The sequence below is a fragment of the Salvelinus alpinus genome, chromosome 37 (genome assembly GCF_045679555.1).
Source record: "Salvelinus alpinus chromosome 37, SLU_Salpinus.1, whole genome shotgun sequence".
NCBI classification, from domain to species: domain Eukaryota; kingdom Metazoa; phylum Chordata; class Actinopteri; order Salmoniformes; family Salmonidae; genus Salvelinus; species Salvelinus alpinus.
This window is the reverse complement of record NC_092122.1, coordinates 13,457,307-13,572,377: the sequence shown is the minus strand read 5'-3', so window position 1 is coordinate 13,572,377 and position 115,071 is coordinate 13,457,307. Positions and strand designations below refer to the sequence as shown.

Below are 115,071 nucleotides of genomic sequence, written 5' to 3'. Positions count from 1 at the left end.
AAACAGTCTCCAACCTCTCCACAATGGCCAAGACCAGAGAGCTGTGTAAGGACATCAGGGATAAAATTGTAGACCTGCACAAGGCTGGGATGGGCTACAGGACAATAGGCAAGCAGCTTGGTGAGAAGGCAACAACTGTTGGCGCAATTATTAGAAAATGGAAGAAGTTGAAGATGACAGTCAATCACCCTCGGTCTGGGGCTCCATGCAAGATCTCACCTCGTGGGGCATCAATGATCATGAGGAAGGTGAGGGATCAGCCCAGAACTACACGGCAGGACCTGGTCAATGACCTGAAGAGAGCTGGGACCACAGTCTCAAAGAAAACCATTAGTAACACACTACGCCGTCATGGATTAAAATCCTGCAGCGCATGCAAGGTCCCCCTGCTCAAGCCAGCGCATGTCCAGGCCCGTCTGAAGTTTGCCAATGACCATCTGGATGATCCAGAGGAGGAATGGGAGAAGGTCATGTGGTCTGATGAGACAAAAATAGAGCTTTTTGGTCTAAACTCCACTCGCCCTGTTTGGAGGAAGAAGAAGGATGAGTACAACCCCAAGAACACCATCCCAACCGTGAAGCATGGAGGTAGAAACAGCATTCTCTGGGGATGCTTTTCTGCAAAGGGGACAGGACGACTGCACCGTATTGAGGGGAGGATGGATGGGGCCATGTATCGCAAGATCTTGGCCAACAACCTCCTTCCCTCAGTAAGAGGATTGAAGATGGGTCGTGACTGGGTCTTCCAGCATGACAACGACCCGAAACATACAGCCAGGGCAACTAAGGAGTGGCTCCGTAAGAAGCATCTCAAGGTCCTGGAGTGGCCTAGCCAGTCTCCAGACCTGAACCCAATAGAAAATCTTTGGAGTGAGCTGATAGTCCATATTGCCCAGCGACAGCCCCGAAACCTAAAGGATCTGGAGAAGGTCTGTATGGAGGAGTGGGCCAAAAAACCCTGCTGCAGTGTGTGCAAACCTGGTCAAGAACTACAGGAAACGTATGATCTCTGTAATTGCAAACCAAGGTTTCTGTACCAAATATGAAGTTCTGCTTTTCTGATGTATCAAATACTTATGTCATGCAATAAAATGCAAATTAATTACTTAAAAATCATACAATGTGATTTTCTGGATTTTTGTTTTAGATTCCGTCTCTCACAGTTGAAGTGTACCTATGATAACAATTACAGACCTCTACATGCTTTGTAAGTAGTAAAACCTGCAAAATCGGCAGTGTATCAAATACTTGTTCTCCCCACTGTATATCACTTCAATGTGTCTTCTAGACCCTATTTCTAAACCAGTCTGGTGCATGGAATACCAATAACTATGCCAGAGGGGAGATCTGACAGTGAGACAGCTAGGCAAACCGGACACATTTCATAATAAGATTCTACCAAAAACATGAGACAACTAACAGTCAGTGTGTGCTTCAGCCTTTATTCAGAGTATTTACAGAAACGAGGAGAAAGAGAAGGGGGGGGGGGGGGGGGTTGGAGGAGTGGAGAGGTGAGGGTCGTGTTAAGGTCATCCGGCCTGCTTCTTCAGCGTGTGTCCGTAGAGTGTGTCTCCCACCAGCTCTCTCACGGCCTCCCTGTCCTCGGCGTCTGTCAGAGACACAAATGGTGGCTATGACCCTTGACCAGACAATGATCATATGACCTGTCTGTCCTCTGGCGGCATGGGTGCCTTCTGATTGAAAGGTTGCAGGTTCGAGTCCCTCTGAGGGAGCTGGGACTGCTCTGTATTAAACTGTCTTTAGTGGGGTTGAGTCAGAGTGGGTTTTGAAATGCAGATGAGAGCACTGCTTTAGATGAATAATAAATTACAGCTGAGCCAGTGGAGGAGCTCCCTGCTGCTCTGAGGAGCTATTCTACCAGCATTCACTTAAACTGGGGAGTTTAGAATGCATGACAATGGTTGCTTAGGGAAGGTAATGCAGAAAAAGTGTGACATCATCATGCAGAAGCAGGATTCCATGGATTACGGATGGGCCATTCATTTAGCAGGTCCCTTACCGAAAATGCATTAGGGCAGGATGTTAAATCAAGAGATGCAGACAGGTGATATGTAGTAGCTACATGTCCTCGCTTTCTTGTTGAGGGTCCAACTTTATAAGTTTTGTTCAAACCCATATTTTCATAGTAATGACATACTGCAGACAGGTACACAGGTTCACTTAACATAAACGTTTTAGTTTGCCACAGTAAAACACCTGAGAGTGGTGGTACAAAGTAAACTGTACCATCTGCATGGCAACGCCGCTGAGAAGACATTCAGATTATTAATTTACTGCTGAAATAAACACAAGCAGAGAGAGATAAAAGTCCCCATAGGTATAACAAATATGCCTCTCTCCTCACGGCGTCTTGCTTTTACCTGTACAGCAACAGCCATAATTATCCTGCATTGTCACATTGTGAAGCCAGAGAAAAGAAGCTTCTAGTTAAACATAAAACACACTGTAGATACATTTACTTTACTCTCTTCCTTGTTATTAAGCAATGACTCATATATAATATCTCAGTTCTGTCGACAGAGTCAGAGAAGGGGGATGTGTTTGGTTGTTATTTGTGATGGGTGAGTGAAGATGTCTACCATTGTGTGTGGAACTCAGACTTGGTGACAGGTGACAGCTACACACACACAGGCAGCGCTATCTATCAGCAATAAGCTGATGTCACACTGCTAGCTGGGTTTAGCCCCTCCCTCTCTCTCTCTCTCTGTCCCTACCCCCTCTCTCTCTGTCCCTACCCTCTCTCTCTCTCTGTCCCTACCCCCTCTCTCTCTCTGTCCCCCCCCCCCCCCTCTATCTCTGTTTCAACCCCCCCTCACTCTCTCTGTCCCTACCCCCTATCTCTGTCCCTACTCCCCCCTCTCTCCCTGTCCCTACCCCCCTCTCTCCCTGTCCCTACCCCCCTCCTCTCTCTGTCCCTACCCCCCTCTCTCTCTCTCCCTGTCCCTACCCCCCTCTCTCCCTGTCCCTACCCCCCTCTCTCCCTGTCCCTACACCCTCCTCAGCCCTCAGTCTCCATGACTACTATGTGTCTCATGATGAGTTAGGTAACAGTTCTCTGAAATCGCAGGAAGGAGCACCAACACGCCCAGGGGTTCAATTATTAACACGCTGCAGGAACAGGAAGCTACTAGGCTTAGCTGCTGTTAGGAAATCTGTTGTCAGCACATTCTTTTTTTTTTTATGAATAAGGCCTACATGAAATGGCTATCTGCAGACTATATAATCAAAAACAACAATAAAAACATTGAAAAAAAGAAGTGGAATGGTATCAAATACATCAAACTCATCAAACACATGGTTACAGGTGTTTGGTACCATTCCATTTGCTCCGTTCCAGCCATTATTATGAGCCGTTCTGCCCTCAGCAGCCTCCACTGGGTCAGGTAGCTGGACCATCTGTCACTCTGAGAGCACAGACAGACAGGGCCATGCAGAGCAGCAGAGTATAGTACAAACGAACAGTCACACAGTACGTGCATATGCAACACAAACATAAACAGACAGAAAGCTAGCTACTGTATAATGTAGTGCAGTCTATGTCATTCATTAATGGGGCAGACCAGGGACAGATGGAGATAGTGCCCACGGAGCAGAAAGATAAGCCTGAATAGAGCTTGGCAGCTTGTCGTCCTAAAAAACTGAAATGAGATACCTCTGGTTCGTTTCTATGGGGAAAATGAATGGGAAAGAATGGGGTTTTGGGATAAACGCCGAAAATAAGGTCTGAGGTTAACACAGGCTTAGGAGATCTTACAGGTTTTGTTCGATGAGATAATATCAGGGCGTTAACGTGACCTTTATGAATTATGAAGCCTTTTATGTGCTTTGTGATTTTTGGGTGACATAAATGCTTCAGAATTCACAAAAAATGATGTTAGCGGATAAAGATTATCTCATAGAACAAGATCCCCTAAGCCTGTGTTTACCACCAACCTTATTTTCGGCGCGTTTATCCAAAAACTCCATTAATTTACCCATAGGCTTTGCCCATGAACCATGGCAGCATGGTGCCTACAAAAAGACACCATTATGATTGCGTTTGTGTGTGTGTGTGCGTGTGATGTGTTTGTGAATCTGGGCAGTGTTTGACAGTGTTGCTAGCCTGCTGAGAGAGAATTCCCCTGGGATAGAGAGAGCGAAGAAGAGAGAGAGGCAGAGAGAGCGAGATGAAGAGAGAGCGGTCCCCTCTGCTCCATAGGAGTGAATGCGTGGATTCCAGCCTCTGCCTCTATAAATACTCCAGTCACGCATCAGAACAACAGAACCGTCTGCTGGCGGGGACAGGTTTTACATACATGTAGACGAGTTGAGGACACACACATTTAATCTGTTTCCCTTACTCTCAGTTAGATTACATGAATACAGAACAGTAGATGCACTGTTTATGTGTCAGGTAGCATTAGCTGAGTTAATGGGGAACTAAACAAAATGGTGGACAGGGAAACCCAGGAGCTTTCTACCTGGTGCTGTGGTCTAATTAAATTACATGCAAGATGTATTTCAAACTACTTAGTCCACCTGTCGGCTCTCTCTAGTAATGAGCCTGGGGATGAGGTTAGACCTAACAAAAAAATGTTCTAGATATGATTTGAATGAGAGTAGCGTTTAGGTTTATATTGTTGTTTAACTCCAACTCACCCACTCCCAGTTGCTCCAGCTGGGCCTTGAACTCTGGCCTCTCCTCCAGGACCCTAAGGAGATGGGTGGGCTCCATGCGCTCCAGCTCCACCCTCCAGTACACATAGATCTTGTGGTTGAAGCTGACGTACACCAGACAGGGGCTGTTCTTGCCATCCTTACAGTTGTACTGACCTGTTAAACACCAACATGTAAGGCTGGTTGGACAACCACAGGGAAGAACATATTCCACGACTAGAGGCCTGAGTTTTCCCTAATCACATGTTGTTCATGTTGAATATCAGGAAAAACTCCAGGCCCTAGTCATTACAGTAAAATATACATTGTGACAGTAGGAGATGCTTAGAAATAAGATTGTTCAAATTAAATAAATCAAATCAGATTTTATTTGTTACATGTGCCGAATACAACAGGTACAGACAGACCTTACCATGAAGTGCTTAAAAACAAGCACCAAATGACCAACAATGCATTTTTTTCCCCTTTAGTAAGTAAGAAAATATTTGCTCATCACTGTGGCCCGTGAACACTGGCTCGCAAGCGATGCCAACAGTGGTGAGGCTGAGCTAATGCACTCCAATGACCACAGAGACAAAGCATGGATGACCCCTGAGCATGTGTTGTTCACACTGACTCTGATAGCACTGTAGAATGCAGACAGTGTGCTTGAAGATTAAGTCCTGTCTGTAGCTTCAACATGCGTTCATCGTTACACATTCTAGATTTATTCCTTGTGGTATTATTATTATTTGTATTATTCTCTGCGCTGTTGGAACGCGCCCGTAAGTTAGCATTTTACTGTTACTCTACACCTGTTGTTTACAAAGCATGTGACAAATAACATTTGATTCTCTCTTGCCCATTTCTTTAATCCTGCTTATTAGATAACAATATGATCTCTCTCTGCTCTCAGAGAGCCACTGGGGCTCGTGCAAAGATTGGAGAAACAGCGTTTGACAGAGCCTGAGATAGAGGATGAAGCTTGTTTATGTGAGCCTGAAATCCAACACTGCCATCTAATGGTGACATCAGCTGGAAACATACTGAATTAATACTGTCTATATCAGGTATTCACAAATTTGGGTACCCAATGCCGTCGGGGGTACGCCAAATTAAAATGTGATTCACATTTAAAAATAATAATAATAATAATAATTGTATTTAAAAATCTAAAAAAACTCTTCCCATTTTCAAACAGTCCATTATATTTTCCAACAATGTTAATTATTTGACCAGGCTACCTGTATTTGACATTGTGTTGTTATCTCGCTGAACACTAGATGGTTTAATTGTATTTTTGGTAGTGAAACGAGGCTACTCAGGCGAGAAAAAGAACTCCCCCAAATGTATAGCCTCGTTTCACTACCAAAAATACAATTAAACCATCTAGTGTTCAGCGAAATAACAACACAACGTCAAATACAGGTAGCCTGGTCAAATAATTAACATCCAATCACATTAACCGTTACTCTCTTGCGGGAATTCCACTAACTGTCTGTAGGTACCTGGGAAAGCACCGAACAACAGACAGGGACGTTGGACCATCGAAGAGGCGCAAATATGATGAGAACTACATGGATTTGGGGCTCACTTATATTGGGAGTAGTGCCTTTCCTCAGTCACAGTGTGTTATATGTGCAAAAGTACTATCTCACAACTCAATGAAACCTTCACTCTTGCGCAGACATTTAGAAACAAAACATGCCAATTTTTTAAATAAGCCACAGGAGTTTTTTGAGCGAGAATTTAGAACCATTTCAAGTAGTAAGACTTGCATAAAAGCAACAGATACCATTAATTAGAAGGGGCTAGAAGCATCTTATATAGTGAGCTACCGAGTGGCTAGGACAGGCAAGCCCCATACTATTGTGGAGGACTTAATTCTTCCTGCTGCCGTGGATATGGCTGGAACAATGCTGGGGAAAAGGCAAAAAAATCTATACAGACAATGCCTTCATCAAACAGCACTGTTTCACGACGCATCAGTGACATGGCAGGAGATATTTTGAAACAATTACTGCTTCGCATACAAGCCAGTGAATTGTTACAGCTGGATGAGTCAACAGACGTGGCGGGCCTGGCACAGCTCCTGATATATGTCCGTTACATTTATGGGGGGTCAATTAAGGAAGACATACTCTTCTGCAAACCACTGGAAACCAGGACAACAAGACAGGATATTTTTAAATTACTGGACAGCTTTGTGACATCAAATGGACTTCGTTGGTCAATATGTGTTGGTATCTATACTGATGTCGCAAAAGCCATGACAGGGAGACATAGTGGAGTGGTAGCAGTTGCTCCCGACGCCACTTGGGTATACTGCAGCATCCACCAAGAGGCTCTTGCTGCCAAAGGAATGCCTAACAGTTTGAAAGACGTTTTGGACACTACAGTGAAAATGGTTAACTTTGTTAAAGCAAGGCCCCTGAACTCTCGTGTATTTTCTGCACTATGCAATGATATGGGCAGCGACCATGTAGCGCTTTTACAACATACAGAAGAAGTGCGCTGGTTATCAAGGGGCAAAATATTGACACGTTTTTTTAAATTGAGAGACGAGCTTAAAGTTCTCGTTACTGACCATCATTTTCACTTGTCTTACCGCTTGCATGATGACGAGTTTCTCACACGACTGGCCTATCTGGGTGATGTTTTTTCTCACCTGAATGATCTGAATCTTGGATTACAGGGACTCTCCGCAACTATATTCAATGTGCGGGACAAAATTGAGGCTATGATTAAGAAGTTGGAGCTCTTCCCTGTCTGTATTAACAAGGACAACACACAGGTCTTTCCATCATTGTATGATTTTTTGTGTGCAAATGAACCCAAGCTTACGGACAATGTCAAATGTGATATAGCAAAGTACCGGAGTGAGTTGGGTGCGCAATTTCGCAGGTACTTTCCCGAAACGGATGACACAAACAACTGGATTCATTATCCCTTTCATGCCCTGCCTCCAGCCCACTTACCAATATCTGAACAAGAGAGCCACATCGAAATAGCAACAAGCGGTTCTGTGAAAATTGAATTTAAATCAGAAGGCACTGCCAGATTTCTGGATTGGGCTGCGCTCAGAGTTTCTTGCCTTGGCAAATCGCGCTGTTAAGACACTGATGCCCTTTGCAACCACGTACCTATGTGAGAGTGGATTCTCAGCCCTCACTAGCATGAAATCTAAGCACAGACTGTGTGTGGGAAATGATTTAAGACTCTCTCCAATATGGTGGAAAAATTGCAAGATTATGTTATAATACATTTATTGTATCAAATGGTTTTTTTATGCAACAGAATAGAGTATTCTGTTAACTATTGTGTGTGTGTTCTACTGAGGATGGGCCTCTGGGAGATAACACTGACAGGAGATTTACCATGTCTTTTGGGTGATAAAACCTAAAGAGCATTCCAGAGCATGAGTTAATGAGTTAATGTTTCTGTTCTATACTGTACCAGGGAGAGAGGGCCAGACACTGGTCTCTATACAATGAAAACTGTTGACCCAGCAAATACTGTCTGCTATGTATTATAGGTATATTTCATACAAATCTTAACCTTGTGACCCATTCTATATATCTGTTGTTCGTCATGTAGGTTGAAAGGGGTGTATCTTGGCTATAAAAGACCCTTTGTCTCTGGGCTCTCAACGAATCATCTTAGCGTGATTCGTCGACCAGCCATCGCTATTGCAAAGCTCTAACTAATAAAGATTCAGTTAAAGTATAACTCCGACTTGTGTGATAAGTTTGTCTGTCCTCATTTGATAATACAGAAATTAACCACCACACCAATACAACCCAACATTGCAGAGTTATGTGCATCCTTTCAAGCACACCCTTCTCATGAACCTGTGGTGAGTTATTCACAATTTTCAATGAACAAATAAAGTTTTATATGTAAGATGGTTAAATAAAGAGCAAAATTATTGATTATTATTAAATTATTATTTGTGCCCTGGTCCTAAAAGAGCTCTTTGTCACTTCCCACAAGCTGGGTTGTGACAAAAACTCACACTCATTCTTATGTTTAATAAATGTATCATATAGTGTGTGCGTGGCAGGCTTACAATGATGGCAAAAAAACAACATTTGAGAATGCGCTGACCCTGGTGCTAGAGAAGGTACGCAGCTGGAGGTTGAATGTTTGAAGGGGTACGGGACTATAAAATGTTTGGGAACCACTGGTCTATATCATTTGCTTAGTCATCACGTAAATCAGGTATACATAGGTGAGGGATATGACTAGAGTCTCACCTGCACAGAAAGCATTGACGTTCTCGTCAAATTGGAACCGCACCACCATGCGGTTGTGGTCGATGATGTAGGTCTGACCATCCCAGGCACACGCCACCACCTCCTCTCTGCCGTCGCCCTGGAGACAAGAGGCACAGTCACAATGGCAAAAACCGCACAGGCACAAACAGTCAATAAAAAAAACGTAGATTGTTTTTAAAAACTCACTGTGACGTCCAGCTTCTGCAGAGAAAAGAGCTGGTGATCCACCTGCACTGACCATTTCAACTGCTCTGAACTGTCCATCAGTTTCAGTGTGCCTGGCACACAAAAACACACAATCACATTATTCACATACTAAAATGACCAACATTTTATGCTTAATATTGTTAATGGTATCAAGAGTATTGTTTATACTGCATATAATACGACAGTCTGAGAAAAAAATACAGAGAACTTAAACAACTCAAGACCTGCAGATCACTGGTTCTCACGAGGTTAAGGAAATCATTAAATGGAATGATTTATTTCTGTGGTTACAGCAGCACTCTGAGTGCTGGACACCAATTTTGCCCTATTTCCTTGCTTCGGGCTCAGGGATGGAGACATTTAGATGACTATGTTGAAGGTAACCTTTATTCAACACCATTTCTGTCCCTCAATCTCTCCTGAAAACACCAACAAGCTTTGAATCGAAATCAAAATACTTCATATTAAACTGCAACATTATCTTCATGCGTCACCTTTATTGTTTAAATAAAATGGCTGTAATATGATCTGGCTACATTTCACTATTCCCTCAGCAGAATTGCTCAAACGTTGATCCTAATTAGGGTACACAGGCATGTCAAGCCCTCTCTTGGTGCATCATTATTAGCCTATCTGTGACTGGACCAGACTCTCTAGTAAGATAATCCTATTGGTTCCCCTTTTCTTTAAATATTGATAGTCTCTCCAGGAGCTCACAGAGCCCTCAGCCTGCTCAACCACAACCAGTCTCTTCTGGTAACATTCACCCACAACACCTCCCTCCGTTCTACATGCCTTTCCTAGTTCTGAGTGACCTTGTTAGAAACTGTAATTGATGAGAGTAAGAAAGGTCTTCCTTTTCCCCTTGAGGGGGCAGCGGAGCAGGCTAGGCAGCTCTGTGAGCTGGCAGATATACTGCCTGTCAGAGATGTTCAGCAGGTTTCTATGAGGAGGATTAATATACAGGGTCATGTCTGTTGAGATAAACAGGTCAGTCAGGTATCTTCACAACCACAAGTCATATAAACCTTGGATCTGATTTTTTGTTGTTGCTGAGCCCACTGCAGTTATGATTTAGCTCATTATTTTAGAAGATAATTGACTGCCGTAATGTTAACACGTCCTGTCTGAACACATCCTCATTAGGATTCTGTTATGAGACGGACTGCGGACAAAAGTTCAGAGTGGTCAGTGGTGCGATTAGCGAATTGCGCAGCGTTGCTCTTCTGAACAACTTAATTAAGACACTTACCATCTAGAGTACAGAGGGCAAACAGGCCGCATTTAGAGGAGTCGCCTTTGGAGCCTCTGCTTATGCTCCCGATGAGATGAGTGGAGACGTTCTTGTTGTGGATCCGACCAGTGGTCAGATGCAGAATGACGTCTCTGGAGGGACCCTCGCTGTGACAGACACATTACAAACACAGGACGATACCAACATGAACTGGCACAGCCTATCTATCATTAGACAGCCAAAGCACTGCTACATGTCTACTACTGTGTACTGTATATGTATTAGGTGCTCTGCATGTCCAGTGGTATGTACCTGCCAGGAGTGGGTGGGGCCTCCTCCCCAGGCCCCGCCTCAGAGGAGCCCTGTTGTGTCCATGTGCACAGCAGGATGGCAAAGCCACAACCAGGCTGGGACACCATCAGTTCAGGAAGACCCTCTAGGTCTGGGTTTACTGACAGGCTGTCCACCTGTCACAGGAGGAAATAATGGATTAGAAATAGTAGAGTGTACACTTTACAGGATGTGAAGTCATCCAGTGTTATGTGGGGTTTATATGATGGGCCAGAGTTCAACTCGGGATAACCGGTCATACAACGAATCCTTAAGAACTAACCTGCTCCGGGGCAGGCTAACTCCATGTACCCTGAATAAAATGACTGAGCGGCGAGTTGAGGACCATTTAAATCAGATTCACTCCCTCTTGCAAAGGCTGCATCATCCCCTCCATTTAAGGAAGAAGACCGATTCAATATTTTATTAATCAAATGTTTTTTGTGTGTTACAAAATAGTCATGTTAAAGTATTAAAGTATATCACATTACACATTTAGTAATGATAGAATGCATTTTAAACTTCACGCAATGTAACACTTTTGTGTGACTTCATGATAACAAATATCAATAGGAGTGGAACTGTGCTCGTGCATTGATAAGCACACCAAAGACAGCCTTAACGATAAGTTAGAAAATAAAGACGGCACTTCTAAAATCCTTTATCACACCATAGCCTGCTGAATTTGCAAAATAACTTTTCCTTCATTTTTATTTCAGAACAAATGAAAATGTGGCACTGATTAATTCATGGGTGAATGTTTCAGCATTGTCTCAATGAAGAGCACAACTAGCCATGTGCGACATGAGCAGTTACAAGCCTGCTAGTTAGCAGCAGGCGGACAAGCAATATCCACCGCCGTAGAACGGACCAAGCCTGAGCTGGAACGTAAAGCTAGCTGAAGCTGGTAAGCTTTAGAAAACCCTGAGTAGATTGCTTCGTAGGATAGGACTTTTCAGTCTTTGATTGACATATTTCATGTTTGTGTATAGACCTACCTGTCCCTCCAGAAGCCACTTCTTCAGCAGGACCAGCTGTCCAGAGCTCAGGTCTGAAGAATCAGTAGGCTCCTCCCAGCGGAACGCTCTCACCACACGGTCTGTGTATCCCACTACAAGCTCACTGCGCCCATCCCCATCTGCAAAGCGTGTACACACACAAACACAGTTGAGAATAAAGCAGTCGAAAAACAGAAGCGGTCAATTGCATTGAGGGTGCCTACATCTAGGGCGAAATGGGTGCAGAACGAGAGGTTACCTATGTCACTAATAAGGATGACTTTGGTGTTGGCAGGAATGTGCTGAGAGAAGCAGGGTTTCTGGTCGTCAGAGAACAGCGCCTCCTGCTGGCTGGATGAATCTGACTTGGCTCCTGCCACTGCAGACAGGTCAAACAGGTGAAACCATCCCTCTGCACCCACAGCAACTACAAAGTTCTGATGGATGAATGAAGGCAGTGAATAGTTAGGTGATAGCACACACTGGATGCAAGGGGAAAATGACACACAAATATTCCTCATCTGACTGGAGGACTATGCACAGTTTCTGCACACCCACCCTTCCTTTGTTGCATATGTCTCCAACACCAACACAGGTGAGCTAAAAAATAAACCAAAAAGATAACTCATTAAATATTTGTCTAAATCTGCTAAAATAACAATATAAATCAGATGTGCAGACAGCGGTGTTCAAATGTCCTCTTTCATGCCACTACAGTTGTACTTAAATGTGCTGACATTTGAACTCAGAGAAGTGATCAAATGCCCTCTAAGCAGCCGCTTACCATGCCCACACATGTTCTAGTGATCCAAGGCTTGGAGTCATCCTTCTTGTACACATGCAGCTTTCCACTGGTGTCACCCACAATAAGTTCATTCAGCTGTTAAAAAAGAATAACAGTTCATGTCAAAGTTCTGGGGTCAAGGCCCTGGGTACAGTCACAGCCAGGACATTTTGTTTCCATAGATATAAGACATGTTGTCATAAATATGTTGGAAGGTCAAGGAACGTGATAGGAGTACTGTTATGGCATCTACTATTTCACTCTTGACCCTCTTATCGTGACTGGAGGGAATGAGTCAGAGACCCTCTAAAGCAGGAGTTGCTATTTACAGTACAGGGACTAGAAAGGCACAGCTGGACAATGAATGGGCAAGTGGAGAGTGGGCAGAGCAGTCTATGACTTCTGAAAAATGATTTATGTTGCCACGTAGGTGGGGAAAATAACTGACAAAAAAACGAGTTGATACATGTCATTGGTAGGCCTATAATATGTATAACTGGCCCTAAGAGGTGGATACACTAACGCCGTGAGCAATGAGACTACACACATTTATTTTCAACGATTGCCAATGTCCTAAAACATGGACACAAGGAAAGATCCCTGAATAATTGTCTCGCTGCTGATACTTTACCAAGTCATTGTCCGCATCCCCAAGACAAATTGCATGAGGGAAAAGGGTTCCGGGGAAATCAAAACTAACACGCTGAACATAGCTCAAGGACCGCATATCACCAGATAACAGTTTGACAGCTGAGCTGGACACTGACAGCTGCAATTTGCACCATCCAAATGCAAATTAGAGAAACATCAAGTAGTTAGCTGTGTTAAAGCGTATATTTAAGCGTTGCTTCTGCTTTTAAACTTGGCGTGATAACTATTATCAACCATAACCACTAAAAATAACAGAAAGCTGTACTGAAGTTATACGCTCTTCCTTAAACAAAGCGCACGTCATAAAAACAGTACGGAAACATACTCCAGACAAGCTTCATGCGTTTTGTAATTTGCGATTCGTATGGTCACGCGGCGATATTTATTGTAATCCTACAGATATCGTTAGTTATTGATAAATAAAGACAAATTAAACAGCCAACGAAAATATATTATATTGTAACATAATCCCTGCATTTGTGTTTATGCACAAATACTGAATCCCACCTAGCTGATTATTCAATTGTTCATAATATAGCCTAGTAATTCCAGAATATTCTATGAGTGTAAATGATAAATTATAATGTCAGTAAGCTAAAAGAATAACGTGGTAGACTGCTGTGGGCATTAAATCAAAAAGGTTTAAAAACTCAGTACAACTGCCATCAAGTTTACAGGAACTTGAAAGGCATTTGGGTGATGCACTGTCAATCCTCTAGAGGGTGCTGCAGTACAAGACAAAATATTTTCCAACTATCTCACCTCATGCATACTGTTTAGGGACCCAAGGCCCTTCTGACCCATATGACCCTTTGAGTGAGGAACCCAAGCCACCGTTGGTTTGCCTATATATCAGGCCTACATGTTTGAAAGGCCTACATTTGTTGGTATATTCTCAGAAGTGCGGAATAATTTCAGTGCACATAACAGCCTGTGGATATTTACTGCAGCAGAGCCACTGTTTTCAGTGGTCTCCAGTGGTGTAAAGTACTTAAGTAAGTAGTTTTTTTGGGTATCTGTACTTTATTTTACTATTTATATGTTTGACCACTTGTACTTTTATTTCACAACGTTCCTTAAGAAAATAGTGTACGTTTTACTCCATACATCTTCCTTGACACCCAAAAGTACTCGTTACATTTTGAATATTTAGCAGGACAGGAAAATAGTCAAATTCACACACTTATCAACTGAACATCCCTGTTCATCCCCACTGCCTCTGATCTGGCGGACTCACTAAACACACATGTTTTGTTTGTAAATTATGTCTGAAGGTTGGAGTGTGCCTGTGGCGTTCCATAAATAAATAAAAACAAGAAAATGGTGCCATCTGGCTTGCTTAATATAATGAATTTGAAATTATTTTTACTTTTACTTTTGATACCTAAGTATATTTTAAACCAAATACTTTTACTCAAGTAGAATTTTACTGGGTGACTTTTACTTAAGTCATATTCTATTAAGGTATCTTTGCTTTTTCTCAAGTATGACAGTTGGGTACTTTTTCCACCACTGGTGATCTCTCGCTCTCTGTGTGTGTGTGTGTGTGTGTGTGTGTGTGTGTGTGTGTGTGTGTGTGTGTGTGTGTGTGTGTGTGTGTGTGTGTGTGTGTGTGTGTGTGTGTGTGTGTGTGTGTGTGTGTGTGTGTGTGTGTGTGTGTGTGTGTGTGTGTGTGTGTGTGTGTGTGTGTGTGTGTGTGTGTGTGTGTGTGTGTGTGTGTGTGTGTGCAAAGACCAGAACAGGTAGTCACAACCCATTTAACAGCTGCACATCACTGGCCACAGACAGGACTGGATGATTGTCCACATCGACTGTAGGGAATTTCAGATAAATATTCAGTTCAGCATCTCTTCAATAGGCTAACTGCTGAGAGAAGTTGATTCAGATTACTCAGATGCCTTGTGATGGCATGGTTCATTACCATTCACTCCAGATGTTCTTGACAGGTCTCATTAATTAATCAAATGCATAGCACAGCACTTTTCTTTTACTCAATAAGTTAAACAAAAGCATCAGATAGATGTTTAAAGTAGCCTAATTTTAAACGTCCCAAACTTTCAAAATAAAAGTCCACTATACTGTCATGTACGCTAGCTAGACAACACTGTGCACTTCAAATGTCTTATTTCAGATATGGTCTTTCATCTAAAAACTCTAGTTTAGCACAATTGAATAGTTAATGCAGCTATAGGCTATGCCCTTCAAACTTTTTTATTTAGACCTATTCATTTATTGAAATTGTTAGTTAAGATAAATCAGAATTTTGATAACCGTGATCATTGAGTTTGTATCTTTCAAAATGCATTCAGTAGGGGCTTTTCACGTTATTATAAGACTGATCTGTTGTAATACACCTGCAGAAATGATACAAAGAGTCAGTGCCATTGGCGACCCCAAACGACCACATTATTTAAAAAAATAAACACCACAATTTAGTTTAACAGCTAACAAATTGAAAATTAATCCCGCATATCACATAGGGATTATTTCCCAGGACAAATCGGCCCTTATGGGTTTTGTTTTATGATGTCTCAGTGAACTGCAAAAGCAGAAAGACAGCGGTGTTTTAATGGATACTCGGGCGCCCAGATGTCATATTAATTATTACACTCGGCTATTGACTGGAACCCTCGAATAGAGGGAGCGCTCTGCCTGCCTCTGGAAGATCTGCAGTAGAAAAAAGTCTTTACAAAGCGCTAATTGGACTCTGGAACCGCACTGACAGGGCATGCTAGATACGTTTCAGAAAGCCGACGATGGCGAGGGGGCTGGGGGAAACTGAATAGAACCCACGCTTCTTTTCTAAACTCTCTTGCTGTGCAAAAAAGGGAGGAAAAAGAAAAGAAAAGTTGGTGGGGGCTGGGTTCCTCAATGCAGGCTTGATTTTGAATGCCACAGCCAACACAGAAAAATTTCACAATTTACCCCCTCCCCTCAAACACACACACACACACACACACACACACACACACTTATCCCCATGAGTGGAGTCGGTTGGTTTTGTTCTCAGTGAAAGACATGTTCTATTATGCTGCCCTTTAAAATAAAACAAAATTGTCGAAATACACTGTGTCGAGTCGTTACTGTAACAAAATAGGGTGTATCAAATCATACACAAAACATCCTCGAATGCGTCCTTCTTATGGCCCCTTCTCAGATTTACCCTTCCGTTTCGCCTCTCCGATGTTGATGATTAGCTCTAGCCTAATGAAAGTGGAAAATTCGCCTCTGCTGGACAAAGCTTCATTCTTCGAAAGACGAAGCATTCAAATGCGGTTGTAAAAGTGTTAACAATAAACTGTGGGTCATCCAAGACTGTGGGGTCTGCTTGTGCCTGCCAACCCGAAAGTGTTCAAAACAACTTACAGTCAATGGGGTCTATAAGGTATACCTTATAGTATACTGCCCATACTTTATGGACAATGCAAACAACTAAATCTCAACCTCTTTTATAAGCGCCCTTAAGGTCCGTCAGAGTTTGAGAGCTGCGTTTCAGCACTACTTCTCGGTCCACTTGGGAAATTGGTTATCTGCATGCGTAAAAAGCTAGTATAGACTAATAGTTTCACTTGTATAAGCTATTAAAAAATGTATATATTCAAAACAAATTATGAAGTTGTTTGATTCACCCATAAAGGGACACGTTTTACTCATTTTACACATACAATTAAATTACACCTTATTTGTCTTTCGATCTAGATCTTATTTTAAATTATATCAAACTGTGGCCAACTTTTATGAACAAGACCCTCAGTCTCTCATTCGCCATGAAACAGTTCAATATATCTAGCAAATAAGGTGCATTTCTGAACCAAAGACGCTCTATTTTTATGCATTTTATATGAGGAGCGTCATGCGTAATCATGCGATCCGGTGGTAGATTTCCAAAGCAGCGTTGAATGAAAAGTAACATTCTATTACTTCTCAAAACTCTCAAGACATCTGGAACAAGTCTGCATGCTGCAACCAGTTGTGATTTGGTGACTGTTTGTTCAGTGGTTCAAGTGGCACGCGTCCGGCGTACGCATTGCAACAGCACAGGAGCCAAGGTGAATACAACTAGCACGAGGAGGAGGCGTGGTCAGGTCCAGCGCGTGGGGTTGCCAGTGTATAAGCCCCGCTACTAGCCTTTCTCAGGACTCAGTTCAGACTGAGGAGTGTGCGAGGCAGAAGCCCACAAGACCGCCCATTAAACAAGGCTAAAGTGAGCATTAAGCCACACGTGAACGCCACGAGCAGGACGCACTGCTACAGATCTATCCAAAGAAGAACTCTGAGATTCTCTGCAACTCATATTTTTATTTTTCAATACGTGCCAATGGACATCACAGCCAAGATGGAAATAAATGTGAGCCAGCAGCAGTTCATGCCGCCCTCCTGCTTCTTTGCTTCCGCAGCACAGAGTATCCAGCTCAGCCCTACCAGCAGCCAAGGGAGCGGCAAGTCAGCATCCAAGGTGAAGAGGCAGCGCTCATCCTCGCCCGAGCTGCTAAGATGCAAGAGGAGGCTGAATTTTGCCGGCTTTGGGTATAGCTTGCCGCAGCAGCAGCCGCACACCGTGGCGCGGCGGAACGAGAGGGAGCGCAACAGAGTGAAACTTGTCAACAACGGCTTCGCCACTCTCCGGGAACACGTCCCCAATGGCGCGGCCAACAAGAAGATGAGCAAAGTGGAAACGTTACGGTCGGCGGTGGAGTACATTCGCGCACTGCAGCAACTTTTGGATGAGCACGACGCGGTGAGCGCAGCGTTTCAGTCCGGGGTCCTGTCGCCCAACAACTACCCCAACGAGATGAACTCCATGGCAGGCTCTCCAGTGTCCTCCTACTCGTCCGATGAGGGGTCCTACGACCCTCTCAGTCCCGAGGAGCAGGAACTCCTGGACTTCACCAACTGGTTCTGAGCATCAGCCTATAAGGTACGAATGTTTTTATAATAGGCCTATCATTCATATTCTACAAGTACTGTATTATGCTTTGTTATAATTAATATTTGCATTATTATGTTTTCAAGATCAACTGAAAATAACTTAACTAATGTCTTACCTACTTTTCTTGTTCGTTAATATAGGAATATGGATCAATTGAATGATGTAAACTCTCAGCATGCGCTCGGGAGGATCACAGAGGAGCTCGCACCTTCTAGAACAAGACGCACTGAGCTGGCGTTCTGCTCCGGTCGTCCACGAACCAGTCCACCTAAAGGAACGGCCTTGCAACCGGAGAAACTGCGGACATGCAGGCCAGTGTTGAGCCAAGCGCCAAAGGACTAAAAAGAAAACGGGCTTTCCATGTCTGACAGCGTGGGAATCCAACCTTCCAGCACATTCGCCCACGAAAACAACATTTCAAAAGTGATTTACAACAGCACACAAAACATTGTTTAAAATGTTGTTCTCAAACTATGCTTAATCCAATCAAAGAACATCAACCCTTCTTTGTAAACTCCTGTGACATTTAGTTCTAAAATGCTTCCAATGTGTGGATTTTATTATATGAAATTCTATATCAAACATGTTTTTGAAATATATCAAGATATTTTTGTATGTAAAGAGATTTTTTTTAGATGTTTTCTTTTGTATATATTTATATTGGTAAGTTGCTCTTACCTCTTGCCTATTTTAGACTTGTATAATGCTCTGCAGCTGGCTATTCTGTGTATGGTCATTGATTAATGAGGTTTCAAGAAGGGGTTTGACACTCCAACGTTTTATTTTAGCACCAATGTGTCTTATTTAATAGGAAATACATGTTATTGTATTTGAGTTCACAATGATCAGTTCATGAGTTCACGATGATCAAAGGTTATGCAGCTATTGTCCAAACAGAGCACAATGGCGATTCATTGTCTATTGCTATACTGCCAGCTCCACACTGCCTTTACTTATATCATGTTGGTTGAAAAGAGAAAAGCCTATAACCATATTTTCTACACTCTAGACTCATAATAAAACATTTTCTAGTATTTCCTTTTGTACCTCAAAATTGTACGTTTGCATTTTACATTCACTTTTAGTTACAGTGTGTTTGACTGGAGATGGAATGGGAGAAAGGATATAGGAGAGTGGGGGATGAAATATATTTCTGTTACATTTTTTTAATAGAAATATAACCTATTTTATGCACACTTCCACCAACGAATTCATGTCATATCACACATTTTACGCGCGTCTCCATATGCGTAAAAAAAACAGTACATTCTGTAATATAAGGTATTAACATACACATAGAGTAATACAACAATAGTAAATTCGATTCCTCAAGAATCCAATAGCCCTGTTTATAGCCCGAGGACACTTAATGGGGTGATAATACATCTCGCCTGGCGTTAGGCTAGCTGAGACGTGTCATGAATATTGGAGCGTTGATGCTGCATGTCAATTCTGTTGAGCACCAGATCAATGCTGCAGCGCGCAAGCGCGTGCATATCAGAGTGAGAAAAATATGTACCTACAGCCCAGCACCCCAAAATAGCACTTGAAAAAGTCCCAGTTGTGACAATGGCTCCGTTAATCCGTCTATGCCATCCTCTCAGTGAAATCCCTGACAATAAACTCTAAAAACAACTTTAGTAAACGAAACTGTATAAATAACAGTGAACTCTATCAGCTGACTATGTTTTTGGAACCTCTAATATATTGTGCAATTCTGTAAAACAAACAATCCTATTTGTAATTGAAACCAATTTATTTCGTTGACAAAGCATCAAAATTAGGATTCTGAATCATATAGAACTTTAGGGTTTAAGCTCTGAAAATAAAGTTAATTGCAATGACAAGAAAAAACGTAAAGGTTGAAAAGTTATTCTCGTTTAGCCTACGTGTAAATGATCTCACCTGTGGTAAGTTGCAGGTGCCTACAGGGTAAAAATAGACATTCAAACAGTTTTGCAAAGAGCACACATAACATTCTGCCTCATTGCACTCTGTAAATTGTTAAGGTGCCAATATATTTGACCGCAATTGTAGGCTATATATTGAAACTGACATTAAGCATAATCAAAGGGAAGGACATCATTTGTAGTTGTTTGGTTATATTCATTACAAAAGTTGGCAATTGGTAGGCTTGTTTGCCTTGGTTTGTAAGATTCAATCAATGAAACAGAGACCGATTAAATATTTTAGATGACAATATGTCTAGTTCAGGTACCTATCTATTCCCTGAGGCCAAGAAGCATCGAGTTTGACAGGTAGGGACTCGTTTGCTTCGAGGCGCGTGCCTGGTTTAATGAGTGAATGCGGTTGTCTAGTGGTGGAGAGGAGACAGCGCATTGAATTGGCTGACGGCGTGTGCCTTTCCTACAGCAGCGCGCGACTAGCACTCAACAAATGCCCTTGAGAAGAAAAAAACAGTTTGGCTGAAGTTAATAAACCATTTGTTGCGTGCAGCTGCCAGGGGGAATATCGTCAGAGTGTGCCAGGTATTGTTCACCACTATCTCTAGCTGAAAGGGTTATTGCTCAGCAGTTATTGCTGTTACCACAATACAATATACAATTCATTGACACCAAGATAAACAGCATAGCTGATGTTTCATTCATTATTTATCCGGTAAAAATGTAGCCACATAAGAATATATTCGAAAGCTTGGCTACTAGTCCTACATTTTATTTGAGTGGAGCCTAGTACTACAAAAGCCTGGGTATTGTGTATAATCCACCATTATCTAACTCTAGGTGGACAAATACTGATTTTAAATCTATTACTGAGACCAAGTTCTTTATAGACAGGACACAATGTGCATTTTCTGATGGTGTTAAGTCAGGTTTCCTTGATATTACGAAAGGTGTCCCACAGTCTTCGATTTTGGGTCCTGTACATTTGACTAACTACGGTATATAAACAATATTGGTTTGTCTGTAAAAATGTGTATCCTTCACTTGTGTGCGGGCATACTGCTGTGTATTCTGCTGCCCCTTTCTGTTGACAAGGCTCTGTCTGATCTTCAGTCTGCCTTCATTGATTTACAGAAAACCTTTATTGACCTCAAACTAGTATTAAAGTATATGTTTTCTAGAGCACATGCACTTTAGATTGTGTTAACATCGATTGTGTCCCTGCATGCAAATATCTAGGCGTCTGGATAGACGATGGGCTGTCTTTTAAAAAGCATATAGATGATTTAGTGAAGAAGCTGAGAATAAAATGAGCTTATCCTGTAGAAAAAAGTCCCGCCTCTCGCTTAATAGTAGAAAGCAGATCATTTTACCGACGTTCCTACAGTTCCTAGACTATGGTGACATCATCGATATGAATGCAGCAGCCACTTCATTAACATCTTTAAATGCAGTTTACCATAGCACTTCATTTTATTACTGGTGACAGGTTCAGATGCATCACTGCATCATTAATAACCTTTAGACATACGAGTCACAGCACCATACCCGGTCTCAGGGATTACTCTGGAAATCGCTTCGGCCTCTGCTTTTAGTTTGTTAGCACCTCACGTATGGAACAATCTACAGAGTTACGGATGTGGTGTGGTGCCTTTTGGGGAGTTCAAATTGTTGATTGGGGACCTCTTTGCTGAGGAATGTGATTGTTTTTCTTGAGTGTGTTTGTAATTTTGTATAGTCCTATTTGTATTATATTGTATTTTGTAAATTATGTATATGCTGGGCTCGCTTGGTAAATAGACCTTGCTCTCAATGGAACTCCCTGTTAACCTTTTACTGCAGTGGGCTAAGTCAGGTTTCTTGGTAGTCTTAAACAAATCTACTGTACTTTGAAACAAAAGTACACACCTCACACACGGTTATGGCCTTAAAAAAATTATAATTAGGCAACTGAAAATGTATTACATTTTGAGTTTGCATCCAAATATTATACTTTATATACATCACAGAAGACTGAAACACAAAACCATTTGACATAGAAACACAATTTTTCGTTGTAATATATATATATTTTTTTATTAATTATGAAAAAACAATAACATTCCACCCATGATTGCACTAGAGGGCGATTTGATCATTTGACTGCAGGAAAGGGTTACAATAAAGGTAAAATAAAAATAGAGCTTACCAAGAAGGGCACAAGACACAAAAGCGACAGGCAATATGTTATAGCTCTCTTTGGTACCCTTATTAGGCATCATAGAATTTCTATGACACAGCTACCCGAAAACAGCAATGAATGGTCCGAACAATTCCGTGACCGCCTGTCAGAGTGCGTTAACGCTTTCCTCCCCAACTCTGTCAAGCCTGAGGGAAATTAAATAAAGAACTGCCATATCTAATTTGTAATTTCTTGCCGGACCCTCTCACTTAAAGCTGAGGGAGATGATTGAAAACACATAGGAGATTTAGGTTAGGTCATGCTTCATTTATTTTATTTTCATAATGCCACATTACTCAGTTACTAAAGCGGCGGAGAGCCATTATATTCACCACCCCTATCTTAAAAACCCACACAAAGGTTTGGCATAAATCATGCATTAAATCAATGCTTAATTTGTGCAAAAGTTCGAAGTTGCACCTGCATCTTGCATTTTAGGATTTGGTCCCCCATGAGCATCAATTGTGTATCCCTTGTCCAACTGGAGTCTAAACGTGTTATGTCCCTATTCAGTGCATTACTGATCCAGCATGAACCGCAACTGAAAATCCCTGCATATTTCAGTACCATAGACAGCACCATTCTCAAGCTTAGACGTCCACCTTCAGTAGGCTATTTATAAATGCATATTCCAAAAGGTATCTCCAAAGCCCTTTTGAAGAAATGTCTCAGAATGTCGACCTTGTTACATGAAATGTGCCCCCCCCCCCCCCCCAAAGAACATCTCAAAAACAGCTGTAAGTGCATTAGCTATCATTTTATAAAGGGAACCCTGGAACCTTGTTGCCACAGTGTGTGGTAGCTAATGACAGATAGGGTTCAAGCCTGTGTAGCCGATGACATCACAGGTTGCTGGAGTCATCCAGTGGGTTGGCGATGACTGAGTTGTGGATTAGGACGAAGAGGGGCAGGTACGCCAGGAAGTCCAGCAGGTCCAGGGAGCTGATGTGTCGGAGCTCCTTTTTGATGGCTTCCTCTTGTTCTGGTCGGATGCCCCCAGCCTTGAGCTCCACTAGGAGCTGCTCTGCGCTGATACAGCCCTGCTGGGCCACAGCGCCCCCTGACTGCCCCTCCAGCAGGAACATGAACAGCTGCTGTAGAGGGACAAACACCATGTCAATACAGGTGGAAAAAAGAGAGGCCTTTTCAATATGCAATGGTGTGGACTTGATTTAGACAGGGCAGAGGTGTGTGTGTGTGTCTTGTGTATGTGTGTGTCGGTCGGTGTGTGCCTCTCCTAGCGTCTCATGTTACATCGGCCTGTTTCTAGTCTTGTATGAGTGCACCTGTTTGCACAGTTAAATGCATTCTAGGTAATAATTGGGGGGAGGGGGTATAATCCTCTGGCAATCAGCCCATTTCTACCCTCCAGCTCCTGCAGCCCAGTTAACAACCCTATCCCTACCACCAGCTCTATAATTACTAAGCCTTCCTCCACCTAGACCAGGCTCAGTTTCCACACCCATGGCCACATGCTTTCATGTTCCTTATGTGCCTTTCAGCAGCCTCATCGGCCTGCCCTCCCCATTTGAATGCGACGGGCTGCCTTGCCTCTTGTGAATGGCCATCCTATAACCCTGGTCCATCTGAGATGAGTGGTAGTGTGTCTCAGGGCTGATTAAAGGGAGGGAGGGGCGGAGCGGCGCGGGAGGTACACCGCTGGACACTTTAATGAGATTAAGGCCCCGCAATCCATGAAAGCGAAAAGGAGCCTCTCTCTCTCTCTCTCTCTTTCTATAGATGCACTTGGTCCTTCTGGAAAAAGCTAGTTTTACTAAGCTTTCATTTGAAATGCTCTTCAAAGTGTTTACCAAGTCTTTATTTCACTGTAATTACCCTCCCGGGGCCATGAAAGAGGGAGAGGTACCGCGGAAGAGATCTTGTGATGTAAGCATGAAAATACCTTCATGAGAGTGATTATGGTAAATGTTAAACTATACATGGTAAAGATGGGCTTTACAGTTAGAGAGTAAGCAAACTACCTGAATTATTTTGAATATTATTACCACATGAATATACAGTGCCTTCAGAAAGTGGAATTAAAATGGATTTAATTGACATCTACACAAAACACTCTGTAATGTAAGTAGTCAATACATGTTAGAATCACCTTTGGCAGTGATTACAGCTGTGAGTGATTCTTGGTATGTCTCTAAGAGCTTTCCATACCTGGATTGTGCAACATTTACCCATTATTCTTTTCAAAATTCTTCACGCTCTGTCAAATTGGTTGTTGATCATTACTAGACAACGATTTTCAGGTCTTGACATAGATTTTCAAGCAGATTTAAGTCAAAACTGTAACTTGGCCACTCAGGAAAATTCAATGTTGTCTTGGTAAGCAAGTGTAGATTTGGCCTTGTGTTTTAGGTCAGGGTTTCCCAAACTTGGATCTGGGGCCCCCGCTGGGTGCAAGTTTAGGACTGAGTTTGGGAAACCCCGTTTTAGGTTATTGTCCTGCTGAAAGGTGAATTAATCTTCCAGTGTCTGATGGAAAGCAGACGGAAACAGGTTTTCCTCTAGGATTTTGCCTGTGCTTAGCTCCATTCTGTTTTTGTTTTTTTCCAAAAAACTCCCCAGTCCTTAATGATTACAAGAATACCCATAACCCAATGCAGCCACCACTATGCTTGAAAATATGAAGTGGTACTCAGTAATGTACTGTATTGGATTTTCCCCAACCATAACACTGTTTTCGGGACAAAAAGTTAATTGCTTTGTCACATTTTTTGCAGTATTACTTTAGTGCCTTGTTTTGTAATATTTTTATTCTGTACAGGCTTACTTTTTTTCCACTCTGTCAATTATGTTAGTATTGTGGAGTAACTACAATGTTGTTGATCCATCCTCAGTTTTCTCCTATCACAGCCATTGAACGCAAACTGTTTTAGTCCCCATTGACCTCATGGTGAAATCCCTGAACGGTTTCCTTCCTCTCCGGTAACTGAGTTAGGAAGGACGCCTGTATCTTTGTAGTGACTGGGTGTACTGATAAACCATCCACAGTTTAATTAATAACTTCACCATGCTCAAAGAGATATTCAATGTCTGTTATTTTTTTACCCATCTACCAATAGGTGCCCTCCTTTGCGAGGCATTGGAAAACCTCCCTGGTCTTTGTGGTTGAATCTGTGTTTATAAAAATAAAAATAAATGTTTTTAACCTTTATTTAACTAGGCAAGTCAGTTAAGAACAAATTCTTATTTACAATGACGGCCTACCCCGGCCAAACACGGACGACGCTGGGCCAATTGTGCGCCGCCCTATGGGACTCCCAATCACGGCCGGATGTGATTCAGCCTGGATTCAAACCAGTGCACTGGTGCACTTGCACTGAGATGCAGTGCCTTAGACCGCTGCGCCACTCGGGAGCCTGTGTTTGAAATTCACTGCTCGACTGAGGGACCTTACAGATAATTGTATGTGTGGGGTACAGTGATGAGGTAGTCATTCAAAAATCATGTTAAACACTAGTATTGCACACAGAGTGAGTCCCTGTGTAACGTTTGCTTCCAACTCACACCCTCAAACACGTAGATCCCCTGAACACAGCTCACTTTCCAGCCCACTTTCCAGCTCACACTCTCAAACACCTAGATCCCCTGAACGCAGCTCACTCTCCAGATCCCAATCACCTGAATTCTAATCACCTGTTCACACACACCTGTATGTCATTATCACACACTATTTAGTTCAGTTCTTTGCAACCCCATCATTGTGAGGTATTGTTTGTTTTGTGACACACGGCATTCGGAGCTCTGGTTTTCCCTTGATTTACTCCTCCCGTGTATGATAGTTTTTGCCTGCCTCACTAACAACGCCTTTTGCCTATTCCCTGCCTGTACTTTAGCCTATCGGATGTCCTGTTATCTACCTATTGCCTGATCTCCCGGACTACGTTACTAGCCTTTTCCCTGCCTGTGCTGTTGCCCTTTTGGACCCCCTGTGTGTGGCCTTTTGCCTGCCCCTGGACCCAGCTACCTGCCTCCTCCTGTGGTCCATTGCAATAAACACCTGCTGCACCCTGCGCTTGAAACCAGCTCTCTGTCTCCCCTCGTGTTCATTACACCCTGCAACTTATTATGTGAATTGTTAGGCACATTTTTACTCCTGAACTAATTTAGGCTTGCCATAACAAAGGGGTTGAATACTTATTGACTCAAGACATTTCAGCTTTTCAGTTTGAATACATTTTTACAAATTTAGAAAAAACATATTTCCACTTTGACATTATGGGTTATTGTGTGTAGGCCAGTGACAAAAACATCTCTATTTAATCTACAGTATATATTTTAAATTCAGGTCATAACACAACAAAATGTGGAAAAGGTCAAGGGGTGTGAATACTTTCTGAAGGCACTGTAGACCGGCGTCCATACTGAAGATGTTGATTCAACAGGCATGAGATAATACAAACCAAATGTTGTCATTACCTTTGCTTTGTATAGCTTTAATGCCAAAGAATGGAAGTCCATTTTGCTTATCAGGGAACGCATAAATACACTGGGAAAAAAGAGACACAGACAGTGTCATTCAGGAGACAATCATGACACTGATCATGACACACTCAGAGGAACTTAAAAATCCCTCTCCTTTTGAAACATCCTCTTTGTCATATAAATATGCACACGTACGGTCAAAATGAATCTCACTACATCTCTTTGTGGATATCTCTACAGTGTCACTATAGTGTTAGGGTAAAGGCGAGAAAGAGAGAGTAAACAGAAAAACAGGAGAGGTGGCCCAGTTGGGGAGGTCTGGGTCCCTGTGGCGGGTGTTTTTTGGCGGGGCTCTCCCATGTGACGCTGTTTGGGCAGATGTGATGGTAAAGTGTTCTGAGCCCATTGTGGTTGCTCACCGTGGCCTGTCCCCCAAACAATGACCATGGATACGGGGACATCCCGCCACAGCTAACGGATAAAACTGCTCTGGATGGAGACAGTGAGAGGGTGGTGAGGGTGGTGGGCGAGGGGTAGTAGGGTGGGGGTGGGGGGTTCAGTGGAGGTAGGGGGAGGGGGAGACCGGGGATCAGGGCACGCTCTGGTGCAATGTGACCATTCGCTGACCGACACAATCTAGTCCCCGTTCAGATAATTAGACAGAGACACAGACGATTGTGTTGGGACAGACCTCTCCTGTCCAGCGTGTGGCACAGCGACGGCCGTCCCCCGGTCTCTAACGAGCCCCCCGTGCTAATGAGCCCTCGTCCCTCCCCGGCCCGGCCCACGCGCTGAATGGCCTGTTAGTGGGAAAGAATGGAATCAGCACTCTGCCACCGAGTTGAGCGCACGCCTGAGTGCCCCCAGCGCTGCGACTGGCCCACTTCCCTAACCGGGGCCAAGACGGGAGGGGCTTGACGGGAACGAGGGGAGACAGGGCAGCTAATGATCATTAATTGCACTTGGTTTGCAGTAAAAGAGCCCAAATGACGGTGCAGGGAAGGACAGTCATGATAATGGCCGCCCCCAAACATGGGTCCGGGAAGGACCAGTGAGGAGGATAATAGCAGCCTAACCCACTTCTTTTGTTGGCCCTCCTACGGCACCCTGCCGTGGACAACCCAGCAGACTTCGTACTTACGTAATGTCCAACATTTTGGCGGTCACTCCTCCATTAAGGGGGCAGGGGCATGATGAGGTTGGGGGTCAGTGTTGGAACGCAAACGCATGCTGACCCAGTTAAAATCGAGTGACAGGTAGAAATTGAGACTTGTTTTTGGAAGAGAGGGATTTGAGCAGGCCACAGTTGGTCTGAATGCAGTGTGAAGGAAGGAGAGAATGAATAAAAGCAGGTCTGAGGGAGAAGAAGAGGAGAATGCATTTGGAGGGACTCAGAAGTGAGAAGAAAGAGGGTGAGAGGTACATTGCATTGTGGGTCAGTCTATTTAAAGGTGAGCGGTTCAACCGTCTAGGGTCTCAGGTTTCCCTGCTCATTGCCAAATGAACACCTCCTCCCTCTCAGTGGTCTGAGTCACTAGTGAATTGGCAGGAACATTGGGAATTACTGTTCTACCATCATGCGGCTTTTACTAGATTCATTCAAAATAATGCACTAGAACCACACACACCACACACACACACACACACACACACACACACACACACACACACACACACACACACACACACACACACACACACACACACACACACACACACACACACACACACACACACACACACACACACACACACACACACACAAGGTCAGAATGAGGAAAGACTACTAGGAGCGAGGAGTGAAATTCCACTACAGATCTTCCAGGTTCAGGGGGGTTCAGTGGGGGCATGAGGCTCCACTGGTGTCCTGTAAGGGAATGCAACCCTGGCTCCGATGGGCTGCTGCTGTATGGAAATGTGTCTCTCAGGTCATGTGACCTGCCCTGGGGGAATAGCGATGTACAAGGAGGGCTGAGAAGCACAGTGTTATACAGGGACAGATGGACTGAGTCAGGGGCAACACGCCAGAGAAGAGAGAGACATTGAGAGAGAGAGAGAGAGAGATATTGAGAGAGAGAGTGAGAAAGAGAGAGACTGAGGCACAGAGGGGAGAACTAGATTGAATAGTTGACTGAAGTTGTAAAGGATAGAAAGGGAATTGCGGGGGAAGGGGGAAATAACGGCATGGTACATCATTATTTGGGATACTCATGCTGGTGAATCCTCAAAGGCAGCCAGAGAGTAGTATTGTTGGGCTACTGTTACAGATTAGTTTTACGCTATGACTAAAATCAACAGGATTAGAGCAGGTAACAGGATCAATTTAGTTCAGCTAGGACCAGATGAGAGACTGACGCTATTGTTTTTTAGGGAAGGGTATTAAGACGACTAATTTGTCTTGAAGCTTGTACTTCCATCTAAGGACCTACAGATGAAAATTAGCAGTTTAGGAAACTCTGGAAGTATTACATGCCAGTATTGTCTGAGATGTTAATGATTGGGCATGGCACCTGTTAGATATATCCAGGAACCATTTACAAGTTCTCTGAAAATGTTCCATTTCCATGTACTGGAGGTTAAAATGAATCATCACGATCACAATTACTTCTTTCCAGACTAAACACCCCAGTCAGACTCTCTCCATTTCTGGAGAAGTCAGACAGTCTATAGGCATAGATGGGATTGAGTAGGAGCCTCTTCTCCTCTTCACGGGGCCGCACAAAGGGCCAGCCGTAAATCAGGGGACCCATGACACTGGCCGCGTCCACCCTGAGAGGGAGCTCTCACACTGGACTGTGTCTCCCTGAGCAGCCCCTGACCCCTGGAGACCCCTGGAGCTTCAGGCGGGCCCTGCTCACAGTACTTAGTACTCAGCCATAAACCACGGCCAGGGAGAAACGTGCAGTGTGTGGGAATCTGTGGCATATGGGATATAATGTAGTGACAGAGGCCCCAAACTCTAATCAGTGTGATGGGGTTCTGTACTGGGATCATGACTGCCCAGGTCAGCTTTAAATGGCCTGACTAGGCATGTTGTAGTCTTAATATATTCACAGGCATACACAAACACACTCAAAACAGTACACACACACAGAGGCATACACAGTGGACAGACATATCGATGCATACACAGTGGACAGACATACTGACGCAGTCACAGTGGACAGACATATCGATGCATACACAGTGGACAGACATACTGATGCAGTCACAGTGGATAGACATACTGATGCATACACCGTGGACAGACATACTGATGCATACACAGTGGACAGACATACACAGTGGACAGACATACGGATGCATACACAGTGGACAGACATACTGATGCCTACACAGTGGACAGACATACTGATGCATACACAGTGGACAGACATACACAGTGGACAGACATACTGATGCATACACAGTGGACAGACATACTGATGCATACACAGTGGACAGACATACACAGTGGACAGACATACGGATGCATACACAGTGGACAGACATACTGATGCATACACAGTGGACAGACATACTGATGCATACCCAGTGGACAGACATACACAGTGGACAGACATACGGATGCATAAACAGTGGACAGACATACTGATGCATACACAGTGGACAGACATACTGATGCATACACAGTGGACAGACATACTGATGCATACACAGTGGACAGACATACTGATGCATACACAGTGGACAGACATACTGATGCATACACAGTGGACAGACATACTGATGCCTACACAGTGGACAGACATACTGATGCATACACAGTGGACAGACATACACAGTGGACAGACATACTGATGCATACACAGTGGACAGACATACTGATGCATACACAGTGGACAGACATACTGATGCATACACAGTGGACAGACATACACAGTGGACAGACATACTGATGCATACACAGTGGACAGACATACTGATGCATACACAGTGGACAGACATACACAGTGGACAGACATACGGATGCATACACAGTGGACAGACATACTGATGCATACACAGTGGACAGACATACTGATGCATACACAGTGGACAGACATACACAGTGGACAGACATACTGACGCATACACAGTGGACCAACATACTGATGCATACACAGTGGACAGACATACACAGTGGACAGACATACGGATGCATACACAGTGGACAGACATACTGATGCATACACAGTGGACAGACATACACAGTGGACAGACATACTGACGCATACACAGTGGACCAACATACTGATGCATACACAGTGGACAGACATACACAGTGGACAGACATACTGATGCATACACAGTGGACAGACATACTGATGCATACACAGTGGACAGACATACTGATGCATACACAGTGGACAGACATACTGACGCATACACAGTGGACCGACATACTGATGCATACACAGTGGACAGACATACACAGTGGATAGACATACTGATGCATACACAGTGGACAGACATACTGATGCATACACAGTGGACAGACATACTGATGTCTACACAGTGGACAGACATACTGATGCATACACAGTGGACAGACATACACAGTGGACAGACATACTGATGCATACACAGTGGACAGACATACTGATGCATACACAGTGGACAGACATACTGATGCATACACAGTGGACAGACATACACAGTGGACAGACATACTGACGCATACACAGTGGACCAACATACTGATGCATACACAGTGGACAGACATACACAGTGGACAGACATACTGATGCATACACAGTGGACAGACATACTGATGCATACACAGTGGACAGACATACTGATGCATACACAGTGGACAGACATACTGACGCATACACAGTGGACCGACATACTGATGCATACACAGTGGACAGACATACACAGTGGATAGACATACTGATGCATACACAGTGGACAGACATACTGATGCATACACAGTGGACAGACATACTGATGCATACACACACACTATTATTCATATTCATGGTGGGGTGGTCAGTGACACCTCTTCCGACTTCATTGTGAAAAGGGAGTTGGATTAGTGACTTGGAATACTCACTCCATGGTGGCTATTTTCTGCGCCAGGCTCGCAATCACAGCAAAGAGCCTCAGGTCTGTAAGTCCATCTGTCACCCTGAAATCCACCATCTCCAGGATCTGAGAGAAAAACCATCATGGTCAAAGTGATACAGAAGGTGTTGTGTGTGTGTGTGTTGTGTGTATTGTAGTATTTACCCTGTAGACATATATCTCTTCTTCATCAGTTAGCAGCTCTGGAGGGATGATCTTCTTTAGTGCCAGCAGCACTTGCAGGCAGGAAATGTAACCATCAGCATCGCTGTCAACCTGAAGGGATCATCGTCAACATTATCATCAACAACAACAACATCATCATGTAAGCAAAGTTAGAATCACGAGAGACAGGAAGAGTGAAAAGGAGAGAGAGAGTAAGAACTAGAGAAAAAGAGAGACAGGAATAGTGAAATGGAGAGAGAGAGAGTAAGAACTAGAGAAATAGAGAGACAGGAAGAGTGAAAAGGAGAGAGAGAGTAAGAACTAGAGAAAGAGAGAGACAGGAATAGTGAAATGGAGAGAGAGAGAGTAAGAACTAGAGAAATAGAGAGACAAGAAGAGTGAAAAGGAGAGAGAGAGTAAGAACTAGAGAAATAGAGAGACAGGAATAGTGAAATGGAGAGAGAGAGAGTAAGAACTAGAGAGAGAGAGAGACAGGAATAGTGAAAAGGAGAGAGTAAGAACTAGAGAGAGAGAGAGACAGGAATAGTGAAAAGGAGAGAGAGAGTAAGAACTAGAGAGAGAGAGACAGGAATAGTGAAAAGGAGAGAGTAAGAACTAGAGAGAGAGAGAGACAGGAATAGTGAAAAGGAGAGAGAGAGTAAGAACTAGAGAAATAGAGAGACAGGAATAGTGAAATGGAGAGAGAGAGAGTAAGAACTAGAGAAATAGAGAGACAAGAAGAGTGAAAAGGAGAGAGAGAGTAAAAACTAGAGAGAGAGAGAGACAGGAATAGTGAAAAGGAGAGAGTAAGAACTAGAGAGAGAGAGAGACAGGAATAGTGAAAAGGAGAGAGAGAGTAAGAACTAGAGAAATAGAGAGACAGGAATAGTGAAATGGAGAGAGAGAGAGTAAGAACTAGAGAAATAGAGAGACAAGAAGAGTGAAAAGGAGAGAGAGAGTAAGAACTAGAGAAATAGAGAGACAGGAATAGTGAAATGGAGAGAGAGAGAGTAAGAACTAGAGAAATAGAGAGACAGGAAGAGTGAAAAGGAGAGAGAGTAAGAACTAGAGAGAGAGAGAGACAGGAATAGTGAAAAGGAGAGAGTAAGAACTAGATAAAGAGAGAGACAGAAAACCAGGAAGAAAGAGGGAGTGTATCTGAGGCATAGTGTGAACAGAGAGGGTTTAAATCCCCTTTCACTTACTGCTTCAAAAGCCCTTTTGTATTCTGCCAGCTTCTCCTGGCTGAAAATGCAATACTTTGCCAAGAAGTCGACTGCAAGAAAGAAAGGAAGAGGAGAAGAGGGAGAAGAGAGTAAATACAAACCTCTGTGTTTAACAGGCTCTCTAGCGGGAAGAGAAGCCACACACAACCCTCTGCTATAGTGTTAAATTCAAATCAACTGCTTACAAATCCTCACACATCACCAAACTGAAATATAAACTTAATATTATCTCAAACTGGGTTTATATCTTATTTATCTGATTTCATACTGATCACAAAACATCTGTGAGATTTTTGAACGTTTTCCAATTAATATCTAGATATACAGTATGCCAGGATTCAGGTGTGTGTATGTGTCGGTGCGTGTGTGAGAGTCTGGTCTTTATCAATGTGAGGACAGCAGCATCCCTCTGGTAGTGGTGGTGTTAGGGGGGGGGGGGCGCAATAAGGGCCAGTGTGTTCACTGGGGTTCCCAGCCGGGCAGGCAGCACACTCAGGGGCCTCCTGTGGCACTTGGCTGCTAAGTCTTTGTGTGTGTAGAGAGAGAGGAGTTTTTACAGACCTGGGATCAGTTGAGGTCAATGTATTGATTGACTAAGAGAAACAGGCATCATAACCCACTTTAGGGGAAACGTTTAATACAAGTAAAGGGGTTTGAGCACGTAGTACACATTTTAGAAATTATATACAGTTGAAGTCGGAAGTTTACATACACTTAGGTTGGAGTCATTAAAACTCGTTTTTCAACCACTCCACAAATTTCTTGTTAAACAAACTATAGTTTTGGCAAGTCGGTTAGGACATCTACTTTGTGCATTACACAAGTAATTTTTCCAACAATTGTTTAAAGACAAATTATTTCACTTATAATTCACTGTATCACAATTCCAGTGGGTCAGAAGTTTACATACACTAAGTTGACTGTGCCTTTAAACAGCTTGGAAAATTCCAGAAAATCATGTCATGACTTTAGAAGCTTCTGATAGGCTAATTGACATAATTTGAGTCAATTGGAGGTGTACCTGTGGATGTATTTCAAGGCCTACCTTCAAACTCAGTGCCTCTTTGCTTGACATCATGGGAAAATAAAAAGAAATCAGCCAAGACCTCAAAAGAAAAATTGTAGACTTCCACAAGTCTGGTTCATCCTAGGGAGCAATTTCCAAATGCCTGAAGGTACCACGTTCATCTGTACAAACAATAGTACGCAAGTATAAACACCATGGGACCACGCAGCCGTCACACCGCTCAGGAAAGAGACGCGTTCTGTCTCCTAGAGAATAATTTACTTTGGTGCGAAAAGTGCAAATCAATCCCAGAACAACAGCAAAGGACCTTGTGAAGATGCTGGAGGAAACAGGTATAAAAGTATCTATATCCACAGTAAAACGAGTCCAATATCGGCATAACCTGAAAGGACACTCAGCAAGGAAGAAGCCACTGCACCAAAACTGCCATAAAAAAGCTAGAATACGGTTTGCAACTGCACATGTGGACAAAGATCGTACTTTTTTGAGAAATTTCCTCTGGTCTGATGAAACAAAAATATAAATTTTGGGCTATAATGACCATCGTTATGTTTGGAGGAAAAAGGGGGAGGCTTGCAAGCCGAAGAACACCCTCCCAACCGTGAAGCATGGGGGTGGCAGCATCATGTTGTGGGGATGCTTTTCTGCAGGAGGGGCTGGTGCAGTTCACAAAATAGATGGCTTCATGAGGAAGGACAATTATGTGGATATATTGAAGCAGCATCTCAAGACATCAGTCAGGAAGTTAAAGCTTGGTCGCAAATGGGTCTTCCAAATGGACAATGACCCCAAGCATACTTCCAAAGTTGTGGCAAAATGGCTTAAGGACAACAAAGTCAAGCTATGTGGCTATCACAAAGCCTTGATCTCAATCCCAAAGAAAATTTGTGGGCAGAACTGAAAAAGCGTGTGCGAGCAAGGAGGCCTATAAACCTAATTCAGTTGCACCAGCTCTGTCAGGAGGAATGGGCCAAATTCACCCAACTTTTCGTGGGAAGCTTGTGGAAGGCTACCTGAAACGTTTGACCCAAGTTAAACAATTTAAACGCAATGCTGCCAAATACTAATTGAGTGTATGTAAACTTCTGACCCACTGGGAATGTGATGAAATAAATAAAAGCTGAAATAAATCATTCTCTCTACTATTAATCTGACATTTCACATTCTTCAAATAAAGTGGTGATCCTAACTGACCTAAGACAGGTTACTAGGATTAAATGTCAGGAATTGTGAAAAACTGAGTTTAAATGTATTGGGCTAAGGTGTATGTAAACTTCCGACTTCAACTGTATATATACGGATGTTGAGGATGCCACAAGTCTACAGTGGTCAACATTTCAGATAGCAACTGAAGGGACTACATCTCGTTTGCTATGATAGCTAATCACACATCCACGTCAATTTCAGAAAGCAAATCTGGAGGAGGAGAAGAGAAAGCAGCAGAAAGGAGAAACGGGAGAGTAGGGAAGAGAATGGGAGAGAAGCAGAGAGGAAGGAAAGAGAAGGGGAGAGAAGGGGAGAGCTCTTTAAGCTGCTTCCACTTCAATTCAGTAGAGATGAGAAAGAGTCCACTGAATAATGGATCTATTCATTGGGTAGCAGAAGAAAGTAACAGAAACAGAGTTTGTATCAGTCTGACTTAAACCCCTGGACCTCTGGGTTGCTCCCCGGTTGCAGGGGGCCGTTTCAATCTGCCATTTATCTGCTTAGGCCTAATCAAAACCAGGCCTTCCGCAGCCTCTGCCTTTCACATGCAAATTGTTACATTCGCATCCAGACAACTTGACTTGTTAAAGCTTGATTGATCAAAACCTGCGGGGCGGCTGTGTACATCTGTTTGCAAATATCTGTGACGAGAAGGGGCTTTCGCTGAGACCCACGAGTCACACGTTCGGTCCCCGAGCAGCGTCTGGGATGGGTATTAGCTAGCCCCCAGACCCCAATCTAACCCTCTTCAATAGACACACACACACTCCACTGCCTGGATCAGTGCACTGATCAATCCAATGAAGTGAATTGACAGCTTCTGTAACAGAGTAAATGGATCCCCCGTCTCCTCTCTTTAGCATGGTGGCGGGCTGAGGCAGTTCCCATCAGTCCTGTCCCTGGTAGGTAGTGCTCTCTCTTTCTCTATCCTAGGGCTTCTTCTCTTTCCTGGGCCTCTGAATTGCACCTCTCAGGCCTGATGTGTGCCCACAGGCACTCACTTTTACACACACACACACACACACACACACACACACACACACACACACACACACACACACACACACACACACACACACACACACACACACACACACACACACACACACACACACACACACACACACACACACACACACACACACACACACACACACCAGTCCGTGTTGGAGGGAATAGATCAGGGGGTCTGCGACTGAGGGGGCCACTCCGTCGGGAAATCAGCCGGACAAAAGGTGCAGTGGAGTGAGAGATTGAGGGAGGAAGCGAAGGCGGGTGGAGGAGCGGGACAAAGCGCAGGCACTAAAACCTCCTGCCAGATAGCCTTATCTGATTCCACTCCAGCGCATGATGGCTTTTTTTTCAGATGGCCTTTAAAGCACACAGGTTGTGCCTTTGGTGTGAAGCCTAGCAGAAAATGTTAATCAAGAGAAGGACCGTGGCACAGAAAGGCGAGAGAAAGGGGAGAGTCACTCCGCTAAACCTGTAATCTGTAATGAGAGTGAGGCGATTCAGTAGCGATTGAGGGAGGAACAATGGGGCCGTGATGATGATGAGCAAGGAGGTTCACTTTCACTGCCGTTTGTTTTGCTGCTTTTTGTTCAGTTTCTTCAGTCACCACAAAGATGTCCACCGGTCCGCAGACGGCGAAAAGCCACCAGTCACATCTCATTTAACACACACTTGGACATCACTGTCAATGTCTCCAGCTGAGAGATGACAAACGGCCTGATTGCTGATCTGACACCGTGCAGGCATTCATGAACGCACGATTAATACTTTCTCACACAGTCACAATCTGAACAAAACAATCATTCAAAGTGAGAAAGTAGTTTGCATATAACCGTTATTTTTGATCGAAATCTAGGTTAAGTCGGAATAACTGAATGACTGCAACAACAAACGTTCTCAATACCGTACATTATAGTCAAGAAATGTAAACTGTGGTTCTATTGTGTTATATCACGTGTTGTCCTCTTGTTTATTTCGCTCCCTCTCTTCCCCGCTTAATCCCAGACCTTTGTTTCTGCTCATCATCACATGTATCAAGTATCCATAATTCCCCAAACAAAGGTCACATTCAGTGCTAGAGGAGAAATGACCCCGTTTTTCCAGCGGGAGAACGTCAGAGCCCAACCAAACCCGCACAGTGTCTGATTAAAAACCTGTATTTAGAGTAATTACATTCATGTAATGAGCATGGATTTTCCATGGTGTTGGCTAGGCTCAAACGTTATCCACTGTGACGGTAACACAACAGACAGACTACATGGGAACCTTTGGGGATACGTTGTGTTTTAAGCTCTTTAAGTGCTATGATTTAATTCTGTAGCGTCAAAACATGACATAATGAGTGCTAGTCCTACATTCTTAAAATAAACCAAAGCTTCAGTATAGTTTGAGTAGTTTGACATGTTGTATGATGATAATAAAATCATCCATTCACTGACATTAATTCAACCAAACTGGTCTAGATTGTTCCATGATACGATTCTAGAGTATATTTACGTGCATTAATTACACAATGGAGCAACCAATGAGGTTTATATGAAGACTACATGTTACAGTAACAGCATTACACAAGCAGGAGGTTGAGAGCTTCAGTAGGCCAGTAGGAGGTGCAGGAGGAGATCATCCGTCCTTTCATTCCTGAGCTCCACTCAATGTTGAAACTCATTCACAGAGAGTGTGTATCTAAGACAATGTCCATATCCACACACAACTGTTAGCTGAAGACAGGGGGTCGGACATTACTTAAACATATTGTACATTTCCTCTAGTCTTGTAACAGCAGTGGCTAAGGATTCATGGCCAGACTAGCCAATTCATCAATGACGATTACATGATGTTATCGTTTTACATGAAAGAAACTTAGAACCATATTTACAGGATAGTTCATCAACTTTTCGTGATTCTTTAATAACGCAACCAAATATTATTCAACATCTCTTTTGAGTCGGAGGAGAATTTGGCAGTGTGCTCCAGTCCCTTTGAGCATGGTGGATTCAGGAGGGGGGGCAGAATTTGGCAACAGGCCTCATCATTGCTCCATGGACCCGTGGCTCCGCCCCTTCACTTTCCCCAAAAGGATGAGGGGGAAAAGTCTGTCAGGAAAACAAACAAAGACACACGCAGCGCCACACTCCCGACCCTGGCAGCATGCCACCCACCTCACCACAAACCACAGCTCGCATACACACACTCATACACACGCCTACGTCCAATCACCTAGCGCTGCTACACACACACACACACACACACACAGATCCACAAAGATAAGTCCTCAAAGCCTCTAATCATCTGCTATAACTGATCTGTACTGATAAGCTGACAAAGCCAAATTCTGTGTTATTGCCCAGCCTCTCCTTGACATTATGCCATTAATAAAGCCATTGTGGAGGGCCCTCTCTGTTCAGACACCATATAATAGACTCTTTGACAGATTCACTTTGCCGCTCTCTGCCTCTCTCCTTCTCTGCGCTCTTTGAAAACAGCGGCAGCTAACGTGCATATTCCACGCTGATGCTCATCAATAGGCTGGCTGTTTGTTTGTCCAGTCATTTGGCGCTAATGGTAAATACACAGAGGTATTCTAGATCAAAGGCTGAGCAAACAGCCGTTACATAAAGGCACTGTACCCTAGCGCACGGGCACACACACACACCGACACACACACACACACAGATACATACATATACACACAGACACAGGCGCATGCGTGCAGACACACACACACATACACCCTCTTTTCTAAGTGATTGGTCTCCCTTGCTCATTCATTGAGAAGCTATTCATTGCGGTGAAAACAACCGAGCAAACGACTGCAGTGGATTCCCCACCTAACTGAATAGAACGCTAATACACGGGAGGCTGAGTGGCGTCCGGGGGGGCGGGGCTGAGGCGGTGCAGTCACGGGGCCGCCAGGTGTTCCCCATCAACACTGACATTCATCAGAGACCCTGGCAGAGTGAGTCACTGTCGCCAGCAGCACAGGTACAGCTACTGAGCAGCACTCCATGGGACAACAGCACACAATGGAGCTCCGAGGGGGCACCAGTCTCCCTGCATGCACTTACAGTCATCCCTCTTGCGTATCTATCCAAAACAATCATGCACTCAGTCAACACAGGCATTGTATGTTCCTAGCCTACTAGGAAAACATTGAGGTTCAGACCTGACCACGCTCTTATCTGTATGAAAACAATCATCACTCCGCTATTGCTTATACTTCCTGTATACAATCTGCAGTCTATCTACTACTGTGATAACACAGTCATGTACACCTTCCTGTATACAATCTACAGTCTCTCTACTACTGTGATAACACAGTCATGTACACCTTCCTGTGTACAATCCACAGTCTCTCTACTACTGTGCTAGCCCAGTCATGTACTCTTGATGGGAAACAGGGAGTGTGGCACAAACAGAGGCACTGGAGAAAGTGAATGTCTAGGGGCAGGAAGGATGGATGGAAGGATGGATGGATGGATGGGGAAGTAAAGGAAGAAAGTGAATGTCTAGGGGTAGGAAGGATGGATGGAAGGATGGATGGATGGATGGGGAAGTAAAGGAAGAAAGTGAATGTCTAGGGGTAGGAAGGATGGATGGAAGGATGGATGGATGGATGGGGAAGTAAAGGAAGAAAGTGGGAGAAAAGTGCATAGAGGAAGAATGGAACGAGGGAGGGGTGCGTTGAGAGGCGTCTCTCTGGGAGTGCTTTGGCCAGTGGTCAGTGTCAGACGAGAGGGTGCCAATTAAGGCCAATTAGTGCCTTTCAGCCCCTAATGAGGGGACACATTTACACGTGTCTGAGCGAGGGGCAGCAGCCCACACACACGTGCAAACACACACACATACTGACACTCATTATCACACAAACCCACAAAGACAAACAGAAAGTTACACCAGCAGACATAAACATGATGCTTGAAGACGACTGCTAAAAATATAAAATGAGCTGAGATCTGAGAAATAGTTGAAGCCAATACACACTTATGAAAGAGAAACAGTTCCCTCTCCCCACCACACACACACACACAAAAGCTCATCATTGGTAAAAACCTTCCTTTTGTTGTGTGGAAGGACAGCTGCAGGGTTCTTCCTCTCGGTTTATTACTGGATGAACAAACCTGTCCAATCAGACAAGTGGCTGTGCACACAGGAGAAACCCTGACCCAGGGACCAGTCTAGGGGCCCCACCCCCTTAACCTTGACCCATGGACTACAGGCTCATTGTGGGACTTGCCAGGCTCGGCACAGTGACAATGGGTGGCATGACAGAAATTTTACATTTGGGAGAAACTGAAGAATTTCAGGGTAAACTCCTGTTTACAAAGCAGCTAATTGAAATGGTGAAATCGACTGCTGTGCTCTGGACTAAAGGAAAATTGTGTTGGGGAGAATAATTATTTAAAAAAGTTGAGAGGCCGCAGTGTTGAGCGTAGATGCGTTTGTGTTTTGCTAACATGCTCCCTTACGGTAAGAGGCAGTGGGCAGATCAATATGTGTCGGTTGGCAGTTTTGGGTTTTAAATGTGTGAGGGTGGATGGATACACTGATACACTCACAGTCCTCAAACTTGGAGCGGCCCCTGTTGCGGCTGGGCTGGAGGGGCCCGCTGTCCTGGAGTCTGGAGTAGATGTTTAGCACCTTTGTCTTTCTCTCCTCCCTTTTTCGCTCCTTCTCCCTCATCCTGCGCTCCAGCCTCCCGGGCCTTCTCCTGCCCCCTGTGGAAGCCCAGCCTCGCTCCCCCCGATCAGGGCAACCAGGCTCCTCCTTCACTGGAACCCCCTGGTCTGGGCTGGGGCCTGGATGGGGACACAGAGATGGAGAATAATCTCATGGCATTGGGCAGATTTCAAAGTCCATCTGAGTCTGAGAGGTCATCATATTGCAGTCATATCCCCATAAGCAGATCTATGAAACTAACACGGTTTATGGTTATGGTTTGGCACCTTCTTGTTTCTGGTGCTCATTCACTGGTTATTGTATTTTCATGATGCTGACTCACTTAGTTTAATATTACTGTTGTGTGCCTAGTAGAGTTCCACAAAGCACTTTGAAAGTCAACATGCTAGGTGTTCTGCATTTGTGTACATCTATCTTGCTACTTAAGAAATCACTTTGCAACCACTCCCCCCCCCCCCTCACAAACACACATTCACCTCTTTGTCCTCCCTAAACATCCCAGTCACATCACATCACATCTCCACTCCTCTGTTCTTTACACATCCTAACTGAAAGAGGGACACTCCCTTCGGGAAACTTAACCACTCAGTCGATTTGGCACTGGCCACCAATTAGGAGTCAATGAAATGTCAGAATGCACTTCCTGGCCTGGAAGCGCAGGGACGACGAGTGCCATCAATGAAGACTCAAGGTACATCGAGGCTTGGATTGTGATTACAAGGTCCTTTTTTTTTTTTTTTTACTATAGTAGTCATTCTTTACCATAAGTGTTACTTGTGTTACCACATAAAACAAACGAGTTTCAATATTTCAGCATTAGGATGGTGTAATGTCTAGCTAACAACTAACTGGTGTTAGTTAGACATTACGATGGTGTTCGTTAGACATTACGATGGTGTTCGTTAGACATTACGATCGGGAGAAAGCTTGACCAACAGAGTGATAGGGTTCAGATCTATCTTTCATCAAAAACGTCACAGACTGTCATCATATATCATATATCGCGCTGAAAGGTCAGAGGTCAGCAGCTCAGATGGATATAGTCATGTCTCATTTGACAATCCGTCTTCCACCACAGTGAACACAATCACATCTCTACTTCAGTTTCTGTGTCGGGCACAATTCTCAATGTCAAAGGCTTTTGGGTAGTAAAATACTGTCCACTGATACAACATAGAATTTATCATTCGGTCTACAATATTTATTTGTGTGCAACATCAATCATGTTTAGATTATTTATTTAAACGAAATTGGAAGGACCGAGGAGATGTATAATACAAATGATATCATACTCTATAGAATGCATGCCTATGCACCATGAAATTAGAAGGAACGGTGACAAAATGTTAGTTCAATTGCTATCTGAAATGATGCATTTGTGCAAGCGCTTTAACATCTTACATGAACACATTTCATAATATATTTATGTTCATTATTGGACAAGACCCATCTAGACTGGTCATTTTAAACATAGCGACTCTGAGTCATCTTTGATACAAAGTAAAAGCTTTGCCCAAATTATTCACGATTTGGTGCCTTCCTTTCTAAAAGCTCCTATTCTAACATGGCCTAATCTGTGAATGCTGAGGAGTGATTACTGGTCAGTTCAAGCTGGAAACAAGACAGTGGCCTGCTTAGAAACCATCTAAAACACACAGACCAGGTTACCATACCAACAGAGCCATCTGAATCGTGGCAGATAGCTGGATTTGGCTGTGTGTAGCCAAGTCAAATCCCCTCCCTGATCTCAAAAGGCCACCGAAGACAAACAAATAATCACACACCACCCCCCCTTCTGGCTGGCTCTGCCCCTGAACACAAAAATACACACATTGACTGCTCCTCCACACAGAAACACCCCAACATCCAGTGCACCAGGAAGAAGCAGGAAGGTTGGACTTGTATCTTTTTCTTTGTGTGTTTGAGAAAGGGATGAGCGTCAGTGAAACAATCAGTGCCATTCACCGATGCCACCCAGAGCCTCGACTCCTCTATCTGTCCAGAAGAAAGGCTGGAATAAAGGGAGGGGCGGACAAAAAAGGCAAATCCGTCCAGATTATTATTCATGGAGAGGGATTGGCCTTTTCAGGTCTCCTTTATCGGCACGTTCGTTTTCCAACACGTCATCCTCTCTATCAGCCGCTGACAAGTGCCAATCAAAGGGCCTGGATGAATCCAGGTTTGAAAAAGGGCAAGGAGGGAGAGAAAACGATGGTGGATTTTGGAGGAGACAATGGCCACTGAGCCCACAGTGACAGTGGTTTAGTGACAATGGTGACACAGCTACATTGTCAGTGTGTGGTCCTCTTTGGGGGTGGGGGGGTGGGGTGGGGGGGGGGGGTGGAACACGACTAATCTCTGCTCCAGTGTCTTTCCCTTCTCTATCACCGTCCCTAATCTGTCCAGCTAGCGGCTCCCCGAAGCCTTCCGGAACAATCTACCAGGGTCAGTCCAGGTTAGTCCTTTTTGTGGCCCCGGCTCATAACGATATTCACTTAGGGCACTAACGTCTTCAGTAACAGCTGAATGCTAAACTCTGGGGTAAACACAGGAGTGACCGGGCAGAATTGAAACAGTCATGAATTTGTACCTATGAATTAATTATAACAGAGAGAGGCACAAAGACCTTATCAGAGAGCTCACTGGGGACATACCACATATCTTACTGACTTATCTTATCTTATTGCATGATGTTTCTGACTGGGTAAGTCATTGGCCTAAGTGACATTGGCTTGTATTCTGCCTATTGGTTCATGCACTTTATTTGAAACAAGCCACATTATAAAGCTATAAACCTGTTATAACAGAACTGATAACTACGACAACAGGGTCTGTATTTCACATTTGTTGTATATTCTTTATTTGGATACATACTTTTAGGTCAAAATCCTTATTGGATTCGTAAATTCATACTGGAACAACATGCTGTCACCCTACAATGCTGTCCCCATAGTGTCACATTGAGTCATAACAGTGTCATTCTATGGACTACTTAGGGAGCTCTATTGAGAGTTTTAACTGCGCCGTTCCTCCGCTTGGAAACCCAATCTCACCTAACCTATGGCCACACAAAGCCATCCCACACACTGGGCACCTCGCAAAGGCTCGCTGAACCCGGGGCTGACCCCTCAGCGCCCTCCCCATGACCCTCTCCTGGGCTCTGACCATGTCTTTGGCCTCCCAGAGGTCATTGTGCAAGAACACACAGACCATCACCAAGGATACCTGGGATGACATCTTGTTTTTTATGTGACAAGTTTGTTGTCGCAGAGCTGCAGTAAATAAGACCGTCTTTTGGGGTTTCGGGATGTTTTAGGTCTCCACCACAACAAACGCTTGTCTTATGTCCAATGAGCATTATGAGCGTTCCATTGCAGGCCTGTAAAATAGAGGTAATAATACAGTGGGAAAACTTTACTATCCCACATTAAGACATCTCACTAAAATGTCACTCACCCCTGTCATTTAAGATGGTAAGGGCCTGGCTGGTTTGGTCACTTCCCTTGGACTCCGCCCCATCTGTAAGTTAACATAGATGTAGTCATGTGACACAGCTCCTGGTATCTGACCAGTGAGTGTAACCCACCAGTCATGGTGTCCTGACATCAGACAACAAGCAGTGGAGCCAAGAGGACATGTTACATGTCACTGTGCCCTTGGTCATAGTTAATGGCTGAGCACGGTGGCCTTCAAGCATGGCCGCTGAATCACAGGTATGACAACTGGGTTTATAGTGGTGCTGTCACTGAGCCGCAACACAGCGAGCCACGAGCCATTAGGGCCAACATAACACAATGACTGATACAAGAGTCACTCAGCGTTAAAACACATGGCATGATCACAGGCTGAGGACAGATGTGGTGAAGTAGAGGTGGAGGAAGAACAAGAAGGACGAAGGAGAAAGTGATGAGAGGGAAGAGGGAAAAGGAGAAATTGAATGGGGAGAAAGTTTTAGCTCAAAAAGAGTGTCTCTCTGCTTCACAGAAGAGAGAGAAATGTAAAGGGGGTAAGTCAAACCCAATTGATCTTTCCTTTCTCTTTCCTTCCTGTGAAGCCTGTTTTCTCTGTGTTTCTGGTCCTACAGTACTTGCTCTGCCTTTGAACCCATTATTCATCAGTGTACACAAGACGGCCACACAGGAGAGCACCACTCTGCTCGCCAGCCGGCTCTACGGAGGATTATCAGGCTTAAATGTACCGGACGCAGAGAAACACGGCCAAACACAGCGGTGACAGTAAGAACACAATGGCTTTGAATAAGACCCGCTCTAGTATGGACAGAGGGGGCTTTTACGGAGACCAAACCCTCATGTTAAGGACAGCCTCTTGTAGGTATTGACTGATTAAAGATAGCTGTTGAGGGTTTCCAGAGCTGTATGCTTAAGTTTAGAGAGAAGGGTTGAATGCATAATATGCAGAGCAAGCTGAAGTATAACGATTAGGAAATCAAATCAATAAGGTTGTTACGAGATCATGTTCATTATGTGTGGATGTGATAAGAGTTATACGAGGCAGTACCACAGCAGGACTCGCATTGGGAACTGGTGGACCCGGATATGATGCCTGATGGACTGGAATCACTGATCCATGACGATGGTGACCTGGAACCATCCTCGGTGTGGGACTGCTGAAAACACAAGCATAAAACCACGACACGACGATCACATTATTCAGTCTGACCTGTGTTCAAACCACATTGACCAATCAGGCATGACTATTACAGAAAAAACACATTATAACCACATAATGCGTGCCAATCCCGTACCAGCACACTAGACTCTAAACCTGTGGTGTAGTAGTGGTCCAGTATGCAAATAGCCTAACATGAATCATGCCCCGGGTACTCAGAACCCTTCATTGTGGTTAGACATAATCACAGGGGGCTTATAAGGCACATTGAGCCTTTCAGAAAGCAGAGGAAGCTCTCTCCTCCATCATAAAGAGGAGATGAATAGTCTATCGCGTGGAGCACCTGCATCCATTCCACTGCACCCCGGCACTCGCAGCGCTGCGTTTACCCCCTGACCCCTCACCCCTGACCCTGTCTGATCCATCCCACCAGCGGCGCATCCTCCAAAAGAGTCCCCCCTGTATAGAGCCACATCTAAGTGTGAGTGAGTGGTCCCCCCTTGGATAGAGCAGTGGGCTGAGTGGAGTGTGGTGTAAATAGGCTGTCTGCTCTTTCAGTGGTACAGTCACCAGCCTTTCCCTCCGGTGACCTGTGACTGATTAACTACACACCTGCTGCACTGCACGCTTCTCTCACTGTTGTTATATTGTGTTTCAATTATCAACAACAATTTGGCTGCTTGATCCGGGATGGCAGTTACAAATTCACGCCAGTTCAAGTTTATACTGTAAATAGAGGTCTTTGTCTCAGTCAGTGTCTGTGTGTTTGTATAGTCCGTGTTTAAACAACAATGTGCAATAGTCATTTAAAGAGATGAATGAAAACCACGGGGGGGGGGGGGGGGGGGGGGGGGTTGTTGTGAGGGGTAGTTTAGGGGAGGGCCTACAGACACTCACCATTGTGTGCTCACCCTGTCCCTGGACTTTGCCTGTGGCGACACACCTCTCAGACACACTGCCGTCTCCACAACTGCCAGCTGTGATGGGCTGCAGGACGCCTGACAACAACGCACACACACACACACACACATCCATGCAGACACGCACATCAATTTGAAGACACAAACTGGATAGATTGTGTGTGCGCGTGTGCCAACGTGCCCGGTGTACACGCTTGCGTGTATGTTTTCCTTTGTGTTTGAGTGCGTGCACCGATATGAGTAATGCCATGTATTCGTTTAAAGTATGGTTCCTAATCTCTGCAAATACTGATATAAAAAGAGGGGGAAAAAAACATGGCGGAGCACCTGTCTCGCAGAAGCGTGCCAGGTGCAAACACAGAATGGGAAAACATTGTTCCGGAGACACACCTAGGAGGACAGACAGACAGACTAGCTCCCTGCAATGTCTACATCTCCAGGCAGGCCACAGTGATACGTCACCGATTGAAGAGGATTTAGTTTGATTCAATGACTGTATTCAAGGCCATTGCCAATTCAGAGGAGAAGCATCACACTGAGCGTTAGTATTGTCAATATCATGGAAAACAAGTTACACATCTTTTGTTTGCCTATAAAACTACAATATGACGTGCTTATTGCTCATCGACCACTTATGTTCCTTTTACCACTTATGTTCCTTTTGGTCAACTTTCTATGCCATTTCTTGCATCACCCAGAGTGATATGCGCGTGCCGCACAGACACAATCACATCCAGATTGTGCCATTGTTAAAAGAGATACTTTTGTGTGTCTGGGCTGAGGTCTCCATGTTAATGATAAACGCGAAGCGGTTTGATCTTTATTAATATGGCATATCATTTCCCAATAAAATGCTCTGCCAAAGCCAGAAATGTGCCTCCATATCTTTATGGCCTTTCAGTTAAGAGCCTGCAGCAGCATGCCTGGGAGCAGATGAGAGGCGGTTTACACTGTAAAGACATTACTCTCAAGGCCGGCAAACGAACGACAGGCACACACCCATAACGCTGTTTGGTATTCCCCTGTCCAACCTATTCTACAGAATACTCCTCTGTCTGGATTTTCCCTGTTGTGAAATCAACGGTTTTTCTGTTTCTATCAAAGGTCATAGTTTGGCTCTTGTAACTGATGTTACAGAAACTGTCGAAGGAGTGAGTTTTCATCTAGTAATCTTACTGAGACAATGTCTCAAACACATTGTGTATATAAAGACGTGCCAGTCCAATCATATTCACTGACTCACAAATAAATCACAGACTGGGTTGGGTGTTGAGTTGTAAATCAGGGATACCTGTAGTATACAGTCTTGGACTAAGAGGTCTTCCGGCTCGGAGCTCCGCTGTGTGGCCTGTTGTTCTGTCTTCTGTTGGGGAGTACTTGTCCTGACCAGCGAGCCAGTGGGGCTCCACAGGGTCCGACCGGTCCAGGAGCAGGAGCTGCACACGGGACAGGGAGCCCAGGTCCCCTGAGTCACAGCCCACTGTCAGAGCAGCCAGGCCTGGGGACATCTCTGCAGAGGTGACATACAGTACCAACTGAACATTATGTGAAACAGCAGATCCAACACATCAGAACTAAAGCATTAAAAATGGACTAATGGAGTCCATTGCACTAGTCAGTCCATCTACTAACTCATTTAATAAAAATAAAAAAAGTTTTACATTTAGCAGACACTCTTATCCAGAGCAACTTACAGTAGCAAGTACATACATTTTCATGCTGTGGGACGCAGCACCCACAGCTGTGGGACGCAAACCCACAACCCTGGTGTTGCAAGAGCCATGGTTTACCAACTGAGCTACACGGGACTCAACAAAAAATATATTAGTCAGGACCAGAGTGACCACCTTCTCTGATTCCCTGTGTGCAGGGGGTTACCACAGGGACACCTGGATAACCAGGGATAGGCCAGGGATAACCAGGGATATGCCAGGGATAGCCTCTCTGAACCAGATTAGAGGTAGAGGAAATAGTCCTGTATGGATCAGTGAGGTGTGTGTGCAAATATGACTGACAACCCTACAGCTCCACCCCCCAGTCCTAGGCTCCAAAGTTCTCTGTCATGGCCAATTAAAAGGGGATCAGTAACAGTGTGGGTTCCCTGCCCATGCAAATCCTCGGCCCACGCCGTCCAGGCAGAGAGCAGGGTGTGGAGATGCAGTTCCCTGGGAGGGGATTTCACACAGCCGCTGGGCTGGAGCTGCCTCATATCACGCTCCGCTGCAGGTCAACCCTGCTTCTCCTCTCAATGCAATCTCAGTCCCACCATCTCACAGCCATAGTGGAATGCATTGTGTTTTATAGCGCATAAAAAGTATCACATCTGGATAGTTTTCTAGTTGTTAAGTACAGTACAGCATTTTTTACAGTATGTCCTTTGAGCGACTAACTTTTAGAGACTTTGAGCGACTTTAAATGAATTCTGCCTAGATCAGGGGTAGACAACCCTGTACCTGGAGTGCTGCAGGTACTGCAGGATGTTGTTCCAACTAGGCACCACACCTGACCAACAGAGTGATTCCCTACATTCAACACACCTGGTCTTCCAGGTCAGTTAAATCAAAAACATGACGTGCCTGTGGACCTCTAGGACCAGGGTTGCCTACCCATGGCCTAGGGAGTGCTCCTGCCTCTACAATGCGTTGCGTGTGTCTCTGGGTGTGTTTCTGTTTGTCAGGTAAACCCCTTCAGGTGAGAAAAAAGGGAACTGTCTGTCTGTCTGATTGATTAAGGAGTTGTGGTGAAGGAAGTCCCGTGGATCAGCGTGGGTGAAACACATTGTGTTGACACACTTTCAGTTAGGCTGTGAGTTAACCCCCTCATTAGCCATGACAATGCAACCTATTGTAAAGACACACTGTATTTGCTTTCCAGGCTCTATACTGATAATAGATGTCTATATTTGTCAATTGAGGAAGATGTTACACCACTGACATGATCCCACCACATCCTCAGGGCAAAGGTCATGGAGGTCAGACGGAGGTTCAGGTCAAGCGAGCAGGTTAAACATCTTAAACACCTTGTCAGGGATTAGAGGGGATGAGAGAAGCTTGGGGAAGTCCTCAGTGAGTGAGAAAATCACTGTCTGCGTTGGGTAATGTTCCACTTCACAGCTCACTGAACTGACCAACCTCGAGACACACACACACGCATTTACTGTACACACACAAAGACGTGACACAGTGTTCCACAACAGAGCGCTGAGATACACACATCACTGTCACACCCCAGTCCATTACATTAGAGCGGCTGAGGAAGGAGAGCATGTCTCATTAATGGTGGTCAGACAAACATGGCCACAACAACAACAACAACCACAAATAGGAAAAAGACAATTAGGTGCCGTGACCTTTGCATTGACATAACTGTCTAAATAATGCTAATTAATTTGAACACCATGGACTGCCCAGGTAGAAACAACTCTAAACATCAGGTACATTCCACAAGCAGCTGGTTAAGCATTCACCTGCTCTAAAAAAATAAACAGTTAATTCACCAACTTTGATACAAAGTAAAAATCCAATGGCCATACAACAAAGCTCTTCTTTTCCAAGTGTCTACAGTTAGAGGAGCACATGTTTGACATAAATATAGAGCACGTTTCTGATGTAATCATTGTGTAGACCCTTGACAGGTGTGACATCAGTGGTATTTTATACGATCTACTGGACATAATGTGGGTGCTCTGTACAGGACCTGTACCAGGTGGGCTGCAGTCTGCTGGGCTGAGTAGGTGGTCTAGGGACAGACAGGAGCCTGTCCGCGGGGCGATGGCCTCCAGTTCATCAAACACATGGGACTGGCTAGAGCTGACCTGAGAACAGCGGGACCAGGTGGACACTGTGTCACTGCCATCTGAAACAGCACAAACAGGTTGGGCATATCACATAGAGAACATACTACTGTACTGTGTTACATGATGCAATAGAAATGGAGGATTGGGTTAGAAATAGAGGATCCGTTCCAAGCAGAACCCCTATTTATTTATTTACAGTGTTCCGACCAGCATAATAAAGTTCTGAACCGGTTCGAACCCCCCCAAAAAGTAACAGTTAATACAGTTCCTTTTCGTTCATTTTTTACCCTGTGAAATCAACATGGTTCTTTCATTTAGTCCACCAAGAAGCGTGGATAGAGCAGCTTGCTGTGGAATGTGTAAGCTTGTTGTTTACATGTTTGAGGACAGATAAGTGCAGGCGAGAGATGTGACTGAAATTTCACGGGTGGGGAGAGAGCGAGAGAGAGGGGTGGACGTGGAGGGGGCTTGGCTTGAAGTGCTGGGCATCATGACATGATGTGAATTGGAATATGTTTATGCTATTACTAGCATCATAACTTCACTGAATTACAGAATTACAATATATACTAGACATTAGGGGGAAAAAATGTGATCAAAAATTTACATTATTACATTATTAACTGGTTCAAGATTTAAAAGTAACGGTTCTGTTCCGCAACACTAGAGATCCCTTTCTTTCCCGGTTCTGTTTCCATTCCTCTAAAGGAAAAATGGGTTTTCGCTGCTCCCTGAACTGGTTCCAACACCTGGTTGTAACTCAATTAGTCCCTGACTGCCTGTCCCCTCTAGGCTTCACAGAGACGGCTTGGTATCATACCCATGCACACACAACAAACACACACTTCACCCAGACACCCAGCAAACTCCCATTCCTCCTTGCCCTGAGCCGGTGTCATCAACCCTCCACCCCACCACCAAACCAGGACCTCCACGGGAGAGGATGCCCCCCCAGGTGGAGTCTGTGTCAGCCTACACAGAGCCAGTCAGACCCTGGGGCTACGGGAGATGCTACTATACACACAGGAGCAATGCTCTCCCTCTAAGCCCTCATTACCACATACCTCACTCACAGGATAGGCCAAACGTCCGCCCTTAAATCACTCTTTACTTGACTCTTCTCAAAACAGTCAAAACACACCTGCTTTCTTTGCCTTTTTTTGTAACGGTAACTGAAAATGGTGTGCTGAGGGTTTCTGTCACGATGACAGCCTTAGAGAATGAGCTCTTCTTCTCTCGTATGGACATGTAAAACAGATAGCAGACACACATAATATATACACACGCAAATAAAAAACACACAAACTCAGCTCCTTTACATCTGACGACACACACACACACACACACACACACACACACACACACACACACACACACACACACACACACACACACACACACACACACACACACACACACACACACACACACACACACACACACACACACACACACACACACACACACACACACACCATTGTGCATTCCAGTGCCTCGGCTCTCTACTCAGAGAGACAATGGAGGGACTTGACTTGACACTTTAAAGCATATTGCTGCTGTCAAGTCAGCCTTCATTCTGAGGAGTGCTACTGAGTCAGGGCGGTGGTGTTGGTGGATAGGGGGGCGTAGGGGCAAGGCCAGGCAGGGCAGGAAGGAGTCAGCCCAGACAAGGCTCCTCTGTGTCCCCATGTACCCCCCCTGTCCCCCCACTCTGGCCACACCGTGGGGCTGAAAGGCTGGGTGGTGCCCTGGGTCTGGGTGGTGGAGAGGCCAGGCAGGGCACCACAATAGGCCAGCGTCCCGCTCCATTGTCAAGGACAGTTACACTCTGGAGATGATGCTCAATGAGGGGTCGCCTTGGGGTCACCCTCTGATTGTTGGGCCCTGGCGTGGGGACCTGAAAGGGAGCTGAGGGGAGCACACAAAGAGAGGACCCCATTTGAAAAGGACTGCAGACGGGTGAGGGGTTCCTGCACACCAAATACACCCACACACTGCACACACACACACACACGAGAGGGATCATTAATTAGCCTGTATAACACTCTGCCCAAGACATTGACATCCCCAACTATGGGAATGAAATTCAGCAAATTCATAAACATTTCTATTTTATTCTCACATACATTATACTGTCGATATTTTAATATGGAAAAAATAACAAACTTCATCTTATATATTGCTTGCATATTGAACGTAAACTCAGCAAATAAGAAATGTCCTCTCACTGTCAACTGCGTTTATTTTCAGAAAACTTAACGTGTAAATATTTGTATGAACATAAGATTCAACAACTGAGACATAAACTGAACAAGTTCCACAGACGTGACTAACATAAATGGAATAATGTGTCCCTGAACAAAGGGGGGGTCAAAATCAAAAGTAACAGTCAGTATCTGGTGTGGCCACCAGCTGCATTAAGTACTAAGTACTGAAGTAGTTCACTTCCGGGTTGGAGCGAGTAGTCGCATTTCGCTTCGCTCCACAGGTAGTATTACATTTCATTTCATTTCATTACAGTACAACGGTTTGATTTGTTTGATCTTAGCAATTTTTTCTTAGCTAGCTACATAGCCGTCTTTGTATCAAAGATAAAATGTGTAGTTTAGAGTAATTATCGAGGTTATCGAGGTTACCTAGCCAGTTATCGAGGTTACCTAGCCAGCTACACTTTCAAACAAAGTCAACAACGCAGCCACTGCTAGCTAGCCTACTTCACCAGCCAGCAGTACTGTATCATTTTAGTCAATAAGATTTTTTGCACCGTAAGCTTAACTTTCTGAACATTCGAGACGTGTAGTCCACTTGTCATTCCAATCTCCTTTGCATTAGCGTAGCCTCTTCTGTAGCCTGTCAACTATGTGTCTGTCTATCCCTCTTCTCTCCTCTCTGCACAGACCATACAAACGCTTCACACCGCGTGGCCGCTGCCACTCTAACCTGGTGGTCCCAGCGCGCACGACCCACGTGGAGTTCCAGGTCTCCGGCAGCCTCTGGAACTGCCGATCTGCGGCCAACAAGGCAGAGTTCATCTCAGCCTATGCTTCCCTCCAGTCCCTCGACTTCTTGGCACTGACGGAAACATGGATTACCACAGATAACACTGCTACTCCTACTGCTCTCTCCTCGTCTGCCCACGTGTTCTCGCACACCCCGAGAGCTTCTGGTCAGCGGGGTGGTGGCACTGGGATCCTCATCTCTCCCAAGTGGACATTCTCTCTTTCTCCCCTGACCCATCTGTCTATCGCCTCCTTTGAATTCCATGCTGTCACAGTTACCAGCCCTTTCAAGCTTAACATCCTTATCATTTATCGCCCTCCAGGTTCCCTTGGAGAGTTCATCAATGAGCTTGACGCCTTGATAAGTTCCTTTCCTGAGGATGGCTCACCTCTCACAGTTCTGGGTGACTTTAACCTCCCCACGTCTACCTTTGACTCATTCCTCTCTGCCTCCTTCTTTCCACTCCTCTCCTCTTTTGACCTCACCCTCTCACCTTCCCCCCCTACTCACAAGGCAGGCAATACGCTTGACCTCATCTTTACTAGATGCTGTTCTTCCACTAATCTCATTGCAACTCCCCTCCAAGTCTCCGACCACTACCTTGTATCCTTTTCCCTCTCGCTCTCATCCAACACTTCCCACACTGCCCCTACTCGGATGGTATCGCGCCGTCCCAACCTTCGCTCTCTCTCCCCCGCTACTCTCTCCTCTTCCATCCTATCATCTCTTCCCTCTGCTCAAACCTTCTCCAACCTATCTCCTGATTCTGCCTCCTCAACCCTCCTCTCCTCCCTTTCTGCATCCTTTGACTCTCTATGTCCCCTATCCTCCAGGCCGGCTCGGTCCTCCCCTCCTGCTCCGTGGCTCGACGACTCATTGCGAGCTCACAGAACAGGGCTCCAGGCAGCCGAGTGGAAATGGAGGAAAACTCCCCTCCCTGCGGACCTGGCATCCTTTCACTCCCTCCTCTCTACATTCTCCTCTTCTGTCTCTGCTGCTAAAGCCACTTTCTACCACTCTAAATTCCAAGCATCTGCCTCTAACCCTAGGAAGCTCTTTGCCACCTTCTCCTCCCTCCTGAATCCTCCTCCCCCTCCCCCCCCCCTCCTCCCTCTCTGCGGATGACTTCGTCAACCATTTTGAAAAGAAGGTCGACGACATCCGATCCTCGTTTGCTAAGTCAAACGACACCGCTGGTTCTGCTCACACTGCCCTACCCTGTGCTTTGACCTCTTTCTCCCCTCTCTCTCCAGATGAAATCTCGCGTCTTGTGACGGCCGGCCGCCCAACAACCTGCCCGCTTGACCCTATCCCCTCCTCTCTTCTCCAGACCATTTCCGGAGACCTTCTCCCTTACCTCACCTCGCTCATCAACTCATCCTTGACCGCTGGCTACGTCCCTTCCGTCTTCAAGAGAGCGAGAGTTGCACCCCTTCTGAAAAAACCTACACTCGATCCCTCCGATGTCAACAACTACAGACCAGTATCCCTTCTTTCTTTTCTCTCCAAAACTCTTGAACGTGCCGTCCTTGGCCAGCTCTCCTGCTATCTCTTTCAGAATGACCTTCTTTTTTTATTTATTTTTTTATTTTTATTTTAATTTTACCCCCTTTTCTCCCCAATTTTTCGTGGTATCCAATCGCTAGTAATTACTATCTTGTCTCATCGCTACAACTCCCGTACGGGCTCGGGAGAGACGAAGGTCGAAAGTCATGCGTCCTCCGAAGCACAACCCAACCAGCCGCACTGCTTCTTAACACAGCGCGCCTCCAACCCGGAAGCCAGCCGCACCAATGTGTCGGAGGAAACACCGTGCACCCGCCCCCCTCAGTTAGCGCGCACTGCGCCCGGCCCGCCACAGGAGTCGCTGGAGCGCGATGAGACAAGGATATCCCTACCGGCCAAACCCTCCCTAACCCGGACGACGCTAAGCCAATTGTGCGTCGCCCCACGGACCTCCCGGTCGCGGCCGGCTGCGACAGAGCCTGGGCGCGAACCCAGACTCTGGTGGCGCAGCATAGCACTGCGATGCAGTGCCCTAGACCACTGCGCCACCCGGGAGGCCCCAGAATGACCTTCTTGATCCAAATCAGTCAGGTTTCAAGACTAGTCATTCAACTGAGACTGCTCTTCTCTGTGTCACGGAGGCGCTCCGCACTGCTAAAGCTAACTCTCTCTCCTCTGCTCTCATCCTTCTAGACCTATCGGCTGCCTTTGATACTGTGAACCATCAGATCCTCCTCTCCACCCTCTCCGAGTTGGGCATCTCCGGCGCGGCCCACGCTTTGATTGCGTCCTACCTGACAGGTCGCTCCTACCAGGTGGCGTGGCGAGAATCTGTCTCCGCACCACGTGCTCTCACCACTGGTGTCCCCCAGGGCTCTGTTCTAGGCCCTCTCCTATTCTCGCTATACACCAAGTCACTTGGCTCTGTCATATCCTCACATGGTCTCTCCTATCATTGCTATGCAGACGACACACAATTAATCTTCTCCTTTCCCCCTTCTGATAACCAGGTGGTGAATCGCATCTCTGTATGTCTGGCAGACATATCAGTGTGGATGACGGATCACCACCTCAAGCTGAACCTCGGCAAGACGGAGCTGCTCTTCCTCCCGGGGAAGGACTGCCCGTTCCATGATCTCGCCATCACGGTTGACAACTCCATTGTGTCCTCCTCCCAGAGTGCTAAGAACCTTGGCGTGATCCTGGACAACACCCTGTCGTTCTCAACTAACATCAAGGCGGTGACCCGTTCCTGTAGGTTCATGCTCTACAACATTCGCAGAGTACGACCCTGCCTCACACAGGAAGCGGCGCAGGTCCTAATCCAGGCACTTGTCATCTCCCGTCTGGATTACTGCAACTCGCTGTTGGCTGGGCTCCCTGCCTGTGCCATTAAACCCCTACAACTCATCCAGAACGCCGCAGCCCGTCTGGTGTTCAACCTTCCCAAGTTCTCTCACGTCACCCCGCTCCTCCGCTCTCTCCACTGGCTTCCAGTTGAAGCTCGCATCCGCTACAAGACCATGGTGCTTGCCTACGGAGCTGTGAGGGGAACGGCACCTCCGTACCTTCAGGCTCTGATCAGGCCCTACACCCAAACAAGGGCACTGCGTTCATCCACCTCTGGCCTGCTCGCCTCCCTACCTCTGAGGAAGTACAGTTCCCGCTCAGCCCAGTCAAAACTGTTCGCTGCTCTGGCACCCCAATGGTGGAACAAACTCCCTCACGACGCCAGGTCAGCGGAGTCAATCACCACCTTCCGGAGACACCTGAAACCCCACCTCTTTAAGGAATACCTAGGATAGGATAAAGTAATCCTTCTAACCCCCCCTCCCCCCTTAAAAGAGTTAGATGCACTATTGTAAAGTGGTTGTTCCACTGGATATCATAAGGTGAATGCACCAATTTGTAAGTCGCTCTGTATAAGAGCGTCTGCTAAATGACTTAAATGTAAATGTAAATGTAAATGTACTGAAGTGCATCTCCTCCTCATGTACTGCACCAGATTTGCCAGTTCTTGCTGTGAGATGTTACCCCACTCTTCCACCAAGGCACCTGCAAGTTCCCGGACATTTCTGGGGGGAATGGCCCTAGCCCTCACCCTCCGATCCAACAGGTCCCAGATGTGCTCAATGGGATTGAGATCTGGGCTCTTCACTGGCCATGGCAGAACACTGACATTCCTGTCTTGCAGGAAATCACACACAGAACGAGCAGTATGGCTGGTGGCATTGTTATGCTGGAGGGTCATGTCAGGATGAGCCTGCAGGAAGGGTACCACATGAGGGAGGTGGATGTCTTCCCTGTAACGTACAGCTTTGAGATTGTCTGCAATGACAACAAGCTCAGTCCGATGATGCTGTGACACACTGCCCCAGACCATGACGGACCCTCCACTTCCAAATCGATCCCGCTCCAGAGTACAGGCCTCGGTATAACGCTCATTCCTTCGACGATAAACGCGAATCCGACCATCACCCCTGGTGAGACAAAATCTCGACACGTCAGTGAAGAGCACTTTTTTGCCAGTCCTGTCTGGTCCAGCGACGGTGGGTTTGTGCCCATAGGCGACGTTGTTGCCGGTGATGTCTGGTGAGGACCTGCCTTACAACAGGCCTACAAGCCCTCAATCCAACCTCTGTCAGCTTATTGCGGACAGTCTGAGCACTGATGGAGGGATTGTGCGTTCATGGTGTAACTTGGGCAGTTGTTGTTGCCGTCCTGTACCTGTCCCGCAGGTGTGATGTTCGGATGTACCAATCCTGTGCAGGTGTTATTACACGTGGTCTGCCACTGCGAGGACGATCAGCTGTCTGTCCTGTCTCCCTGTAGCGCCGTCTTAGGCGTCTCACTGTTCGGACATTGCAATTTATTGCCCTGGCCACATCTGCAGTCCTCATGCCTCCTTGCAGCTTGCCTAAGGCACGTTCACACAGATGAGCAGGGACCCTGGGCATCTTTCTTTTGGTGTTTTTCAGTCAGTAGAAAGGCTTCTTTAGTGTCCAAAGTTTTCATAACAGTGACCTTAATTGCCTACCGTCTGTAAGCTGTTAGTGTCTTAAAGACCGTTCCACAGGTGCATGTTCATTAATTGTTTATGGTTCATTGAACAAGCATGGGAAACAGTGTTTAAACCCTTTACAATGAAGATCTGTGAAGTTATTTGGATTTTTACAAATTATCTTTGAAAGACAGGGTCCTGAAAAAGGGCCATTTCTTTTTTTGCTGAGTTTAGAATTGTAGAATGTTGAAATGTTTACACCAAAACCTGGGTCTGTCTACATCTGGGTGAAATATTTGTATTTTATAATTCATTTAATTGAACCTTCATTTGACTAGGCAAGTCAGTTAAGAACAAATTCTTATTCTACATTTATTTCTGTGTGAAATAAATGAACCAGTGATTTGCTCTGCGACTGCCCCGTAGAGAACAGCGTGCCACCATATAGCTGTATCGCCCCATAGAGAACAGTGTGCCACCATATAGCTGTATCTCCCCATAGAGAACAGTGTGCCACCATATAGCTGTATCTCCCCATAGAGAACAGTGTATCACCATATAGCTGTATCTCCCCATAGAAAACAGTGTGCCACCATATAGCTGTATCTCCCCATAGAGAACAGCGTGCCACCATATAGCTGTATCTCCCCATAGAGAACAGCGTGCCACCATATAGCTGTATCTCCCCATAGAGAACAGCGTGCCACCATATAGCTGTATCGCCCCATAGAGAACAATGTGCCACCATATACAGTGGGGAGAACAAGTATTTGATACACTGACGATTTTGCAGGTTTTCCTACTTACAAAGCATGTAGAGGTCTGTAATTTTTATCATAGGTACACTTCAACTGTGAGTGAAGGAATCTAAAACAAAAATCCAGAAAATCACATTGTATGATTTTTAAGTAATTAATTTGCATTTTATTGCATGACATAAGTATTTGATACATCAGAAAAGCAGAACTTAATATTTGGTACAGAAACCTTAGTTTGCAATTACAGAGATCATACGTTTCCTGTAGTTCTTGACCAGGTTTGCACACACTGCAGCAGGGATTTTGGCCCACTCCTCCATACAGACCTTCTCCAGATCCTTCAGGTTTCGGGGCTGTCGCTGGGCAATACGGACTTTCGGCTCCCTCCAAAGATTTTCTATTGGGTTCAGGTCTGGAGACTGGCTAGGCCACTCCAGGACCTTGAGATGCTTCTTACGGAGCCACTCCTTAGTTGCCCTGGCTGTGTGTTTCGGGTCGTTGTCATGCTGGAAGACCCAGCCACGACCCATCTTCAATGCTCTTACTGAGGGAAGGAGGTTGTTGGTCAAGATCTCGCGATACATGGCCCCATCCATCCTCCCCTCAATACGGTGCAGTCGTCCTGTCCCCTTTGCAGAAAAGCATCCCCAAAGAATGATGTTTCCACCTCCATGCTTCACGGTTGGGATGGTGTTCTTGGGGTTGTACTCATCCTTCTTCTTCCTCCAAACACGGCGAGTGGAGTTTAGACCAAAAAGCTCTATTTTTGTCTCATCAGACCACATGACCTTCTCCCATTCCTCCTCTGGATCATCCAGATGGTCATTGGCAAACTTCAGACGGGCCTGGACATGCGCTGGCTTGAGCAGGGGGACCTTGCGTGCGCTGCAGGATTTTAATCCATGACGGCGTAGTGTGTTACTAATGGTTTTCTTTGAGACTGTGGTCCCAGCTCTCTTCAGGTCATTGACCAGGTCCTGCCGTGTAGTTCTGGGCTGATCCCTCACATTCCTCATGATCATTGATGCCCCACGAGGTGAGATCTTGCATGGAGCCCCAGACCGAGGGTGATTGACCGTCATCTTGAACTTCTTCCATTTTCTAATAATTGTGCCAACAGTTGTTGCCTTCTCACCAAGCTGCTTGCCTATTGTCCTGTAGCCCATCCCAGCCTTGTACAGGTCTACAATTTATCCCTGATGTCCTTACACAGCTCTCTAGTCTTGGCCATTGTGGAGAGGTTGGAGTCTGTTTGATTGAGTGTGTGGACAGGTGTCTTTTATACAGGTAACGAGTTCAAACAGGTGCAGTTAATACAGGTAATGAGTGGAGAACAGGAGGGCTTCTTAAAGAAAAACTAACAGGTCTGTGAGAGCCGGAATTCTTACTGGTTGGTAGGTGATCAAATACTTATGTCATGCAATAAAATGCAAATTAATTACTTAAAAATCATACAATGTGATTTTCTGGATTTTTGTTTTAGATTCCGTCTCTCACAGTTGAAGTGTACCTATGATAAAAATGACAGACCTCTACATGCTTTGTAAGTAGGAAAACCTGCAAAATCGGCAGTGTATCAAATACTTGTTCTCCCCACTGTAGCTGTATCTCCCCATAGAGAACAGTGTATCACCATATAGATGTATCTCCCCATAGAGAACAGCGTGCCACCATATAGATGTATCTCCCCATAGAGAACAGTGTATCACCATATAGCTGTATCTCCCCATAGAGAACAGTGTATCACCATATAGCTGTATCTCCCCATAGAGAACAGCGTGCCACCATATAGCTGTATCTCCCCATAGAGAACAGTGTATCACCATATAGCTGTATCTCCCCATAGAGAACAGTGTATCACCATATAGCTGTATCTCCCCATAGAGAACAGCGTGCCACCATATAGATGTATCTCCCCATAGAGAACAGTGTGCCACCATATTGATGTATCTCCCCGTAGAGAACAGTGTGCCACCATATAGATGTATCTCCCCCATAGAGAACAGAATGCCACCATATAGCTGTATCTCCCCATAGAGAACAGTGTGCCACCATATAGATGTATCTCCCCATAGAGAACAGTGTGCCACCATATAGCTGTATCTCCCCATAGAGAACAGTGTATCACCATATAGCTGTATCTCCCCATAGAGAACAGTGTGCCACCATATAGATGTATCTCCCCATAGAGAACAGTGTGCCACCATATAGCTGTATCTCCCCATAGAGAACAGTGTATCACCATATAGCTGTATCTCCCCATAGAGAACAGCGTGCCACCATATAGCTGTATCTCCCCATAGAGAACAGCGTGCCACCATATAGCTGTATCTCCCCATAGAGAACAGCGTGCCACCATATAGCTGTATCGCCCCATAGAGAACAATGTGCCACCATATAGCTGTATCTCCCCATAGAGAACAGTGTATCACCATATAGATGTATCTCCCCATAGAGAACAGCGTGCCACCATATAGATGTATCTCCCCATAGAGAACAGTGTATCACCATATAGCTGTATCTCCCCATAGAGAACAGTGTATCACCATATAGCTGTATCTCCCCATAGAGAACAGCGTGCCACCATATAGCTGTATCTCCCCATAGAGAACAGTGTATCACCATATAGCTGTATCTCCCCATAGAGAACAGTGTATCACCATATAGCTGTATCTCCCCATAGAGAACAGCGTGCCACCATATAGATGTATCTCCCCATAGAGAACAGTGTGCCACCATATTGATGTATCTCCCCGTAGAGAACAGTGTGCCACCATATAGATGTATCTCCCCCATAGAGAACAGAATGCCACCATATAGCTGTATCTCCCCATAGAGAACAGTGTGCCACCATATAGATGTATCTCCCCATAGAGAACAGTGTGCCACCATATAGCTGTATCTCCCCATAGAGAACAGTGTATCACCATATAGCTGTATCTCCCCATAGAGAACAGTGTGCCACCATATAGATGTATCTCCCCATAGAGAACAGTGTGCCACCATATAGCTGTATCTCCCCATAGAGAACAGTGTATCACCATATAGCTGTATCTCCCCATAGAGAACAGTGTGCCACCATATAGATGTATCTCCCCATAGAGAACAGTGTATCACCATATAGCTGTATCTCCCCATAGAGAACAGCGTGCCACCATATAGATGTATCTCCCCATAGAGAACAGCGTGCCACCATATAGCTGTATCTCCCCATAGAGAACAGTGTATCACCATATAGCTGTATCTCCCCATAGAGAACAGTGTATCACCATATAGATGTATCTCCCCATAGAGAACAGTGTGCCACCATATAGATGTATCTCCCCATAGAGAACAGTGTATCACCATATAGCTGTATCTCCCCATAGAGAACAGCGTGCCACCATATAGATGTATCTCCCCATAGAGAACAGTGTGCCACCATATAGCTGTATCTCCCCATAGAGAACAGTGTGCCACCATATAGATGTATCTCCCCATAGAGAACAGTGTATCACCATATAGCTGTATCTCCCCATAGAGAACAGTGTATCACCATATAGCTGTATCTCCCCCTAGAGAACAGTGTATCACCATATAGCTGTATCTCCCCATAGAGAACAGTGTATCACCATATAGCTGTATCTCCCCCTAGAGAACAGCGTGCCACCATATAGATGTATCTCCCCATAGAGAACAGTGTGCCACCATATAGATGTATCTCCCCGTAGAGAACATTGTGCCACCATATAGCTGTATCTCCCCATAGAGAACAGTGTGCCACCATATAGCTGTATCTCCCCATAGAGAACAGTGTGCCACCATATAGCTGTATCTCCCCATAGAGAACAGCGTGCCACCATATAGCTGTATCTCCCCAATGAGAACAGCGTGCCACCATATAGCTGTATCTCCCCATAGAGAACAGTGTATCACCATATAGATGTATCTCCCCATAGAGAACAGTGTGCCACCATATAGATGTATCTCCCCATAGAGAACAGTGTGCCACCATATAGATGTATCTCCCCGTAGAGAACAGTGTGCCACCATATAGCTGTATCTCCCCATAGAGAACAGTATGCCACCATATAGAACTGTATATGTAAAAGCAATAATTTATGATATTTCTCTGTTTGATTTTGTATATTCTGTATAAAATGTACATCACGCAGTCTATTGTACAAGGTACCGATTTATAGATTTGTGATGTTTTCTTTCTTGATCATGAGACATATGCTATTATAGAAGCCAGGTGTGTGTGCCGACTATTTACAGTGAGGAAAGGCCTAAGGCCGGGAATGGTTGTGTTTTTTTTTATCTTTCATTTATGCACTTGATTGATTTCTGGGGCACCATGATGTTCTAATAAACATATTTATGTTACATTCAAGCCTCAGTTTTGGATGTATTCCTTTTTTCAACAGTGTGCTGGTCGAAATCTCTTTCAGTATTCTTATTTTGACTCCTACGCACCTGGAACCGATACTAATCAGTAGAAAGGACCTTAGAAGAGCGCAGACGCCTTCTCAATACTTCTGTTAGAGAATGAAAATCCCTACACAATTTCCCAATTGTTTGCTCTCTTTTCATAGTCTTTCATAAAGTCCCCCATAAAAGTCAGATGTCAGTGGCCCCGTCCTTTATCTCTATTCTAAACGGTAAATTAGCTGCGACGGAAAGCCGCTATATTCTATTGTGGACCGTAGCTCTAACTGTTTCCCCGTCAGCGTACGGTGGTCAGTGTGGATTTATGACCATCGGCTACACGTCTCCCTTTCAGCGACCGGGAGAATGGAGAGAACGCGGGGAAGCTGTGGCTGAGTGGGGACGGCACACGATGCAGGGAACCCCCCACTCCCTCCTATTGTGAAGGGGCCTCGCGCGCCTTTGAACTGGGAATCAAACGGTACCAGCTCTTCATCAAAAGAGTCCTCTCTCCATTGCTGCTTTAAAGGAAAAAGAAAAGCTTTCTGCGTTATTTATTATGAGGGGAAACAAAACAGGGCTGACAGCAGACCCTCACAATGCAGACCGGCGATGGGGACAGGAGCATCTGATCCGAGGAGGATGTCTATATAGAGCCAGGCTTTGATTTCCTCTGTTGTCTGTTGGCTCCCGTTTCTTTGTACCAGGGAAGATGTCCAGCCATGTTGTGGACAATCAGCCCTGTGGCACTAGCTAAGGGGCACCAGTGTAGGCTGCTGCTGGGCGGGGAGGGAGGCTGGGAAGGAGGCTGGGACGGCTGGGAAGGAGGCTGTGAACGGCCCATATGGGACAAGCAGGGATCATTCCTCACCTCTGACAGGAGAGATGGGGGGAAGGATGGACCAGCGGTGTGATGTCCAGTCCTGCCTCTCCACTACCACAGGAGATGAGGTCAAACCTGACCCTAACCCTGACCCTGGTCGGGGAGTTATCCTGCACTGTGGGCTGGGGCAGGACTGCCAGGTGTCTGAGGGGAAAGCTAGGGTAGTAGGGTCTGGGTTGGGGTCCAGGGATGGGTCTGGGTAGGGTGGGAGGACATGGCCTGGCTGGGGCTCCGTGGTGGTCCAGTCAGGTGGGCAGTGTTGGGCCTGGTGAGGGAGGGGATGGTGTAGAGGGTGGTGAGGCGCTGGGTTTGGGGGCTGGTGTGTTGGGGGGTCCTGTGGGGTGCAGGAGGCCAGAGCAGACAGGGACATGGAAGAGGAGCCGTGCTGGGAGAGAGGAGAGCCACCCTCTGAGTCCAGGTCACTCAGATTCGCTGTAAAAAGAAAAAAAGATATATGGAATAATTATCCTTCCATTTGAAATGATAGGAAAGCAAGCCTTGGCTACAATTAAACATTCAAGTCTGTGTACAAAATCACAGAATATTTAAGGATTTTGATCACCTACACTACTGTTCAAAAGTTTGCAAAGAAAAAGCCATATCTCAGACTGGCCAATAAAAATAAAAGATTAAGATGGGCAAAAGAACACAGACACTGGACATAGGACCTCTGCCTAGAAGGCCAGCGTTGCCTCTTCACTGTTGACGTTGAGTGGTGTTGTGCGGGTACTATTTAATGAAGCTGCCAGTTGAGGACTTGAGGCGTCTATTTCTCAAACTAGACATTCTAATGTACTTTTCATCTTGCTCAGTTGTGCACCGGGGCCTCCCACTCCTCTTTCTACTGTATTCTGGTTAGAGCCAGTTTGCGCTGTTCTGTGAAGGGAGTAGTACACAGCAGTGTATGAGATCTTCAGTTTCTTGGCAATTTCGCGCATGGAATAGCCTTCATTTCTCAGAACAAGAATAGACTGACGAGTCTCAGAAGAAAGTTCTTTGTTTCTGGCCATTTTGAGCCTTCGAACCCACAAATGCTGATTCTCCAGATACTCAACTAGTCCAAAGAAGGCCAGTTTTATTGCTTCTTTAAATCAGAACAACAGTTTTCAGCTGTGCTAACATAATTGCAAAAGGGTTTTCTAATGATCAATTAGCCTTTTAAAATGATCAACTTGGATTAGCTAACACAATGTGCCACTGGAACAGAAGTGATGGTCGCTGATAATGGGCCTATGTAAATATTCCATAAAAAAATCAGCAGTTTCCAGCTACAATATTCATTTACATCATTAACAATGTCTACACTGTATTTCTGATCAATTGATGCTATTTTAATGCACAACAAATGTGCTTTTCTTTAAATAACAAGGACATTTCTAAGTGACCCCAAACTTTTGAACAGTGGTAGTGTACAACAGTTACAGTAATTATGAATTTCTACATTTATGAAACAACTAATTAGCCCATGGGGAATGCAACAGCTTTGAATACATTTCACTTCAATTGTCTCAAAGCAGCGTAGGTACAATACCACATAGAGGACTGCTCCGGCCACTACCCAGGTCTGTGCTTCGGCTGAACTGGCTGGATGGTGGGCGGCTAAAGTCTGAGAGAGAACCCTCACAGACACTAGGGACTGGAGAGACTGAGGGGTCTATGTCCTCAGGACCAGAATTGGGCTCCTGGTCTGGCCTTGGAGAGCGGAAGGCCCCTGAGGAAGCCGAAGTGCCTTCATCCATCTCTTTAACACCATCCTCTGTTTCCTTCTCTCCTTTCTGAGTATGGACATGAGGTAGGGCTGAGACTGGAGCAGGGTTGGATCCAGTCCCCTGCTGCCCAGAGTCAGTGACAGTAGAGGATGTTGGACTTGGGCAGACTGGGAGCTCAGGGGAGGCTCTGCTGGGAGAGGGGAGGACTGGCACTGGAACACAGGGAACAACAACAGCTAAGCGCCTCCCTCTGGTGGTGCTGCAGTGCTGCAGGCTCCTGGAGTCTGCAATAGACAGGGTAAATACATTATTTAATGCAAGCAGATATGCCCGGGGAGGGGGGGGGGGGGTGTATTTTCCTCTCCTGTATTAAATTCAATACAGATTTTGATTAGTCTAATTTACGATGATACTGTCTTGTCAGAGACTGTCTCAACCTAGGCAAGGGGTATGCTGGGGATACAAGCTTTTAACTTTTGGCATTGGGCATTGTTCAGTTCTGACAAATAATGGTGGTGAATAATTAACATGTGGGGTCCTCAGAGAGGGTCATCTATAAATGGTATTCATCATCTTTTACAGCTCAAAGGCCATTCCTCACTGCCAATACCTGCCAGTGACATTTTCTTTCCCACTTTAGTGAGGCTTGGAGCAGACACTGTTTTCCCTGCTGTGTGGGTCAGTGCTCTAACAAAGGCTGAAGAAACCCCATCCCGTTGGACCAGCTGCCCAATTCCCATCTTAATATTATATATTCAGAATGCTACCCAGTACTGGAGGCAGGTCTATTTATAAAAACTTGACTCATCATGATTTGTCATTCATTTTACGATATTCCAATTATCAATTAACTGATCCAAATCCTGCATCTTGGCAGCTTATCCTCCTTTCCTGAGAGCAGCATTAGAATATCCTGATTAAGATGTCTGTATCTCCTAGAAGACATCTGTTATACCTCTACTCTGTCACACTCCTCTTCTCCTGCTCCTGAATCTGAACTTCACACTACCTGGGAACTCTCTCCTCTCTGCTCAGCCACTCTCTCTCTTCCCCACACTCCTCTTTTCATCCCCCTCTCAGATCCCTTCCACAAACATCAGCTCCAGCCGACACCGGCCCTCTTCCATCTCCCCTCTCTCTATTCTTCCTCTCTGCCTATGCACACTCCTTTTTTCTCTGCGGGGCCGGGGGGGTGTGAGACAATGCACTCTTGTTTCCTGGGGGTCTGTGTGACAGAGAGGAGTCAGCGGTAGCAGGGGGATACAGAGAGCTGCACTGGAGGAGAGCACATTTCTGCACTATTCTCCTCTCACAATGCCCTGCACTTCCCATCTGTTACACACACATGAAGTGCGTGTGTGTGTGTATGTGTGTGTATGCCTGTATATGAATGACATGTGTCAGGGGCACACAGCTACACACACCCACTCCCGCTAATACCGCACAGCACGTTTCCCTCAGGGACCAGGGTCAGGGACGATTGTGTTGAAGCCGACCACCATATGGTAGAATAATTGGTTTTTAGAACCCGATTCCAGAGCAGAGAAATACCCCAATCCCCCTGGTTCCCCCTTGGCTCCTCACACTCATCTCAAAGCCATGTGCTGTAGTGTGGCTATGGCCCTGGCGAGAGGGGAGGACAAATGCCTTCACATCAGAGGCAGGGCTCTGAAAGGAGCGGCAGGTATGCTGGCACAGCCTTTCATTGGCTAACACCCTAGCAGAGGACCACCAGGAGGGCGGCGCTATGGACACTTCCTCCCCAGAGCCGAAAGAGAGGGATTAGGCCTTAACAAAGTGGTCCGAGGGACGGATTAAGGACTAACGAAGGCCCAGGTGGTTACCTCCAATGCTCTTAACACTGAGACCTAGTTCCCTAATGAGCAACGGTGTGGGGTCAAAAGCAACAATGCCCTATGATACCACAAGGTTATCTGTCTCTGAAGATAAGATTAACAATACATACTTTATTAATCACTGAGGGCGAATTGTGGGATTAATAAACTATTTCTTATCTTGTATGTTGTTGTTGTACAGTATATTGTATTGTCTAAGCAGCAGGAATGCTTTTGCTGTGGCTCACCTGCACATGAATGCGTCTTCAGGCCGCTAAGGGCTTGTCTTTGTTGTGTCGGTTCCTGGCGAGGAGGACGTGGCCTGGGGTTTCTGGATAGGAAACGTGGGGGTCTGAGGTCTGCAGGACAGGCCTTCATGTGAACCAGGAAACGAGGACACAGAGAAGGACGTCCATCACGGACAGTGTGGTCCTGAAAGGGACATCAAAAACATAGTGTGGTCCTGAAAGGGACATCAAAAACATAGTGTGGTTCTGAAAGGGACATCAAAAACATAGTGTGGTTGTGAAAGGGACATCAAAAACATAGTGTGGTCCTGAAAGGGACATCAAAAACATAGTGTGGTCCTGAAAGGGACATCAAAAACATAGTGTGGTTCTGAAAGGGACATCAAAAACATAGTGTGGTTGTGAAAGGGACATCAAAAACACAGTGTGGTTGTGAAAGGGACATCAAAAACATAGTGTGGTCCTGAAAGGGACATCAAAAACATAGTGTGGTCCTGAAAGGGACATCAAAAACATAGTGTGGTCCTGAAAGGGACATCAAAAACATAGTGTGGTCCTGAAAGGGACATCAAAAACATAGTGTGGTTGTGAAAGGGACATCAAAAACATAGTGTGGTCCTGAAAGGGACATCAAAAACATAGTGTGGTTGTGAAAGGGACATCAAAAACATAGTGTGGTCCTGAAAGGGACATCAAAAACATAGTGTGGTTGTGAAAGGGACATCAAAAACATAGTGTGGTTGTGAAAGGGACATCAAAAACATAGTGTGGTTGTGAAAGGGACATCAAAAACATAGTGTGGTCCTGAAAGGGACATCAAAAACATAGTGTGGTCCTGAAAGGGACATCAAAAACATAGTGTGGTTGTGAAAGGGACATCAAAAACATAGTGTGGTTGTGAAAGGGACATCAAAAACATAGTGTGGTTGTGAAAGGGACATCAAAAACATAGTGTGGTCCTGAAAGGGACATCAAAAACATAGTGTGGTTCTGAAAGGGACATCAAAAACATAGTGTGGTTGTGAAAGGGACATCAAAAACATAGTGTGGTCCTGAAAGGGACATCAAAAACATAGTGTGGTTGTGAAAGGGACATCAAAAACATAGTGTGGTTGTGAAAGGGACATCAAAAACATAGTGTGGTCCTGAAAGGGACATCAAAAACATAGTGTGGTTGTGAAAGGGACATCAAAAACATAGTGTGGTCCTGAAAGGGACATCAAAAACATAGTGTGGTTGTGAAAGGGACATCAAAAACATAGTGTGGGGCAGGGAGAGAGAGAAAGAAAGATCAGATGTATTCTGTTTTCGATCAATCAAATAAAATCCCAGTTTCCAAATACTGTAAATAAAGCAACATAAAGTCATTCTCCACATGCAACATGAAGGAGAATCACAGCATTAATTAAACGTGATCGCCAACGTACAGACAATTCAAATAATGCATGTCAACTTCAGTGCCCCCTTGTGTCTGAAGAACAGATCTCAGGCTACATGCATTCTCAACACAGCAGGAGAAAGATTCAACCTCTCCCTGCCTTCTTTAATTTACCTTTCTTGACCACACACACACACACACACACACACACACACACACACACACACACACACACACACACACACACACACACACACACACACACCCAGCCACACACACACACACAGCCACCCACCCACCCACACACACACACTTCTGTGAGGATGATAAAGATTCTTTGAGCACACAGGACATGGTCCTATTGCTATTTAAACAAGGGTCGTGCTGAGATAAAAGCTGGCGGGACGGTCAATATTAAACTTGTGGAGGGGTGGGGCTGCACACGCCACGCTACCCGCTGCACGCCAGCCAGGGGACATTACTCAGCCCACAGACTCAGTGCCAGGGACTAATTCACTCCCTCTCTGGCCTTTAGAGAACAAACACCCAAATGTAATAAAATACCCACTGACACACACAAACGGAGAGAGGACATTTATTTGTCTTGGATTCCCGGCTACATCTGAGACACCTAAACAAAGTTCACCTCATCTTTCACCTATCCCTTAACCCTAAACACATGAACACACAACCACAGAAGCAGGCATGAACACACACACACACACACACACACACACACACACACACACACACACACACACACACACACACACACACACACACACACACACACACACACACACACACACACACACACACACACACACACACACACACACACACACACACACACAGCATGCCAGGGGGTGTGTGGAGATGAGCCCTCAGTACCCCTCAGACACAGAGAAAGAGACGCTGACTGTCTGTGACTCATGTGACTCACACAGGGAGGATCAGCCTTAAATCCCTCCACCATCTACACTCATTCCCTCTCCTCTGAGCTGAGGGTTTACACATTTGCATTCTTGTGAAGAAAAGAGGAAGAAGTGAGGAAGAAGAACAAGAGAACAAAGGTCCAGGAGCACGCCCTCCTCCTCACTCCTCTTCCTCACTCCCTCTATCTCCCCACACTCCCGCCCACTGAAGAGCTTTATGAGGTGAGAAGGGTGTCCTCCAGCCCACAACGTCTCAGACCGTCAGAGGGCAGGTCTCAACACGCCCTTTACGGCAGGACCCTGCCATTACAACCCCACATACACACACATACACACACGCCTTACCTTCTAAGTCCCGCTTGAACTACCTCTCCAAGTAAACATGTTTTTTTTGGGGGGGGGTGTACATGACCCCCAAAGCTGTAGATGTCCTGGTCTCTTAATTGGGTAACAGATACACACAACTGTACACACACATTTCTCACACCTGTATAACTAGAATGATTTTACTCAACCATGATGAGGTTCACTCAGTATTGGTATTTCAAGCAGCCTCCCACTCTGACACACCCACCCTGACACACCCTCCATCCTGATTGATCTTCTTAGAGCAACAGAGTAGAGCCTATGACTACACCTAGGAGTCCTCTGGGCTCCTGCAGGGCCCCAGGAAACAGCCTGACCTCCTGGCATCAGGCAGCCCACACGCCGGCCTCACACAGAACAGCCAACCCAAAGCCAGCCCTGGCTAATGTCATTACGGGCCTGTTTGTGGTCAACAGCTCCCTGATGGGGATGTACAAGCACTAGAAGATGAATGTAGGAAGTCTATTAGTCAGAGTCCCAGATGGCCTGCAGAGGAGAGGCCGGCGTGCGCTCTCGACCCCTCCAAACACACACACGCTAACACACACGCTTACACACAGGCTCACACTCACACACACTTAATTGCACTTTTTCTGAGTGAACCCACTGACAGGGAGACGACTCGAGGCGAAACAGAAGTGTGTTTCTGTCCTGTGTGTGTCTGTCTAGAGGAGGAACAGAGAATTCCTCACAGAGAGCCTGGCGTATAAGAAAGCCAGGCTTAGGCTCTAACAAGGTTAAACCCATGAAAAAGAGTGACTTTTTAAATCATGGAGATTTGTGTTTCTGCGGGGTGTAATTAGCTTTGCTCTGGTAGAGGAGAAGTTTGGGGTTGGGGGAGGTTTGTGGGGGGCAGAGGGGGATGACAGTGGAGCGCATTGTGGAGTCCAGGGGATTCAGCGGAGTAAATCTGATTATCAGCTCGTGTCAGAAGCCAGGCTCAGATGCAGCTTAGCATTCAGAGCAACTGTCTACTTTCACTGAGAGACAATGACCCTGCTTTGCTTTTCAGGCCCCTGCAATAGTACTAGTGGCCCGCCAACTCGTCTTCCTAACCCCACATCCACCATCCATGCCCGGCAGAACAGGCCCACTACCTCAGCACAACAGGCCCACTACCCCAAAACAACAGGCCCACTACCCCAACACAACAACACGACAGGCCCACTACCCCAACACAACAACACGACAGGCCCACTACCCCAACACAACAACACAACAAGCCCATAACCCCAACAGAACAGGCCCACTACCCCAACACAACAGGCCCACTACCCCAACACAACAACACGACTGTCACGTTCCTGACCTGTTTTCTGTTAGTTTTTGTATGTGTTAGTTGGTCAGGACGTGAGTTTGGGTGGGCAGTCTATGTTTTGTGTTTCTATGTTGGTTTATGGGTACCTGATATGGTTCTCAATTAGAGGCAGGTGGTTTTCATCTCCTCTGATTGAGAATCATATTAAGGTAGGGGTTTTCACATTGTTGGTTGTGGGTGGTTGTCTCCTGTGTCTGTGTATGTTGCGCCACACGGGACTGTTTCGGTTTGTTTTGTTCGTTCGGTTTTTGCACTTAGTCATTTATAGCTTCACGTTAGTCTATTTGTTGTTTTGTTTAGTTTTTCTTCTTCTAAATAAAGAGAAGATGTATTTTTCACACGCTGCGCCTTGGTCCTCTCTCTCTCCCTTTGACGATCATCACAGAACCACCCACCTAACCCGGACCAAGCAGCGTGAGTTCGAGCAGAGGTACAATACTAATCAGGAATCCTGGACATGGGATGAATTATTGGAGGGAAAAGGACACTGGGCTCACATTGGGGAATATCGCCGCGCTCGGGAGGAGATGGAGGCAGCGAGAGCCCAAGAGCGGTGGTATGAGGAGGCAGCAAGGAGACGTGGCTGGAAGCCAGTGAAGAAACCCCAAAAATTTATTGGGGGGGGGGGGGGGCTAAGAGGTAGTGGGCCAAGGGCAGGTAGGATACCTGCGCCCACTTCTCAGGCTAACCGTGGAGAGCGGGAGTACGGGCAGACACCGTGTTACGCAATATAGCGCACGGTGTCTCCTGTAGTGTTCATAGCCCGGTGCGGGTTATTCCACCTCCCCGCATTGGTAGGGCTAGATTGGGCATTGAGCCAGGTGCCATGAAGCCGGCTCAACGCGGCTGGTCTCCAGTGCGTCTCCTCGGGCCGGCATACATGGCACCAGCCTTACGCATGGTGTCCCCGGTTCGCCTACATAGCCCGGTGCGGGTTATTCCACCTCCCCGCACTGGTCGGGCGACAGGGAGCATACAACCAGGTAAGGTTGGGCAGGCTCAGTGCTCAAGGGAGCCAGTACGCCTGCACGGTCCGGTATTTCCGGCGCCACCTCCCCGCCCCAGCCCAGTACCACCAGTGCCTACACCACGCACCAGGCTTCCAGTGCGTCTCCAGAGCCCTGTTCCTCCTCCACGCACTCTCCCTGTGGTGCGTGTCTCCAGCCCAGTGCCTCCAGTTCCGGCACCACGCACTAAGCCACCTGTGCGTCTCCAGAGCCCTGTACACACTGTTCCTTCTCCCCGTACTCGTCCTGATGTGCGTGCCCTCAGCCCGGTGCCTCCAGTTCCGGCACCACGCACCAGGCCTACAGTGCGCCTCATCCGGCCAGAGCCATCCGTCTGCCCAGTGCCATCTGAGCCATCCGTCTGCCCAGTGCCATCTGAGCCATCCGTCTGCCCAGTGCCATCTGAGCCATCCGTCTCCCCAGCGCCGTCTGAGCCATCCGTCTGCCCAGTGCCGTCTGAGCCATCCGTCTGTCCAGCGCCGTCTGAGCCATCCGTCTGTCCCGATCCATTAGAGCCGCCCGTCTGTCCCGAGCCGTCAGAGCCGTTCGTCAGTCAGGAGCCGCTAGAGCCATTCGTCAGTCAGGATCTGCCAGAGCCGCCAACCAGACAGGATCTGCCAGAGCCGCCAACCAGACAGGATCTGCCAGAGCCGCCAATCAGACAGGATCTGCCAGAGCCGCCAACCAGACAGGATCTGCCAGAGCCGCCAACCAGACAGGATCTGCCAGAGCCGCCAACCAGACAGGATCTGCCAGAGCCATCAGCGAGCCATGAGCGTCCAGAGCCGTCAGCCAGCCATGTGCGTCCAGAGCCGTCAGCCAGCCATGAGCGTCCAGAGCCGTCAGCCAGCCATGAGCGTCCAGAGCCGCCAGCCAGCCATGACCAGCCAGAGCCGTCAGCCAGCCATGACCAGCCAGAGCCGTCAGCCAGCCATGACCAGCCAGAGCCGTCAGCCAGCCAGGATCCGCCAGAGCCGTCAGCCAGCCAGGATCCGCCAGAGCCAGCCAGCCAGGATCCGCCAGAGCCAGCCAGCCAGGATCCGCCAGAGCCAGCCAGCCAGGATCCACTCCTTGTCCCGGTGCTGCTCCTTGTCCCGGTGTTGTCCCTTGTCCCGGTGCTGCCCCTTGTCCCGGTGCTGCCCCTTGTCCCGGTGCTGCCCCTTGTCCTGCTGAGGCCTATTATTTTAGGTGGGGGTACTTGGAGGGCGGTCATTGGGAGGGGGATAATAAAGCTGGGATTGACTATGGTGGGGTGGGGACCTCGCCCAGAGCCTGAGCCACCACCGTGGTCAGATGCCCACCCAGACCCTCCCCTAGACTTTGTGCTGGTGCGCCCGGAGTTCGCACCTTAAGGGGGGGGTTATGTCACGTTCCTGACCTGTTTTCTGTTAGTTTTTGTATGTGTTAGTTGGTCAGGACGTGAGTTTGGGTGGGCAGTCTATGTTTTGTGTTTCTATGTTGGTTTATGGGTACCTGATATGGTTCTCAATTAGAGGCAGGTAGTTTTCATCTCCTCTGATTGAGAATCATATTAAGGTAGGTGTTTTCACATTGTTGGTTGTGGGTGGTTGTCTCCTGTGTCTGTGTATGTTGCGCCACACGGGACTGTTTCGGTTTGTTTTGTTCGTTCGGTTTTTGCACTTAGTCATTTATAGCTTCACGTTCGTCTATTTGTTGTTTTGTTTAGTTTTTCTTCTTCTAAATAAAGAGAAGATGTATTTTTCACACGCTGCGCCTTGGTCCTCTCTCTCTCCCTTTGACGATCGTCACAACGACAGGCCCACTACCCCAACACAACAACACAACAAGCCCACTACCCCAACACAACAGGCCCACTACCCCAACACAACAACAGGCCCACTACCCCAATGCAACAACACGACAAACCCATAACCCCAACACAAAAGGTCCACTACCCCAACACAACAGGTCCACTACCCCAACACAACAACACGGCAGGCCCACTACCCAAACGCAATAACACGGCAGGCCCACTACCCCAACATAACAACACGGCAGGCCCACTACCCCAACACAACAACACGGCAGGCCCAGTACCCCAACGCAACAACTCAACAAGCCCACTACCCCAACACAACAACACGACAGGCCCACTACCCCAACACGACAGGCCCACTACCCCAACACGACAGGCCCACTACCCCAACACGACAGGCCCACTACCCCAACACGACAGGCCCACTACCCCAACACAACAACACAACAGGCCCACTACCCCAACACAACAACACAAAAGGCCCACTACAACAACACAAAAGGCCCACTACAACAACACAAAAGGCCCACTACCCCAACGCAACAACACGACAGGCCCACTACCCCAACGCAACAACACGACAGGCCCACTACCCCAATGCAACAACACGACAAGCCCACTACCCCAACACAACAACACGACAGGCCCACTACCCCAACACGACAGGCCCACTACCCCAACACGACAGGCCCACTACCCCAACACGACAGGCCCACTACCCCAACACAACAGGCCCACTACCCCAACACAACAACACAACAGGCCCACTACCCCAACACAACAACACAAAAGGCCCACTACAACAACACAAAAGGCCCACTACAACAACACAAAAGGCCCACTACCCCAACGCAACAACACGACAGGCCCACTACCCCAACGCAACAACACGACAGGCCCACTACCCCAATGCAACAACACGACAAGCCCATAACCCCAACACAACAGGCCCACTACGCCAACACAACAACACAACAGGCCCACTACCCCAACACAACAACACAAAAGGCCCACTACAACAACACAAAAGGCCCACTACAACAACACAAAAGGCCCCCTACCCCAACGCAACAACACGACAGGCCCACTACCCCAACGCAACAACACGACAGGCCCACTACCCCAACGCAACAACACAAAAGGCCCACTACCCCAACACAACAACACAACAGGCCCACTACCCCAACACAACAACACAAAAGGCCCACTACAACAACACAAAAGGCCCACTACAACAACACAAAAGGCCCACTACCCCAACGCAACAACACGACAGGCCCACTACCCCAACGCAACAACACGACAGGCCCACTACCCCAATGCAACAACACGACAAGCCCATAACCCCAACACAACAGGCCCACTACGCCAACACAACAACACAACAGGCCCACTACCCCAACACAACAACACAAAAGGCCCACTACAACAACACAAAAGGCCCACTACAACAACACAAAAGGCCCACTACCCCAACGCAACAACACGACAGGCCCACTAGCCCAACGCAACAACACGACAGGCCCACTACCCCAACGCAACAACACAAAAGGCCCACTACCCCAACACAACAACACAACAGGCCCACTACCCCAACGCAACAACACGACAGGCCCACTACCCCAACGCAACAGTACAAAGCTCTAGCCATTGTTATTGGCTGGGCCCCACTGAGTGGTAGAGATAGTCTTCCTTTGAAAACAGTGTTGAATAGATCTGGTAGAATAGAACAATAAGAACAATGGCCATGCCAGCTTTGACATAACGTCTTGGCATAATGATCAGTGTTAGTCCAACGGTGTGGTCACTGGTTACACTGATTCAGCAGCACCAGGCCCTGGTATGCAGAGAGGGCAATACTACTGCAACCACTGGCAGAGCCTGAGACAACAGAACACTATACAAGACAGATCCTGGAACTGTTAAACTGACAGCTAACTCCTTCTGTAAACACCCATGTGTATAAATAACCTATCTTAGAACCAGTGCTCTTGTTTGAGCACCTGTGGTTGGTTTGTGTCCGTGTGCATTCTGCAGCCTACTGTCTCGGTACTCCCTGTGTCCTGGGTGACAGTAGTGGGAGATCAGAAGCATCGTGTCCTGGGTGACAGTAGTGGGAGATCAGAAGCATCGGCTGAGTGGCGGACCACTGGTTCAACAGCCTCTCATCTGCTTGGCCTGTCCAATGGGCCTGTTTGGATTGGGACGGCCCATAAAGTTCAGTGTGGAGTTGAATTGTCACCGTCAGACGGGAGCTGTTTACCGTTACTCGTTACACCCCGATGATTTATCAGGTATTTCCAGTGCATAGAGAGGAGAGAGAATGAGAGCAGGGTGATGCCGGGCTGATAAACTTGGTGAATACAGAAGTGCTGAAGGCAGTTGAAGATGTAAATGAGGCTGTAAGGACCAGCGAACGTCTTTGTCCCCCCTTTTCACTTGTTTGTTTAACCAGAGGCCAAGACAGGAAGCCGGCCCACACAACTCTGCTGTCCCCATGGCAACCCCACTGTTAATTGTGGCACAACTACTCACAGAGCTCTTTAGAGAGAAGGGGAGAGGTGGGGACAAGTGTGTGTGTGTGTGTGTGTGTGTGTGTGTGTGTGTGTGTGTGTGTGTGTGTGTGTGTGTGTGTGTGTGTGTGTGTGTGTGTGTGTGTGTGTGTGTGTGTGTGTGTGTGTGTGTGTGTGTGTGTGTGTGTGTACACGTGCGTGTGTGTACACGTGCGTGTGTATGTGTGTGTTTGTTTGCGGGTGTGTTTTATGCATGCCTGTGTGTATGTGTGAATTTGTGCAATTTTTGCATTTTTATGTGTAATGTAACAGTGTTTGTGCACCTTATACAGATTGTGGTTTTATTACTCTACATAGCTGTACATGTGCTGTGTATAGTTAGAGTTGTATTTTGGCACTTACTGTGTAGTGGTAGAGTCCTCGATCCCACAAGATGGCCTTACTGGCAAAGGACAGATAACAAGGTGCCTGGAAAACAGACAGGACAACAGACATCAGTGAGCACAACACACGAACACACACAACAAGGCATACAAAATCATCTCAGGCCATTCTTAAACCTGACAGAAATGAACATTCAACATCCAATCCTTTCAGGTCATTTCTCAATTGTAAAGAGTTCAGAAAAAGTACAGAAACACTATTGCAGACCAAGACAAATGTATCAACTTTAGATGAACTAACGCTGATGGAGAGAGTGTTGAGATGAACTGCTTTCAAAGGAAGACTATCTATATCACTCAGTGGGGCCCGGCCAATAACAATGGCTAGAGCAAACAAACCAATGAGACAGAGACAGAGACAGAGACAGAGACAGAGACAGAGACAGAGACAGAGACAGAGACAGAGACAGAGACAGAGACAGAGACAGAGACAGAGACAGAGACAGACAGACGGAGAGACAGAGACAGACAGACGGAGAGACAGAGACAGACAGACAGACAGACAGACAGACAGACAGACAGACAGACAGACAGACAGACAGACAGACAGACAGACAGACAGACAGACAGACAGACAGACAGACAGACAGACAGACAGACAGACAGACAGACAGACAGACAGACACAGAGACAGACAGAGAGAGCTCCATAGACATCCCTGTGAAACCCCTCCTGGTGCATCAATTGCCCCTCTGTCTCTATAATGAGCTGGTCTGTACCACTATTCCACTACTCCAGTCTCCAGCAGTGGGGCTCTACTGTAGCACAGACTGGACACTTCATCATAGTGATAACCAATTGTAATGTCTCCATTCAAACACATCTTTGCTCTATCTGTTCAGTTATCAGACTGCTTTTGGTTTGACACTTTTTGGTCCATGTGTGACTTAACAGCCCTTCTTTTACCAGCTCGGCTCCATGGGATGGACAGCACAGTGTCTGGGTGTGTCCATCAGTCTGACCCATGGGGCATGGGGCGCTATGTTAAGCTCATCAATCACCAAGAGACGTGCACACATCCCCATCGGAAACCCAGCCGCAGTCACCAGTGGAGCTCATCCATCTCTCTTTGCAGCGGGTGGCAGCTCCCAGAGCCCCCGAGTCAGCTCCAGGGGCTCACCCCTCATTCATGGGCCATAACCCCACACCGGAGTAGGTGACGGGGCACAAGGGCCTCAGAAGGAGGAGTACAATGGAACTTTCCTTGTGAGAGGACTGCTCTGACCCCCAGCCCCCCTTTGAGAGCTGTGTGGTGGCCCTTCCTGACCTGTGCCAGCTTGTGCCAGTCTGCTCTCAAGATGGGAAATTATCCATGCTTTGATGCTGCAAGTGGCTACAGGGCAGTATCGGGACTGACCATCAACAAGACCTGGAGGTTCAGGACAGCATCAGGTCTGACCATCTCCAAGACCTGGAGTGACAGGGCACTATTGGGTCTGCCCATCTCCAGAACATGGAGTGACTGGGCAGTATTGGGTCTGCCCATCACCAAGACCTGGAGTGACAGGGCAGTATTGGGTCTGCCCATCTCCAAGACCTGGAGTGACAGGGCAGTATTGGGTCTACCCATCTCCAAGACCTGGAGTGACAGGGCAGTATTGGGTTTGCCCATCACCAAGACCTGGAGTGACAGGGCAGCATCGGGTCTACCCATCTCCAAGTCCTGGAGTGACAGGGCAGTATTGGGTTTGCCCATCACCAAGACCTGGAGTGACAGGGCAGCATCGGGTCTACCCATATCCAAGTCCTGGAGTGACAAGTTGCCTTTGTATGTATGGGCTCTCCTGCTCTGTGCAACGATGAACATCACCTCTACAGATGATGACAGACATTATATCGAACAATATCTTTAAATAAGTCCACTTATTAGAAAAACACACCACAATATGCTCAGCCATTAATGGCAGCCCATCTGAATAATTACCAGGAGATGGACAACAACCAATTTCCCCATAAATTGTGAATGCCTTGGCTAGGACACAATTACCTTGTTGTCACTAATTACACATTGAATGTGAAACCCAGTACATTTACACACCAGAGGATGGCATGGCTGTGGATGAGGGAATTGTGAGTTGGTGATAATTGCAAATCTCACTGGGAATAGAGAAAAGAGAGGACAAGAGGAGGACAGGAAGAGGAAAGGGGGATGTATAGTGCATAGTGTTTTACCCAGACTCCTTTTGCTCAGCTACCAAATATGTCCTATTTCACCAGACTGCCAGAACAGTGCTGTGATGAATAAGGACCAGAGCTCATTCCCAGTCATGAACTGTGCTGCTGGGAGAGGCCCTGAGCCCTGAGCCTGTTACTAAACATGAGAGTTGAGCCAGAGGGCAAGAGGGCACACAGACAGTAATTACATGTCATATTAATGGTGTAAAACTACACCCCAGTGAACATGGCAGGGAAGTGGGGTCATTCCAATCTGATCAATCTATCCTCTTCATAATTTACGTTTATATTATTTATTTATTACTCTCTTCTTTTTAGCTTCCGGCACATGGTATTCCCAGGCGGTCTCCAGTCCCAGCACTAACCACTAACCACTAACCACTAATCACTAACAAGCGTGTTCAGGGTAGTATGTGCACAAGCATATTTTTTTATACCCTGTTTCCTCCCTGAATTAGGTCCCTTGGCTAATCTCTGCAACGCCTCAATGGGCTCAGGAGAGGCGATTGTGAAGGTGGAGTCCTCTGAAACATGACCCGCCTGGCCGACTACTTCTTACCACACTGCTCACTTAACCCGGATGTCAGCCGCACCAACGTGTCGGAGGAAACACTGTTCGACTGACGACCGGAGTCAGCTCGTAGACGCCCGACCCTGTCACAAGGAGTCGCCAGAGCACGATGAGCCAAGGAAAGCCCCAACGGTCAAACCCTCCCCTACCCTGGAGGGCCCTGGGCCTATGGGGCTCCCGGTCACAGCCGGTTGTGACACAGCCTGGGATCAAACCCTAAACTGTAGTGGCGCCTTAGCACTGCGGTGCAGTGATTTTGACCGCTTTCCTATTTGATGCCATTTCATCATCATTGATCCGTCATCACAAAACACATAATCCGGTTGAGGGTTGTCTAAAGTGATTGGCGTTCCCTTTTCCTTGTCCAATTCAGATGATGAGATTAGGTAGATTCCTGGCAGATGGAGTTTCCACTAGCTTGTGTCTCAAGGACGCCCCCCACCCCTCCTCTCCACCGACCTCAGGCACTTCCTGCCAGGGGGGGGCGCTGTTTACCATTGCACGGCCGCAGCGTGGGTTGCCAGGCTCCTGGCCTCAGAGGGCAGGAAATGCTGACTTGCTAGTCCAGGGGCAGTCAAAAGGGGAAATATGATGGGAGCTTATCAATAACGAGTAGGTGGAAAAGGGGAGATCAAATTACCAATTAAGGGCTAATCGCCAAAGTGTTGGCTGGTCTCGCTCCCTCTACCCTCTCTGTCTCCTCTCTACCCTCTCTTTCTCCTATCCCACTTTCCCTTGTCCTCTCAGATTTGTGGCCATCTGCCTGTGTTTCTCAGGGGATCCCTTTCTCCTCTCCTGAGTACGAGACGGGATGTTTTATTAATTCACTTTCACCTGATTACACCCTCTCTGTGAGCCAGCGTACATTAATAGGCATTTCATCAACGTTTAATCAAGGCTGCAGCACAGCGAACAGAGAACCAGGGATCAGAGCATCCTGATCAGAGCATCCCGTTGAGGTCAGCAATAAAGGGCCAATACAGGGACATATGATTGCATTAGGGAGCACGCACACACACACACACACACACACACAACAAGCCTCATGAGAACTGATACTACAGACAGAACTACAGACAAACGCAAAATAATATTGTAAATACACGCCGCAGCAATTCAGCAATGTCGCACACTCAATTTAGCAATGTCGTACACAAAGGACTACCATAGCAACACAAAGGACAAGAACAACACACTAAGCGCGCACCGGAGGAACCACAGGTGTCGGAAAACAATGAGACCATTATACGACGCAAGATGGCACCGCGGACGAGGAGATCGGGTTCAGAAGACAATCATGCACACGGCAAACCTATTACGGCCACACAAAAGAGCAGGGTTAGCTCCCCAGCATGGACCGGACCAGGTTAAAATTAGAGACAAAACCAGAGAGCAGCCAGATCCAAAAGAGAAAGCCCAGGGTCAGCTATAATGAGAGCTGAATGTGATCATCCAACCGGTCCTGTTTAATAGGGTTCATCCCTGCAAGGTCTGTGTCCTGCCTCTGGTGTGTGTACACGTTTGGTTGTGGGTCAGGGGGCTGCAAGGGCTCCATGACCCCGAAGTGACCTCTGGGAGTCAGAAGGGACCCCCACTGGCAAGACAGAGCTCTCTTTATACTTTAATCTGGTAGCACAGAGGATCAATATGGCTACCATCGGCGCTGGTGATTGTGTGAGCAGGAGTTAGCGTTCCAGCCATTTTCGGACCCTCACCGGGTGGCTGGACACAAAGCCAGCATCCCTCTGCCACCCCGGTCACAATGACCTCTGGGACGGTGGCACACCACCGGCTAACCTACTTAACATTCATTAGTGTCAAAGAGGTGAACAGATGCTCAGGTCTTACAGCTCTTCTCTCTCATGTTCTCACCGTGGGACTCATTGAACAGAGTTTGACGTGTTTTTCATTTGGGATATGGGAGAGGTCCGGCTTCAGTCCATTCTGCTGTTGATTAAGAGGAGGGCTCGGTGGCCAGACTCACCCTGTCCTGGTGGAGTGCTGAGCAGGAGCCATGTTGCCAGGTGATGGTGTTGACTGGACGTCTGGGCCGGGCCAGGAGCCTGGTAGGATGGATATTCTGGTCCTGCTGTTCTCTGTCCAGTCTGTTCCCCCAGCAAGGCTCTGGCCCTCGCCCGTTCTCAATGACCCACATGTCCCCTGAACTAATCTCTCTGACCTCTCTATTAAACTGTAGCCTACATCCCCTCTCTGTCGCCCGACTGAGTGAGAGGACAATGTGACATCTACAGGTCAATTCATATGGCTCATACTACAAAATATGCTCTTTCTCCATGATGTTGATATAGCTACCTCACTCTTGCAGCGACTGAATAGACATGGGGAGGAAGAGAATGAAATACCTTCCTGTGGGGGACTGAAACTGTGTTTTCATATGTGGATTATTGCTGTTAATAATTACCACCTTGTTAAACCAGTCTAAGTCACTGGTGCATGCTATTCCCCGAGTAAAAACAGATGAATGTAATATAATACTAACGAACGCAGAGTTCCTTTTCGTCATAACTTTGAGGCACATTTACACATTTCATGTTCTCTTATTTGTCCTTCACATTTGGGTCAGGCGGACCCCGTGATCCTCCAAAGCCATGAATGAAGATCGTCCCCAACCAAACCACACACACACACACACACACACACACACACACACACACACACACACACACACACACACACACACACACACACACACACACACACACACACACACACACACACACACACACACACACACACACACAGAGGCCAGAACCAGAAACTACAAACAGCTGGACAGAGAGCTTTTCAGCCCAAATACAGAGAATAGAAATGGATCACATTCTGGGCTGCTATAACGCTAGAGCATACATCTCCTAGACATAGTTACATTACAGGGGATATAGAGACCAAGCTATGTGGAAACAATGGACTCTATCAATTCCCCAAATCAGACCTCATTCGTGTGAATGTGTACATGTGTATGTGCCTGTGTTTGTTCTAAACAGAGACCTATCAATCAAAGCTTATTATCTAGAGTGTGTCTGTCTTCAGTTGGATGTTTTTTAACTTAGAATTTGTTTTGAGAGGACATTTTGTAAAAAACAGTAGTGACATATTAACAAACCCCAAACCAGAGAGTAACGGTAACCGTTGCCCCTAGTGACAAGAGACATTTAAACACACACTGACACACACAAGCTATCTTTTAGGTTGTTTGATATCTTTGACAGCCTTTCTGAATTGTATGTCTAGTAGAAGCTCTTTTCAAGTTTTTGTAAAGCTGTTTTCCTCTCATGAGCACAGTCCATTAACTCTGTAAAAGTTTACATTTTAGACAAAAGTATTTTCCCATATGAACTCAATAAGGAAATTAGTTGTTTCGGACAGACTAAAGCTTCATGGGTGTATCTGAGCTCCTGACCCTGCCTATACAGGTCCCTTCCTAAAGCACACTCTCCCCTTGGCTCCCTCCATTCTGCCCAACAGGGGTCTCTGCAATGCACCTTGGGTAATCCAGATGTCACAATGCCAGTTGCTAAGACACTGCTTGGAAATGCATTGTAAAGGGAAGCACAGCCTGGGATAAGTCACTGGCAGTCTGTTTCGTGCTGTGATGTCTCAACACTTTTTTACGATAATGGGTCAATTTCTTTGATATAGCTTATATCATTATTATAGTTATATCACCTTTATATTATGCTTGTCTGAATGCCCTGAATTGAACTGGCGTTTTTTCTTCTAAATGACACACCACAACTGATCTGACGTCAGATCCATACCAAGATTGATACTCCATTGCAATCCACAGGTTAGTGTTGGACTAATGGGGTAACACTTAATTTTGAGGGTCTGCCTGTATACTGGATGAACCATTACAACCCTATACCTGCTGTTACATCATTATTACCACTTTGTCATGTACTGTTCTGTTCCTAAACCACTTATTATAAGAACCTGAAAGCACATAGAAATGCTAAACAACACGTCTTATGAATTGACTTAATGTAATGGTTAAAAAAAAAAAAAAGGTAATTAAGCAATAAGGCTCGAGGGGTGTGGTATATTGGCCATATATCACAAACCCCTGAGGTGCCTTATTGCTATTATAAACTGGTTACCAATGTAATTTGAGCAGCAAAAATACCTTTTGTCATACCCGTGGTATACGGTCTGATACACCACGGCTGTCAGCCAATCAGCCTTCAGGGCTCGAACCACCCAGCTTATAATAATGTTTATAACCTGTTTAAAATCAAATGTCAAATAAAGAGTTGCTAAGGCAATAGCATCCCCAGCACATTCACTCACAAAACATATGCATATACACACATTACACGCACAAACACACAAAGCTGACAAAGCCCCATAAAAATACCAATACAAGCATATTCACGCTGTTCTAAGGGAGAGAGGCCTGCCCACTCTGTGCTGCCCATTGTTGGCAGCAGGGCTGTGAATCAAAGGGGGACTATGACCTCTGCCCAGCAGGACTGAGGGGAACCCTGCTACCCGGGCTCACTCCAACCCCTGGTCCCCGCTCAGCCTGGGGCACCACACTGGGCCCCCCCCTCCGGTACCAATGTTTTTTCCTCATCTCATCAATCTGTCAGCTTAGCCCTGTGACACACTGCACAATATGGTCCCCGTATTCCTCCATTAGTGCCCTCTCGCTCAATATGGCCCCAGCATTTCAATATTAATGACATCTCTCCCACTGGGCAAGGCCCCTTGTTCTGCCTAGTAACAACCATCAATACTATCCACAGCCATGCACATCCTCCTCATAGACAGGGTCACTATTCACTAGTCTATATTCATCAATACACAAAGCTGCATGCATTAACACCCATATTGTTCTGGGTCCAAATGACATATTCAAAAACTATTCTGTGAGTGTCCCCACCAAGGAAACAGCTGGTGCATGCACGTGCAAAACTGGCACAAAGTAGGCCTATAAGAAAGAGTGGTATTCAAGAAACCCAAAATGCTGGTCAACAGGCCCTCACCTATTCAGTACAAGTTGGACACATGTGTACGGGGGTAACAATCAGGGAGAGAGGGAGATAAAAAGAGAGAAAGAAAGAGAAAAGAGAAAAGAGAGAGCGTGTCTCTCTTTGGAGAGCCATGCCACTCGATTGGACTCACTTTAGAAACAGACTATTCAATTCATTTCCAAGTAAGAAAAGGAGACTCCAAATTATACATGGAATCTCTTCAATGGTGATTCTCTTAAATAGCAAAAAGGGGGTAGGCTGGGGACTGTATAAATTTGACATATACAAGGTAGCAGGGCATAGCGATTGTTGCTTCCCCAAAAAACTTTTTTTTCTTTCAGAAAACCCTTTCCTTGCTGAATAGGCACCTATTAGTGACTCCATTTTAGGCACAGGGCTCTTCAATGGCTCCTCACTGTGCGTCTTTATCATAGTCAGGCCCTGAATGCAGGCAGCCCCCCTCCTCCACCCCGAGCCCAGCTCCTCAGACTGTATAGATAGGTGCTGGAAGTGTGTTGGTGGCTGAGGTGGGGTGAGGTGGAGCGAGGTGGGGGTGAAGTGGGGTGTGCTGGGGTACTCTCGCACCCTGTTTTGAGCTCCAGGTGTGGTGGGTTAAGCACCGCGCTCTGAAGCCACTAAAGAGGACTCCATTGTACAGGCGCACACTTTCTTCGCCAGCGTTCTACATGCATTAGCTGATCTCCATAATGCTACCACCCCCCCCCCCCCCCCCCCACCGCCTTCCCCCGCCTCAAAACAAGTCAGGCCTCCGGCGAATCGCTGCACACCGCCTTCAAGCTCCTGTATTGTTGCTGGATTATTCTGGAGTTGGACGAAAGAAAGAGAGGAAGGGAGAGGATGTCTGTACTTTATCTCCAGGGGAGATGGAGAGTAACGAATGAGCTTTGTTAGAAAAGTGAGTTACTGCGCCGAAGGCCCCACAAACACCTGCAAGAAGACAGGCACTCGCCAGGGCAAGGAGGCCAGGGCAAGGAGGTCCCGTTGTTTATCTAACTGTGCTACTGGCCCTCTTCCAAAATCTCAGTATATCCCAACCTCATGTCAATCCCTCAATGTATTGTAGCCCCCACCCCATAAACAATACTGTATTATTCTACTGTACATCACAATCCCTATCCACCCTTCAGTCCTCTAAAAATACAGTCCAGGACTAGTCCATCAGAATGTCCCCTGGGCCAAGAAACCAACATTCTTTGAAAGGTTTAATAATTGTTACTGTTTGTGTGCCTGTGTGTGCATGTGTACATGCATCTGTGTAAAAAAAACAGCTTTTCAAGAGGAGGGGAGTTACAGAGTTTATGCTGATGTGTGTGTGTATGTGTGTGTGTGGTTGAGAATGCAGAGAGTGAAGTTGAGAGAGAGGGGCTGTATGATGAATATGGGGGCATTGTTCAGCCATGCTTACCTCCACGGGCAACCATCTGCTCCCTGTCAATGCGTCACCTGCTCGTCTGAGCCGTCTCCACGGAAACCGGGGGATTAGGAGAGGTTATGCCTTTGAAGGGAGGGGCCACAGCGACAGGCGAAGAGGAGGAGGAGGTTGCCTGGGGAGACCAGAGGAAGGGTTACTCAGAGAATGGCGTCCTCTGGTGGCGGAAACTGTACGTCAGTGCATCACAATGTTGAATATAGGGCGAAAAGTTTTCCTGGGCAGGTCATGTGGTCAGGAAAAACTCGTGGCCCTATAAATAACCTCTGAGCTATTCTCATGGAATGCTAATGCCAGAATGTAAACTCGGCGAAGTTTGTGAGGAGCTCCTTTTAAGGCTTTCATTGACGTCATGCAACAGCTAGGAAAGCTGACCAAGCAAAGCAATGTAGTGAACATGACTGTAGTGGCTGATTAGCTGCTGTAAAGTGATGTCCTGTCTGTGTGTGCAGCACAGTGAGACTGGTATATTGTGTGACAGAGAGCAGGAGGATGTCGGTCCATCACAGGGATCAAATTAAGGCATGCAGGTACAAACACTGTGCAGTCTGCCTATGATCACCACCATGTAAATACAGGTCTCAGAGCAGCTTGAAAGGCGTGTGTGGGAGTTCACAATGGACCTGACGAATGCATCTACCAGCAGCTGGAGGCCGGAAGTATTGAAACCCTCAATGAACACAGGAGCAAACAACACTGGGCTTTAAGTTGAACACTATCACTCCATCAGCTTCACTGGTAAGTTACCACGCATTAAATTACAATAATAGGTTCTCTCATTAACTTAGAATGAAATAACATGCTATTAAGCAGATGATGAACAATGAACAAACCAAAGAAACTCAGTCTCCTGGCTGGGTCGTTCACCTACACAGACAGACAAACTGTCACGTTCCTGACCTATTTCTGTTAGTTTATGTGTGTTAGTTGGTCGGGACGTGAGGTTGGGTGGGCATTCTATGTTTTCTGTTTCTGTGTTGGTTTTTGGGTTGCCTGGTATGGCTCTTAATTAGAGGCAGGTGTTTGGCGTTCCTCTAATTAAGAGTCATATTTAGGTAGGCGTTGTCACAGTGTTCGTTGTGGGTGATTGTCTTCCGTGTCTGTGTCTGTACACCACGCGGGACTGTTTACGGTTTGTTCGTTTTGTGTAGCCTATGTTTCCTATTCGTGCGTTCTTCTTGTTTTATGTAAGTTCGTCGTCTAGGTTTGTCTACACCGTTTATTGTTTTGTTAGTTTAGTCAAGTTCGTGTTTTCGTTAATAAAGTATGTCATTTCACTACGCTGCGCCTTGGTTCCCTCAATACTCCTCCTCTTCAGATGAAGAGGAGGAGGACTGCCGTTACAGAATCACCCACCAAGAATCCAGAACCAAGCAGCGTAATTTGGAGCAACGGGGAAGTATACAGGACTTATGGAGTTGGGAGCAAGTATTTAACGGAGAAGGACCATGGGCTAAAGTAAATCACCGTCCATGGGAACAGCTGGAGGCACTGAGGAGAGCAGAGGCTACCGGAGAGAGGAACCGGAGTTATGAGGGAACGCATCTGGCACGGAAGCCCAAAAAGCCCGTGAGTAACACCCAAAAATTTCTTGGGGGGGGGCTAAGAGGTAGTGGGCCAAGGGCAGGTAGGAGACCTGCGCCCACTTCCCAGGCTTACCGTGGAGAGCGGGAGTACGGGCAGGCGCCGTGTTACGCAGTAGAGCGCACGGTGTCTCCTGTACGAGTGCATAGCCCAGTGCGGGTTATTCCACCTCCCCGCACTGGTAGGGCTAGATTGGGTATTGAGCCAGGTGTCATGAGGCCGGCTCAACGCGTCTGGTCTCCAGTGCGTCTCCTCGGGCCGGCATACATGGCACCTGCCTTACGCATGGTTTCCCCGGTTCGCCTACATAGGCCGGTGCGGGTTATTCCACCTCCCCGCACTGGTCGGGCAACCGGGAGTATTCAACCAGGTAAGGTTGGGCAGGCTCAATGCTCAAGAGAGCCAGTACGCCTGCACGGTCCGGTATTTCCGGCGCCACCTCCCCGCCCCAGCCTAGTACCTACAGTGCCTACACTACGCACTAGGCTACCAGTGCGTCTCCTGAGCCCTGTTCCTCCTCTACGCACTCTCCCTGTAGTGCGTGTATCCAGTTCGGTGCCTCCAGTTCCGGCACCACGCACTAAGCCTCCTGTGCGTCTCCAGAGCCCTGTACACACTGTTTCTTCTCCCCCTACTAATCCTGATGTGCTTGTCCTCAGCCCGGTGTCACCAGTGCCGGTACCACGCACCAGGTATAGAGTGGGCTTTGAGAGTACAGTGTGCCCTGTCCCTGCTCCCCGCACTAGTATGAAGGTGCGTGTCCTTAGCCCGGTGCCTCCAGTTCCGGCACCACGCACCAGGTCTACAGTGCGCCGTATCCGGCCAGAGCCATCCGTCTCACCAGCGCCATCTGAGCCATCCGTCTCCCCAGCGCCATCTGAGCCATCCGTCTCCCCAGCGCCATCTGAGCCATCCGTCTCCCCAGCGCCGTCTGAGCCATCCGTCTGCAATGAGCCTGCAAAGCCGCCCGTCTGCCATGAGCCTGCTAAGCCGCCCGTCTGCCATGAGCCTACAGAGCCGTCTGCCAGACAGGAGCCGCTAGAGCCGCACGCCAGACAGGAGCCGCTAGAGCCGCCCGCCAGACAGGATCTGCCAGAGCCGCCAACCAGACAGGATCTGCCAGAGCCGCCAACCAGACAGGATCTGCCAGAGCCGCCAACCAGACAGGATCTGCCAGAGCCGTCAAAGAGCCATGAGCGTCGAGAGCCGTCAGCCTGCCATGAGCGTCGAGAGCCGTCAGCCTGCCATGAGCGTCGAGAGCCGTCAGCCTGCCATGAGCGTCGAGAGCCGTCAGCCTGCCATGAGCGTCGAGAGCCGTCAGCCTGCCATGAGCGTCGAGAGCCGTCAGCCAGCCATGAGCGTCGAGAGCCGTCAGCCAGCCATGAGCGTCGAGAGCCGTCAGCCAGCCATGAGCGTCGAGAGCCGTCAGCCAGCCATGAGCGTCGAGAGCCGTCAGCCAGCCATGAGCGTCGAGAGCCGTCAGCCAGCCATGAGCGTCGAGAGCCGTCAGCCAGCCATGAGCGTCGAGAGCCGTCAGCCAGCCATGAGCGTCGAGAGCCGTCAGCCAGCCATGAGCGTCGAGAGCCGTCAGCCTGCCATGAGCGTCCAGATTCGTCAGTCAGCCATGAGCTGCCCTTCAGCCAGAAAAGGCTATATACCCAGAACTGCCCCTCAGTCCAGAGCTGTCTCTCTGTCCGGAGCTGCCTTTCAGTCCGGAGTTGCCCCTCTATCATGATCTCCCTCTCTATCTTGATCTACCTCTTTATTCTTATCTATCCCTCTGTCTGGTGCTATCCCTCTGTCTTGATCAATCTCTCTGTCCCGGTGCTGTCCCTATATGTGATGTTACTAAGAAGATTTTGTGGGGGTAAAAGGAGGGTGGACATTCTTAGGGGGAGATGGAGGCTAGGATGGATTATGGTGATCAGCTACAACCTGTTTTAACCTGTTGTTCGGCGCCACCTTGTGGCTTTTTGGAGCACCATCACATCACTGGATGCAGATAAGAGGGGCCAAGCAAAACCGACCCCGAAACATTCATAACACAAAATACCTACAAAAAATAAACGCAATGAACTTTTGATCGATACAAGTTGCGTCGCTTACTGTCATAACATAGCCTTATATGAGTAGCAGCTATACGACTTTATTGATTTTCGGGTCATTATAGTGGTCTAATGGCTCATTATGAGCATGCATCACAGTATAGGCGTGCATCGACCATCCTCTTCAGCATTATAACTAAGTCATATTTATCTGTTACATCACAGGGAAGTACTACTGAGTGGGTGGAGGCTTGGCAGGTAGTGATGGTTATGAAACGTTGATTCTGAACATTTACCCAGCCACCTCTACCCCAGCACTAGACAATAAGAACCAGATGTGCCAATATAGCAAAGAACCAGATGTGCCAATAAAGCAGTTTCATAACTTAATGGCTCCATAGGCCTCTGTTCCTTGCGTGACAGGGATACAAACCATAACGGGGGTGGTGTCACGTGGGCCAACATGAACGGCTGAAGTTTAACTTGAGTTGCTCAAACAAGTTCGACCAAAGCACACACATCAGTGGTTTCATACCTGCGCAACGAGAAGACTGGAGGATGGACGCAGCATACAAAAAAATTAACGGGGACTATCCCACACCTGACAATGGCAAAGAGGTAAGCCATTTTAAACATACAATCTAGTGTGAACAATAATATTAAATGTTTAATGAATAATATACATTTATGAAGTTGTTTATCACTAATAATATAATCGTGATGACAATTTATGTTATAATGTTGAATGAGTAATATACATTTATAAACTTATTGGCTTATAATACTAGATAGTGATAATTGATGGTTTTATGATTCTATTTATTTAATACAGCCATATCATTCTAATTGTGCAGTAAATTCCATGTCACGAGATAGGGAAGGGAACAGGCATACTTGGCATTGGACAGACGTGTAAAACGTGCTATTGTAAAAAGTCAGTGTCATTTCGTGAAACGGCTATTAGAACGTTGTTCATTGTCCAGCTGTATGTTGTCCACTGTGACTGGAATATTCTAGTCAGCAGAATGGCAACACAGACTAGACTGTTGTAAACATATGGTAATTGTGAATAATGTTAAAGGTCAGTGACTATGAATCCATGCAGGTTGCGGTAATAAATATGTTTTTTAAAACTTTTTAATCTGATCTAGAAAAGGGGTGCACAGTTTAACATCAGCTTTTGCTTGAGAAGTAATGATAAAACGTTTAGTGTTTGTTAATTCATCACAATAATGGACTGTAGAAATTCTAAAGGGATAGAATCCCAATAAACAGCGAAGTTCAAGGAATTGGGGATGTCGAGGTATTTGTGCTGAGTAGAGATTTTGATGAGATGGTTTCAGGGGTCATTACTACAAAGGTCAGAGAGGAAAGGTTAAAGGTGTGAAAGCTTTGAGAGGTAAGTCCTTTAGAATATGCAAAATAACCTGGGTTCTATAACCACAGCCCACACACAAACACATGCACCAAACATGATTTTTCATTGTGAGTGATACTTTGGAGTAAATGCAATGGAATAAATTAACACAATCCTATTGATATAATGCATATCTGTTCAACTGTTTGATCTATCAGGTTTGTGGGTCAGATTGTGGAGGCTCAGTCATTAGGGAGTGGGCGACATGCGTTTGCAGTTTGGTGAGAGGGCATAAAGAGAGAGAAATAGTTGTGTAGTTGAGGTAATGGCAAGGGTCACCACGCTACAGAAGGTTCACTTTTCGAGAGCATAGCCATGTCAATCACTCCACTCAGATTCATAACCCCCACCAGGCCAGTGATATATCCACTGTACATAGCTATGTAGATGAGAATGTAATCCACAGCCCACCACATTCAACGCCCCCTGGAATGTGTGCAGTGGTAAGATCCAGCCATGGGGGTCATAGGCCAAATTGCTGTGAATCTTGTCTTGTTGCAGAGGAGAGGCTCCATGTACCTGGAGGAAGAGACCAGTGCCAAGGCGGGGGTGCTGTCCTGCTTCTTCTCCCTGAAGGAGGAGGTTGGGGCGCTGGCCAAAGCCCTCAGACTGTTTGAAGTAAACCACTCAACATTACCGTGAATATGAATATGTACACAGTGCAAACAAACAATCTTAAATGTGCAGTAATGTATTGTAGTCACACACATGCAAAGTAATGTTCAATCTTTATTCTGAAATGCTCTGATGTGTTTGTCCAATGAGTCATTGGTCAAGGACAAATAAGAAGTCAGTCAGCCTGTTAGGAGTGCCAAAAACCTGAAAAGCTGTAGAAGCTGAAAGAAATAATAGCTGAAATAGCTGTGACAGCTGAAAGCAGTAATTCCTGAAATAGCTGTGAAAGTTGAAAGCAGTATTAGCTGAAATAGCTGTGAAAGCTGAAATATGTAAAAGCTGAAATATATAAAAGCTGAAATATGTAAAAGATTAAATAGCTACTTAAAAAAAAAAAAAACTTTAAAAGCTAGAAACTTAAATAGTTTCTGTAGGTGAGAAAGAGAGAGGTGGGTATGAGGCTATTGAACAGTACAAGCACAACAAACAGGCTATAAGCAAACAAAGTAAACGATTACGTGTTTTTATCCATTTCATACCATGCGTACCAAATATGAATAAAACAGATGGAAAAAGACTAATCCAAATGATGTACAGTATCTTCAGAGTCAACTCCACAGCTGTGTTCTGGACCAGGAAAACTGCTTAGTAACTCCTTCAGGAGGACAGTTATTTTGACATTTACATTTGAGTCATTTTGCAGACACTCTTATCCAGAGCATCTTACAGTAGCGAGGGCATACATTTTTTCATATTGGTCCCCTGTGGGAATCGAACCCACAACCCTGACGTTGCAAGCACCATCTCTACCAATGAGCTACACAGGACCATTTATCGCTAGCAACTTTAGGGAGGTAACGATCACGCCCATAAAAAGCAGAGCGACTCTAGAAGATCAGACAGAAGTTTACTAGCTGCCATTTGTCAGTCCGAGGGACCAATTTAAAGAGACAGCCAGGGCTTCACACTGAGTTAGCCAGACCTTCCCTCTCTTCCCTTCTCTTCCTCCATGTAAGAATTTACAAGGTACGCAACCAAACCAAATGCGTTTCATAAGACAGCATGTTTCCAATTAGCTCCAGATGTTATAGGTTACTAACCATCCTCCTGCATCCTGGTACCTGCCTCAGTGAAGGACCTGTGTCTGGCTGAATACAGTGCATAGTACCCCCCAGGAGTAAATCGTACCGTAGGGCCTGCTGTGTTTTAATGTGTACAGCTCTGTGTCGAATTGGAACAGGCTCTCTCATACAAATAGACCAGCTTGTTCAATCTCCATGCAGGCTCCTGCAACAGAGGCCAAGGTAATGGAAAACAATGCTCCACCATTGGATACTACCAGTAAATGCATGTGAATACTGGACATTTCTCTGGGGCAGAATTTACATTAACATTTAACTAGCCAAATGTTAGTGGAGAGTTTCCAGCAGGGTGTGAAGGAGTTGGAGGCCTACCCCAAAGTTTTTATGTATCATCATCCTAGGGTTTAGGTTGGTGCAGTATGTTCCCTCTACCTCTGGGAAAAAAGTAGTGTCACTCAACATTGTTTCTTCGTTATTTCAGAATCAAAATAATACCATTACATCATTATGGATAGCTGTCATAACACGTACATGTTGAACATTTTTGTGTCATTTTAACCCAAGACCTTTCAACCAGGGTTCAAGGTTTGGTTTATTTGAAATATTTTGAGTTTGTTGACAACTCAAATCAAATATTAACCCAAATGTGGCTGTTGATCTGACGTCTTTGTCCAATGTGCTGGTTGCCCAATGTATTAGTAGCCAACGTTGTTAATGTAGGTGACTGAATTTAGAGTTGAGGGGATGTAAGCCCGACTGTGTAGATTTACGGCTCTATGGTAACTGTTAGTGTGATGACATCTTTATCTTAGATATCTACGGGAGCAGCTGTGTACACAATCTTTCCAGGCCGCTCTTTGCTCCACAACGCAGGCCGAGGTTTCTGTTTTTGAAATAGTCAAACAGACTGGAGACACCCATCAGACCCCAATATGGTCACCAGTTATGGCTACTCCATTCACTTAATCATGTTGTGTTGTGCCACCAGCAACAGTTGACCCTGTATCAAGGTGCATCCTTTTTTTATTCTGTGTTGACTTAAGTGACTATGTACTTCGTAGCACGCAGTCAGGGCTGTTGGGCAGCACATTCATTGTTTAACCTTCGACGATGAAGTGCTATCGAAGTTTGATGTCCTAGTAGTCGAAACAGAATTGGATTGTCTTGTGCCTCACTTGTAGGGGAGAGTGGGGTACGTTGAGTCAAAGGGTTAGTTGAGCCACCCCTTGTTTCTAAGAAACCATACACAAAATTAATCATCTGACCAAATACTTAGGAAGAGGTCATCATTTCATGGAGTCTGTGAAGGAAGAAACCACATGGAAAAAGTGGTAAGTTAGGTCCAAAAAACAGAACTAAAGTGATTCATTTAGTGTGTTACTACGTTTCATGATGCTTGTATCTTAACAAAAGTAGATGGTTTTATACATCAGTTGGGGTCTCTATAAGCTTCAAAATGAGGTCCTAAACCTAGCTTGAAAGTTCTTCCTTGTAGCTATGTTGGCTAATATAGTCAAAATGTTTGCCTTGGAGTAAGTTGAGAAAAAGGACATGGGGTAAGTAGAGCCAATGGCTACCATACTCCATACAAATGATTCATTTTGGTCAGTTTTATGCATATTATGCCTGCAATGTGTCATGCATATGAACTCAAGATATAGCATTTGTCTTGTTACTGAGCAGACATCATCATGTCCCGTGTATACAAATGTAAAACAAGCAGGGGTCTAGCCCCCCCTGAGGTTCTTGAGAGAGCAGCCAAGGGAGTGAGAGAGGGGAAGAAGTCCATTCGATCAGCAGTAATGGATGAAAAAAATAGACTGAATTACACTGAAGAGGTACATTGACAAAAAAGAAAACTAACGTGTACCTTTGTGAGAGAGAGGCTATGACAGAGTAGCAGAGGAGCGCGAGGTCTTATCTGATGACATGGAGGCTGAGCTTGCAGACCAGTTTCATGGGCTTAGTAGCCTCAAAAGAACTTGCCCACAAATTGGTACATGGAAACAACATCCATGTCCCAGACAACTGGTCAACAAATGGAAGGGTTAGTGATATTGAACAGAGAGATCTATATCTGAATGTAGGCATACAGTTAAATATACAATATACCACATCCCCATTCCATGAATTCAACTTTGACCTTCCACCCCCATCACCCACTGTCACAGGACACTGTCACTCAACTTACCCTGTCCCTATTCTCAAATGACCCTGTCCCTATTCTCAACCCACCCTGTCCCTATTCTCAACCCACCCTGTCCCTATTCTCAATTTACCTGGGGTAAGTTGTGCCAAGAGACCGCTTTTATGGGGGGCAAGCTATGTTTTCAAAACTGTTATGAATTCTGATTATTTCCAGGGATACACTATCCTGAAATATGTAGATATCTTTGTTAGAAAGAATACTATATTTCTCTTGATGTAGTGATGCTGAATGTAAATAATGGCTCAACTTACCCCACTCTCCACTACAGATAAAAAATGGAGTAAAACACAAAGTAAAACAAGAAATCTTAATGAGTGTTTGTGGAGATCAATAAGTATCTTCCACGTGCTGTACTCCAAATGTAGTTGTAAACATGAGAAGCTCCTCTGGACCTATGAGCTCTCATTCCCCAGATCCACCCCCTACTCCACCCCCATCTCCCTGTAAAACCCCAAACCTCCCCACCATCAGACCCAGTTTTAGTCCAATCACTTCCCAGCATCCACACCCTCCTTTTCTATAAAAACAGGCCACGTTACCCTGAAAACTATCAACACAGCCCTCCCTCTCCCCAGGACTGACCAGACTCCACTGTACTCAGCAACATCAGTTGGCACCCCCCCCCCCGTAGGGCACCTCTCAGTCATCAGTGGGAGGACAGGATCATATGGATGGTTTAGGAATACAATGTTCCCATATGGCTTTATTCATGTATGTGGAGTGAAACATCGAAGGCATCCAAGTAGAAACCATCATAATTTGAATGTGAGAAACTGAAAATGACAGCTCAAGTAGGAAGGACTGAATACAAAGGAAACGTTTACATTGGCTCCGTATATCCATATCACCAGCTGCATAATCAGCATCATTTATACCCATGTACATTTACAGTATTAATTTGGAGTCAAGAAGTCCTCCTATGCAGTTCTAGTCCCCAGCTACATCTCAGTAACTCCCTGTTTATCCCTCTGAAACTCCAGCCCATGTGATGTGGGTTGGATGCCATGTGAGGAGTCAATTCCTAGCATCAGTGAGCTTGTCATGACCGGACCAAGGCCTTAGCGCAGCCAGGGCACGGGTAGGGCTAATGTCACTCACACAAGGCCTTGTGGTAGACATTCATTCCACTTCAAAAGTCACCAGGAGCATAGGGACATCCCTAGGAAGTACACAAATCTATCCAAACGGCCCATATAGGCCCTGGGACCATATAAACTGGGGGGGCATATATTGCCCTAGATAAGCCTGGTCAGGCTCCCTGTAAAATTAATATTAGGGGGTTCTTGGGGGTGGGAAATAGATTTTCGTTATTTATTTATCTATTTTGAGGGGGGGGGCTGTGGGGGGTCTCGGATGGTTGAGGGGCCTTGGAGGGCTGGCAGTTGGGAGCTTGGGCCGGTAGCTGTTGGGTCGCTGGTTCAGGTCCCCGTTTTTTGACCTTGTGGGAGATCTGTCAACGTGCCCTTGAGCAGGGCGTTGACCCTGGTTGCTTCTGTGTGCTCTGGATGGGAGTCTGTTAGATAACTAATGTGATGTAGTTGTTGAGCGGTTTCACTGCAAGTATATTGTATGTTTTAAACATTTATTTTAAAAATAAAAAAATAAAATAAAGATGAATATTAGAATAACACTGCAGTACTGATCTCCTGTCAACAACAAAGGAAACACTAAACTATCTGCCTAAACTAAAACACACAGACAGAGACCTAACAAACAGGGCAAACAAACTCACTGACACCACAAGGAGTCAATAACGGCACATCAGATGTAAAGTATGCAGAGCGATGCCAGGCCAGCCATGGGGGGAGAGGGGTGTGGAGCATTGTTTTGTAACTAAGTGCTGTTGGATGTTGAAACAACAGCAGATCCATATGGTTTCCATAGAGCGCAAGTCTGGATAATGGGATCCAGATGGAGATGGAGAGAGGGGGGGGGGGGACGAGGGACGAGAGTGAGGGGGGAAGAGAGAGGAGAGTTAGGGGGAATGGGACTGTGTGCCACCTGACCCCGCCTCTCTACTGGGCCTATGGCAGTAAGAGATTGTTCTACTCCCTCTCTGCTCCCCACAGTTACTAAACCAAACCAAATGTTTTAAATAATTAACCAATATAGATTTGCATGTTTCTCCGGATGGGCCAAAAACTACAATTGATATTGAGATGTACAGTTGATATTGAAATGCATAGATATGTATATGTACACATCGAATCCCATCCAAAATGAACATAATCTGGAAAATATTATCTGGTATTAAGTGGCAATTTTATAAAATGCAAAAAGTTGACAGAATGATTTCAAAGATGTGATGGCATTGATAAAAATGCTGCATGTTGTTGTGCAAGCCCTTTCAATGCTACCACAGCTCACATCCTGGCTCTAGTCGGTTCTATAACACCCAGCCCACAGTGCATTAGCTGGGTGATTGTTTAGTGCTGTGCTGTCCTGTCCTAAGGGCATGGTTGACTCCACAAAGCCTGTCAAATGACCACTGTTTGGATGTGCACTTGGCGCCCTCTTGCGGTATGCTAAGTCCACATACAGTATTTCCAGTGCTGGATCGTCATGAGTTGAATCACAGGTTTTTAAAGTAGTTTTTCAAAAACGTAACCTAACTTTTATTGTCAATAATATTTCAATAACACAATAATGCTTTTAAAGTTAAAGATACAAAAACAAAATGATGTACAAGATCTAATAGCAGGATTGAACCACTTAGCTGTCACACAGGATTTACAGAGCTACATGGCTTCTCCTCTGTCTCTGACTCAACAGGAGAAGGGCATCAACCTGATGCACATCGAGTCTCGCCCGTCGCGACTGAACAACCAGGAGTTTGAGTTCTTCATCAGCGTGGACACCAGCTACTCCAAGTCCCTTGACGAGGTCATCGATGGCCTGCGCACCGAGATCAGTGGCCACGTGCACGAGCTCTCACGCAACAAACAGAAGGACACAGGTGTGTGTATCAGGGTTGGGGTTAATTCCAATCCTCGTCAACACTTTTTAATAAGGAAAATTTGGAATTGGAATACAGAATTACTTTTTGAATTGACTAGAGTTGAAATGGAATTCACCCTAATCCTGATGTGTATGAGTGTGTGTATATAGACATATATTATCAATGAATAATCAATCTAGATATGCATATAACATATTACAAACCATGACTGAAAGTATTAAAAACCATGACTGATTAAAATCATGACTACTAAATCATTATTTTAAGTGTACTTAACAATAATTATATGATGATATATTTGTGTCTAGGAGGGAGAAGGGGGAAGTAGACAAAGCATGTTTGTGTGTGTGTCACATGATCTGAACTCTGGGTGGCGCATTAGCAGGCCACCAGCCAGACTGTCTAATGATGTGATGAGCGTCGCCGCGGAGACGGATGGCCTGTCCCTCACATCCAGCCTCCTTTATTAGTTGTTTCCACAATGACATTAGTTTAGTTACTGGGTACCAACTGGCCTGGCTGCAAACAGAGGAGCCCAGTGTCACCGACTGTCACAGAACAGACTGCCTCTATCACAGACCCAGAGGAGGGAAACCCTAACAGGGTCATCGCTCATCTCGGACAGACAGACAGGCGGAGATAGACAGGGCCACCACCAAGCCAGCCGCCCTTGTCCTCAGCCCCCTCTGTCTAGCCCTATGGTCTACTGGACAGGGCGACAGGTTAATGTGTCATTGGAGGATATAAGAGATATTTATGGTCTGAGATGGAGACAGGCTGTTTTGAGAGGAGTCTGGTGAGGTCCCATTGTTCCCCTAGCCTCAGGCTGGACCACACGGCCTCGATTTAGATTAATGGTTGATGTCCAGTACTTCTAACTGTCATAAATGAGCCAATGGGTGACCTCCTCGGCTGCTCTGTTCACTGTCAACATGGTTACTGGATAGTGTTCTATCCCAATACAAACGCACCCTGCAGGCAAAACCCCCACAAAGCCATCCACATCAATATTCATTTGGGCTTCACTTGTTTCAATCAATTTACATTTTGGAATTGGACATTGAACACAAGGCAGATATACTACAGACAATTGTAAATATGACTAAATTGTAGTTTTCTACATCTCAAGAAGTTATGCACCACTGTTTCGACTGGTTTTACTCTGGTCTGTTTTGGCCATGTGTATATATCTATTTGTCACATTCACCTGAACTGGGTAATGAGGAGCTTCCCCTGTCCTACAGTTCCATGGTTCCCCAATGACATCCAGGACTTGGATCGCTTTGCCAACCAGATTCTGAGCTACGGATCTGAGCTGGATTCTGATCACCCTGTAAGGATCGACCAATCATTACTGTCTGTTTACATCCTACACACTGTGTACTGGGTGTCTGCTTTGTATTGTATGCGTGTCTGCATTGTTGGGAAGGGCCAGTAAGTTAACATTTCACTGTTAGTCCACACCTGTTGTTATACGAAGCATGTGACGATTACAATTGAATTTGATTTATGTGGGTGTGTGTACATGCGTAGGTGCGTGTGTGTATACATGTGCACCCACACGTGTGTTTTATGAAAGATTAAAATCGTGATGACAGTCCCCACTCTGCTATCTATTCTAATGGAAACTCTCTAGGTCCCCAAATTGATGTCATTGCTTGAATTGAGCCCCTATAATTATAGATAATTGTTCCCTTTTGCCACCGCCTTTAAAATGAAATGTATTCCTCATCAGCAGCATACATTCTACAAAGGCCTCATTTGAATATGTGTTTCCAGCCAGGGCTCTCAGCAGAGTGGGAGAGTATGATGCTGTCAAAGTCCAAGTAGTCCTAGCTGAGGATTTACACATTATATACAGGGCCAGGCAGTGACCATAAATAAGATCTAACATTGATTACTTCGGTCTTTCACTCCAGGGCTTCACAGACCCAGTGTACAGAACCAGGAGGAAGGAGTTTGCCGACATTGCCTACAACTACAGACAGTAACTATCAATCCAGACTAGAATAATTTTTCTCTTGGGTCCCTCTCTTTTACACAACAGCAGAGCCTCATTTCTCCTCCAGCCTCATTTCATTCCCCGCTTTGCCTTTTATTGAAAATTACCACAAACAAAAGGGGACGAATTACAGAGGGGACAGTGGTGGATTTGAAGCCTCTAGCTTTGTTCGCATAATTGAGACTTCATTATTCCCAGGAACTACAAAGAGCGCCAGCCCCAATGAAAACGCCCTCACAGGAAGCTCACATTTACATAGCAGTGGGACCGTGGCAGAATAATGAAGTGAATCCACTAACTGATCCCCCCCACCCATCTATCCTCCTAGTCCTCCCTCAAAAAATAGGGACTGTGTGTCTGTGTACAGAAGAACATATTATACACAAGTGTGTGTTAACAACAGTGTGTCTCTCTGTTTCAGTGGCCAGGTCATTCCCAAGGTGGAGTACACAGCGGAGGAGAAGGCCACATGGAGCACAGTGTTCAATGAGCTGAAGACTCTGTACCCCACGCACGCCTGCCGCGAGCACAACCGTGTGTTCCCCCTGCTGGAGCAGTACTGCGGCTACAGGCAGGACAACATCCCCCAGCTGGAGGACATCTCACGCTACCTGCAGTGTAAGACAACAGATCGTGCCTAAGTCCTCTGCTTCTATCAGCGTCCCACATACACTGACATGGTACCCTCCCCTCCTCTCCTCTCTGTTTTAGCGTGCACAGGTTTCCGGCTGCGCCCAGTGGCTGGCCTGCTCTCCTCTCGGGATTTCCTGGCTGGTCTGGCCTTCCGAGTCTTCCACTCTACACAGTACATCCGTCACCAATCCAAGCCCATGTACACACCTGAGCCGTGAGTGTCACCCTCATCATTTTAAGGAGAAAAAACATCAATGACTCGCTCGTTCGTCATTGTATGTTTTAGGGACCGTCCGATTTCCGTCATTTTCTACATGTAGAATCGGTTTGTACTCGGTTTGCAAATTACAGCCGGCACCCCTGTTAAGTACTTTCGGCCGGCAAATGCCACCGGTGTGTCCATGCCTTTATATAGGTGTCCCATCCCACCTTGGGACCAGTTGTACATAGTTGAATATGTTCTACAGTCATTGACTTACATCTCTCCACAGGGATATCTGCCATGAACTCCTGGGCCATGTTCCTCTGTTTGCTGACCCCACCTTTGCCCAATTCTCACAGGTAAAGAACACAAGAGGACATGAACGTTCTTTAACCACTGCTGGTATCATAACTTAAGAGAACTATCCATTGTTGGCGTGAAAAAGGGCACCATTTTAAAGATCAGCTTCAAAAACAGTCATGCTAGTCATAATGTTGAGGAGGATTGAGAAGAATGCCATGCAACTGTACTGAATGTGCCAGTCTTTCTCTAATATTGGTTTTGCTCCTGTAGAACGCTTTCATCTGTGTTACAGCACAATATCCTGATGCAAATAGACAATAACATGATTTATTTGACGCTGTTCTGAACAGGAAATCGGTCTGGCTTCCCTGGGTGCCCCCGACGAGTACATTGAGAGGCTTGCTACTGTAAGTATCTCAGACGTCTCACAACATCAACTACAGCCGACTCCTGATACCAGAGGAATACAAAACCATTTTGAATATGTGACGAGCCCTTGTGTCTGTCTGTCCAAGGTATATTGGTTCACAGTGGAGTTTGGCCTGTGCAAGCAGGGCTCTGAGATCAAGGCCTATGGAGCTGGGCTTCTCTCATCATTTGGAGAGCTGCAGGTATTTACATTACATTTACAGCTTCCAAAGCGACTTACAATGAGAAATAGATGCTAGAAGCAGCCACAGTGGTCACATGTTGGGCATCTTCACAACAGAACAATTCATTTAGCCATGTGGCTATTTTTACGAGGGTGTCTTTCATTACCTGTTTAATGCCCACATGCGCAGGCCTCCTTCCTGCAGTTCTAATATAGACAAATCCCTATGATGTAGCCCAGTGGGCTGTCAGTCAGCAGCATCGCATTAGTGGAAACAAAGACTGTTCTCAGGGCAGACCTGGTTGTAGCTAGATATGTTCGAGTCACGTCGGGAACAGTTTTAGCATTTTAGCTAACCCTAATCTTAACCTAATTTTCCAAACCTGCCAGGTAAGTTCTCCTAACCTGCTACGAAAAGTAACTTCTACTAGTCAAAACCGTCAGACCTGCCCCTGATACCAATCTTGGTTTCCACTAATTCAGCTGTCAATCAGTTTGTTAGTGGTCCACACAGGGCTCAGGCTAAATGTGTCACTGGGGGAAACTGGTGAGGAGTGGGTTAGTGGTTCACTGGAGAAGTAGGGGGCAGAGACAGAATTCATATCTTAAGTCACCAGTTACATAAGACGTTGTCATCAGAGGATGAGCAGTTAGCTGAGACATATCACAGCAGGACGCCATTCACACTACACTTCCTGTTTACTGCTACCGAGGCTCACGGGGCACAGAATATCATTGAGGAATTGCACACTGCTTGTGGTCCGTGACCTGTAACCTGGATTCTGCTCATTGTAGATTGATTCATGACAGTGGTACATCTCCCATAAGTGGGGATTGTCAAACTCTGGAATAACATTTGACTGTTTTGAATTGTTTTACAGTACTGTTTGACAGACAAGCCCAAGATTCAACCATTTGACCCTGCAAAGACCAGCCTCCAGAAGTACCCAATCACTGAGTTCCAGCCCATTTACTTTGTTGCAGAGAGCTTTGACGACGCTAAAGAGAGAGTCAGGTAATATTTAACATCTGTACATAATTAAACGTTTATTATGTCACATTCATTCACTGTATTTGCTTCGGAACTCTCTGGATCTTTATATCATAATATATACATTCACATTTTCAACTGAATGTCCTATGTTATGACTTTTTATACAGGAAATTTGCCGCCACCATCCCCAGGCCTTTCTCAGTGCGCTACAATGCGTACACCCAAAGCATTGAAGTCTTGGATAACACCCAGCAGCTGAGAAACCTGGCTGACAACATCAGTGGTGTGTGACATTTCTATAGAGTCCTCATAAAACTTCTCAATAACCCCTTATGCAAATACCAACATCAAGTACTATTAGAACTATTACTATTCAAATTAGATTTTCTACCAATTGTAATTTATATACACTGTATGTAATATATGCTATTTAGCATACACTTTTATCCAAAGCGGCTTACAGTCATACATTTTACATACGGGTGGTCCTGGGAATCAAACCCAGTACTCTGGCATTGCAAGCACCATGCTCTACCAACTGAGCTACAGAAGACCACACTAGGATATATTTTTGTCTTGCCTTTTACAAATTGAAAACATAGTTTCATTGAATTAAAGACAATATCTGTATGAATGTCCAAATCCTACTGGAATTGAATGTTTCTTAATCTTCTACACATGAACTACCTAATTTGATCATGTTGCTTTTATTTTAGGGGAAATTGGGATCTTGTGCAATGCCCTGCGGAAGATGGAGTAAGGAGACCACCTTCAATACTGATGTGCGCAATGATAGAATCTCAATGTATTTCATCAATCTTGTAGATTTCCATTATACTCTTTCTACTTATAATCTGTGTGCTTGTCCATTATAACATCTACTGCATTCTGCTTCATCTTTAAATAATTTATTCATAAATACCTACTGCAACCCAGACGATAGTCATTTTAAGTAGAACATTTTAATTGTAGTAGTCATTATTAGAGTAGCACTCTCTCAATGAATCACACAGAGAGGCATACTACTAGCCAATGAAAATGGCACATCGGAAAATTTGTCAGTCATTGTAAATATGAAGTTACATAAAACAAATATTAACTTTAAAATAAGTATTCTTTTATCATACCTTTTTCAGTATGTTCTAGAAATCCAACACCGCCACTACAGTATTGATAGTTAACCGATGTCATTTTCTGTAACCAGCTGAGAAGGATTACATTGGAATAGTGCTGATCCAGAACTATTAGCTCAGGCTTTGACGACGATCTAATTCGCACTTGAGTATTCTATCTATATTGGTTAAATCGCAAATGGCAAAAATAAATCCTTGCATTATGTTATAAATAGCTAGGCCTATAAAACACAATAACGAAATACAATGTTTATGTCCAGGATGTTATTAGAGAATGTGTTTGATTATATCCTGAATTCTGATGAATCCAAATGATCGACTGTTTTTTCATTCTTTACTATCACATTTGTATAATATGCATGAACATGTGTTATTATTAACTTGACAAATAAATGTATGCTAAAAATGTTATTTCAGATCAATTCTCAAAATAATTATTCTTATGATTATATATGTTTTACTATTATTAGGCTGTAATTGGTTGTGAGAACATATTTTGTGTTAGTCTGCCAAAGTGCGTTTCAGCACCTTGGAGAGCATCCCAAGTCAGGGGAAAAGAAATGTTTGCACAATGACCTGTTGCACCTGTTACAAATCAACGGAAATACAAATATATAGCCTAGGATAAATGTAAGTAAAACTCAGTATTCATAATCTTATTTTGTAGGTTACAAAACGTTTTATTTCGCAATATATTAGGCCTATACGTGCTTTCATCAACTATTTTTTATTCCATTAAAAGGGGATTGGCTGTTATGACGCATAACACCTAAAACTCAGACGTGTGCATTTGCGTAACTCATTTCCATAAAGAATTGTCTGGCACTGGGATATAAACCTGTCTCCCTACTGATAGCACAGCTTCAGACACAGCTGTGCCTCGGAGAGTCTTAGTATCCGGGAATAGGTCTATATAGACTATTCGATCAAACAAATCAATACAACTCTGCAATATTATTTTTAAGACAGTCTACGACAAATTGACATAAGTTCAATGAAGACGGAGAGTGTTGTGCAAAACATTCCGTTCGTCGGCAGAAAGCGAAGTCTGATCGAAGATGCCCGGAAAGAGCGCGCCAGCGGTTCCTCTTCCCCTGGCCCATCGCGGGGCGGTGACACTTTGTTTGAGGAAAAGGAAGGAACCGTGACACTGAACATTCTTTTCGCACTCAGCCATGAGAAGAATGCAGGGTTCTTTAAAACTGGCAAAGTCTTTGAGGTAAGGAAAGCATGTTCATCATTAGATATGAGTTGCAGATTGAGCTTCAATAAATCAGGTCTACCGCATCGAATCAATTTGATAAAATATACATGTAAATGCTTAAATATGATATGTATGTCTTTACCATGCATTCAGACGTTTGAAGCCAAGCTTCTGCATATTGAGAGCCGACCAGGGAGGAAGTCTAAGAACAGTGGCTGTGGTGATCTGGAGTTCTTTATGAGGTGTGAAGTGCACATCTCTGACACAGACACCTTCATCAACTCACTCAAGAGAGTCGCCGACGACGTACGCACCATCCCAGAGGGAAAAGGTTATAACATTTCAATGAAATAATAATCATACGTTTCTAATAATAGTAACGTTTTTCTTATTTTTTTAAATGATCGTTTAGAATACAATAACTAATCATTTAAATTGTGTGAAATAATTATGCTCTGCCATATTTTCCTGTTTCAGTTCCCTGGTTCCCCAGAAATATCAGAGATCTGGATAAATGCAACCTGTTGATAACGAAATATGACCCAGATATGGACCAGGATCATCCAGTTAGTGTTTACCTTAGCAATATTGCTAGGCTACCATTTATATGGCATTGATACAATACTTGTATAATTCATTGAATTGTTAGCAATAATACTCAACTATCAAAAAGGATAACAAACTAAAAATGTCATGGCTAACTAAATGTTATGATTCCTTGTACAGGGATTCAGTGATCCAGAATACAGAAAAAGAAGGTGCTTCATTGCTGAACTTGCAGCGAATTACAAACAGTAAATTGATCCCATCATTTTCATATTTCTAAAAAGTTATTCCCATGTAGTCAGTCGCTCTTCGGTGCCAGCACTGCATCATTGGACCAAAGGCATGACATTGTAGAAATGCATTCGTAAAGGAATGACTGACGTATTGATGCATCCATCCCTGTTCCACAAGGGGGAACCATTACCCAGAGTGGAGTACACACCAGAGGAGGTGGCCACATGGTGAGAATAACAGCTGATGTATAGTATACTGGAGATGGACATCATACCATAATACTAGACTTCTTTCATAATGATAATAATCTACAGTTGAGTTGGAATGACAGTGTTCTAATGACTCTGCTGCTGCTGTGATTTAACAGGAGGGAGGTGTACCGGACCCTGAGGACCATCTACCCTGACCTGGCATGCAGACAGTTCCTGGGTGGGCTGCAGCAGCTAGAGAGGGAGTGTGGCTACGGAGGACAATATCCCCCAGCTCCGGGAGGTCTCTGCCTTCCTCAAAGGTGAGGCCCAGCAGTCTATCTCTGCCTGAGGGACAGAGCAATAGCAGCACTATGCCCAGCTTCAAGGAATAGAATAAACACCGACAGAGGCAAATCCTGCATGCCCACGACTTTCCATTGAATGACCAATTCTGGTCGATGACTGTGCGCAGTGCGCACCTTTATGGATTGATTGTGCCTCTTAATTTTCATGTAGATTGCTTACAACAGTAATAACAACATTAGGGATTGTTCTCGTATTGCAGAAACACCATGTATGAACATCAGCATCCATGCCACTGGTGAATATGTGTCTGACAGTGGTACCTTGCTATGTGTTCTTATTTGTCCAGAGAAGACAGGCTTCCAGCTGCGTCCGGTGGCAGGGCTACTCTCCACCAGAGACTTCCTAGCTAGCCTGGCCTTCAGAGTGTTCCAGTGTACCCAGTACCCAGTACATCCGCCATGCACTCCCCGGAGCCGTACGTCAATTGGTGTTATTGACATTGTAGAATCACTCGAAATATTGTGTGTCATAAAAACAAGTTTACTAAACTGATCATAAATAACATATATATGATTCATGTGTATCATGATAATCAGTCTAATCAATGGACATATTCACGTGCGTCATGTAGTCACTGCTTTTGCGCTTCCTTCTCTCAGAGATTGCTGTCACGAGTTACTCGGCCATATTCCTATGCTTGCAGACAAAGGATTTGCCCAGTTTTCCCAGGTAAAAACATTTAAACTTATAATATGGTTCATATGATGCTTGGGAGTAATAATATATCAATTATAATAATACATTAATTGTCCTATCAGTGCGCAACACTTACAATTGTTTGTCACTTGCAGGAAATTGGCCTTGCCTCACTGGGAGCGTCAGACGAGGATATTGATTGACTCTCAACTGTAAGAGCTGACCTTTGAGCTTTCATTTCAAAATAAGCAGTTACCAATCAGATGTAAAACATTAGATACTGCATTAAGGTTGGGTGTTGGACTGCAAATAATGGACCTTTGCTGCCATCTAGTGGAAATATAAAATACTGACCAATCTGATAATTTGACTAATGTGTGAAATGTAGCCTTATCATTCCCTCATCACTTGTTTTCATTCCTCCCACAGTTGTACTGGTTCACGGTGGAGTTTGGACTGTGTAAGCAGAATGGAACTGTGAAGGCATACGGTGCCGGCCTCCTGTCCTCATATGGAGAATTCATTGTGAGTAGTATTTGACATTGGTACTCTGTAGAATTGTACTGATAGAGAGGACTAATTCCTAATTTATTATCTCTGTTTTCATATAACATGCCGCTAATCATTTCTGAAGGATTCTAAAACGATAACTAATCACTTATCTCCATCTTTCAGTATGCTCTCTCGAACGAACCTGAGTACAAGCCATTCAACCCAGAGGAGACAGCAATCCAGCCTTACCAGGACCAGACTTTCCAACCTGTCTACTTTGTCTCAGATAGCTTTGAGGATGCCAAGATTAAGATGAGGTACATCAATGCATACAAGTGGTGTATGTCTATATGTGAGCACTTCAGTACGTCACAGGAAATGTGTAACATGTGGCATGTTGCCGCTCCTGGACGCGGTGCTGCAGGGGTTTTGGAGTGGAGCCAGTGGGAACCTCAGGGGATCTGAGTGAGGACACAGAAGCAAATCAGATTGAAGACAGCTGTTTAGGAGTTACTCGTAATTAGTATATTACGTTTTGTAATATTTTAAGGTCATCTGAATGAGCAGAGTATGGATGGACATAGAGCAGGGATGGGCAACTTCAGTCCTCGGGGCCGGACTGGTGTCACACTTTTACCCCATCCCAAGCACAAACAGCTGAGTCAACAAATTGCATTCTGATCTGAAGATCATGGTTAGTTGGTTATTGGAGTCAGGTGTGTTAGCTAACACATCATTATGAGAGAGATGAGATGACGTGAGGAGACACTCAGAGTCCATACTTGCGAACATTTAAATTTAACCAATAAGAGTTTAAGCCCTGTCTAAGTCGGGGGAGGATGTACTACTAGGCTACAGTTGAAGTCGGAAGTTTACATACACTTATCTAGTAGAAAGAGGAGGAAGGGAAGCGCTACTAAGGTACACAATAGTAAATTATGTTACACAGAAGGTGCTCTTTGGTAAAAGGGGTAAATTGGTCATCAAAAAGAAAAGAGGACCAAGGCACTCTTCATATAATTAATTAAAATGCCTTTATGGGAATACCATTCTGAGGGCAGACAGCTTTCACCCCAAAAAGCTAAAAGAGAATATTCCATATGGCCAATTCCAAAGAGTCCGCAGAATTTGCGATCAGGAAACAGACTGCAGTGTCAAATCTGCTGAATTGGAGAATCGCTTCTTGAATCGGGGCTACAGCGTTCAGGTCCTGAAAGATGCAGGTATAAGGGCTGGATTACTTGACAGAGAGAACTTGTTGCGAAGGTGAGTGCCTCGTGATACATCAGAGAGAGTGTATTTTGTTACAAAATACAGCACTGAAGCAGATTGGGGAATCATCCAAAGTGATACGCTATTACGCCAAGTCTTTCCTGAGCCACCAGTCATAAGCTTTAAGAGATGTCCTACCCTAAATGACAAATTAGTCCACAGTTATCTTCCGGGTGACTCTCAAAAAACTTAGCTTGACCACAAACCCAAGGGCTCTTTTAAATGTAACCATTGCTGAAATATTGCACAGAAGAAGTATTTTGTTGACACAGCTTCCAAAATGGAGTATTACGTCAAGCATTTCATTAACTGCAAAACCACTCATGTCATCTATAGATTGGAATGTCCACAGTGCAAGGTGTTCTACATTGGACGGACAAAGAGACGCCTTCAAGACCGCTTAGCGGAACACAAGTACGCCATACGGGTAGGCAATGAAGACTACCCCATGGCAAGGCACTACAAGTCCTTACACCATGGCAACCCTGCCTCCCTACAAGCTATGGGTATTGATCATATTCCGGCCTCTATTAGAAAAGGGGACCGTCTTAAACAGTTAAACCAAAGGGGAAAGTTTTTGGATTTACAAACTACAAGCCACTAAATACCCTGGTTTAAATGAAGATATGGATTTCTCACCCTTCCTGTAGGGTTGTGATAGGTCCATTTGCTGTTATCTAGTGGACATTTTGCTCAATTGCACTCAGCTATGTTTAGACTTGTTGTTCATGTTTTGCTGTGTTCTAGTGTACTATGGAATATATTTCTTTCTTATTCTTGACACTTCTCCCAGTCATATTTAAGGTTAGAACTACCTTTCTAAGTGTCCTGATACTTCGAGCTTGGAATTGTATTTTTATGATAACATAGCTACAGTATTTCACTTTTTAATGTGTATAGTATTGCTTACTAGGTGTGTCCAATCAATTTTGTAACCACTCCCTCTTCTAATTAGGGCTAATTGGAAAAGCTGTTCAAAAGAGGACATTGTATAATTTTTTGGTACTCCCTGACGAAGGCCATGCAGCCGAAACGCGTCGGATTTTTAAAACGTTGTTTCTATTGATCATGCCATACTAATAAAGGCATTTTAATTAATTATATGAAGAGTGCCTTGGTCCTCTTTTCTTTTTGATTTACATGCACTTATGTTGGAGTCATTAAAACTCGTTTTTCAACCACTCCACAAATTTCTTGTTAACAAACTATAGTTTTGGCAAGTCGGTTAGGACATCTACTTTGTGCATGACACAAGTAATTTTTTACAGACAGATTATTTCACTTATAATTCACTGTATCACAATTCCAGTGGGTCAGAAGTTTACATACACTAAGTTGACTGTGCCTCAAAACAGCTTGGGAAATCCCAGAAAATGATTTCATGGCTTTAGAAGCTTCTGATAGGCTAATTGACATCATTTGAGTCAATTGGAGGTGTACCTGTGGATGTATTTCAAGGCCTACCTTCAAACTCAGTGCCTCTGCTTGACATCATGGGAAAATAAAAATAAATTAGCCAAGACCTCAGAAAAAAAGTTGTCGACCCCCACAAGTCTGGTTCATCCTTGGGAGCAATTTCCAAACGCCTAAAGGTGCCACATTCATCTGTACAAACAATAGTACGCAAATATAAACACCATGGGACCGCGCAGCCATCATACCGCTCAGGAAGGAGACGCCTTCTGTCTCCTAGAGATGAACGTACTTTGGTGCGAAAAGTGCAAATCAATCCCAGAACAACAGCAAAGGACCCTGTGAAGATGCTGGAGGAAACAGGTACAAAAGTATCTATATCCACAGTAAAACGAGTCCTATATCGACATAACCTGAAAGGCCGCTCAGCAAGGAAGAAGTCACTGCTCCAAAACTGCTATAAAAAAGCCAGACTACGGTTTGCAACTGCACATGGGGACAAAGATCGTACTTACCTCTGGTCTGATGAAACAAAAATAGAACTGTTTGGCCATAATGACCAGTGTTATGTTTGGAGGAAAAAGGGGGAGGCTTGCAAACCGGAGAACACTGTCCCAACCGTAAAGCACGGGAATGGCAGCATCATGTTGTGGGGGTGCTTTGCTGCAGGAGGGACTGGTGCACTTCACAAAATAGATGGCATCATGAGAGAGGAAAATTATGTGGATATATTGAAGCAACATCTCAAGACATCAGTCAGGAAGTTAAAGCTTGGTTGCAAATGGGTCTTCCAAATGAACAATGACACCAAGAATACTTCCAAAGTTGTGGCAAAATGGCTTAAGGACAACAAAGTCAAGGTATTGGAGTGGCCATCACAAAGCCCTGACCTCAATCCTATAGAAAATGTGTGGGCAGAACTGAAAAAGTGTGTGCAAGCAAGGAGGCCTACAAACCTGACTCAGTTACACCAGCTCTGTCAGGCAGAATGGGCCAAAGTTCACCCAACTTATTGTGGGAAGCTTGTGTAAGGCTACCCGAAACATTTGACCCAAGTTAAACAATTTAAAGGAAATTTTACCAAATACTAACTGAGTGTATGTAAACTTCTAACCCACTGGGAATGTGATGAAAGAAATAAAAGCTGAAATAAATAATTCTCTCTACTATTGTTCTGAGATTTCACATTCTTAAAATAAAGTGGTGATCCTAACTGACCTAAAACAGGGAATTTTTATTAGGATTAAATGTCAGGAATTGTGAAAAACTGAGTTTAAATGTACTTGGCTAAGGTGTATGTAAACTTCCGACTTCAACTGTATATGGAATTGTTTTAAGGTCATTTTGCTATTTGATTTTGAATCTGAAGACCCCTTGAAGTATCAAAAACATTTTATTTAACCCCTTAGAAGACGATTTTTGGGATGTCTCATTGTCAGACAAACACCGCTCTAGCTCTGTCACCTTTTACCGCAAATGCGGAAGTGTTACGAATGCAATGCATTGAGACCCATCCAAACTTGTCCAGAAAGCAGCATGGCAGGCTGTCTAGCTCCCTCCTATCCTTTTTGTGGTTTGGTGGATACATCTCATTATTGTAATCTTTATTTGAATATTTGATGAGAATTGTTGACGTCAACCGCCTGTATACAATGGAGAGAGATGCTATGCTACTAGCTTCATGTCATGAATATGTATAGCTATCTCGAAACAACTCCAATATAAAGTGTTTTTTCTAAAAGTTACCGGGATGTCACGAGTCCTACTTATCTCAATTTATGCGTTACGGAACTTCTGCTATTTGATCAAATAAACCTCAGTAGCAAATAAGCTACTCATTTTTTGTTGACCAAATTCGACACTCATTGACTTCTGTCACATGCAAGTAAATCGCAGATTTGAATTGGCTGATACGCATTTGGTGCCAGAGAAACTGTTTAAAATGACATGGTTGCTTATTCGCAAATATGGACCCAATGTTTTAAAACCTTATTGTTCTACCTGCAGGCGGTACTCGTCGTCCATCAAACGGCCCATCTCTGTCCGGTACAACCCATTCACCTGCAGCTTGGAGGTTCTGGACCAGTTCAGTAAGATCCAGCATGCCCTAGGCCAGATGAGAGACGACCTGAAGATACTCCACAGTGCCCTAGAGAAACTGGGCTGAGGGCCTCAACACTGAGCCAGAGACTCAGGGAGTGAAACTGATACATACCTCTGGAGGGGTGGGAAGGGAAAGCCATTTTGGGTCTTTAAAGGTGCAATCTGTAATTTCTCTGTGTGGCCATGGGGCCAAAATGCACAAACAATCAATGCTCAAAATACAGTAGTTCCATTTAAGACAATCAGTTGAATATCCACCTCTTCAATCCTGCTGGGCTAATACTTGCATTATTATTGTATTTCTTTTAGAGTTTAACTAGATTTTGCCTTTAAATGGATGGATGTGAAATGCTGTGTATATATTTATTCAACTGAAAAACACTTTCTATTTCTTTGCAAGATGAATTAATATTTCCTTGTTGGGTGTATGTATTGATATGTACAGTCATGTTATACATGTATTGTGAGGAGAATGTACAAAGTAATAAATATTTACATTTTTTCAGTCCAATCACAAAGGGCATGAAAAAGAGAGACTCACATGGAAATGTACAGGGTAAATATGTCAGAGAATGTTTATCTAAGTAGAGAGATTATAGAGAAAAACCTTAGAATGCATGTGTAAAATAGTGACAATGGAGGGAGATCAAGGAAAGAGACAAGAAAGTATCCGAAGTCTGTGTATTTGCGTTTGAGAGAGCGAGCGAGCAAGAGAAAGAGGGAACATGAACGAGAACGTCAAAGAGGGTTGGAGTACTACAATATAAGCCTATGTGCCACTGCCTCCCATTCCAAACCAACTGTTTCCATTTAGAAAATTCTTGGAACCCATTTGTCTTCACGTGTTATTTAGTAAAGGGAAGGAGCTAATTATGAATGATTTAAATATTATGTTTCCTCAGCTGGCTACTGTCAGAGCCAGCACTGAGGCCCAGTGGATCTAAAGCTGGACCTGGACACACAGACATCACAGTATAACACTACACGGTCAGTAGGGCTTCACAACGGGGATGATAAACTCGCTCCATCTCCTCTCTTTCCTCTCTCTGCCTGTGGGTTCAACGGGTGATAGAGGCCTTGTTTCTGTATCAGTGACAATGTGTCTGCAGCAGAGTTCACCCATATTCATTTTTAAAGCCAGAACGCAAATCGTTTCATAGATCTACTCAGACTCTAAAGCACCATGATGTACACAGTGGCTGTGAAAGCCTCCAACCACCTTGAGTGGGAGGCCTTCCTGTTCAATTATTCCAGTGTAAATCAAACATGGTTCACCTTACTCACAGAGAAACTCAACCTCTCCAGTGGAGAGAAAATGGTGCACAGAGCTGAAGATTGATCTACTATACCGCTCGATTTGAGTGCAGCGGTGCACACATCCACGTCCTTGGGCACTTAATAATTTGCGTATCTCAGCTTACATCCAGCACAGCTCGAATCCAAAAATCCCCCCCAGATAAAAAACCCACCACTGAGATCCAAATCTGCTGAGGCCCCCAAACACAAAAGGGGTTGCCATGACGATAAGATAACCACTATTGGTTCCAAGCAAAATTATTGTGGCTCACATACTAACCACAAATCCCCCAATGATGTACAGTATCGTCCTGCCTTCAGAACTTAAGTGTTTCCTAATGTCATGGACCATCGTTACCTTGGCACGCTAGCCTCCTCAGACTCAAAATGATGGGTCATTGGATTCACAGAGTCCTCCCTGAAGACATAGATAAAGCACAGATCATGGACTGTCTTTTGCATTCATAAGCAAAAAAATCCTGCTAAATCCAATGATTACTGCACAGAGACACTTGAAATTAAACGATGACCGAAATGATCCAATTTATATTTTGTGTAACCCACTGTACTGAGTGCTCTAATGATTTATTGTAGTCAAATTTAGTCTGTATTGTAATGCTTTGCAGCCTTTTCTCTCAATTGCCCTCATCCAGATCAACACATTTCCACTTCAGGCTGGTTTTACATCATGTAGGCCTAAGAAAATCCCCAGGAGATTAAAGGGAAAAAAAATTTACCTCAAAGAAAACCTCTAATCTCTTCCTTTGTTTTCTCTCCTCTAATACGGCTCATTATTAGCATTTGTTCTCTTTTTCTTGAGCCCCTGGCTTCGCATGTGTGGGTTGGGGCAGAATTAGCTGAAGGCCTCATCTTGTCTGAAGTGGTGGAGGGGATTACAGAGAGAGAGGTGGAGAGTTCACACCTGTCTGATCTCTC

General features: G+C 45.4%; 4 protein-coding genes and 1 pseudogene across 6 annotated transcripts; 3 read left to right on the top strand and 2 right to left on the bottom strand.

Moving 5' to 3' along the window:
• Positions 1–1,422: 1,422 nt before the first annotated feature.
• On the bottom strand, positions 1,423–13,458 carry itfg2 (integrin alpha FG-GAP repeat containing 2). The gene is made up of 11 exons (XM_071386313.1): positions 13,118–13,458; positions 12,487–12,582; positions 12,261–12,302; positions 11,962–12,139; positions 11,703–11,842; positions 10,687–10,841; positions 10,393–10,541; positions 9,120–9,211; positions 8,913–9,030; positions 4,660–4,833; positions 1,423–1,609 (listed from the first exon to the last, which is right to left on the bottom strand). Exons 1-11 carry the CDS (start codon positions 13,211–13,213, stop codon positions 1,530–1,532), a joined length of 1,320 nt encoding a protein of 439 aa, XP_071242414.1. The 5' UTR covers positions 13,214–13,458; the 3' UTR covers positions 1,423–1,529.
• A 3,827-nt stretch (positions 13,459–17,285) lies between these two features.
• On the top strand, positions 17,286–18,330 carry ascl1a (achaete-scute family bHLH transcription factor 1a). Its single transcript, XM_071386314.1, has 2 exons — positions 17,286–18,055; positions 18,208–18,330. The coding sequence occupies exon 1, from the start codon at positions 17,456–17,458 to the stop codon at positions 18,038–18,040; it is 585 nt and encodes a 194-aa protein (XP_071242415.1). The 5' UTR covers positions 17,286–17,455; the 3' UTR covers positions 18,041–18,055; positions 18,208–18,330.
• A 3,667-nt stretch (positions 18,331–21,997) lies between these two features.
• On the bottom strand, positions 21,998–82,493 carry LOC139566102 (uncharacterized). The gene is made up of 16 exons (XM_071387025.1): positions 82,153–82,493; positions 77,382–77,447; positions 67,686–67,869; positions 65,425–65,886; positions 63,882–64,325; positions 50,239–50,397; positions 47,834–48,052; positions 46,520–46,620; positions 45,512–45,620; positions 44,450–44,512; positions 40,873–41,112; positions 33,052–33,122; positions 31,847–31,957; positions 31,671–31,768; positions 26,627–26,696; positions 21,998–23,286 (listed from the first exon to the last, which is right to left on the bottom strand). The coding sequence occupies exons 1-16, from the start codon at positions 82,321–82,323 to the stop codon at positions 23,035–23,037; spliced, it is 2,820 nt and encodes a 939-aa protein (XP_071243126.1). The 5' UTR covers positions 82,324–82,493; the 3' UTR covers positions 21,998–23,034.
• An 8,041-nt stretch (positions 82,494–90,534) lies between these two features.
• LOC139566024 (phenylalanine-4-hydroxylase-like) lies at positions 90,535–104,793 on the top strand. Of its 3 annotated transcripts, XM_071386835.1 has the most exons (13): positions 90,535–90,859; positions 92,160–92,276; positions 98,337–98,520; positions 99,768–99,856; positions 100,443–100,510; positions 100,947–101,143; positions 101,237–101,372; positions 101,650–101,719; positions 102,014–102,070; positions 102,179–102,274; positions 103,137–103,270; positions 103,417–103,532; positions 103,966–104,793. In XM_071386835.1, the coding sequence occupies exons 1-13, from the start codon at positions 90,800–90,802 to the stop codon at positions 104,007–104,009; spliced, it is 1,368 nt and encodes a 455-aa protein (XP_071242936.1). In that variant the 5' UTR covers positions 90,535–90,799; the 3' UTR covers positions 104,010–104,793. The 3 variants fall into 3 exon arrangements, with proteins under 3 accessions (XP_071242936.1, XP_071242938.1, XP_071242937.1); XM_071386837.1 differs by lacking the exons at positions 90,535–90,859; positions 92,160–92,276 and adding an exon at positions 93,180–93,299; XM_071386836.1 differs by lacking the exons at positions 90,535–90,859; positions 92,160–92,276 and adding an exon at positions 94,447–94,686.
• A 362-nt stretch (positions 104,794–105,155) lies between these two features.
• LOC139566025 (tyrosine 3-monooxygenase-like) lies at positions 105,156–113,421 on the top strand (annotated as a pseudogene).
• Positions 113,422–115,071: the final 1,650 nt, after the last annotated feature.

Bases quoted from the DNA above. Each gene is read 5' to 3' on its own strand.
- itfg2 (XM_071386313.1), bottom strand. From the start codon at position 13,213: ATGCGGTCCTTGAGCTATGTTCAGCGTGTTAGTTTTGATTTCCCCGGA. The intron at 12,140-12,260 runs GTGGGTGTGCAG...TTCATCCATCAG, and splicing joins ACATATGCAACAAAGGAAGG to AACTTTGTAGTTGCTGTGGG. The intron at 9,212-10,392 runs GTAAGTGTCTTA...TTTGTGTGCCAG, and splicing joins TGCCCTCTGTACTCTAGATG to GCACACTGAAACTGATGGAC.
- ascl1a (XM_071386314.1), top strand. From the start codon at position 17,456: ATGGACATCACAGCCAAGATGGAAATAAATGTGAGCCAGCAGCAGTTC.
- LOC139566102 (XM_071387025.1), bottom strand. From the start codon at position 82,323: ATGTGGGTCATTGAGAACGGGCGAGGGCCAGAGCCTTGCTGGGGGAAC. The intron at 33,123-40,872 runs GTGAGTGTATCA...TCTTTCTTGCAG, and splicing joins CCGCTCCAAGTTTGAGGACT to TCGACTTCTTGGCAAAGTAT. The intron at 31,958-33,051 runs GTAAGTGAAAGG...TGATCCCTTCAG, and splicing joins ACAAAAGGGCTTTTGAAGCA to GTTGACAGCGATGCTGATGG.
- LOC139566024 (XM_071386835.1), top strand. From the start codon at position 90,800: ATGGACGCAGCATACAAAAAAATTAACGGGGACTATCCCACACCTGAC. The intron at 101,144-101,236 runs GTAAGACAACAG...TCTCTGTTTTAG, and splicing joins CATCTCACGCTACCTGCAGT to CGTGCACAGGTTTCCGGCTG. The intron at 102,071-102,178 runs GTAAGTATCTCA...TGTCTGTCCAAG, and splicing joins ACATTGAGAGGCTTGCTACT to GTATATTGGTTCACAGTGGA.